The 141200-nt window shown below is 31.5% G+C and overlaps 4 protein-coding genes across 8 annotated transcripts; 1 reads left to right on the plus strand and 3 right to left on the minus strand.

Moving 5' to 3' along the window:
- Positions 1–25167: 25167 nt before the first annotated feature.
- LOC129286409 (probable terpene synthase 2) lies at positions 25168–34002 on the minus strand. The gene is made up of 7 exons (XM_054922369.1): positions 33894–34002; positions 33420–33708; positions 32702–33095; positions 27417–27635; positions 27261–27318; positions 26836–27081; positions 25168–26156 (listed from the first exon to the last, which is right to left on the minus strand). Exons 1-7 carry the CDS (start codon positions 33993–33995, stop codon positions 25854–25856), a joined length of 1611 nt encoding a protein of 536 aa, XP_054778344.1. The 5' UTR covers positions 33996–34002; the 3' UTR covers positions 25168–25853.
- Positions 34003–43293: 9291 nt separating this feature from the next.
- Positions 43294–90625, minus strand: LOC129286410 (probable terpene synthase 2). Its single transcript, XM_054922370.1, has 11 exons — positions 90524–90625; positions 90054–90339; positions 89445–89651; positions 89273–89366; positions 87808–88026; positions 87594–87681; positions 87197–87412; positions 86279–86519; positions 45748–45791; positions 45398–45659; positions 43294–43427 (listed from the first exon to the last, which is right to left on the minus strand). Exons 1-11 carry the CDS (start codon positions 90623–90625, stop codon positions 43357–43359), a joined length of 1830 nt encoding a protein of 609 aa, XP_054778345.1. The 3' UTR covers positions 43294–43356.
- A 22090-nt stretch (positions 90626–112715) lies between these two features.
- Positions 112716–115982, minus strand: LOC129286412 (probable terpene synthase 2). The gene is made up of 6 exons (XM_054922371.1): positions 115742–115982; positions 114996–115389; positions 114414–114523; positions 114152–114282; positions 113812–114057; positions 112716–113002 (listed from the first exon to the last, which is right to left on the minus strand). Exons 1-6 carry the CDS (start codon positions 115980–115982, stop codon positions 112721–112723), a joined length of 1404 nt encoding a protein of 467 aa, XP_054778346.1. The 3' UTR covers positions 112716–112720.
- An 11441-nt stretch (positions 115983–127423) lies between these two features.
- Positions 127424–131663, plus strand: LOC129286756 (sugar transporter ERD6-like 5). 5 transcript variants are annotated; one of them, XM_054922773.1, is made up of 18 exons: positions 127424–127769; positions 127879–127941; positions 128018–128107; positions 128197–128256; positions 128337–128402; positions 128505–128570; positions 128659–128734; positions 128828–128892; positions 129034–129126; positions 129216–129296; positions 129400–129484; positions 129593–129636; positions 129720–129782; positions 129885–129944; positions 130080–130133; positions 130281–130340; positions 131197–131311; positions 131394–131663. In XM_054922773.1, exons 1-18 carry the CDS (start codon positions 127638–127640, stop codon positions 131516–131518), a joined length of 1398 nt encoding a protein of 465 aa, XP_054778748.1. In that variant the 5' UTR covers positions 127424–127637; the 3' UTR covers positions 131519–131663. The 5 variants fall into 5 exon arrangements, 4 of the variants coding, with proteins under 4 accessions (XP_054778748.1, XP_054778744.1, XP_054778745.1 ...); XM_054922769.1 differs by having other exon boundaries at positions 128659–128892; XR_008587515.1 differs by lacking the exon at positions 131394–131663 and having other exon boundaries at positions 128659–128892; positions 129885–129924; positions 131197–131286.
- Positions 131664–141200: the final 9537 nt, after the last annotated feature.

Raw genomic sequence — 141200 nt, forward strand, 5'->3', positions numbered from 1 at the left:
TCATATGCCAAGTTTGCAGTTAATGGCTCTGAAGCTTCATCATACTCTTGATAACCATTGAATCTTTTTTTCTGCTTGCGATAAGGGTGGTCTCGTCTCAAAAATCTTCGACAACCAAGTAGACTGTCTTTTTCCTATGTTTCAATTGTTGATGGGATGTGTTCTCTTCACAAATAAGACATGCTTTATGCCCTTTCACACTATATCTAGATAGGTTTTCTTATGCAGAAAAATCATTTATCGTGCAAAAAATCATAGCTCACAACTTGAAAGACTCATTTTGATATGAATCAAATACTTCAACGCCTATCTCCTATATCATCTTCAAATCTTTAATTGATGGTGCCAAGTAAATATCTATGTCATTTCTTGGTTATTTAGGGCCTAAAATCTTCAAAGATAGCATGATATATTTGCGTTTCATACATAACCATGGAGGAAGATTGTAAATCACTAACAGAACAGGCCATAAACTATGTTGACTACTAAAACTAATATAAGGATTCATTCCATCTGTACACAGTCCAAGCCTAAGATTTCTAGGCTCATTGCCAAATTCAGGAAATAATTTATCAATTCCCTTCTATTGCAGAGAATCAACTGGATGCCGAAGCATGCCATCCATTTTTCTCTCATCAGCATGCCATCTCAAGTTCTTTGCCTCACTTGAATTAGTGAACAGACATTTAAACCTTGGTATTATAGGAAGATACCACAATACCTTTACTGGAGGCCTCTTAGTAATGGAATCATCGCTACCATCCATTTCTTTTACTTTGTAGTGTGATGCCTTACAGACCGGACATGCATCCAATTCTTCAAAATCATTTCTATATAATATACAATCATTGGGGCAAGCATGTATCTTTTGGTACCCCAAATCCATTGGACATAATATTTTTTTTTGCCTCATAATAACTACTGGGAAGTGTATTACCCTTTAGAAGCATCTCTTTCAACAATCTGAGCAACTCTGTGAAACTCTTATTATTCCACCTATATCTTGCTTTCAAGTTAAACAACTTCAACATTGCTGTTAGTCGTGTATATTTTATGCACCCTAAATACAAAGGAGTTTCTAAATTATTGCACAAGCTATCATATTTGTGCACCTTCTCAATAGCTTCAACGCCAATATCACATAACATATCCTCTATTTGATCACCAAAATAATCCATATCATCATCCACCTCTTGTGGTACACTACGTTTTCTAGATTCACCATGCAACAACCACTGTGTGTATGCTTTATAGAATCCAAAACAAATTAGGTGATCTTTAATCTCAACAGGACTTCATTGCAACCCATTCAAACATTTAACACAAGAACAATAGAACAGTCCTTTATCATTAGGAGCATTGTTCTTTGCAAATTCCAAAAATTGATCTACCCCTCTCTCATATTTGTCACTTGTCCGCAAAGAATCTATCCAACTACGGTTTATCATTACCTAATTAAAATATCAACAAATAATTTATGATTTGAAAGTTTAAAAAATTTGACAGCATAATGACTTATAAATTAAGATTTCCCACTCACTAAACCCTCCAATTAAGCCTATTAATTTCCAATAAATCACCAATTTTAACTAATTAAATGCAATGCACGATATTATCTACTAATCAAATATCCACACAAATAAAAAATAATAATAATGTATCACCCAAATAATTTACATTTTGTAATTTAAAAAAAATTACTTGCGCAACAACTCAATAAATAGAGATTCTCCAAGATTTAAAGCAAAATTTAAACTAATTAAACTCAAGACATGATGGATTATAATTAAATTTAACAAAATTAAAATTAAAAAATATGCATAATTATAATTAGACAATTAAAAATCAAGTTTTAAAATCAAAAATGAAAAATTCCAAGCAAAAGGGTGAAAATTAAGCTAAAAAATGACATAAATTGAAAAAAATAATAATAAATTGCAAAAAAAAAACTGTAAAAAAGGATGACAATTAAGCTAAAAAAATGACATAAATTGCAAAAAAAATAATAATAATAAATTGCAAAAAAAATTGGAAAAAAGATGAAATTTAAGCTAAAAAAATGACATAAATTGCAAAAAAAATAATAAATTGCAAAAAAAAATAATAAACTGCAAAAAAAAGGAAGGGAAAACCTTTAGCTAGCATCGGAGGAGATAGTAGGTGGAGGAGACAGCAGGAGGCAGCGGAGCTATGGGCACCGAGGTGAGCTAGAGATGGAGCTGTGGGCGGAAGAGCTATGAGCAAATGAGCTGATAGCGGACGAGAGAGTTAGGGGAAAAAGGGGTGAGTTGTGACGAACAAGGGAGTTGGGGGAATGGGGGCTGGAGCTACGGCAGCTGAGGGAGCTATAGGAATAGGAAGCTGCGGTGGACGTTTTAGGAGCTAAGGGCGAGTAAGGAAGCTGAGGGTTGGTGGTAAATGAATTTATTAAACACATACAACGATAGGCGTCATTAACGCCTGTCGCCGTATGTAATAATGGACTTATGGCGACAGGCATTTATCATGCCTATCACCGTAAGTTTGCCTAATTTCAGGCATAATCAATACTTAACGCTTGTCGCCGTAAGTATGTCTGATTTCAGGCATATTAATTATGCCTGAAATCAGACATATTTAATTTATATATATATATATATAATGAATAAATATTTATAAAAATTAAAATAATCCTAATTTTATTAATAGTTTAAATTTAATATGTTTGAATTCAGACACATTTAATATGTCTGGATTCAAAAATATTAAAAATTTAAATAATTAAAAAAAATTATGTAAAATTTTAATTATTAATTAATTATTATTTTTTTCAGAATTGAGGCATATTTAATGCTTGAATCAGACATACGACGACAGGCATTTATCACACCTATTGCCGTAAGTTTGCTTGATTTCAGGCATAATCAATATGCCTGAGATCAGACATACTTACGGTGACAAGCGTTCTTAATGCTCGCCGTAGGTTTTTGATTTCAGGCATATTAATTATGCCTGAAATCAGACATATTTAATTTATATATATATATATATAATGAATAAATATTTATAAAAATTAAAATAATTCTAATTTTATTAATAGTTTAAATTTAATATGTCTGAATTCAGACACATTTATTATGTCTGGATTCAGACATATTAAAAATTTAAATAATTAAAAACTTTTTTGTAAATTTATTAATTATTAATTAATTATTATTTTTTGTGAAATTGAGGCATATTTAATGCCAGAATTAGATATACGGCGACAGGCATTTATCACGCCTATCGCCGTAAGTTTGCCTGATTTCAGGCATAATTAATATGCCTGAAATCAGATATACTTAAAGTGACAGGCGTTAAGAACGCCTGTCACCGTAGGTTTCTGATTTCAAGCATATTAATTATGCTTGAAATCAAAAAAATTAAATTTATTTATATATTTATGATAAAATATTTAACGCCTGTCACTGTAGGTTTCTAATTTCAAGCATATTAATTATGCTTGAAATTAAAAAAATTAAATTTATTTATATATTTATGATAAAATATTTATACAAATGAAAATAATCTTTGTTTTAGAAATAACTAAAATTTATATGTCTCAATTCTAAATTGAGACACGTTAAATATATATATATATATATATTTCTTAATAATGTAAATTTAAAATTTGAATTAATGATTTATTTTAATTATGTTATTTGTTTAATAGCTTGTCAAATCATTTATGGCGACAGGTGGATTGTATGTCTATGGCCATAAATCTTACATTTTTTACCTTATTTATATTTTTACCACTTTACTTTATTTTACCATAGTTTTCTTATAAACTGTGGCAAAAAATATGTAGTTAAAATTATATTTTGTACTAATGTTGGCCTACCTTGAATGGTACTTCAATTAGAAGTTATAATGTTTTAAGAATTCCATCCATCTTTGCTATTGCATATTCAACTTCTTCTGATCAATCAAGTACTTGAGACTCTTATAATCACTGAACACTTCAAAATGTGAACTATAGAGATAACGTCTCTATATTTTTAAAGCAAAGACAATAACCATAAACTCAAGGTTGTGCGTTGGGTAATTCTCCTCAAGTGGTCTTAACTATCTTGAGGTATAGCTACAACCTTTTCATCTTGCATTAGTATACATCCCAATTCTTTAAGTGAAGCATCAGTATAGACTATATAAGGTTATTTATGATTCAAAATCATTAGGACTGGCACTGTAGTCAATTTCTCTTTCAAAGTATAAAATACTTCTTCACACTTCTTAGTCCACACAAATGGTTGATCTTTCTTCTTTAGCTTGGTTAAAGCAGAGCTTATTTAAGAAAATCCCTGAATAAACCTTCGAAAGTAATTGACTAATCTCAAGAAACTTCTAATCTCAGACATTGAGGTTGGTCTCTCTTACTATAATACCACATAAACCTTATAAGGATCCAGGGTTATATTGTTGACGAATACTACATGATCGAGAAGTTTCACCTCACGTAGCTAGAGTTCATACTTGCTCAACTTCACATAAAGCTTGTGATCTTTTAATACTTATAACACTAATCTCAAATGTTTTCCTATACTTCTTTATCTTTGGAATAAACCAAGATGTCATCAATGAACACTACCACAAATTACAGGTAGGATATAGAATTTCACCTCACATAGCTAGAAATCACCCTTGTTCAACTTCACATAAAGCTCGTGCTCTTTTAACACTTGTAACATTATTGTCAAATGTTTTTCCTATACTTCTTTATCTTTGGAATAAATCAAGATGTCATTAATGAACACCTCTAGGAATTTATCCATGTAGGTTATAAAATACTGTTCATATTATCCATGAAGATTGCCAATGCATTAGTCAACTCAAAAGGCATCACTAGGAATTCATAATACATTATTCTAAAGGTGGTTTCAATTATTGGTAACCAGATCTTAAGTCAATCATAGAAAACATTACTACCCCAAACAACTAATCTAACAAGTCATCAATTCATGGTATTTATTCTGGATTATTACTCTGTTCAGTTGCTGATAATCTATACACAGTCTTATACTCCTATCTTTCTTCTTCACAAATAATACAGGTGAATCCCATAAAATACACTAGGCTGGATGAATCCTTTCTCTAATAACTCCTCTAGTTGCTTCTTTAACTCATTTAGTTTATATGAAGCCATATGGTATAGAGACTTCGAGATGGGCTCAATACCTAGTACCAAGTCAATGGAGAACTCAATTTCTTTTTTTGGCGGTAGCCTTAACATCTCATCAGTAAATACCTTAAGGAATTCATTTACAACCCCAATCTTGTCTAAAGAACTATCATAAGTTCTATGCACAGAATAGAAGACCAAAAACATTTAACATCCCTCACAATCTAACTTTTTCACTTGAATAGCATATAAAAACTTAGGTACTTTAAGGGCAATTGTTGAGGTAGTGTTTTTGAGCACTACAATAGTCACGATGTATACTGGTAAGGAAACTATCTTTTTATTAAGTCTAGTGTCACTCTATTAGTAGACAACTAGTACATTCTAATAATTGCATCAATTCCTAACATAGACAAACAAATCAAATCAATCAATGTAATCTTATCACCAAAATTTCAATTCAACTTTTAAACATGCACGGCTAGTTTTCACATAAGCGCCAGCTGGCATAGGCATTTTCATCAAAATAGACATCTCAATGACAAGTAAAAAAGAGTAAGTGGCACCCGAATCAAACAATGCAATAATTTAAGTACCACTGAGAGAAATAGCACCTCTAATGAGCTTTAGAGAAGCCTTAACCTCTTCCTTAGATATGGTGAAAACACAATTAAGAATGGCAGACCTTTGGTCAAGTACATTAATGTTCTCTGGGTAGTATCGTGTGATATGGTCAATCTTATAGAATTTTAAGCATACCCAGCATTTCCCATTGTGATACTTCCCATACTTATTGTACTACAGGGATCTCATAGGTCTAACAATAGTAGGGGTAGAGTCCTACCTTGACGTCTGGTCTCGAACTCTTATACTCCTAGGGGCATTACTCTTAGACCAAGATTCCTTAGACTGAGACTCCTTCTAAAAATGCTTTTTAATGCCCCCGACATCAAACCTTAAAAAGATCTAAAGCTTAAACTAGTCTTTTTGCTTACTCCACCTGTAGTACCCATATATGGAGAGAAATAGCCCTGGTCTTCTTGCTTTTTATCATCAATTGCTTGACCTCTGCTAGTAATGGCCCAAAACTTATTACACATCACCTTGAATGAGGTAATCTCAATAGCTATCAATTGCCTACTATACTCAAGTCACATTTTATCTAAGAACTACTTGGCCTTCTACTCTTCACCATCATCATGCCTCACATAAGTCAAATACTTTGACAATTCATTGAAAGAGAGCCTACTACTCAAGTATGCAAGTCATAATTGAAAAGATTGTCTCCAGTTGATCAATCTATGTCTCCCTGGCCCTATCCTCTATTGAACTCTTAAAGCGTGGAGGATTCAGTCTCGTTAATTTCTTAAGCACGAGATTAATGGAGCTTTCATGCTCCTTCTCCCTAAGTCTCATTAAATGTACTGGTCTCTTAGATGCACTCTCCTTGTAGTACTTATCATCGTCAAACCCATACACATAATCGAGCATCTTGCCATACCTATCCTCCTCACGCTTTTTCTTCTCATCGTTCCATCCTATCTTCTCAACTGTTTTACTACACCCTTTACCGGGCTTCTTAACGAGGATTATGTCATGCTCATCTAATCTTCTCTCAATTCTCTTCATCATTTCCCTTAATTCAAGTATTACATCTCACTGCTTGTAAAAGGTATTAGTTGTTCTCTGACTTGTTTTAGACCTTGTCCTAACTCTACTAGTTCTTCTCCATTTAGGACCATATCTTCTACTTATACTAACTTCTTACTCTTGTCTTGATATATTTATTGAGATATTGCCAACCGTATTTATTGTTTTCACCATTCTTCCCTCCTAAAGATGGTAGTAATCCTACAAAATAAAAGAATTAGTACTAGCTCACAGAGGGAAATAATATGTGTGTAATGATAATTACTAATTTTATATGCAAATGCACAAATAATAATCACAACATCACAATGCCATAAATCAATTCTCAAAACAAGAGAAACTGATACCAAGTTGTAAGGTCTCTAATTAACTCTAAGAATAGAGGTAATTAAGGGATTAACCTAAAAGGATTACCAAGTTTGTAAATTTTACAACACAAGATCAATCCCAAGCTTTCAAAACTTTCAAATCATTCTTATACTTGTTTCTAAATCACAAATCATAATAGAATAAATTCATAAAAGCATGGAATATAGTTTTATGACAAACCATTTGCATTTGCATTGAGAAAACAAAATTTTAATGTAAAATACCAATGGTGCACCATGTCTTGACATACATGCACCACGACACTTTTTTTCTATGCCATGCATCATAGTATATTGCACATTTTTGACAATATTGTTACTCTCATGTGATAGCAACTAGGGTGAAATTTCGATGAGCCTTATTTCTTTGTTCTACATCCAATTAAGACAATCTAGATGTCTACGAAGAGCTTTCTCTTAGCTTTAACTAATGGCATTGATTTAACAACCAAAACAATTTTCATCCAAAAGTTAGACATCCATTTCAAAACTCACTCCTTTTCAATCTTATCATACAACTTGGGTGCCTAAATCACAATTTAAGTGCCAAGAGCCGAAATTACAACATAAACCACACTCAATAGATTATAATAGACCTATGAACTATACTATATTATACAAATAACACATTTAATACATTTTCAATGCCCAACCCTATAATAAAAAAAATAGATGGGGAAACCTCAATTTCACAATTATCGAAATCATTCAATGACAAATACTTTTTTCTCACTCCTTACTTGTACTAGTATTTTTACTCTATTTTAGATTTCACAATCATTACATATATGTCCTAGGGCTCATAATATACAATTTAGTTCAACAATCCAATAGTACAAGTAAATTAAAAACATATGCTTTCCTAGCTGGCAATATCATGCAAGTTATACACATAATAATCAAAATGGAAGTGAGGCCTACTAAAAGGATAATAATCTTATGCCTCGGACTATTTCCCTCAATCCTAACTCAATGAGTTAGCTTCTATAATATTGAAGAAAAAGGGGTAAGTACAGCTATTCAATAACTAACATTTGTCTAACTTATGCTAATGCATATGTTAATCAATTTAAATGCAGGTGGTAATCATGATCATACTCATGTCAAATTAACATGTTCGAAACACAAAATTGCAATATCCATTTTCATAATTTACAATTTCAATTTCACAATTATGACATTAGTCATATATATATATATATATATATTATCACATGTTCTCAACATAAAGGACATAAAACAGACAACAATGTGCCTTTTTATTACAATATGCATGATCACACCTCCCTTATATCCTCCTTATGATTTCAACATGAAACCATGGGCTATTATACATTAGGATCATCTACGAGATGGGACTACCCTAACTATTCACACATAAGAAGCTACTCAATCAAGGTTATCTAACTTACTAGTAAGTCATGATTTCCCTTAAATCTCACACTATAGGCTATCGTTCTTCCTAAACTAGCTTCCTTGTCAAACAAGTGAAAACTAAAGTAGGTTCAAGTCCCTGAGTACACAATGGGACAATCCTGTTCAAACAAATGAGATAATATGTATAATAAATTCAGGAAAACCATTGAGCTCTAATAGTAGTCTTACTATATGAATTTTAAACTTACTACTCTTCATAAGTGAACTCTCACCTCTCATGATCATGTAATACATAAGAATATAATATTTCATAGCATGAAAAATTACTTAATATTCAGGCATGCTTAATATCCTCATTGCACTCTCATTATATATGTTCCTCACATAAAAGCATTCAATCGAATTTCACAACACATTACATCATTGGACTCCTCGCTATACACATTCATTGAACTCATAGAAAGAAACATTATATCATTCAACTCCGCTTTATAAACATTCGTGGAACTCCATATTTCTCACATTCATTAAAATTTACATCATACACACATCATTGAAGTCCATAAACTATATCATTGAACTCTACACAATTCATGTCATCAAACTCTACAAAATCATAGTATTTGATTTTTAAATAATTTATGCCACACTTGCATTTTAATAACTTCACATATTTCAATTATAACATATAAATCAATTAACACACAAAAGTATAAGAAAGATTTTTCCTCAGTTACCTTAAACATTTGAGGCGTCAAAGGTTTACTGCTCAAACATACACTTCCAAAGTTTTCACAAAGCTTAAATAATGCCAAATATGATCACTCTACATTTAGTCACAGTATCAATCATCAATATCCCTTTTTGGATCACTTTTTAATATCTAAATCAATATTTTCAACTCTCACAACTCAATCCCCTCGTACACAAGAGTGCCCATAGGTTTTATTAGCTTTCTCTAACTCACTTTAACTTTATTAAACCCCTAACTAGCCAGTAATGGCTTCATATTACTCCAATCACCCCATATATAGTGGATTTTTTTTGTATTTATTATTCCATAACTACCAAAACTTACAATGCCATAACTTTTAGGTTTAAATATTCTAAAAAACTTCTATTAACTCTATTTAAGTCAATGGATTTAGATCTATAGCCTTTATGGATTGAAATTGATTTTTTCTAACAAACCTTAACTTTCATATTCAAGAAAATGGAAGAAAGAAGAGAGATTCAAGCATAGGAAACTTACCTCCAGTATTTAAAAGCTTTAAAACACTCTCAAAGCTTCCAAATCCCAAGCCCTAGTAGGGGTTTTCACAAGCTCTTTATTTCCTCTTTTGTTTATTTTCTATTTTCTATTTGTTTTGTGTTTTTATTTCTACAGAAATGCAACCATGCATCACAGCACTTGTACAATGCACCATAACATATCATACAAAGAAGCCCAATTCATGTCCTAATGATACGTGTGTCATGACATGTGGCACAGAGCCATTTCTCTTTGTTTTTCTTCCTTTTTGATGTCCGAGTGACCCAACTTTGCTCCGAACTTAATTCTAGGGCTAAAATTACAACCCAAAACATCTGTTAGCTCTCTATGAACACACACTATATTAATTTACTTAATTGACCTCATTTACTCGACTAATTAAGGGTTAAATTTTCTAGAAGGTTACACAAATCATCCAAACAAATTTCAATTTATCCAATTGACTTTTGTAAAAAAGATATTCAAAAATAAATCACATTACATTAATTAATTTTTTCCTTAACCTTAGTTTGTTAACCTCAATTGAATCCTTACCTCAGTTGCAAATTTTTCAATCCAAATACGCCCTATATGTGGTTAAGTTTTAGACTTATTTTTTCACCCTTTTTTCACATCTTTCAAAGTTTACGCATACCTACAATATGGTTCCCTTTTGAGTCAATCATGTATAGCCAATGTTTTTATTTCATTTTGGAAAAATAACAATAAAATTTGTCTGAATTATATAAATGACAATCTAATCCTTCAAAAAGTCATAATTCCAATGAAGTCCCTAGGGACCTCTGTGTCAATAAATTTTAAACTAAAAAGACCATTTTACCCTTACTGAAAATAATAAGCCCCGATCACAACTTTTGTTTAAGAAATCACTACTTTTGTTCTATAAATCACAAGAGTTGAATAAGAAATTGCAACTTGTCAAGTGTAATTTTTATTATAGAAAAACAAGCCCCAATCACAATTTTGCTTAAGAAATAATAATTTTTATTCTGTGAATCACAAAAATTAAATAAAAAATTATAATTTTTCAAGTGTAATTTCTATTATTGAAAAACAAAAGTTTTTAAAATAACCAATTCCATCCACAACTTTTACTTAAAGAATCACAACTTTTATTCAAAAAATCACAAACATTGAACAAGAAATTACAATTTTCCTTTTAGGAATGGTAGCAATATTTTGCTAAATCAAGCCTTTTCTTTTGATGACCGACAAAGTAAAAACGCATTCTATATACTTCCTATTGTGCTTTAATATTGCCAACAAAATGCAATAGGTATAGTTCTAGATTTGAGTATAACTATTATTGGTATATTGTACTCAAAAGCTAATCTACATTACAAAAAAATGACTTTTGGTAGCGATGTCCAAAAGTCATCGCTAAAGGTTTTTAGCTACAACTCTTTGTCGTCAAAGGGTCACTACCAAAAGTCTGATTGCTAATAGTCTTTTGGCGATGACAAACATAGTTGCTAAAGATATACTTTTGGCGGCGACTATGTTTGTTGCTGCCAAAAACTAGTAGTGACAAGACTTTTGGTGACAACCATTTGGCAACGAAAGGTCATCGCTAGAAAATTTTAGCAACCACCAAAAGTTATTTTAAAAAAAATAAAAAAGCCATCTCATGCTATGTTAGCACCTCTTTGCCATGTCAACTAACACCTTGTGCCACATCGCCTGCCATGTGTGCACCTCCTCATGCCATAGCATGTGCCATGTCACCTTGCCATATGTGTTCCACATCACCTGACAATTTGTGCCATGTCATGCCACGTCGCCACCATGTACCATATCACATATTCATTGTGAAATATGCCCAAATTAAGATTTGAAACCTTGACCTCTATCTCAAAAGTCTTAAGTCTTCTTTTATTGTCAGTTGAGTTGAAATGCACCTACAGTTATTATATGTGAAATTAAACATATATTATTTAACTACATACACATATATCAAATAATATATTATTAAAAATACATACATATATATATATTTTATTTTATTTTCATTTATTAATATGTTAAAATAATTCCTATGAGTATGTGTGTATATATATTATATTTTTTAATAAAATATTATTTTTGTTAGGAAAATAAACTTAAAGTGAAATAATTTTTAATCTTAAATAATTTTCTTATAACATTTTTACTAATTTTTAATTTTTAATTTTATTTTTTAAATGAAAATAATTTAGTATATAATTTATTTATAAGTATGTATTATATTATTTTATTTTAAATATTTTAATTTTTCCATATTTTTATCAAAAAATTAATAAATAAATTATTAAACTTTTTTCTTCTCCCAAGTTAAATGCTTCACCTTCTTTTATTAAAAATAAATTTTATCTACAATTTTTCAATTATCTTAAAAATATTTTAATAAAAATTTTATTTTAATCATATAAATTTTGCTAATAGTCATTTTGAATAATTATTTTTTATTATCTTTGAGATGGAAAATGGGTGGACATGTGATAAATTAAAGGTTAATGCTCAACAAAAAAATTCAAATTAAAAATCTAAGTGAATATTTGATAATCAAAATAGAAGGAATGCTGTCTTTATTCAATCTAAATTAGTTTAAACTTTCATTAAATTTTCTTTAATAGGGTCAATCTAAAGTTAATAGGAAATACTTCTCAATAACTTTACAATTTAAAATAAATAAACTTTAGTAAGTTATACATAATTTCATCCATAATTCAAAAAACCATCAAGTATTCTCTACCTATTTTATTTGTTATTTATTTTAAATAACCATAAAATATAGAGCATCTTATTTAAATAATCCTATGGTAGCGAAAAGTAGAGCTCAGGAAATGGAGTATACGTCATTTGTATATCAAGCCAAATATTAAGTGTGCAATGTGTCAAGTAGCCTGTAATGCCATTCGCATCTTACAACATCTATAAAACTTTAACTTTTCAATGTTATTTATTTCTCATTCTATATATAAATACCTTTAGTGGCAACAAATTTTGCCACTAAAAGTATTTATAAAATATTTTTTAGTTTTTTAATTATTTTTTATAAAAATAATTTTGATGGTAAAAAACTGTGGCAGTCAAATTGTAATTACACAAATTATTTTTAATTTTTTAATTATTTTTTTATGAAAATATGTTTGGCGGTGACTGTTTGTTTCTGCTAAAAGTAATTACATAAAGTATTTTTAATTTTTAATTATTTTTTATAAAAATAATTGTCATTATTAAAAGCAATTGCATAAATTATTTTTAATTTTTAATTATTTTGTATAAAAATAATTTTGACTAAAAGTAATTACATAAATTATTTTTAATTTTTTTATTATTTTTTATAAAAATACTTTTGGCAAAGTAATTACATAAATTTTTTTAATTTTTTAATTATTTTTTTGAAATACTTTTGGTGGTAATAATTAAAAGTCACAGCTAAAAATTAACTTTTGATTGCTACTTTTAATTGTTGCCACCAAAAGTAAGCATTTAATAATAACTTTTTTTATCATCATTAAAAGTAATCAGAAATTATGTTTTTTTTTAGCACTAGAAGAGCAATGCACCCATAAAAGAATTTTTTTTTTCAACTGTTGTAGTTCCAGGCTTTGTCTTCACCACAGTGAGCATATTTAAAACCAGACAATATTAAAAAATAACAATGTAGGAAACGAACAATAGAGTTCCATGCTTTGTCTTCACCTCTTTCTGACAGAGCTGGTGAGAAATACAAGTGCAATGGGTGTAATCCTAGCCTTCTAGGCTTTGTCTTCACCATGGTGACAAGATAATATTAAATTCTTGTACTTATATGGAAGTTGTCAAGGATGTCCCACAAATATAATGATAGGAATTAATCAAAAAAAATTATGTTTTTCTGGATGGTGCGTCAGGACAATTCAAGTAATACATATTTCTGCAATTATAATTATATAATAGATATTCCCTTGGTTATTTCAGAGATTTTTGCCCTTGGAAATGGTATTTTTAAACGTAACTTTTATTAAGCTTTTAATATATACATCACTAGTATAGATATCAAAACTTAACATCTCATTGTATGTTTGAGGCATGGCTCAAGTTTTACAACCTTAACAACTAGTGTTTTTCAAAATACAACCTTGAAGCAGAATTATTGTTACCCTTAATCTCACCTGACTGAAACTTGTATTTTGAAAAACACTAGTTGTCCTCCCTAATCAGGGTCATATCATTAAAGTAAGATAAAAAAAAAAAATCAACAATTCATGACTAGCATTACTATCATACCAAAAATTGCAGTATGGTCTATCAAGTGCTTCAAAGATGGCATAAAAATAATAAAAGTATTATTAAATAAAAAGTAAAAAGCAACATATCAAGCAGAACTAAAAGGAAGCTAAGCTAGCCCATAAGTCAAGACAACCAAAAGGAAACACATAAACCTTTGGTTATTTGACTACAATTTAATTTGGTTTATCTAAACTTTCAGAGTTAATTACAATACTAAAAATACAAATTTTATATTTAATATTTAACACAAATTTTACAAGCATCATTATTCAGATCACCATAATCAACCATCATCACATGATATCCTCAATAATACATGTTTAATAAAACTGAACAGGGAAAGATCCAAAATAAACATCAATAAAGATAGATGGAGGGAAATAATAGCAAACAGATCTGTACAGTTGAAGTAGCTTTAAATCAACACTTTCACATGTTATACTTCCTATATGTAACATTTAAAACTGATCAAATTTTTTCTTTTTAAATGAGCAACTTGGAGCAAAACGTGTCAAAGAAACAACTAATACACATCTGTACAAACAAGATTAGTAATAGCTTACTTTTAAAGGCAAAATTAAGACTTTTCACGTAAATCCAGTCCAAATAGGAGGAAATCACTACTCATATTTTCTAAGAGAAAAGAGCTTACAACCTCATTTTTTTTTTCATATATTATCTTATAATATATTGGTCCCCCTTAATGCTTATTCCCAAAAAAAAAATCTAAAATACATTAGTCTATTAAAATTGTCCTCACTTTTTAGAGCAATATAAATATTCATGGATAATGACATTTGTTCCAATGAAAAAAAAAAAAACCACATCCATTTAAATGAAATGAATAAATGATTGAAGCTCAAATTCCACCTCAACAAACTTCTTGCTAGGAACATGGTACAAGCACAAGTCTAAGATACACATATTTTAATGGGGCTGGCTTTGAAGATACACATGTTCTGGTACAACGAATTTCAATCAAAATAAATCTTCAGCGTGCTTACAATCTTGCTTGAAGGTTACCTTTTTTTTTTTTTTAAAGCCTTGAGGATAGTGTAAGTTGTAATAGCATATCAATAACTCATTTTCTACTCTATTAAAGGCAAATTACATCTAAAGAAAAACGTAAAAAATAATAAATGCAATTCTGATAGCACGGTAATAACTCGTTCAATTTCATAATAGTGGAAACTAGAGTCTGCCAAAACTCTTGCACATAAGGGGAAAATAACAGAAATTACAAAGAAAGAAGATGAGAATTTAATTTTCTAATGGAAACTTTTTTGGGCCAATTTTTGAATGGAAACTCATGATTTAAATTTCTTTATATCTGCAGTCAAAGTCTCGCATGCAAGTTTCTAACACTCCTCTAGGAAAGGTCTTCAATCTAGCTAGGAGGTGAAACGTCTTCTTTCTCTTTTATAGATATATATCTCACTACAAGAAAACAAGGGATTTGGGACAAAATTTTGTGACAGAACATAAAGAGTCACAAATGCATCTCAAATTCATTCCAAATTTTGTTCCAAATATTTGTCATGGATTTTGGGACACCAAATTCTGTCCCAAAAGTTTGGGATGCAATTTGGGACACAATTGGTGTTCCAAATTATTGCGACGGACTTTGGCATAACAAATGGCATCCCAAATATTTGTGACAGAAAGTGTAACTAATTTATTTGTCCCAAAAATATTTGTGACAGATTTTTGGGATGGAATATTCCTTCACAATGGATTTTGTCCCAAAGGCGTGACAAAGCCATCACAAATATTTAATAATATATATTTATATATTTTAATCATAATTATTTTTATAACAAATATGATAACAGGTCCATTTAATTAATATTAAATTATATAATTTTTTTAATTTTTTATTTAATACAAATGTCAATTTTAGTAATATTTTAAAAAAATATATTTATACTAATTTTGTTGATTAATTTGTATTATTTAATTATATATTATATGATTAGAATAATATGTTATTGATTATAATTAAAATTAAAATGATGAAACACAAGGTTTTATAAATTGTTAGTTTAAAAATTATTGACATTAGCTAATAAAAATAGGTAGAACGGAATCTTTGGTTACACTATTCTATTTATAGTTAAAATACAATGGCACATTCCAATCTTTGATTATAGTGATTTACCTTTTTCAACAATCTCATCATAATAAGAGTAATCTTGTTTAACTTATCTACTAATCAAATTATTATCTTGCTTAGAATTACTATATACACCTCACATTTCTTAAAATTTCTTTATTTGACCAAATATTTTATTGAATAATTAAAGTTTTATTTTTGATATAGCACGTGGGAGGTCATCCAATAGATTTATAAAATCTTCAATCCAATTTATATTAAAAAATTGGTTTATAATGTAAATAAAACTATAAAATATTAATTTAAATATTTTAGACATTATTTAAATATATTACATATATATTTAATGTTAAAGTACTGTCAAAGGATGATACCTAGAGTAGTGGGTGCTCAGCTATTTTCCTTGTGTGATTTTTTTTTTCCCAATCAAACATTAAAAGTTAAAAACTGATGGTTCAAACACAAACCCATTGGATAAAAAAAAAAGTTCCCTCAACTAACGTGCTAATGTGATATAAGCACCACAGAGTTCCATTTTTTATTTAAATATTATTGTTTCAATTAACAAAAGTCCAAATATCAAAATATTCCCCCCCCCCCCAAACACAAACCCATATATATGTAAGTGTATATATATTTCCTTGTTTTGATTTTTTCATTGGAATTATATTGATGGCTGGAGGCTTGACTACCTATTGTGGGAGTCATTTTTATCATTGAAATTTTTTATACTTGATAAAGTTATGAGTTATTAGATTTGAATGAAATCGACATAAAATTGTACCTCTCATTGTATTTTTTATGGAATGTTAAACATTTGCATTTTAATCTTTCTTTATAGCTACCTTGTCAATTTGTTAAGTTAAATGAATGCTTATCACTCAATTTGTTGAGTTATGAAATTGAGTTAAATTATAATTTAATTACCTATCTTTTTATAGGAACATTATATGACTCTAAAGAGGTCTAGTAGATCCTCTAATCAAGGAGAGCTCCTAGATATGGATCCACCTCTTGAAGAAGTAGAAGACTATGCTGATGATATAGAATTATCGTTGAAAGCTGTGGGTGGTGTTAACAGGAAAGGACGCATTTTTGGTATTGGATCTGAGGCTCCTTCATATCATAACTCTTGTTCTGTAGAGGATGCCTCTTATCATACAGGACTCCACCCAGAATTTGAAAATGAGCTGCAAAAGCGTGTAGATGCTTTGACAGAGATGAACAAAAAGCTTGAGTCAATAATAAATGAGCAGTGACAAGAGTTTCAAAATTGCCAAAAGAATATCAATATTTTCCTTATGCATATGCCGCCCGTGGAGGATGAGATGAAGATGAAGATGAAGATGATGAAGCTCATGCTTCTGTTTGATGTTGTTTAGTGATTATGATGTTATTTGACTACTTTAAATGCTTTTGAATGATTTTCCTATGCTTTGACATTTGAGTATGATTATATGAAATTTTAAATACTAAATGAGATATTTTTGTTCTTGATGCTTTAAGTTAAATTTCTTATAATTTTGCTTATTTTTATATATAAAATTATTGTTACAGGTTGAGATTGTAAAATAATGATGGGGGAAATAACAATTGAAATTAAATAAATAATTAGAAAAGTTTTCTTTCAATATAAATTTGTAATGGATTTGTGACAAAAAAGCCCTTCACAGAATTTGAAACACATTTGCGACGGAATTTCCTTCACAAATATTGGCACACATTTGCGACGAAAATTCTTTCACAAATTTTTGGAATAGATCTGTGACACTATAATCTGTCCCAAATTAGGGACACCATTGCGACATTAAGATCCGTCCCAAATTAGGGATAGAAGTTCCGTTTCAAAATATCCATCTCAAATTGGGACGGAATTTCAAATTTTGTCACAAACAATTTGCAACCAGCAAAATAGTGACGAAAGGTTATCCGTCACAAATTCTGTCCCAAACTATATCTGTGACGACAATTCCATCCCAAAATTAGGGTAAAATCCGTCGCAAAATGGATGTTTTTTAGTAGTGTATTACAGAGCATTTTTTATTGCAGAAATAAGAATAATAGGGGATTTTAATTTTTCTGAGTATCATAATATTTCAACCAATGTCAACTTCAAGTCTTCAATATTCTACAATAATCGCAACTCTAAATCCTTTCAAGGGTGTCAAACTAACAAAACCTGTGGTATGCTACAGAAGTCAAATTTTTAATCATGAAATAAACGAGGTCAAAAAACATAAATAAATTCGTGACCTGACAAAAAGAAAATATATCTCCTCATATGTCTATGTAACGATCAAGAACTATAACTCAATTGGATCTTCATCGAAACTCAAATCGGATCACCATCCTAGCATACATTCTTCTAAATTGGGCCAGATTCATTTACCCTTTGTTTTGATGGAGAGAAACTTAGGGAAGAAGGAAAACTAGAAGGAAAAGCTTCTAAAAATAATATAAAATTTCAATGTTTGGAAATCTCTCCTCCTAATTTCTCTCATCCCTATTTTCTTTTTACTTTTCTCTCCGTCTCTATCTGCCCATTGTTGCTTCTCCTTCATTACCATCCACAAGCTCTATCATCTCAACAACTATTCCATCCATTCAATTCTTCTCATGACTTATATTATTCGTTTTATGCTATATACGTATCAGCACTCAGCAGCATATACACTATACATATAACACACACACACACACAATAAATTGATAGTAGCTTCTTTGATTTCCCCTATGTCAACAAGATTCGTACAAGAATATCATTATTTGTACTCTCTCGATCCTATATATAAATCAGAAGGAATTCATGATCTTTTTTATAAGTCTTTTTGTATAAAAAGATGGATAATTAATTATTTCCTTCCAATTTTTCTCTTACAATTTTTGATAATTAATGAGGTTAACTTGAGAAAATTTTTTCTTTTTTAAACAACATGAAATTTTTAAACTATCTGTAATAGCCCAAAATATATTTAAAAAATTAATAATAAGATATATTTATTGTATTTTATTAATTGTTGTGGGGAAGACTAACAAGATGTATGGTGGCTTAGTGAATTTCATCTTGGTCCTTATTAATCAAGCCTCGTGTTTGAATCCTTGGTGCACATAGGGAGATTTTTATTTATGCCAAATCTACATGAAATTGCCATTATGCCCTCCAATAAGTAAAACCCAAATAAAAACAAAAACAAAAAAACAAAACACATGCATGTCAGGTCTCACTTTCTTCCTCCCCTTTCGCTTTTTCCCCCCTTTCCTTTCCAGTGGAGACAGAAACAATCAAGAGGGAGTTCAAGTGTTCGAGAAGCTTCGAACAGCCATTCTTCTTCTTCTTCATCCACTCCGTCAGTCGCCAGTGATTGTGTTGCGCTTATGCCCCTGTCACAGGTTTGATTTTGTGGTCTTCTTCTTTCCTTTGTTTCGTCGTCGATCTCCTCTCTTCGTGTAGCAGCGGTGCCTAGATCTTCCGTCCAATATTTCTCACAAGATCAACATAATTCCTCTTCTCGGTATTGTCATGATCTATGTGGAGCTGCAAATTCCTTCTCTTCAGCTATTCTCTGACATTACCAAAAAAAAAAAAATTAGTGGATTAGCAACAGAATTAGTGACCCATGGTAAAAACACCATCGCTAATTTATTAGCCATGTAACTAGTTGATGGAATTACAATTTATCGATAATTAGCAATGAAATTAGTGATAGAAAATTTTCGTTACTAAATAAGGATAAACTATTTCAATTTTGTGACGCATTGCATTCCGTTGCCAATTCATAGCAAATGAAAGTTTCATAAAAATTACCATTGCCATATCAACCAATGGGCCACTACCACCTTACTACCACTTCCTTCCTACCACATCACCACGTCATTGTCATGTCACCTCCATGTCATATATTAATTTTAAATAATTTTAAATGTGCTTGGTCAAGTTCAAACTAAAGCTGTTAATTAGGGTCGAGCCCGTTAGACCAACCTTTTAAACTCAAAAATAATTAGGGTTGGACCGCTATTTTAAAAGGAAAAATGGTAATTCTGACTTAAAAAAGCCGGTCCTTTTAAACCTTTTTATTATTTCTTAAAAAATTATAATATAAAAAAATAAAAGATTAAATATATAAATCAAGGAAATGAATATATTAAATGCATTCATCCATCCCTCATTCATTTATTAAGATTTAGCTGATAATATTAGCTAAGTCTCATTTTTAATTTATTGGTATTAACTTTGATATTAGACCTAAATGTTTAAATTTTATTTATTGTTGTGGTGGTAAATTGATTTAAATTATTTTTTTAAACCTAATTTTATGTATAATAACTTTTTTTATGATTATAAATATATTTTTATAATTTAAATTCAAAAAATTAAAAATAGGGTTGAGGCCCTAAGGGCAGGCTCTTTAACCCTGAGGGCTAGGGTTAAGCCTTGTAAAAAGAAACCCTGTTATATAATCAAGCTTATTAGGACCGACCCATTTAGGCCCTGTCCCTTCAAGGGTCGATCCTAATTGACATCTCTAGTTCAAACCCACAACCTTACACACTTGTGAGCTTTTGTGTCCAACCTTATTACCAGTTGAGTTAAATGAGATCTTTATTCTTTAATTCATAAATTAACTTTATAATATTTAACCGCTCATATATATATATATATCAATAAATATATAATTTAAATATATTTATTTAACATTATTTTTATTTATCAATAAAATAAATATATAATACTTATTTATATTATATTATGTTTTTTAAAAAATTATTTTTGATAGAAAATTTAATATTGAAATGTGCAGATATTTTATTATCACAATATATTATATTATAATTTTTAATATATAATATTTTGTATTTAAAATTATTTCTAAAAATATTTATATTTTTAAATAAAAATAATTAGGTATGTTACTATGTTATCAAAAAATAATTAAATATATAATTTAAATTATTATAAGTATTATTAATATCTAAATAATTTAAAATGATAAATTATAATTATTAAATTATTTATTTATCGCATAATAATAAATTATTAAATAAATTATATATAAATATAGATTATAAATCATATAATAAAATTTAAAACAATTTGTGACAGAATTAGCGATGAAATTATGACTAAAAGGTTTATGAAATGTCACAAAATAAGGATAACGTATCTTAAAAATTAGTGACAGATATTGCCATAAAAAAATTTCATTGCTAAATTATTTCTTATGATTTAGTGATAGAATAGTTACAGAATTTTTAATAATGGAACATTCTATTGCTAAATGCCATCAGTGAAATTATTTCTGACAATTTGGTGATAGAACAGTAACGGAATGTTTTGTTGCTAAATTTTGTCAGTAAATTAGTGATGGATTTGTGATGAATTGGTGATGAAAATTTATTCTGTTGCTAATTTACTATGTTTGTAGTGTGATTTGTAGGGAAGAAGAGAATCTTGAAAGAAGTTGAAAGTGCTAATCTTTGAATTTGAGAACACATGAGGTAAGTAAATTGCATGCCAACTTGTTAGCAGATTCTTTTTTTTTAATATTGATTTAGTATATTCAGGTGTCACCTCTTCCATAATACAATTCTTTTGATTTATCAAGAATAAATGATGTAGTATCTTAATTTATTCTTGCTTAATGGTTTATGATCATAGTTCCATTGTTGACAATTACATATTGAGATGTTTTCATTATATTAGATTTATTGAAAGGATTAGAATTAGTTTTTTTTTAAATGAATGTTCATAAGAATTGCCATTACAAGTGATTTTTTTACCATTTCTCATATTTTTAAATTAAATTAAACTATTAGTTTTGTTTAGGGAGATTTCATCAAGGCAAGTTTTCTTTATTTATATCATATCTATTGATATTTTAAGGTTAATCTAAAACAATGATTGTATTTGGCAAATACTCATGCATGGAACAGATAAAGGCTTTAAGACATCACTTGAGAACTTGTGTCAAGAAAGTCTAATGTTTAGGAATACTCTTGTGAATTTCAATATTTGAAAAATGATATTTTGTTTCGACGATAATTTGATTCCATACATGTTTGAAAAATATTTCAATAAGACTAAATACAAAGCTATGGTTGCTAAGAACAATTTCATTAGCCCTTCGTATACCATGGTTAAATCTTAGCTAGCTTATTATTTATGAGCTTACTACTCACGCTTGTTATTCGTGAGTTTTAATTTGTGCTTGTGCTTGTTTTGTGGCTGTGCTTGATCATTTCACAGCTTTAAGCTATGCTTGTGAGTTATTTACCCTCTTGGACTATATATCTATGCTTGTTAGTCACTTACCTTCATAAGCTATATGTTCATGCTTGTTGGTTATTTGCTCTCATTAATTTTATGTCCACATTTGTCAATTATTTTGATTAAGTCCTATTAAAAAAATTGATTTTTGAAACTTACTTGTTTATTCAAATGATATTTGTTAAATGAGTTGTATTTTTTTCACATACAGATTTTGAAAAGAGTTACATATACTTAATTTTTTAAAACATATATTGTAATATAAAAGTGAAATTCTAATGCTATGTCATCGTTATCTAGATTCATAAAAATATATATATATATATATATATATTTACATAGAATCATGTGGCGTATGAGGTTTGAGTTTCTAACTTGTTTTCAAATAATATTTCTGTTAAATTTGTGATTTAAGTCATCAATACATATTCTCTTTATTTTTTAATTTTAAATTGGGACCTTATTCACTAAATAATATTTTGGCCTCAGATAATAAATTGGGACTTGTATCTCCTATTGATCATTGAGGAGATTTGTTGCTGAATTGAAGTAGAAGAATTTATTTGGACAAATCTCAACTTGATCTAAATGTGAGCTTATGTATTATTTTTATAGTCTGATTCATGCACTTCACATTACCTATAGATAGGATGTTGATCTGTGATTTATATTATATGTCTGTTGTGGAGGAGCAGAGCTCCAAATTGGTTGATTTGGTTCTACAAATGACTCTTGCAGAGACTTTAGAAGGTCCTATTTATAGGAAAGTTTTGCCAAAATTTCTTCAAAAAGTTTGGGATTATTTTGTCTATATGAAAGTGTTGCAATGATCTCTAATGATATTTCAAATGCATCAAGATCTTATATTAGTGTTTTTTTTTATTATCAAGGCTTATGGGATGGATATTTGTGAATGTATCTGATGCCAATCATGTCAAGTTTTTGGGGCATGACACTATCACTCCTTGATTTTAGTGAAATAATTTTGAGTGACTTATAAATAAGACCAGAGAGAGTCCTTTTTTATGTTTGGTAAGACCAATAATAAAAAAAATTATATATAAATGTTATAACTGCCTTAGTTTCTTGCTACACGTAAAATTATTATTATTATTATTATTATTATTATTATTATTATTATTATTATTTTGTTATGGTACCTAGCCGGATGTTCTTGCTCACTATATATATATATATATATATATAATTGAATTGCATACATGAAGGACTATAGAATCTCCAACTATACAATAATTTCACAATTTTTGGTTTCTCTCCCTTGACCCAATTTCTCACTTTAAGTCACATAAAACTGATAGATTGCATTTGTCTCCCCCGTAGGTAGGAAGAAGACCAATTTATATAGGGAGAATGACGATAAAGTCACAAAACAATAAATTTATGATAATTAGGTTTTCGATAAAAAAATTTGTAAAATCAGTTATGAGTTTTATCAGGGACTTCACTCATAAATTCTTTATTTTGGGACTTTATTGTCAATGATCTCCTATTTATATATATATATATATATATATTAACTTTTAGTAGCTACGCCTATCTACTAATTTAATTTTAATCTGGTATATTAGGTTTAATTGTGATTTATATGTAGATAATCATTAAACTTTGAATTATATAATCATAGACATTATCCCATCGTCCACGTTATAGGCCAAAAGACCCTTAGACTTCCGGTGCATTTGATCCTTCTATTTGAAAGAGAAATCTCTTACAATGAAGTATGTTTGTTAGTTTTATTATTTGTGGTTGCTTTTGTCAGATTCGAAGTATCTGATCTGTGAAAAATGGGCAGACCACGTTGGTAGAGATTGAATATGGGGTTTTAGAGTTAAGTCAACTATTGATCAGTGTCTCTATTCTGTCAGGTCCAGGTGACATTGTTCCATTATTTTTAAAAAATGACAAGGCAATATTGAGCCAAAAATATACTTTAAGATATCAATTGTGCTTTTATGCATGGAAGCTTCAAGAAATTTACATTAACTCTAAAAAAAATAAAAGCTCTAGTGCATTTTACCAAAAAAAAAAAAAACTATGCACAACATTGAAAAAGTAGTGGAATTTTATGCAGATGCTACTTTTGTTCCCATTTGCATGCCACATTTAACTATTTCAACTAAATTAAGAATGTTAGTTGAACTCTGTTAAATGTTTTAAAATTACCTCAACTTTCCACAAATACTAATAATCAAATGCAAATTATTGATCATCATTCTGAAATCTTCCCCCATCATTGTTAAGGAATCACCAACCAACAAATAAATAAATTAAAGGGACGGATCTAGAATTATGAAGAAACCTGTGGTTGGAATAGAAAATAAAATTCTAGAATGATGTGGAGAAGAAATGGCCTCAGAATGCTAATCATTGTGTGTCTAGAGTGCAAGAGAGTGAAGTGTGCTGTGTGAGGAAAAGCAAAGGAGTGAGAGTGTGAGAATTGGAGAAAAGTCGTGAGTTTGTGAATCTTGTACTGTGAGTAAATAATAAAAGTTTCTTTTCTATGGAGTCCCTCTCTTTCTCCATTCTCAAATCCCAACAATCATAATCACCCAACAATATATCACACACACACACACCCCAAAGGCCATATAATTAGAAAATAATATTAATTGTTTTAGATATTTGATAGAACGAATTATAAATATGAATAGGAACATGAAAAGCTCTGGAATTATAGAAATGCAAAAACAGAGGCAAGTCATTGATCGACACCAGATAAGATAAGTTAGACCCACTATAATGTGATCACTTTTATTCATGCCTCGAACAGAGGAGGACCACGCACAAACTTTGCAAACATAGGAAGTGGCTTGGACATGTAATCCATATCACCAACAAACTTGACAAGAAAAAATTAAAATAACAGGTCTTAAGTATAAAATGTAGGGAGAATGACATTTAAAGACCCTCTAATAATATTATTTATAGTTAAGAATCCTAAAATTTTAAAATTTCAACATAGAACCATAGTCCTTAACTGGAATCAAAATTTTATTTTCAGCATTCATCTTTCATATTTTCAGCACTCATATTTTAGCATCACTTCCTGTACTTGATTTTTAAACTTTTCAATAGTCATCTTAGATGTTTTCAATGCCCATATTTCTTGTTTTCAGTACTACGAAACACCTATCTTTAATTTTTTTTTTTCAGTACTGAAATCATGGAAAAGTATTGGAGACATCATAGATGACTATTTAAAAAAATGAAAAATTGAGTACTGGAAATGCTAAAGATGACTATTGAAAAAGTAAAAAGATGGGTGCTGAAATATAAAAGATTAGATTGAAAAAATTCAATAAAAAAAATTAATCCCAACTAAAGACCATGATTTTTTTCTAAAACTTTATAATTTTAGGATGCTCAACTATAACTAATGTTGCTGTGACTTGTCACGGCTCAATGGGTATGGGATCCAGAAGGAGTTGGACAACATAATGTTTGAGAGACTCACCGTTGGTGAATCTGTCTTGCTTGTTTTCATAGAAAACCTCAGCCGCTCGAGCCAAATTGACGACACAATCAAGCACAGACTTTGGGACGTTGTGTGGATTATTCAGGCACTCTTCGTTAATATCCTTCCAGCAATTCTTGATGTCATCGTTGAGCATTTTATGAGCCTCTTCTTCTGAAACTCCAAATTGTTTCATGCAACACTCAACTCCTGAAGCAACATGCTTTCTCTCCTGCTCCAACTACACATAAACATGCATTAACCATTAGAGCTTCTCGTATCATTTCTCCCATTTAATATGAATATGATATGTATGCTTTATGACATGCAAGGCAGAAATAGACCCAGCTAGGTTTTGGTTATGTAGAGATTTACTTATACTTATAAAAGAGAGGAAATGGTATTTACTTATATTTATGATAATAATTAATTTTTATACCACAAATTTATGATAATAGTTAATTAATATGATATAAAATGAAATTTCAATTTGTATGTGAGTTTAATTCCTAACTTATAACAATAAATTTTTTGAATAAATTAACAAAATTCATATTATTTATATATTTATATATCAAATGATACATAAAGTATATGTAAATATAATATAAAAATATAAACATGTTGGGTTATAAGCCCAGTGTTAAGTAAATAAGCGTAACTTCTTTGCTTAAATAGAACTAATTATAATAAGCCTGAGCTTAGTTGCACATATTTTGCCCAAATAGATCAATAACTAAGCTAGGCTATAAGTCCCTGATAGACCTTCTAACGTATTTCCACCGTAGTGATCACATGGAATATTCTAAAATATAAGGGTATATAAAAGGAACGGCTGTGGTTTCATTTGTTTCATTATAAACATCAAAATTAATTAGGGTTGATGAATTCATATTTATGCATGGTATCTTAAGTTTTACCTTATGAGTGGCCATGTCATCGAGGAGTCTGCCAATCGTTGACATGGTCCCAATAATTTTGGGATGTGTGGCAAGCCATTCAAACACCTCTTTGGTTGCAAGGTTTCCAAGGCCGAGAAATGAAGATATCAGAAGTGGGCAAGTAGTAGAAACAGCTCCATTATCCTTGTACTCCTCATAGCTTGGAACGCAGTGTTCATGGCACCATTTTGCTTCCATCAAGTACGCATTAGCCGAGTTGATAATCTACAACCAAAATATGTAACTAGGTTAAAATGGAATGGAATATCACGTGTGTGTTTGAAATTACAATAAGTTATAAAGTTTCGCTTATATATACAGCTTGTTTAACATGTGGCATCACAAAAGTTGATGTCCCTTGTTTTGTAGTCACCATCTCCATTTCACTGAACAATTCTACAAACTGCCTCAAACACCACTTTCATGCACTCTGGAAGAGATTTAATGAGACCTATATCCCATCTGGATAATCAGATAAAAAGAGTAATTAAGTAATAAAATTTATGATTAATTTTCAGTGACAGGATTGGTAAATATAATATGTGAATGAACATTTAAACCTGTGGATGGCCTCTGTGAAGGGCTCAAGTTCTTCAAGTTTGCCATAGACATCATAGGTATCATCAAGAACAGCGATAATAGCAACCAGCTTGCCAGCTAACATTCTTGCAATGCTGAATTGAGGCTCATAGGACAGGGATAAAGCCCAAAAGTAGGACTCCACCAACCTATCTCTAGCATAGGGTACCTTCCTCGTAAATTCTGATTCTTTCCACCACCTGTAATACAAATAAATTAATTAAACATGAGTTTTCACTGTTAGGGAGAATCACATTTAAAGACTCTCTAAGAACAAATAAAAACTTTTACTCTTATCTTTAATTTTTCTGTACATAAACTTTTCGAAGATAAATATTGAAAACAATTGACGTGATTACTGAAAAAAAAAAAAACTGATAAGTACTGATAAAAATGCTAAACATTGCTGTTTAAAATATGAAAGATGATGCCGCACCCAATCTAGAATTTCCTTAGAGGGAAAATTGAATAAAAATAATATTTGGGTGTTGCCACCAAAATTTTAAAGGGCAATTTTGGAAACCTCTTAAACAAGTAGTCTACGTATAGGAAAGAGTATGGGAGTCAAATGTATATGAGAAAAGCATTAGACATCCGACAACACTTATTCATATGAATGGTTACTGCAAATTAACTATATAAATTTAAATAACTTTAAAAATATCTTAATTATCCTTAATAAAAAATAAGACAATTAAAAAGAAAATTTTATTTATTTATAAGTTGGATTTGATCTAGGATGAAAATCTAAAGCCTACGTACCTTGTAAAGGAATCAAAGCCCACATAATTTAGGGTAACAATGTGAGTCTCTTGGTTGAGAATTTTTTCTAAGAAAAATATTAATTATCAATGTTTTGTAAAATAATTTTAATGTTGGATTTTATATTTTATTTCTTTATTTGCAACAAAATTTTGAGAAACAATTTTGGGGAAATCTTCTGGTAAGATTTATGAAAATTTCATGCATCCCAAAATATTAGATATTATATTATCTTGAAATGTTCAAATCATAATAATAGATATTATATTTAATTTATATTTTTGTCACGCCCAAAAAATAGACATAACCGGCATAAGATATATGCACAAACACACATCTCTTTAGTCTTGATCAAAAATTTTAATTTAATATCTTAATTTATTTGGAATAAAATTGGAATTGGAAATCATGGTAACATTTTTCATACAAACAAAAGATTATTAAACTTGATGTAGAGATTTTTGCAAAATTTCCTTCGTAAATAGGACCCTCCAAATTTCTACAACAACCATTTACAGACAAATTAATAATACGGAGTTTTGTTCCTCGATAATAGACAGTCGATATAAATTTACAAACTAGAATTACATCTATAGTTAATGTGGAGCACTTAAATTATAGTCTCCAAATAACACACATAATTAAAATAAATATTCACCCAATACAGTAACAAGCCTTTCAATGACCGGCAGGAAGTTCAGTATCAACTAATGAATCTGAGAACAAAATATTTTTTCAATGAATAGAATCCCTAGTAAATAAATAAAATAAAATAATCCAAGAATTATTTAAAATAATTGAAAAGAGAATAATTCTATGTGAAAACAAAACTTGATCTTAAAATCATAATCATAACTATAAAGATGAGAGTAAACTAAAATTATATTATTTTGATTGTATTTAGAAAAATAATTGATCATCTATAAATAGAAGTGGTACACTTGCTAATTGAAACCATTGAAATTTCAAATACACAAGTTGATTAAAACTTTAAAATTTTGAGGACTTAATAGAACAGGTAACAAACGTGGACACACAACCCACGAAGGTAAATAACCCAACACATCTTATGCCACAAAAATAAACATGAACACACAGTTCACGAGAGTAAGTAATCAAATGCAGCCTAAGCTACAAAACAAATGTGGACACACAACCCACGAGAGTAAGTAATCAAATGCAGCTAAAGCCACGAAACAAATGTGGACACATAGTCCACGAAGATAAATAACCAAACGTGACCGAAACCACAAAATCAAATGCAGGTACAATATTCATGAATAACAAACGTGAGAATAAAGCTTACAAAAATCGAACTAACTAATCATTGACTATGGCGTGCCAAGAGCTAACGAAACTGTTGTTAACAACTAGTATTCTGTGTAGAATCTTCTTAGAAATCACATTTCAAACATGCGAGAAAAATAATCATTTCTAAAATAAGATTTTCATTCTCAATGCCAAACTCATATGAATTGCTTCAAATCTCAAAACTTGCCAAAATAATACTTCATAGTTAATGTACAAACTTGCATTAGTTGAGTAAGCAAGAATTTTCAAAGTAAAATAAACAAAGATGCCTTCATCAATTTTGAAAGTATATTTCTTAAGGGAAATACATGCACATATCATAATTTAATTATCCTTCATCATCATTCTATAATTTCCAAAACCAAAATAATTTAATTACAAAGTACTTAATATTCATCATGGTTGTTAAAAAACTGATTTATATAAAAATGTAATATTTTCAAAAACAAACTACTTTTATTGATAGAATAATGGAGGTACTGTTTACTTACCTGAAACATTCCCAAACATATAAGTTACTCCTAATTAGCCACTTTTATAATAATGTCAATGCCTTAATTCCCTACTTCACAAAGTGAAGTCATTGTTATTTCTATTATACATTTTATTTAAAACTTGCAATCCAACCAAATTAGCAAGCTTCCATAATTTTTCAATTCAGAGCATTTTTTTTTTTACCTGGAGGGGTTACGACTCCCTTTTTCTTTTAATAAAACAACTAAAACTATATACTTATATTAACTCCAAAAAAGACTCATTCATTTGATAAAACAAATTCAAACCACACATCATACACTTATTAATTATTTTTCCTTGACTAAACCAAAGAATAAGCCAACAATCTACATTTTTAAATGCATTACAAATTTAGTTCAAGTGATAATAAATTTTCAATCAAGAATCATAACAAGTTTGGTAGGTAAATGATGCCTTTTAGAAGGTTGGATAGATCCCAAGAGCTTATATCTAAATTCTAAACATGCATACTAAAGACTTATTTTACTTTGTTTCCATCTTTCATAAATTTTTTTTTCGAACATTTCATCGAACACCTCGTGTGCATGCAAAAATTTAAGTATATGACAATCATTTTACTCTTTAAATTTCATTCCCAACAACTTTTCAATCATCATTATTTAAATTTACTATGTTTACCAAATTCATTCTTTACCAAAATTATATTTAAATCCAATAATATTAGAATCTAAATCCCTCACAAACCACAGCAAGCAGCCAATAAATAAGGGACTAAAATGCTACACGCACGCACATACTGAGGATAAATTGAGAAGAGTTTCTGCACATACCCACACACCACACTGCGTCGACGGAAAAGAAATGAAAGAGGCAAGCTCACTTCCACACAAGAACAGAGGTGACGCAACAGGGGAAGAAAGGAATCACGAGCTAAACAGCAATCTATAATAGTAAATAGATGACAGCAAGGATAAATAAGAATCAAAACTCCCTCACTTACGCCAAGGCGGCAACAACGTGAAAGAAGGAAGGAGAAAAACAGCAACATGAACAGAAGAGGAGGAGAATCTAGCGACATTGGCCCCCAGCAGCGACACGAACGGAGAAAATTTTGGTGACCTCCATCGGCAACGGATCTCCCTTTCACACACCTCGACGATGAGTGGACAGAAGATCTCTCACTCACCACTCCCTCATGTTTTTGGCGGAAGAGAAGAAGAGTCACGAACCTCTCTCCCTCAGGCCCTGTTTGGTTGGGGGGGAGGGGAGGGGAGGGAAGGGGCTCCTCTCCCCTCCCCTCATTTGGTTAGAAGGAGGGGAGCCCCTCCCCTCCTCTCCCCTCCTTTGGTTAGGAGGATGGGAGTTAAAATTTCCCCTCCCATCCCCTCCGAAGCCTCCCCTCCAAATTGGGGGGAAGCTCCCCCTCCCTTCCCCTTCCTCTCCTCCCCCGCCCCCTCCCTTCCCTCCTCTCCCCTCACCTCCCCTCCCCTCCCCTCGAACCAAACAGACCCCACCCCCAACGAAAGAAAAGAAAATAGGGTGGAATATAATGTCGTGTTTTTTTACGAGGGTTATTTTGGTAATTTCAAAGTGTTTAAAATCAAATAAAATAAAAATTTCCATCAGCCCAGTGATGATTCGAATTTAGGACCACAGGATAGGCAACAAGCATGGTTCCACTGAATCACTAGCTTATGTTTGCATCTATTTCATTTTAAAAAAAATCATCAAAATCTGTTCCTATTAATTATAATATTTAATTATAATTAATATTATAATCATCAATGTTCAGATGCCCCCACCCCCAACGAAGGAAAAGAAAATAGGGTGGAATATAATGTCGTGTTTTTTTATGAAGGTTATTTTGGTAATTTCAAAGTGTTTAAAATCAAATAAAATAAAAATTTCCATCAGCCCAGTGACGATTCGAATTTAGGACCACAGGATAGGCAACAAGCATGGTTCCACTGAATCACTAGCTTATGTTTGCATCTATTTCATTTAAAAAAAAATCATCAAAATCTGTTCCTATTAATTATAATATTTAATTATTTTCAGAATCAACATACAAGTATATGCGTTTTTACCATTACATTATTATCAAAATATTAATAAAAACAAATAATTATTTGATTTAAACTTTTAATTATCTCTCTCTGTTTATGTTGAGTTTGCACTAACTTCTCTTTAATACTGGAATAAAATTGCTTATTATATACTTAAAAAAATTCCTAAATTTTCTTATCATTACAATTTTGATTATTATGTTATTTTGAGATATTCAAATCTTTTTAGCTCATACATTATTACATTATATTGTGATTTGATTTGATTATATTTGTGTTATTTTTCATTATCTTCACTCAAAGACCTTTTAATTTTTTTATTTACTTATTTTCTTGTTATAAACCATTTTCCATTCTCTCTTTTTTATTCATTTTTTATTATTTTATTATAGATGTTATCTTATTTATTTATAAGTGCCCAAATAAAATACAGTGTTTACAGATAAGCACCAAAAAAATTCAATAATATCTTGAAAATTTTTAATTTCAAGTAAAAACCATGATCTATTTCTAAAAATTCATAATTTTAAGATCTTTAACTGTGATTAATATTTTTAGAAGGTCATAAAATATCATTTTTCCTTACATTTATATAATCCTATGGATCATTGTACTAGTTAAGATCACATACTATAGTACATTTCACTTACTTGGTGATATTGCCAAGCTCTTTTCGATGCAGTTTCTGCAGCATATTGAAATCTAGCTTTGCAAAGTTGAGCAACATTATCATCTGATTTTGGGAAGGATCTTGCTGCTGGTAGAAAGACATGTAATGTCTTGCCTCTAGCCTAAGCGATCTCTTGTGCAGAGGCTGACTTAAGCAGTGGCTGACTTGTGCATTGAGAATAGGGCTCAATTGGTTGTTATCAGTGAGGGATTTAAGGTGAGTGTAAGTGAAATGAAGAGCTTCATCAAGTATATTCTCTCCATGAATCTCTAATTGTGCCGCTTCATACAAGGCCAACATTCCTTCGACGTCCTTGGTAAGATTTTGATTAATATTAAACTCTCCTTTGTCGTCCTTGAATCTCTCAAATACATCTGTTCATATACATGCGAATTAGTGAAACTGCTTGGAATTCTATGAAATGAATTAGTGTGAGCTCTTGAAATGAAAGAGAAAAGCTCTTCACAGCTTTCAACTGGTCAAGGGTGTCAAATCAGGTTATCTTACAGTATCGGGTGCAAGTCTTGGGATTGCTAGCTGTGTCAAATAAAAATGCTAAAGGTATCACAAAATGGGGTTCAAATTAATCTAAGCGGATTGTGGTAATAATCCCAGGTTTCCCTAGATAAAGCTCCTCACATTGGATAATGCAAAATAATATATACTGACAATTTAAGCTTGAATAGTGTAACAAATACCAGATGAAATGGGATATCCATGTTGCCTCAGCAATCGAAAGAGTAAAGCAAGAGAGTGAAGATCATCATCTCCATCCTGATGCATGATAAGGATGTTGTTGTTGCTGGCATACATGCTGTGAATCTTTGCCAACGCTTCTTCAATCTCTTGTTCGAAGTGGTAAGAGACTCCAAAACGTTGGACCAAGTCAATGAAGTTTAGCATTTCTGAACGACTCTGACGGTTGGAAGGTATAAACATCTTTAGTTTCTCTTTATGCACTTTATGCTCCACGCTGTCATCAACATCCTGGAAAATAACAAACAAGCGATTATTGTAATTTTCACTTGCAACTATCAGGTTTAAGTTTAACTGATGAACACTCAACGGACAGGTAATTTTCATACATTTTTTTCTAGTAATAGCAAACTTGCTAGATATATTACACTCGATCAATAGGTTTCATATAATGGTGTGTGTACTGTATTAAATACCTCAGATTCTGAAGCATGTTGAAGAAACATATTCCCCCAAATGTCAGGAGCAAAATTGGCACATCTTCTAGTGTTGTCATGGAGAGATGCTGCGACAGACATGGCTCCTATCTTAGAACTGAAATGTCTTTGATAGAAATTAAGAGCCTGATATGTATCGAGTTGATTTATATAGAGGATTTCATTCATTGAAAATACTTTTCTTTGAGGTTAGGTAAGCGATGAGTACTAACAACTTTCATATGTTTTGCACGTAAGTCTAACTATATTCTCATTTCTCTATTTTATGTTTTGCACGTAAGTCAAATTATTACTATTACTTATTTGAAGTTGGAATAATTTATATTTCCTAGTGTTAATATACAATTTGCATCATGAATAAAGGTTTAGGTGCGATTTTATAATAACCCTGATAAAATTTAAAAAACTGTGTGTATGTAAATGATCATTTGCTTTAAGTGTATTTATATTAACTATTGAGATATTTGGGACAATAAAGGAAGCTGATGTAGTGGTACCTGGGTAGATATACTTCCATTTGGTCTCAAGTTTGAATTTGAGCAAGGTCCTAAGGAGTTTTATTTTGTTCCGCCTTTTTGCTTCATGGAATTACAAAATTGCCCTCCTTCCAAACTTGATAAAAGCTTTTATTCCCTTCTTCAGTTATTCCAGACAACTCAAAAGAGAGTAGGTCCAAATTTTGTTTGAATTGGTTGATGTTAAAAGACTTTATTACGGTGAAATTGGAAGAGAATGGCTTAGATATACAACTTAAATATTGGTGCTATGAAATGTTTGTTGAAAGGCTTGTAAGAAGAAATTGAACTTGACTTTTAAATATTTATGAAAATTATTGATTTAGTAATTAACCTGTAGATTTGTAAAGGAATTTGATTATGAGATTATATGTAGTTATTTGAATACTTGGAACTTGTTTGATTATTAATAAAGTAATGCACCTAAGATATTTGGTGCAAAGATTGAGAGAAAATGATGGTTCAAGAAAATGAATTGGCATGATTAAAACAAATTGGAGGAAACTAGTAATATGAATGATAATACATGGACCAACTCTAAAGCATGAATTTTGATTTTGAGAATTTTAAATGATGATGATTGGTTGAGATTGTGTAATAAATTAAAAAATTATTAAAATTATATTTATTCATATCCTTAATTATAGGGTGTGTGGATGAACAAAACCTTGACAAGAATTAAAGGAAGAATATGTTTGGAAATTTAAAACTCCAACGAGTAAGTGAATAGCATCTCACTGAAATATTTATTAATAGTCTTTTACTGAAATATTTTATTTTTAGAAATTATGTAGTAATTATGAGGGATAATTAAATAATGTTATGTGCATTTATTTTTCGTCAAGAAATATATTTCTAATATTAATGAAGGTATCTTTGTTTATTGAACTTCAAAATTTCTTAGTTACACAATTAATGCACAATAGCTCTGAAGTATTAATTTGGCAAGTTTTGATATTTGAAACAATTCATGCGAGTTTGGTATTAAGAATAAAAATTTTATTTCAAAAATAATTATTTATCTCGTATATTTGAATTGTGATTTTTAAGAGGACTTTATACATAATATTAGTTGCTAGTTTGAAATTCGTTAGCCTTGTTCTCACATTTATTGTTTGTAGGTATTGTACCTACGTTTGATTTCATGGCTTCGGGCCGCATTTGGTTAGTATTACTCTCGTAGACTATGTGTGCACGTTTGTTTCATAGCTCAAGTTGTGTTTAATTATTTACCCTCGTGGGTTATGTGTTTGCATTTGTTTCCATGACATAAGCCGCATTTAATCATTTACCCTCGTAAACTGTGTGTCCATGTTTGTTATCTATTTTGTGAAGTCTTCATCATTCTAAATTTGGATCAATTTATATATTTGAAATTTAATGGTTTCAATTATCAATGTGTTATTTTGATTCTCTCTCTCTCTCTCTCTCTCTCTCTCTCTCTCTCTCTCTCTCTCTCTCTCTCAAATCATACCATGGCAGAATGAAGTATTTTAGTTACTCTCATTTTTATAATTATAATCAAGAATTATATATTTATTGAGTACATCATATTGAATTCTCATCTTTTCAACTAATTTACACAATTGGCTAGATATATTGTTTATTATGTTTAGAAAATTTTATTTCTAGAGATGCTATTTACTAAAAAGTTTATTTTGGTCTCAAATTTATTAGTTAACGCTAATTCTACTGCTGATCTTTAAAGGGTAATATAGTTATATTGGGTGAAAATTTTATATGGCATTGTTACCTTTTGATGTAAATGTTTTTAAGACTCATATATTTTAAATTTAGAAGAAAGGTTAGTCGCTTCACATAGATTATTGTTAGGACCTTATTTTGATTTATATACTATTTCTTGGCTGGAAAGATCTAAGCTCCCGACTAATATTATATTATGTAAAAAATTTTGTGTTATAGAATTTTTAGGAGATCCTGTTTATAGGGAAGGTTTTGATGAAATTTCTATAAAAATGTTGAAATTTTGCTATGAAAATTAGTATTAAAAGCGTCAGAATTTCCACATAATTTGCCTATTTATTTCAAACAGAATGAATTTTTATTTTGAGACTTATGAGAATATGTGAAGTGGTTCGTACTTGTGCCAATCACCTTCTATTTTTGGAGCATGATAGATTTGAACCCTATACTAATAAATAATATGTTTTTAAGCCTGAATAATTAAAGTTGATGTATCCTCACCCACTATTAATTTACAACTAATGGTTGTTACTTTTTAAATGGGTCCACATTCTCTCTCTCTTTATTGCATCTCTAGCTCACTCCCCCCTTTCTCTCTCTTCTCTTCTTAGACCATGATTGAAGTAGAAGAGTAGCCTATTTTGATTGAATGGACAATCATTTTTGGGGACAAGTAATCAATTTTAATAAAAATTACTCAAACAGTCAAAAAGTTTGGTAACTGATTATTAAATTAGAATCACGTTTTAAAATAACCTCTAAGAGTTGCTTATATATTCAATTTTACTGTTAAATAATATATTTTACTTTTTAAATAAAATTTAACAAATTTAATAATATTAAATACAACTTTATCAATAATTTAATTTTGAAAAGCAATATCCTTTATAGTAATTTATACAGTCAAAATCAATTTCAAAAAAATAGTATTCAAACAGATTGATTGTAACATAATTAATAATAATTAAAATCAATCATATTAATCAATTAGTTTTATAATCAATTATACTTTAAATTTAATTCAAATAATAAAATTATTTTCCTTAATTACCTTGAAAGAAAACGTTACTCCCTATTTAACTTCTAATTATCAAATTTTAATATTATGATTTACTTATTTGCAATGTCCAATTTTAATGCCATTTTATTTTGTCCAAACGGTAGAGTAATACTAATTTATTTTCTTAATGCGCTGGAAACGTGAGATTTGTCTTCAAGACTATTTATCATATTTGATTACCATTGTAATTCATACGTTCCAGCGTCCGAAACCGTCCCATCAGTGGTTTGTTGTACTAATATTTTATTTCCTTGAATGGTGAGTTAATCATTGTGCATGAATGAGACCTGTGCATGGTATTTTGAGTTCTTTGGCAACTCTCTTTCGCCCTTGGGTTTCCTTTTAAATTATTTCTACTATTATATTATCTTATTTATTTTTACAAGAAGGTTTCACTTAATACTGAAAAGTTTAGACAGTTATGTTAGAATTATTCTTAAGGACAGTATTTTTGAGCATCACTCAAAATAAATTTTATATAGGTACCGCCAACATATATGTTATAATATTATTTGTTTTTCTATTAGTAAAGTATTATCACTTATTGATGGAGAAGTTACAAGAAAAATGATTTTGCCTATACTTTGAAATTCAAAAAAAAAATTATTGAAATGATTTTTTTAACAGGGTGCGATTAAAATAATGTAAAACTTAATCTTAGTGAAAAATTGTATATGATAAATTATAATACAGTAAGCTTCTATAATAATTTCTCCTTAGTGCTTCAATATTCTTCTGACGGCCCTGGGGAATAACCTTAACACTGGGCGTCCTCATAAATGCCAAAGGCCTGGTAGAGCTCATCGTGCTCAACATTGGCAAGGAGAAAAAGGTCAGTTGGCCATTATTTTTTTCTTAATTCCAAACGCTCTCTCCTCAAGGCCACGTGTTCTTTAATGTTTGCATGGCCTACACGTGGCCTTTTAATGTTTGATTCAGACTATAATTATTGCTCATAGTAACGTGTTTGTAAATTTGAGGTGTTAGAGGGGAAAATGCATTGCCCGTAGGAGACTTGATGTTTGACTTGTTATACACGCAAGGTTAATTACACGAGTCTGAGGGAAATTTCAGGAATCTACGGGTTTGGTTTGGCCACGGTGTTTATCACTGACAAACTTTGAATGATCTAAATTTAAATTATTATTATATATTATATTTTTTAAAATAAAAATTTATAAAAATTATAAAATAATTTTAATAAATTTTTTATTTTTAATATGATTCATATTTAATTTGAAGAGTCTAATTTAATATTAAAATTTTATAATTACTATGTATTGACTAATTAGATGTATTCTGTATAGTTCAGATTAATACTAGATTAAATTTTAATTGTGCAGAGTACATCTGAATAGTCAATATATATCAATTATAAAAATTTTAATATTAAATTGAACCACCAGCTTAAATCTAAATCATATTAAAAATAAAAAAATTATTAAAATTATTTTATAATTTTTATAAATTTTTTAAAAAATATAATATATAATAATATTTTAAATTTAAATCATCTAAATCAAAATTTAAATTGTCTAAATTTTATTATAACGATGAGCACCCAAATCGGTCCCAAAATCAATATCATAATTTCTTACAAATCCTCGAGGAACAAGTCCCGAAATACGAAATTTACCATCAGCTACAAGTCTCTCCGACGGTTTGGTTAATAGCGTCATCTTCATTTATATTTTCAAAAGAAGCACTCGTTAGTCGTTTGGATTAACGAAAGGGTGATTAATTATTAGGATTTTGCAAGCAAGTTAAATGAAGCAATTCATTCCTGAAAATTCTTCAGTCGGTGATAGAGAATATATTACTATGTTTGTGAGTAGTGGCGTTAGTTTGAAATTGACGAAAGGATGAGGATACACAGCGCTCTAAATATATTACTCCCTCCATCTTAAATCATAAAATACTTTTTTAAAAATTTTTTTATTTTAAAATATAAAATATTTTAAGTAAATTAAAATTTTATTAATTTATTAATTTTAATATTATTTTTTCTCTCTATAATTAATTTTTATCCTTTTTCTTTTTAATATATTAAATGATGAGTATTTTTAAAAGTTTATATTTTTATTTTTAAAAAATAAAGTTGTTAAGCGTATTTAATAAAGTTTATTGATATGTAAAATTTTATTTAAAAATATCTCATCTCTTGTCAATTGCAAAGTAGAGATAAAATCATCATTCCCAATTTTTCATTTTTGTTTTCAGAATTTCAACTCATCTTTCTTTTTTATTTAAAATTTTTTAAACTATTCAAATAAAAAATCTTAAACATATGAATTTTAAATATGAGATTTGAAATACAATCTAAAATACAAATTCAGATCCACCAAATTTGGATGCTATCTTAAATAGTTGTGGTTGTTGGGAAAAATCTTTACACGTTTTCATTGCATGGTGCCTTCTAAAAGAGGTTCTTTAATATTGCCCCTCTCTTTTCTCTACAAAAATAAAAGTTTGTGTCACACCTCAAAATATAAGGTGTGACTGGCATGAGATATATATACAAAACTCATATTCTATAAATTTTAATTAAAAAAATTTTAAATTTTTAAACAATAAACACATATAATATATAAATAGAATTGTTAGATTTTATTATTATTATTATTATTATTATTATTATTATTATTAATTTTTTTATATTTTTCATACAACCAAAATTCAAAATTTCTTATAAAGAAATTTAGCGGAATGTATAGTAAAAATGCGATTTCTCAAAATTTATCACCAACAAAGAACAACAACAATACAGACAAAGAAATTGCACTCCTTACCAATAATTATTCAATCTTATAATAAAAATGAGGATCTTGCCTATAATCAACGTGGAGAGCTTAGGGTCAAACTATTGATTTAATACAAGGTTCAAGTTACATTAAATAAATTTTGCCAAAGTAATTCTTTCGCTCCATTTGAATGATAAAATGCCACAATGAACATGTTAAAATATAAGTTTAGCCTTTCCTTCTAAGACCAAAAATATTTTTTTAATGAATAACGTCTCAACAATAAACAATTAAACATGAATAAGAGAAAAGTTTGAAATAATTAGGTAAGTTAGAGATAACAATTTTCATAAAATTTAAATAAACTTTGAAATAAAATGGCTCTATATAACTTTAAATAGAATTTTAAAACATTAAAGTATCATATCAAATATTGTTGTCACGTGATTTCAAGAAAACAAATAAATAAAATAAAAAATTATACATAAATTACTAAAAAAAACTAATGAGATGTAAAATCACCAAGTAATTTAATTTATGATTATAGGGACTTATTAAAACTAATGTTTTCAGAACCGAATCGGATATTGAACCAGAGAGGCCAGCGGTTTGCGATTCGCATGGTTGAACCAATGGTCAAATCGGTGACGTAATAATTAAATTTAAAAATTATATATCTATATAATAATATAAACAAAACATCAAATAATTAAAATATCAAGTTAAGTAGTCAACTTCAACTTCAACATATGACAAAATAACAACTAACAAGACAACACAACACAACACACCAACAATTTAAACAAGCATAACATCATATTTATCTATTCATGACTTGTCAAAGATTGGTATATCTTGATTAAGCCAAGCATGATTTTCCCACAAATCATCATCACTATAAGTTTCAACATCTTTTTAGGCAAAAGATCTTAAATCAAGTCCTTCTATGATTGAACATCCACCCCCAGATGGAACCTCATTGCCTCCTCCTTTATTATTACCTTTATTAAATAATGTAACAAATCAAATATTAAAATTAATAAGGAACACATATTATAAGGAAAAAAAATAACATGAATAAATACTAGAAAATACCAAAGATCAAACCTTCATCTTGATTGATAGAAACTTGTGGAATTATTGTATCATCATAAAGCATAGCTTCTTCTATCTCATCATAATTAAGGGTGGGAGAATCTTCATCTTCCATGATCCAATACTCAATGTCACCAATACTTTCATAATTAATAGGATCAAAAGATCTTTTCTTATTATAAACTCTAAAACACATAACCAAAGTATTAAAATTTTACAAGTTAACTTATAATTAAACTCATGTTAAACAAAGTTTAGCTATAATTAAATAATATACCTATTTCTCAAACGAAGGTTATAATGAATAAATACAAGATCATTTAACCTTTTATGCTTCAACCTATTCCTTTTTTTAGAGTGTATTCTTTCAAAAACACTCCAATTTCTTTCACAACCAGATGAAGATGAAGTTTGGCTCAAGAGTTTCATTGCTAATTTTTTAACATTTGGTGCACTATCACCAAACATTTTCCACCATTCATCTACAAAATTTAGCATCAAAGATAAACATAAGTAAGAACTATAAAAACTAAAAAGTATTAAAGTTAAATGAAAAAAGCATTAAAATTTACTTGGCCGCAATGAGTTTATAGATGAACTGGCCAAGGAACGACCGAAGCTATCAACTCTATCTTGATACAACAAACTTTCTTGCACAAACTTAGTTTTGTTAGAAGTGATTGTCTTATCCAAAACATCAAGAAATCCAGCCATAACCTCTGGCTTTTTACAAAAGCTCTACTTATCATAAAAGAACACAGGATTTAGGAAATAAGCTGCTATATGAAGCTTCTGACGAAGTTAAGAATCCCACCTTTTCTTGATAATCCTTGTGTAAGGCTTATACAAGGGCTTTTTATTCATTAATATATTTTTGATAGTTTTTCTTGCCCTGTACATGCCATCATATACATACCCAAGTAAAGGCCTCTCATCAGCATCAACAATCCTCAACAACGAATAAGTGGTGAAACAATTTGGACCACAATTTTACAATCATTCCAAAATTGATTGTCTAGCACTATTAAAGTCACATCCTTTGCCTTTTCTCCTTTTGAGTATCTAGAATCTAAAAATACTTTGCTAGTTACCAAGGCTTACAAATCATGTTTATGCTCATGAATACTTTTCAATGCAATAAAAGTGGTAGCAAATTGTGTCACCCCAGGGTGAATAATTTTAGTTCAACCTTCTCTTTTTCTCAGCCAAGCAAGCAAAAAGGCATAATTATAAACAAACTTTGTCACCATAGATGCACGTGTTGCCAAGCCAATCACAACATCCATTTTACCAATATCTCCTAAAATCAAGTTCAAACAATGTGCAGCATAAGGAGACCAAAAAATAGAAGGAAATTTGTCACATAATAACCGCCCAGCAGCTTTATAATTAGCTGCCTTATCAATTACCAAGTGCACAACATTTGTAACTCCAACAAAGTCAACCATTTTAGTGAACAAGTTGCACAAATTTTAGACAGCCTTGACTATGTCTGATGCATCAACAGATTCAATAGGAGCCTTTCTTTTTCCAAGTTGAGTTTGACTTTGTGGTTGAATTTCCTTGAGGGTTTGAAATTGAGGAGCAAAAATTTCTTCTGAATTTCCAGCATGACTTTCTAATGGTGTGACATTAGGGCCATATGGGTTGTCCCCTTCATAACTATCTTACTTTTTGCCTTTATTCTCCCTAATCTCCTTTAAATTTTCTTCGAGTCAGTAGCGAACATCAGCAGGCACTTTTTGCAACTTATTGCATCCCCTTTCTTTCCAGTAAGATGTTGTTTCATTCTATGAATCCCTCCACTAGCAAATTCTTTTACACAGTACAAACATTTTAGGCGAACTTTGCCATCTGGGAGCTTGACCTTAGCACAATGCTTCCGTGTAGGATCTGTCTTTGATCTAATAAATTGTGTTGATGCAGTAGTTGAAGTATTTTCAGATGTCATTTTCTATAAGGCAAAATTTAGATTTGTCATTAAGAGACCTAATCAATATATAAAGTATAAACAAAGAAGAGTAAACAAATCAGATCAAGCATTCCATTCCAGTGGTCAGTCTCGAATTGGCTATCAATTATCAATTAATTGATGCATTGTCAATGAATGCTTGTAGGCAGCTTATAATCCATTACACAATCATTATATGCAGGCATATATAGCATTTAATCAAATTAGGTCTTCAATAGATAAGGAATTTGAACTTCTAAGGAATTGAAAATTTGAAATACATAAAAATTAAAACTTACGTAGACCTTTAGACGATGAAGCAGAGCCAGACTAGGAAGAGGATAGCTCGGTGAGGATAAGGAAGAGGAGGAAAAGATTAGTCATGGAATGTGGTTGCTCTTGTTGATGCCAATCGATAGGGGAAGATGAAGGAAATCGCGCCCCGTACTGCCAAAGTCACAAATGAAGGAAATCAGTGAAGTCACAGCTCTGGCAAAAAAAAAATTAGTGAAGTCACAGTAGTAGAAGAGGTAGAAATGGAAGCTGCAAGACAAAATCAAAGCTCAAAGAGACAAAGACAAAGCAGAAAACTGAAAACAAAAAGCCACCGCCGTATTGCTAAAGTCACAGAGAATAGGAGGAGAAGAGCAAAATCTGAAGCTTGAAATCATAGTAGGAAGCTTGAAATTGAAGCTTAAAGAAAAAGTGTGATGCTTGGAAATGGAATCGGAGAATTGCAACTCAAAGAGACAAGGCAGAATCTGAAACCATGAAATGAAACACTAAAACTCTGAAAGTCTGAAATAGGAAGCCAACTCAGATGCGTCGAACCGTGACTTTGTAGCTCACAAAGACAAGGCAGAGATTTGAAACCGTGAAAGGTGAAAGTGAAACACTGAAAGTTTAGACAGGAAGCCAGAAAAGCAGCGTCGAACCGTGACTTCGTAGCTCAAAGAGATGAGAGATCTGAAATTGTGAATGGCCCTGCGAGCTAAGAGCTGAGTGTGTGCCTCTATGTGCAGTTTGCTTTTTCTTTTAGGGTTAAAATCTAAATTTTAAAATATATAGGGCCAAAAGAAAAGAACCATCCGGCTTTTAAAAACCGAACTCAGTTCCTGACTCAACTCCGGTTTGCAGCCCAACTGATAGTTTTGGCCGGCTCAACGTCTCACATGGTTTTTCCCTTCTGGTTGAGCCGAAATGTGTACCGGTCGACAGTCAGATCGGTTCGACCGTTTGGTCTGGTTTGATTTTAAAATCATTGATTAAAACCATTAACAAATGTGGACACACAATCCATGAGGGTAAATAACCAAACACAGCTCTTGCCATAAAGACAAACGTGGACACACAGTCCATGAGAGTAAGTAACCAAACGCAAGTCCTTTTTAAATCCATTTTCAAACATGCGAGAAAATCATTACTTGCAAAATATAATTTCTCTTCTCAATATTAAACTCGCATAAACCATGTAAAACATCAATCTTTCTAAATATAAAAATTTATAATTAATATTTCATAAATTGTTCACTAATTTTCATAGTTGGCTGTATCAAATAACATACAACTAAAATTCGTAAAAGTATCCGTCAATCCAAAAAGCATAAGTCATGACTCTAAGAAGTAAAACAATTTAATTACCAAAAGGAGGTAATGCAAAAGAAATATATAATATCTATAAATTGTTAAAACAATATTTTGATAAAGAAAATTTTTTAATATATAAATTGATTGGGATATTATCTATTTACCTGAAATTCTCAAAATGTAAAATTTCCCTCTAAACTTTGATTGCATTTTTCTTTTTTCCAATACCCTAAAAATCATGTGAAGATTTTAAATAAACTTTCAATAAGCTCAATAATTTCCTTCCAATAGTACTACTATCAAAATTTTGCTATAATTATTTGAAATTTTAAAATTGGGGCTCTACACATAAAAATTCATTAAAGCCATAACTCAATGTTCGATTAAAATACAATCTCATATTGAACTTTTTGTCAAAATGCTAAAAGTACATTATTTTTAAAAAACTCAACTGATTACATAATATCTTTACAATTAAATTTCTACAACTAATGCCAAGCTCAATTGACAAGGTAATAGTCATCAAATTGGTTATATCTTTCAAGGATTGAATGAGATTTTAATGAATTTAATTTCATGCTAAATTATTCTAATGGATATTTTATCAAACACCTTATAAGCATCAATCCTCAAATAAATACAAACATCTTCCCCTTCAATTTCACTTTCCAAAATTTCATAATATTAATATGGCGATCAATAATTAAATCAAATTCAATTAGGACTCAAACCATATCAATATTATCTTATCCTTAATACTAAAAGGTATAGCTAAGCTCAATTCACAAGATGATAGAACAGAGAAGGAGTAAGGAGGACAAGAGACTGACCATGTGAAGCTAAAAGAAGGAGGAACTGTTGCACAAAAAGCAACAAGGAAGAACAATGGCCGGCGATGTAGATAATCAGAGGACGAATAAGCTGAACTAACAAAGGTGAGCGATTTGCAGCGCGAAACAGGGGAAAACTCACAGTCGAATCTTCAACAAACTTATTGTGGCAGCAAACTCGCGGTGAACTCACGATGAATGCCAACAACTGAATCAGAATGGAAAAGGCGAGTAGGAGATGAAGGTTGATTGAAGGTTCTCTCTACCTAGGTTCTGGAGCATTCGACGATGGAGGAGAAGAAAATGTCGGTTAAGAAGAAAGAGAAATGCCACGCTCTGTTTTTACGCACCGAGGAGAGCAATAAAAATCTGAACATGAAGATAATGGGGGAAACTACAAGAAAGAGCACCAAAAAAAAAAAAGACACAATAAAAATTACAAAAAAAGACACAATTTTTCTATAATTTAAAACAAAATAAAATCAAACATTTTTTTAAACTCTGGACCTAAAAAAAATTACTGGTATAAGTTTCAATAAATTACCACTCTTCACTGGCTATAGAATTAAAATAATTAAATAAAATGTCAATTGAAAAAAAAAATTTATTTAATTTTAAATTTATGATCATTACAGTGTGATCTTGGTTGTTGCCTTTCAAATGGGGATTGAGATAAGTTAAAATGAAGCAGCATTTTTTAAACGGTGAAATTTTTGCTTCACCAAGTTAGTTAATTTTTTTTTTTGGTAAACATCAAGTTACTTAATTGCTTTTGCTTCGCAAAACGGTGTGCCCCATTTGAATGTTAATTTGTCAAAGACTCTTCCGCAGAATTTAATTCACACACACACACACACACACACACACACACACACACACACAAAAGAAAAAACAATTGCATTCACAATTTGAAAAAATCAATTAATTATAATAATTATATATAAAAATAAAAAAATAACTAAAATATTATCATATTTAATTAAAATAAGGTTGCATTAATTTTTTCTCACAAATGGAAAATTATGAGTTTGTGAGGAATGATTTAAAAAAATTATAATAAATACTTATTGAAAATGGAAAAAAAATTGTTGGGTGAGTTTAGATCTTTTCACTACCCGTATTTCTTATTTCCAGTACTATATATAGCACTTACCTTTAATTCTTTTTAGTACTGAAACCATGGAAAATAATTATTGAAAACATTAGAGATGACTATTGAAAAAAAATTAAAAATTGAGCATTGAAAATGTGATGACAATTGAAAATGTAAAAAAATGAGTACTAAAATATAAAAGATTAGATTGAAAAACTTCAATAAAAGAAATTAATCCCAACTAAAGACCATGATTTAATTTTTTCTAAACTTTTATAATTAATCCAATTTCAATATTTTAATAAAATAAAATAACATAAAATTATAGTATATTATATATAGATTTATTTATATTGATATAAGAGAGGAAATGATATTTACTTATTTTTATGATTTATGATAATAACTATTATTATTTTGCCACAAATTTATGATATTAGTCTATTCATATAACATAAAATGAATTTTTCTTTATTTAATTCGTAAGTTTAATGTCTAACTTATAACAATAAAAATATAGAATAAATTAACAAAATTCATATTATTTATATATTTATTGTAATAGCCTAGAAATTTTGGTTTTAAACAATAAAAAATAATAATTATTATATGAATAAAAATAATTATATGAATAAATAATAATAATAATAATAATAATAATAATAATAGATAGATAGTGAAATAAAATAAAATATATGCTAAGTCATGTTGAGGGTATTTTTATTAATTTTAGAATAACTTTAATAAGAAAGTACGAGGGCCTAGTGGAAATAGTGTCAACCACCTAGCTATTATGTGATGAGTTCAAAGCTTGTTGGTGCATGTGGGAGAGTTTTATTTTTTATTTTACTTAAACCTTAGAAATTACCTTTCTGCATTAGTCTATTCTTTTTTTCTCTCTTCCTTTCTCTTCTTTGAAGCTAGCATGCATCAAAGTCGATGGAGAGAGAGCTAGAAGCTTCAAACCCTTGCTCTAGTTGTCTCCGTCTTCTGCCCTCATCACTATCGTTCATCCTGTCACTAGTGATCTCAAAAATGCTGGAATCTCCATTGTGCATGGTGCGCTAGTCTACTTCGTCCGGCTCTTCCTTGTTTTGCATCATTCTCTCTTCTCCATCATTTGGGTAAACATTATTGTGATGTGGTTACATCAAGTTCCCTTTCCCCTGTACAGCTCATGAAAACCTTCTCCTTCCTTTATGTGTTAATCATGAATTGAGGGTGTTTAGAAGAAGGGAAGCTTGATTGGAGTTGTAAGAAGTGAGCTTTGAGGCTTCAGGGTACTATAGACAAAGAAAGAAATAGTTTATGATTGAGTATTTTCAATTCTTTTAACATATTAATAATGTTTAAGGGTTGAAGGTTGACTTGTCATTATGATTTATACATGGAAGAACACTAGTGAATTCATTGATGATGAGCATGAAAATAAAGGTTAAAAGAAATAAATATGTTGATTTTATGAACTTATGTACACTAAATTTAAAATGTGGGATTATATAAGAATGTTGGTTGTTAACGGCAAATCCACTAGCCCTTGGCGCGCCATAGTACACCCGACTAGTATGGTGCTTATTGAGAGTGTTAGCCCCGTGTGAAGGCCAACACGCGTGGAATGAAGGAATGAGAATTCATGAATATTGTACTCACGCTTGTTTTTGTAAGCCTCATGCTTGCACTTGTTTTGTGACTTCCTATCACGCTTGTTTCGTGGCCTTCTGCCACGCTTGATTATTTATCCTCGTAAACTGTGTGTCCATGCTTGTTGGTCATTTACCTGTAATAACCCAATCATTTAAGTAAAATTAAAAATACATATATAAATAAGTTTGCATTTTAATATTAGTTATATTAATTTTGATCAAGATTATAAAAAAGAAGAGTTGGTTTAGTGGTAGTTGAGCTAGACTTCCATCAAATAGGTCCAAGGTTTGAACCCTCTCAGTGCAAGAAAAAGATTTTATTTTGCTATTTGTTTCATTAAAATTACCATTTTGCGCCCATCAATTTTTTTCTAAATAGAGAGCATCAAATCTGCAAAAGGAGGTGCCTTCATTTTTCTTCATTCCTCTTCTTCATCATTCAATAATTCCAGACCAAGAGTACGTGCTCATCCTTCATCTGGTTTCTCCATCCTCTCTCCCTCGTGACCGACCACTGTGGTTTGCGTAAGGAGTTCTTGGTTCCCCATTTCATCTCTGTTCTCCATATTTCTTGATAGGTGCTGTCGAACCCTCTTCCTCCTCCTCCACTCATTCTGTTCGAAAATCATTAGCACGTGAGGAGCTAGTCTAAGATTTGTGGAAGTCTGATTCTTGAGCTAGAGGTTGGGTTATAATTGTCACTACTAGAAAAATGCCAATTAGCAAGGGAATTTAGTAAGGGATCATTTGTTCCTCTCTAAAATACCAAATTAGCAAGAAAATTAGCGAGAGATATTGATTTCATAGCGTAACTTAAAATTATTGAGGAAAATAGCGAGGGATTGTTAGTTCCTCTCTAAAATAAGACAACTAGCGAGGAAATTTTGCTCATCCCTTTCTAAAATAAGAGAATTAGCGAGAAAAATAGTGAAGGACTACCAATCTCTCTCTAAAATAAGATAATTAGTGAGGGATTTAGCGAAGGATTCTATCCCTAGCTAATTGCTGCAAAAAAAATTAATTTTTGGCAATGACTTTTGATTATATATTTAATTATTTTTATTTTTTAAAATTAAATTTAAAAATTAACTAAAATATTCATAATAAGATTATTTAATATTTTATTTATTTTAAGTTAATTTTCATTAATAAAATGATATTTTATTAAAAATATAATATAAAAAATAATCTAAATAAAATATAAATACTTTTAACATGTTAATAATTGAAAATAAAATTAATATGTATGTATGTGTGTATTTTTATAATATATTATTTGATATATTTATGTGGTTAAATAATATATATTTAATTTCTTATATAACACTGCACGTGTCTTCTAGTTCAACTGGCGAAGAAGGAGAGCATAAGGCTTGAAATATATGAGGTCAAGGGTTCAAGTCTTGACTTTGGCATAAGTTGACATGGTGCAAGGTGGACAATGACATGTTATGAGTTGTCATACATGTGGCAGGTGATGAGGCACAAGATGGTAGATGGGAGGTGATATGGTAGTTAATGAGATACGAGGTTGTTGGTGACATGGCGCAAGTTGATGCACACATGGTGGGCGATGTGGCATCACTATTTTTAGAAATAGATATATTTAGCGAGAGATTAGAGAGGGACTAATCTCTTGATAAAGTTATCGAATTTTGAATAGTATTAGTGAGGATTTAGCGAGGGATTTGAATTTTGAATAATATTAGTTAGGGATTAAATCCCTCGCTAAATCCCTTACTAATTAGCGAGGAAAACATGATCTCTCACTAAATTTAGCGAGTCCTTTTTTAGCTACGAATTTAATAAGGGACAAAATCCCTCGCTAAAATACAATTTAGCTAGGAAAAATCCCTCGCTAAATTTCATTTTTCTAGTAGCATGTCTTCTTCTCCCCTATTCTATTGCCCCTTTTCTATTCCTTCATTTTCATGTTGTGGATGATCTAAGGTGAGGTAATTTGTTCCTTTACTTCTCTATTGTTGCACGAGCAATTGTGGGTTGAGACTATGAAATGTTCCCTTCCTTTCTTTACTGTCGTGAGTAATATGGAGGATGAGGATTTTCAACATAGATTGATAGATTTATTGATTAATGGAACATTAAAAGCTGATTAATTGCATGTCTATGTTGAAAATTTTTGGGAAATGGAATTGGATAAGAAGAAGCTTGGTTATAGTTGAGGTTTAAATGCTCACAAAGTGTTTGTTAGAATGTTTAAGAGAGAGTTTTGTTATATAATGGCTTGATTATGGATATATATGATGATTATATTGCTAATTAAATAAATTATCATTGGAAGACAATTATCTTTTGTGGAATTTGGGAAGGTTGATTGATTCAAATATCTATTTTGTAAAATTTTTGAAAGTTGGAATTAGGGAGGGAAATGTTTGATTTGAGTTTAAGAATTAATGTGTGATAGGTGTTTGACAAAAATGTCTATTAAAAGGAGTTTTATTTAATTATGTAATTTATGAATTCTATCAATTCTTATGATGATGCATTTGGTATGGGCTCCATTTAAGTCAACTTAGCCTTGTGGAGAATTTTAGTTATGCAATTATTGGGTGGTTAACTGAATTTTGGATATGGTGCTGTTGATGATTTATAAATTATGGTGTTGACTCATTTTAGGGTGCACTTAAAGTGTTTGATAAAGTGGGTTATAAAAGTATTTTTTTAAAGTTGGGTGTGCACTCATGTAATATACATACCTTGATTAAAATTTAACTAGTTGTGCTTGCGTGGAGTTGGAAAGACAAGTGTAGTATAGATGAAGCTTTGGATATATATATATATATATATATAAAGTATTGTAAGGACTAAAGGACTTTTGTTATATATCAGATTGATTTAAGAACTTAGTAACTATAGTGTTGCTATAGGAAAGGAATTTACCAAATGTGGATAAAGGTAACTAAAATTTTGTATTATTGAACTGGGATTTGGAGAAAGAAAATCTCTATTGGGGTAGTAAGGGAGGATTGAGGTTTTAAAGAGTGAATTTTGCACTTGAGAATATTGCAGGTAAGTGGATAACATCCCAACTGATATTCCAATAAAATTTTCTTTACTAAAATATTATATTTTTATGAAAATCCTTTTTCCAACAATAATGTGATTATTAGATATTTTTCTAATTAAAATGCTTTATTTTGTGAAATTATCTTTATCAGATTTGATAATTTTAGTTAATCAGTAAATACAAATTTAGATTCTAATTATGGGATTTTTTTTTATAATTATTGAATTGCTATGAAGAACGATTCATGCGAGTTGACATTAAAAATGAAAAAATTTATTCCAATGGTGAATATTTTCTCAAATATTTAAAATTTGAGGACTTATTATAAAACACTAGTTGATAACGGCAATTCCGTTAGCCCTTAGCGCATTGGTCAATAATTAGCTAGTTTAATTTTCATGAGTTTTGTTTTCACATTTGTTATTGTAGGTCTCATACTCACATTTATTTCATGACTTAAACTGCATTTAGTTAATATTACTCTCGTGGACTGTGTGTCTACATTTGTTTTATAGCTCAAGCTGCATTTGGTTACTTATCTTTATGGACTGTGTGTCCATATTTGTTTTGTTGGCATAAGCCACGTTTGGTTATTTACCCTTTTAGACTGTGTGTCCATGTTTGTTATTTGTTTTGGTAATCCTTAAAATTATGAATTTTTAATTATTTCATAGATCTATTTTTCACTGGTTTTGATTAGAGACATATTTATAATTATTTAATGCAATTATTTGCCTGATTGAAATTACATGATAATGACGTTTGATACGATATTTTAATGAATTAAGAATTTATTTAAAATTACATAGAGTCCTTTTATGCTGAATTTTATTAAATATTTGTTTGTGACAATTGTTGTCTCTAGCAACATAATTATGTTAATTTTTTTTACATACATATTTAATTATTTATTGTTGGAATGCTATTTATTGAAAATTTATTTTGGTCTTAGATTCATTAGCTGATGCTAATCTTACTACTAACCTCTAAAGGGCATACATATGTTTTGGGTGGAGTTTCGCCTAGTATTATCTCTTTTTTATGTCAATATTCAAACTCATGTATTTTATTTTGAAAATAAGGTCAGGTGCTCTACGTAACCTATAACTAGGTTTTTATTTTGATATATGTTGTTTGCTGGCTAGAAGGAGCTAAGCTTCTAATTCGTAATATATTTTGTGTAAAATATTATGTTGTAGAATTTTTGGGAGATCCTATTTACAGGGGAGGTTCTATCAAAATTTCTACAAAAATATTGAAACTTTTATTATAATAATTTTTATTAAGTATGTTATAATTTTCAATACAAAATTCAACTTTGTTTTAAAAATGGAAAGATTTCTCAATTTAGGTCTTAAGGGATGTGTAATATGGTTCATATTTTGTGCCTGTCACCCTCTGTTTTTGAGGCGTGATGTTACCCTCATAGACTGTGTATTGTTTTGATCAAATCCTATTAAAGAGTGAATTTCAAAACTTAAGTTTTCTTAAGATTTGATCTTTTAAGCAAACTATTTTTTTTTACCATATATGGATTTTATATTGAGCTGAATAATTTGTGATGTTTTTAACATATGTTGATGTTTAAAATGGAACTTGAATTTCTCAAAAATTGTAATTGAGTTCATGCATTCAAGGTTTTTTCATTTACATAATTGTTGATATATATGTATGAGGTATGTGCTTATATTATTTTTACTTGATTATTTTACTAAGTTTAGAATAGATTTGTTGATTTACTTTCATTATTTCCATCAACTATAAATTATGACATTATTCACTAGAAATTTTTAGTCTCAGATAGTGTAGTTGGTGTTGCACCTTTAGATGATCCTTGAGGGGTTTAATGCCAAGCTAAAGTTGAAGCTTTATTGTGGTTAATCTCCATTCATTATAAAACCTAAATTTATATATTATATTTTGCAAATGTTATTTTAGGTGCTCCACATAAGCTATAGTTTAAATTCTGATTTATTGCTACGTTATTAGTCCATTGGTGGGAGCTGAACTCTTTGTTCTTATTTTGTTGTGATAATGTTATTGTAGAACTTCAAAAAATCTTGTTTTTAAGGGAGGATTCTGTCAGAATTTTCATAGAAAGTTTTGAATTTTTTTTTGTTTGTATGGTAATGTTGTAGTGATTCTTCAATCCTATTTCAAATGATTAAAAACATTAAATTAGAATTGTCACGATTAAGGCTTAAAGAATGTTTATTTGGGTATCTATCCTGTGTTGATCATGTCTTTTTTTAAGGCATGACATATTGCTATTAGAGCTTAGATTTTCTATAGTTATGTGGAGCAGGATTCTTCAATGTAGTCTTAATTATCATTATGAACCCAGGAAAAATTATAATTGAGGTATCATTGAAGGTTTTTTAGGAGTTTTGTTATGTTTTTCTTTTTCTTGAGTAGTGAAAATGTCTCCTAGATACTAAGTGCCCAATATATCATATAGGTTTACAGCAAGACAACTTCTGATAGAGTCTGTATTCAATATATTGATATGCCCTTATTTTCAAAACTCATGTTCTTCTATATATTATGTTGTCTATATATTTTTGGTATATATTCTTTAATATATATTCTTCTATATATTTTGATATATGTTGTCTGCTGGCTAGAAGGAGTTAAGCTCTTGATTGATATTATATTTTGTGTAACATATTGTATTATAGAATTTTTGAAAGATCTTATTTTCAGGGGAGGTTCTACCAAAATTTCTACAAAAATATTGAAACTTTATTTATAATGATTTTTATTAAGTATGTTATAATTTTCAATACAAAATTTAACTATGTTTTAAAAACAAAAAGATTTCTCAATTTAGGCTTAAGGTATGTGTAATATGGTTCACATCTCGTGCTAATTATCCTCTGTTTTTGAGGCATGCCATTATCCTCGTGGACTATGTATCCATGCTTGTTAATCGTTCTAATCAAATCCTACTAAAGAGTGAATTTCAAAACTTAAGTTTTCTTAAGTTTTGATCTTTTAAGAAAACTTTTTTTTACCATATTTGGATTTTGTAATGAGCTGAATAATTTTTGATGTTTTTAAATATATGTTGATGTTTAAAATGAAACTTGAATTTCTAAGAAATTGTAATTAAGTTCATGCATTTAGGGTTTTTACATTTACATAACTATTGATATGTGTGTGTGTGTGTGTGTGTGTGAGGTATGTGCTTATATTATTTTTAATTGATTATTTTACTAAGTTTAGAAAAGATTCATTGATTTACTTTCATTATTTTCATCAACTGTAAATTGGAACATTATTCACTAGAAATTTTTGGTTTCAAATAGTGTAGTTGGTCTTGCACCTTTAGATGATCCTTGTAAGGTTTAATGCCAAGTTGATGTTGAAGCTTTATTGTGGTTAATCTCCATTCATTGTAAAACCTAAACTTATATATTATATTAGGAAAATGACAATCAAGTCCTAAAGGATCAATTTTATTCAAGGTAAGTCCCAAGACATTCTGAAATACCAGTTAAGTCTCCAAGTCCTTAAGTGGCATTTTAATATAATGGGAAATGATCGAAACACCCTTATTTGGTTGTTGAAATTTTGAGGTTGCTCATTATCTATTCTACCCTAGCAATTACTTGCAAGCGAGTACAGAAAAGCTATCTGTTGTCTCTTCCCTACGCCACCGTTAGCGACATTGGCAATTATTCTCTTCTCTACCCTAAGTGATCACTTGCAATCAAGTAGAGGAAAGTTATTCATCTCTTCCCCGCCCTACCTTCCCTACCTAAGCAGAGCTCAAGTTGGTTATCTCTTTCGCGTCTTGTTTTCGATCAATGGGGTTTGTCTTTATTTCATAATAGGGCATCCTGACATATCTGTGATACCAATATAGTTCATACAGGAACGTTAAACCATAACCAAAGAAGTTTAATTGATCATTGGTCAAGTAAAATTGGCAAATATAGTGAAGACATTACTTTTGTCTTTAAATTGAAGTCATGAGTAGGGATTCAGTTGGAAAACATGATTATATGATTAACTTGTTAAACGCAAATCAGAAGAAATCTGTTATAGCAAATGAACTATGTTTTAGGTGACTGCCAATATAATGTTAGTGTTTGTCTATGAATAGTGAGTACAGTATTAAGGCACAGAAGATGCCTTACCATGACTAATTCTTAAAAGCCTAATTTTTTTAGAGTTTTATACTGGTAAAGTGAAGAAAAATATTATCACAGAATAACTAGTAACTCAAGTAAGCTGGGCTTAATGAAGTAAAAGCAAAGCCAAGTTGGCACAAATACATATATGTACCATCTCAAAGAAAAATGGGAAATTGAGAGGGACACAGAGTTGCCACCCTCACCATAATATGACACCACTACTGTCTATTTGATAAGAGACCAAGTCAGCAAAACCAACCACTAATCACTTATCAGAGACAAAAAAAAGAGGAGGAAGATAATAGAAGTTGATGCTGTTATGCAGATTTTTAAGGATGTTGTTTATTTTAATTATGTAATGATCAGAAAAAAATATAAAAAAATACTAATAATAAAATAAAATTAATTAATTAAATTATAAAAAGATGTTTAAAGTTTATTTTTATTATTTTTAGAGAAAATATATTGAGAGGAAATTGTGGCTTAGTGGACTTTATGCAAACTACATTATTGATAGGTCCTAAATTTGAATTTTCATGAGGCCAAGAGTGGGATTTTACCTTTTAGCTTTAACTTAAGGTAAAATTTACTAAAATGCCCTTCTGTTAAATGAAATAAATAAAGGGAGAAAGAGGTAAAGAGCAGAGCACGTTGCTCTTTCATTTCCATCGAATTCAAGAATCATTGAGAGAGAGAGAGAGAGAGTTAGAGAGTAGCTAAATCAGGGGTCACCTTTGCTGCCTCTGTCTTCTTCTTCCTCCTTTGTCGTCTTCAACATCGCCGGTGGTGTGTGCACCGCTACCATCTATCGAGCTTGCAGCAGCTTCTTTCTCCTCTGTTTCTCATCATTGAGCTCTTGTCTTTTCTTCTCCATTTTGTTCGATCAAAGGTGGTAAGCATGTTAAGCGCTAGGCTGTTGTTGGAGATCCGACAATGTTGCCGCTGTTCTAGGGATCGTGGAAGTTATCGATCCCTTCTCCTCCTCATTTACGTGCCATCATTTGAGTTCTTTTTCTGTTTAGTATGCTGATTTTTCTTCTTTCTTCTTGCTCTATTCATCCCCCCAATATCTTGCTTCTTTGCTTTGTCATGTTGAGTGAGGTGAGATGCTTCAATCTTTCTTATGATTTTTGCTGTGGCTGTGACATTCCTTGCCCTGTATTGCTGTGAGATATGTGGAGGAGGAGAATTTATTTATTTATTTTTCTTTTCTTTCTTTTTATTAAGATTGATTTATTCATTAAGAAAATTGAATTTAGATAGCTGATTGTTTATATATTTATGTTAAAGAAGTTTTAGGAAATGAAATCAAAGAGGAAGAAGGGTTTGAGTTTAAGTGTTAAGGCACAAAAGGTGCTTGACAAAATGATTGTTAGGAGGAGTTTGCTTAATTTTGTATTTTTCTAAAAGTTATTAATTCTTGTGAAAAGTATGTTTTATTTAGGTATTATTGATTCATAAATTTAACTTCTAGATTGCAAATTAAAGGAATTTGATTATGAATTCATATGTAACTTGTTAAATTCCTGGGGATAGTATGGTTATTGACAAATTGTTGGATAAAGGTTGGAAGATTAGAAAATTTTAATTGCATTGTTGAAATAATGCACCTAAAGTGTTTGATGCAAAGATTTAGAGAAAATTTTATCTCAAGTAAATAGGTTGGTATGGCTAAAGTATTATAGAGGAAATTAATGACATGAATGATAATGCTTTGACATTGTTAATTGTAAATTTAATTGGGTTTTATCATAGGAGTTTATGTAGGAAGTTATTGATATCCTATCTGAGCTCTAGATTATTGTGAGTAATAAAGTTAGAATTTTATAAAGTATATTATTGCTTTAAAAAGGCATACTTAGATGCTTGAAAATGGTTGGGACAAGAGAATTAAAAGTCACATTTTATCAAATGGATTGGAATGTTGCATATTAGGTGTTTGGTAAAAAGCCTAAGAAGAAACCTTTATGTGTAATTTTGTTACTAAAACTTAAAGTTTTATTACTAATTCTGGTTGAGTGAATTCTCCTAAAGAGATACTTGTTAGTTCAAAAGTAAAGTTCATTAAGATCTTATTATTTATTATAGAGTGATTGTGAGAAGGGCAGCTCGATTGGAGTTATAAGAAGTGAGTTTTGAACTTTGAAAGCACTACAGGTAAGATGATAGCGTCCCAACTGATTTTTCAACAAAGATTTCCTTTATTACAATAGTACATTTTTATCCAAAATTGTTTTAGTAACAACGATGTGGTTATTGAATAGTTTGTTTATTAAACTTCTTTATTTTATGAAATTACCTTTTTCAGTTTTGAAATTTTAATTAATTAATAAATATAAGTTTAGACTTTGATTATGAGATTTCATTCTATCGAACATTAGATTGATACAGAGAATGATTCATGCGAGTTTGACTTTGAAAATGAAAATTTTATTGTGAAAGTGATGATTTTCTTGCATGTTTGAAAATAGATTTCAAGGGAACTTTGTACTGAACACTAATTGCTAATGGCAGTTCCGCTAGCCCTTGGCGCGCCATGGTTTACCTAGCTAGTAAGGTGCTTATAGGAGGTGCTAACCTCGTGCAATGGCCAATACATGTGGAACGGAGGGATGGTTATTTGTGAGTATTGTAATCACGTTTGATTTTGTGGTTTTGAGTTGTGTTTGGTTAGCATTATCCTCGTGGACTGTGTGTCCATATTTATTTCGTGACTTCGGCTGTGTTTGGTTATTTACTCTCGTGGACTGTATTGTCCAGGTTTGTCTTCATGGCATAAGTCGTGTTTGGTTATTTACCCTCATGGACTGTGTGTTCTATTTGTTAATTGTTTTAATAAGTCCTTATAATTATGAATCTGATTATTTGGTGATTTTATATCCCATTAATTTTTATTTAGTAATTTATTTACAAGTATTTATTTCATTTATGTGACTTCTTAAAATCAAGTGATATTAATATTTGTTATGATAGTTCAATGGTTTAAGATTTTATTCAAAATTTTATAGAGCCATTTTATTTTGAAGTTTATACATTTTTTTATAGAAATTGTTGTCTCTTTAACTTACATGATTATTTCAAACTTTTCTTTTTATTCATGTTAAATTATTTATTGTTGAGACGTTATTAACTAGAAAATTATTTTGGTCTTAGATAGCATAATTGACACTGTACGTCTTGCTTACCAATGATGGACATTTGTAGAAAAAAATGGAGGCTTGTTCTGTAACCATATCTTATTGATGTAAATATGAAATTTATGTATTATGTCATGAGATATATGATTAGGTTCTCCACATAACTTATAATTAGAGTCCTTCGTTTATTATACATTTTGTCTGGTGGCTGGAAGGGGCCGAGCTCATGATTGATATAATGTTTAAGGAAAATTTTTGTGATACAAAATTTTTGGGAGATCCTATTTTCACAAAAGGTTCTATCAAAATTTTTATAAAATGTTGAGATAATTATTATAATGATTAGTATGAATAGTATCAAAATGCTAGTGTAAAACTGATTACATTTTAATTAAATGAAATAAACCTTGAATTTGTGGCTTATGGGATGTATGATGTGATTCACTTCCTATGCCGGTCACCTCTTATTTTTGGGGCGTGACAAATTATTTACTATTAGTTGCTGAATAAGTGGACCTTTAAGTTGTTAGAGATATTTGGAGATATTTTTGTTATTTATTAATTAGTTCCATTTATGTTCAGCATTATAACTAGACTAGCCAACTTCAAAGGCTAGACACATTGAGTAATAAAGTTCTAGTTTATCTTATTTGGAGACTTTCTTAGTATTTTGGCTATTAAGAGACTAATAATGTGAGATTCTTGCTCTATTTCTCTCTTTTTAGAGTTACTTGTCTCTCTATTAGTTTATTATCCCTATAAGTTCAAAGCCTTACCATTGTTTTTGATGTTAGGCATTAGAGATGAAGAAATGTACTGAACTCAAACATGAGCACTGGATATTTATCATAAAATGATGGTAGAGCAAGTATCAAAAATATTTTCTTCCACTATTTCTGCTTCACTTATAAATAATATAAACAAATATAGAAAATTAAACTTCAGCAAGTCATGGAAATTAAAGGAGCATTGTATTATAATACGTTTCCTGACCTGTTTTGGCAATTGATTTCTTCTCTTTGAAGAACATTATGTTCTTCTCTGCTAGTTTTGTCCATACTACTACTATCACTAGCAGGATTCCTTTCCATTGTACTTTTTGCCAAGTGGATTAACTAAGCAGATCATAATATGTTTACTATTTTGATGCAGGTATTTTATGTGAATGGCTTGCAAAAGAGGATTAATTAAGAATGAAAATCAAAACCAAATTGAACACATTTATCTCAGTTTCTTAGGCTTAAAAACTGGTCTACATAACACAAAGTCAAGAGTCAAGGAAAAAATTACAAATATACATGTGTTCACACTCCCCCTCAAATAATAAGAAGGGTGGTTGTCCAAATACAGTAGAACAAGAAACTTCCAAATTTTTAAGTCTATGGCAGATCACTAGTACAAAAATGACTTTTTACAGTAGTTAAAAATGACTTTTTACAGCGGTTAAACAGGCGATGTTATTCCAGGGGGTGTAGAAAGTTCCTCTTTTTACATTGATTATAAACCTGATGTAAAAACTAATATTTTTATATTGGTTATAAAGTTGATGTTGAAAATTATATACAAGAAAATAAAAAAAAATTTCTTTAACTTTTAACACTAGTTGGAAGCCCAACCGGTGTTAAAAGTGTACTTTTAACACTGGTTATTATCTTAACCGATGTAAAAAATATAATATTCTATAGCGGTTATAGTAATAATCAGTGTAAAAAGTATTTAATTTTTTTATACTATATTTATTTTATCGATTTTACCCATTCCTGTGCATAAAAATTGCCAAATCAGACAGCTCAATTCATTTACAATTATTTATCAAGTATTTATCAACTATGCAAAGCTATTTAACTATTAAAAAAACTAACAATTGTCTCAATTGTCAAAATTGCCATTCCTATGCATAGGAATTGCCAAATCAAACAGCTCATTTCATTTATAATTGTTTATCAAACATTTATTAACTATACAAAACTATTTAACTATTAGAAAAACTAATAATTGTCTAAATTGTGCAACTATCAAAATTAAAACATGTCTAAAAGTAACAAAAAACTTCACAAGTTCTCCACAAAATAGGTTGCCCAACGTATGCAGATATCTTCAATTTCAGCTTCAGGAAATGTATCCGAATTGTCAAACATCTAAAATTTGATTCATAAAATAGGCGTATTAATCAATCTCAAATAACATAATAAAATAAAATTTTTAAAAATATATTTACCTCTTTTGTAAATTCGGTCATGCCTAATGTGATAATATTGAGCATGTGTCTCATGACATATAGACCGCACAAGTTCATCCTCACCGGTTGTCTATGACTCTGTATAAGAACAAATTATAAAAAATTAGTAAGAAATCTTAATAATTGAATATATTAATAAACTATAGCATCACCTTTGGCTCAATCCATATGAGATCCTTGAGCTCATGTCCATGCTTTTGTAAGATTATATTTTAATATGTTCTCATTGCCCTATGATCAAGATCACCAAGTTAGTAAAAATATTTAAAAAAATTAAATTAAATAGTTTAGTAAAAGTATTCTTATAAGTCTATCATCTTCTTCCTTTCTTTCCCAAGTTTGCAATGGAGGGAGCATAAAAAGATGATAGTGTTACTCTTCATTGAAAGAACAAATAATTGCCAATGGTCCCTGCTAAATATGATACAAGTTAAAGTAAAACCATATTGAAAAAAACTATTAATTATAAATTGATCCTTACGAGTGCACATATGGAGCCATAAAAATGTCCTTTTTGACTTCACATATTCTCTATTGGAGGTATGCGGCCCTTAACTCTGGAGTATTACCTTTCTCTGTCATGTGGTGAGGGCAAAGGAATCTAAACTTATCACCTTTGCCCGATGTAATGCACAAATGATGAAGGTACCTACAACAATACAATTATATTAGTTTACTAAACTTGATGATTAAGTTTACTTACAACAATGCAATTATATTAAAGAAAAACATACTTACATCATAAATAGTTCAATGTGTGGTGTGGTAAGTTGATTATTCGACAGAAGTCGAACCAAATCTTCCCGTTTAATTGTCACTATCATGTCTTTCTTACCCACAACCTCTGGATCCATTTCTAAACTCTTGAATTCAAATGATAAATCATACGCCATTAAGATCATTCGCTGATGTAGAGTCAACGAGGATTGTGAAAGTTTCAGGAGATTCGGCGAGGAAAGCTTCTACATAATAAAAAAGGCAAGAAATAGTTAATAAAAAAACATATATTAGAAAGTTGCTACAAAATAAAAATTCATGAAATACCACAGCTTGAACCAGATTCACAAGTCTCTTGGGCCATAGGATAAAATTGCCAACAACTTCAACCACAGTCTTCACCTCATCAGTAGGGAATGGAACCAAAGCATCTAGCACTTTTAGTTCTGCAACCACCATGCTTACTTGATTATCTTGAATTTTCTTGTGGTGGATGGTTGACCCCAAGCTGTAGGATCTTCTAGAATTATCTCACACGGTTCACCAATGTTGTCACCAAAAGGACCCTCTGACACACGCTCAAGAATATTACTCCCTTTTGTACTATGAAATACAGGAGATGTATGAACTGGTTCAGCAGTTGTCTCCTGTCGTGAGCTCATCATGCTCATCATCTCCTCCTTCATTTGCTCTTTCATTTATAGAAGCCGAGCTGCAAATGAAGCTTCAAACTCATCCTTAGTCTACTGCCTTACAGTGGATATCAATGTATCAAGCTCTCCTTTAGTCACTACACCTCCTGAATTGGGAAGTGCAGGTGCTCCAAAGTAGTCCTTAATGCCTACACCATATCCAACGCCCCTCACACGACATGGATGCTTTGGCTTTCTTGTAGCAACTATTAAGATATCATTTCTGCCCTCTGGAATGAAGCTTCCTTGGGCTTGTTGCTCCTTAAGAGCATCCTATAATATAAAAATAACAATATTAATTAATAATATATACAATTTTATAGACATTTAAAGGGACAAGGAATAATAATTTTACTTACAGTCCTCTCGGCAATCTCCCGTGCTGTCTCACTTGTATAGCCCCCTTTCTTGTACTAATGTCCATATCTCCATTTCTCCTCTCGAGAGACAGGTGATGGTGGAGAAAGGAGTATGGAAGGATCAGACTTAGCTTCTTCTTCTCTCTTCTTTTATTTCTCTACCATTAATATATCATCAGCTCTAACATAACCTCCACGAGACAGGGTGTGGGGGTATTGATTCTGCTGAGCAATTTCTCGCCCTTTAGCTCATTTTTCCTGTTAATAAATTGAATTTTAGATTTTATAATTGAAGTAAATCTAAATAAAACTTAAATCAATTAAAAATCAACAAACCAAAGCCTTTTCAGAAGTCTGAATCCTGACAAATTCTTCCCAAGTATCTTTATCAAGGAATTGGTATGTATCAAGAGGATTGGGATGAGCTTGACCCTCTGGCACCTCGATAAAGATATATCTTCTAGCAAGATCAGTTTTAAAATTTCTCCAACGTGTTCCATAGTAAGAAATTAACTTATGTCAACAAACTTGATTAGATGGAACATCGTATGTGAGCTACAATGAAGACATAAGATAATAATCAGTAATTGCCTAATAATATATAACCATAAAAAATGTTAACTTTTAATTATTTACCTGAATGCTTTCCCAAATTTGTTCCTTCACACGTTCTGGCACATCAAGCCAGTCCTCAAACACAATAGAAGGCTTGGTACGCGATAGGAGGCCAAGAAAACTAAAAAACTTAGCTTTATGTGGCCCTATCGGATTCCATCTACGGTCAAATTGAATTAGTAATCTACGCCCAGCACTCCTACTTAAAGTTAGATCTCTCAATCATGTGCCACGTCTCCCCCTTCTCACAGACTGGCTTTAACTCGGCTCCTCACTAGGGGTGCCCTGACTCGGCTCCTCACTAGGAGCAACATCACCAATTGATTAGCTTGTAGTGGGCTGGCTTTGAGTGTCATCACCTTGATTCTCCATATTCCTATAAATTCAAATAAATGAAATTAATTAAAAAAAAATCAAAGATAAGATAATTAAGAAAAACAATCCCACAACATAAATTTAATTGAACTAAATTAACATACTTTAATTTAAAAACTAAACTCATATCGGGATATTCTCCTATATCCCTTCATGGTGATCACTTCTTATGACATGTTCATCATCTACTTCATCTACAACATCCAAAATTGGTAGCCTACTTGAGAAGTTAGGGGTTTCAGAAATATCAAAATTTGATTCATGATCATCATCACTATCAATCATCCCTTTTTCCTTTAAATACTATTGACCAATTTTTATTTGCTGGATCTGTGATATAGAAAACTTGTTTAGCTTGATCTGCTATAATAAATGGCTCATCTCCAAAAGTTAGTTTTTTAAGACCAACCATTGTAAATCCAAACTTATCATCACGAATACTATTGATGTCAACCCACTTTCATTTGAAAATAGGAACTCTAAATTTTGTATAATCAACCTCCCAAATCTCTTCAATAATCCCAAAGTAAGTCCTGGATGCTAGTTTAGGTTTTTTATCTTTTGAACTAGAGAAGTGTACGGCTTCAGCCATTATCATAACTCCACTATTTTGCACTGTACTCTTCTCATCCAAGGACTTTGTATAAAAGGAATACCCATTAATATCATAGGCACTCCAACATATAACATCAAAGTTAGGACCTCCAGCCAACCATTTAACTGTTTTAGAAACAATATTTTCATTCAAAATTTTCTGCTTGAACCAATTCACAAAAGTCTTATTGTGCTCTTTTAACAACTTTTGTTCTATCATTCTCATTCGATAATTTTTTGCCTTTAGAAGTTCTTTATGAGAAGATATGTAATCTTTAACTTCATCAATATTATTCAAGATATATAAATGTACTTCTTATAATTCATCATGATTCATGCTCTTCACTAACACTCCATGTGTGCCTTGACCATATTGCCTTTTCTCATGACGAGATTTAGGAAGTTCAATTGATTTTGTACTTGACAAGTAATTAGAACAAAACTCCATAGCTTCTTCAGCAACATATTTCTCAACTATCGATGTTTCAGGTCGATATGGATTTCTGACATAACCTTTCAGTATTTTCATGTATCTCTCAACTGGATACATCCATCGTAAATAAACAGGACCACACAATTTTACCTCCCTTACTAGATGCACTATTAAGTGAACCATAATGTCAAAAAATGTAGGAAGAAAGTGCATCTCAAGTTGGCACAAGATAGTACAAACTTCTTGTTCTAACTCTTCTAATTTATGGGGATCAATAACTTTACTGCATATAGCATTGAAAAAGAAACAAAGTCTAGTTATTGTAAGTCTTAAATCTTCTTTCAATATGCCTTGAATAGCCAAAGGTAATAGCTGTTGCATCAAGACATGGCAATCATGAGATTTTAAGCCTACCAGTTTCAACTCTTTCACAAATACAAGCTTCATAATATTTGAAGACTACCCTGAAGGAACTTTAATTCTATGTAAACACTCATAAAAACTTATTTTCTCATATTTTCACAATGTATGACAATAATTTGCTTACCTTCTGGTCTTGGGTGTAAGTCTTCCTGTACTCTCATTTCTTTCAAATCCAATCTTGCATTCACACCATCCTTAGTCTTACCTGGTATGTTCAGAAGCGTTCTAATAATACTATCACACACATTTTTCTCCACGTGCATAACATCAATACAATGCCTTACTTTAAGATTGCGCCATTATGGGAGGTCAAAAAAGATAGACCTTTTTTTCCATATGCTTTTTGCACCAGTATTTTTTTTAGTCTTATCGAAGACAATATTAATGTTTTTTACATGTTCATACACTTGATCCCTAATCAAAGCATCCAGAGCATCATTGTGTTCTTGGTGACCATGAAAAGCTTTCTTTAATCTACGATATGGGTGATCTCATCTAAGAAACCTCTGATGGCTAAGGTAGACTGTCTTCCTTCCATATTGAAGTTGATGGTAGTTTGTGCTTTCTTCACAAATTGGACAAGCTTTATGACCTTTCACACTATAACTAGACAAATTTCCATATACAAGAAAATCATTTATAGTACAAAAGATCATAGCACGTAACTTAAAATTCTCCTTTTGATTTGCATTAAACACTTTCACACTTACCTCCCACAACACTTTCAAATCTTCAATCAGAGGTCTTAGGTAAATATCAATATCATTTCCAGGTTGTTTTGGTCCCGAAATCAACATGGATAGTATCATGTACTTCCGTTTCATCCACAACCTAGGTGATAGATTGTAAATCACCAAAAGAACAGGCTATGAACTATGTATACTACTAAGACTACCATAAGGATTCATTCTATTGGTAGAAAGTCCGAGCCTCAAGTTCCTTGGCTCATTGCCAAATTCGGGAAACAAGTGATCAATTTTCTTCTATTGAGGAGAATCAACTGGATGTCAAAGTTTTCCATCAGATATCCTTTCATTTGCATGCCACATCAAGTTCTCTGCATCATTAGTATTTGCAAACAAACGCTTAAACCTTAGTATAATTGGAAGATACCATAAGACCTTTGTAGGAGCCCCCTTCTCTTTATACCATGGTGCCTCACATTTCGAACACCTCTCCTCCCCTTCAAGCTCTTTTCTATACAACATCATTATGACATGAATGTATTTTTTTATACTTCATACCCATTGGACATAAGATCTTCTTGGCATCATAATAACGATTTGGTAGTGCATTGCCTTTTGGAAACATTATTTGAAGTAACTCTAGCAACTATGTGAAACTTTGGTCACTCCACCCAGCTCTTGCCTTTAAGGTAACCAGTTTTAACACCCTAAATAACAAACTAAAATCAGTGCACCCTGAGTATAGAGGCTTCTCTGCGTCAGTGCATAAGTTATCATACACATGTGCTTATTCAAAAGCCTCTTCCCCAACATCATAGATCATGTCCTCTAACCAATCTTCATTCATTTCTACTTCATCATTAAGATTATCAACTTCCACACATTGAGATGTGTTAACTATAATTTTTCAATCGTTCACCATGCCAAATCCATATTGTATATTTTTTGCAAATCCCATCACAAACTAAGTGCTCTCTTATTTTGGCAACACCTAGTCTCCTCTCATTCAAACAATTAACACAAGGATAATAGAACCTTTCACTACTGTCAATAGCATTTTTCTTAGCAAATTTTAAAAATTCTTTCACCCCATTATTATACTGGTCACTCGTTCATTTAGCATTTATCTAACTACGATCCATGTGTCATCTCCTAAAGAATATAACTAATATTATTACCTTTAAACTATTTCAAGAAATTAAATTTCTAATTAATTTAAGATTTGAAAAAAATTTGGCAGAGTCTCCCCTAAAAATTGGATTTCCCAAGACTTTTAAAAAAAAATTACAAGAGAAAGTTGACAATTTTAAACTAAATAAATGATCACATGCAACAACTTGAGGCCTTCTAAAGCCACTAACAGCACTCCCAACAATAATCAATATCATTAAAAACTAAATTTAAACAATTTAGATGAAAGAATGAATTCAAAAAAAATTTTGACAGAGTCTCTCCTAAAAATTAGACTTCCCAACTGTTTTAGAAAATTTTACACGAGAAAGTTAACAATTTTAAACCAAATAAATGATCACATGCAACAATTTGAGGCCTTATAAAGCCACTAATAGTACTCCCAGCAATAATCAATATCATTAAAACTAAATTTAAGCATTATAAAATTTAAAAATTCATATTCAACACATACCTGAGTGGCAGCAGCAACAGCTCAGCACTAAAAGAGTGAATAGGGGAAAAGGAGTGGTAGCAGGGCAGAGGCACTGAGGAGGGAGGGTAGGGAAAAGGAGAGGGGGGCGGGCAAGAGGAAAGGAGAGGGGGAGGGGGCCAGTGAGTAGGAGGGGGAGGGGGCGACGAGGGAGGGGGGCCGGCGATAGGGAGAGGCAGACAGGGGGAGGGGGTGGCCGAGGGAGGGGGCGAGGGAGAGGGAGGGGGACACGAGGAGGGAGGCGGGTGACAGGGAGAGGGAGACAAGGGGGAGGGGGCGGGCCAGTAAGGGGGAGACGACGAGGCCAGAAAGGGATGGGGAGTAGGGCGACGACAGGGAGAGGGAGGAGAGGGAGGGCGGCGAGAGGGAGGAAGCAACTGAAGAAGGAGCAAATGAATAGAGGAAGAAGACATTAAGAAGGAAGGGAAATTTAAAAATATTTTTTACACCGGGTGGCCATGCACTCGGTGTAGAAACCATACTTTTTACAACGGGTGGAAAAGTCCTCTTAAATTTTTGAACACTTTTTACACCGGGGATGGCATGCACCTGGTGTAAAAAGTGTTCAAAAATTTAACATAATTATAAAAATGCCACTGCCTATATTTTTTACACTGTTTGCCTTCCAACCGATGTAAAAAATACCCCGTAAATTTCATATTTATTACTAGTGGATTCTCTCAGTCATGATATGACCCAATGTTCTTGTCTTGGATTTACTAAATGCTTAATTTTTGGGAAAATGACAATCAAATATCTAGATTTGATTGTCTCTATGTATGTGTTTATTATGTCTCTGTGTGTGTTTTAAAAGATTCCTAGCATTTGTATGGGATGATATTTGTAATGATGTCGCTTAGGACTGTAATCACTGTGTATACATGTTCTTTAGGTTTAGCTTATCTATAATCACAATGGCCTGATGTTTTTAAAAATGATCACTATTAGCCTATTATGATAAAGCATGCATCTAACTTTGGCTACAGCATTAGGTGTGATAAAACTACTTGCTATGTCGTTTCTTCTTTTTCATATTTGCCAAAGTTTTAATTTATGCTTCCTTGACTGCTCACATTTGTAGAGATGACTGTGGGGTATATGTCATAAAGTACTGTGCAAAATGGGATGATAGAAGAAGAAAAGGAGGACTCACAGTAGAGAACTTTTCAAATGTATGTGTATGTGTTCCACAATTTTTTTAATTTTTTTCCTCCAATTATTAATGTTAAACTTAAACTTTCCTTATGTTTTTTTAGGAACAATTGAGACAGTTTAGGGTGGATGTGGTATGGTAGCTGGTAAATCACATGAGAAATGAAGTGAGAAACAAAGTTTTTGCCTCTGTTTCAGCAGCTAACCAACCAAAGAGAGTAGGAAAGAAGTCTAAATGAATTTTAATGATGTGTGAACAATGTAATTACAATGTCTGATGGCTTGTAAACTTCCTTCCCAAGACTTTGTAACTTGTTTTCACAATTTTCTTACAATGGAGATTTTGATTTGATAGCATTTTTAATTTATGATCTATTTTGGTCGTTAATCTTTGATGGGTGTGACGCATTTGCCTTGCTGAATAGCCTGATCCTCATCAACATTCACCATTATGAATATTTTATGACTCTTTTTCAAAATTTTGGGTGAAAGAACTATTGAATTATTAAAAAAGTTATTATTTTAGGACAATGCTTTAGTAATTTGCAAGTCAAACACTAAATTTTGCAACTTCCTTATAAATACTTTGCAACTTATACTCAAAATTTTGGATGGAAGAACTATTAAATTCTTAAAAAGGTTCTTCTTCTAGGATAATGCTCTAGTAATTTGCAACTTAGACGCCAAGTTTTGCAACTTCCTTATGAATAATTTGCAACTCCTATTTGAAATTTTGGATGGAAGAACTATTAAATTCTTAAAAAAGTTATTCTTCTAGGATAACGCTCCAGTAATTTGCAACTCAAACACTAAATTTTACAACTTTCTTATGAATAATTTGTAACTCCTACTTGAAATTTTAGATGGAACAACTATTAAATTTTTAAAAAAGTTATTCTTCTAGGACAATGCTCCAGTAATTTGTAACTAAGACACCAGATTTTGCAACTTCTTTACAAATAATTTGCAACTCCTCCTCAAAATTTTAGGTGGAAGAACTATTGAATTATTGAACTTGCAAAGCAACCAAATTATTTTAGGACATGGCTCCAGTAATTTGCAACAAAGATACCAATTTTTGCAACTTTCTTACAAATAATTTACAACTCCTTCTTCAAGTTTTAGGTGGAATAACTATTGAATTCTCGAATTTGGAAAGCTTCCAAATTATTTTAGGACATGGCTCTAGTAATTTACAACTAAGATACCAAATTTTGCAACTTTCTTATGAATAATTTGCAACTTCTCTTCAAAATTTTGGGTGGAAGAACTATTGATTTCTTAAACTTGCAAAGTTACCAAATTATTTTAGGACATAGCTCCAGTAATTTGTAACGAAGATACCAAATTTTACAACTTTCTTATGAATAATTTGCAATTCGTTCTCAAAGTTCTGGGTGGAATAACTATTGAATTCTTGAACTTGCAAAGCTTTTAAATTATTTTAAGACATGGCTCCAGTGATTTGCAAATGAGATACTAAATTTTACAACTACCTTATGAATAATTTGCAACCTTTGTTTGAAATTTTAAGATGACACACTTTTAGTGATCATAGAAGATATGAACTATACATATAAGTTACATGTATTAATTCATCTAATGCATTTGCACATATCAATTGTCCACATACACAAAAGCATGAACTTGGATTTACAAAAGAGGAGTTGCTATGTACCAAAAAAATCCCCTAATATGAACTATACATATAGCTTAAGCATTGGTGTTTGAATACTTTGTATTGTACATGGTAGAACTTCAAGATCATGTGTAGCATGTAAATTCCTAGCTCAACATCTTGCTTTGCATTTTCGTTTAAATTTTGTTTATTACTACCATTCATATTCATATTAGCATAATATTAATCATTCAATTATTAGAAAAACTTACCTATCAATTAAATCTCTTATTGCCTTTGTACTTTGCTGTATCTTCCCAATGATGTACATATGAGTAAAATTATCATTCAACTTCATTAATTGATTTATCCTTTCATCATCTTTGAGGTCTAAAAATGCATTACAATCAAACTTTACTGTGTGCTTCAACTCTATTCCATTTAAATCACAATTCAAGCATGATGAAATCAATTTAACAAGAGACATTCCTTCTCTGATCATTCTTCAATTACAATTCTTCCCATCATAATTCATTGTCCCATGCATATCTTGTACAACATCTCTACCAAATTGAAGATAACAAAAAATTTTCTTTAAACAACTACTTTCCATCGTATCCAATAACATCAATCTACAATAAGAAAAATAAAATGTCATAATATATTACTCAAAAACAAGTTACATTTGACATCAGTAATTTTTGCATTAGTGAGACAGCGACAACGTTCCACTTTAAAATATGGAAACTTGATGGTAAATTCTTATACTTTTAGTTGCAAAACGTCGAATCTTCATGCCAAATCTTTAGAAATGTGAAATAAAAAAAAACCTTTCATGTTCAGTTGCAAAAAGCATTCCACCTTTTTCCCTACGAGTATCATCTTGAGTCAATCTTTTTGTTCAAATGTAGGTATTTAAAAAAAAAATCCTATCTAAACACACCAGCCAAACAAACTTATGTTGGCAGAGAATAAGAGCATACTTGAGTCAATAATTAAGGAAACTCCACCTCTTCCAAGGTCAACTCTGTTTTAGAAATGAGTATTTTTCAACTTGTCTCTTCACCACTTACATGCAGCTCTCATTAATGGTGGGAATGGGTTTGCTCGAGAGAGAAATGTTAGAGCTGATGAGTGTAGATGTTATATTTAATCATAGAGGCATTTTAGTCATTTCTACTATAACTATGAATTGTGAAAAAAGCATGGGACTTTATTGGCCTTTTAGAATTACTTGGGACCTAACTGGATTTAATTATTTCCTTTGGGACTTGATTGTCATTTTTCCTATTATATTTTGCAAATTTTATTTTAGGTGCTCCACATAAATTATAGTTAGAATCCTTGTTTATCGCTACATTTTTAGTCTATTGGTAGGAGTTGAACTTGATGTTGTTATTTTATTGTGATAATATTATTGTGGAACCTTTAAAAAATCAGAATTTTCATAGAAAGTTTTGAATTTTTTTGTTTGTATGGCAATGTTATAGTGATTCTTCAATTCTATTTCAAATGATTAAAAACATTAAATTAGAATTTTTGCGATTAAGGCTTAAAGGATATTTACTTGGGCATTCGTCCTGTGTCGATCATGTCTTTTTTGTTTTTGGGCAAAATTGTCTCCTAGATATTGAGTATCCAATATATCATATTGGTTTTTAGCAAGACAACTTCTGATAGAGTCTGTATTCAATATAGTGACATGCCCTTATTTTCAAAACTCATATTCTTCTATATATTATAAATCTTGTTAGGTTTAATAAGTTTTGAATTTTCATTTTAGAGAGGAGATACCCCTAAGTTTACAAGTGCTATAAGGGCATAATTGAAGTGGTAGAACTTTAAGGCTCTTAAGAGATGTGTTATCTCAAAATGCAGAAGGATTCCTCCTCAATTCCATGATAAAAGAATACAACATCAACTCAAGAAAGAAAGGACAAAAGGTTTGTGTAGGAATTATTTCAATTCATATTTTGAAGAATAGTTCTATAAATTAAGTGATGTGAGTCATAAGTTAATTTGGTGTTCTCTAAGTTTTTTTTTTAAATATTGGTTCGATGTGTGGGAATACTATTTAAACCACAAGATATCTCAAGGAAGAAATTTGAAAATCATGGACAAATTTTATGCGTAGGTGCTTATATGAACTTAATAAGAAACTTAATTAGTTATATAATACAATAGTCACAAGTGTCATTATATTTTGTGATCAGAAAGATTCATGTGTTGTTTGACTTTGACTCTATTTGTTATCATATGCTTGAGTATATTTTCATGACAGTGAGTCTTATTTGTGAAATGTTTTTTGTAGATGAAGTGTACGAACTTGTAATCATTGATCGAAGGTGGGGATTTCTTGATGACTTTCCATCTATGAGGTTTATTTGATGAAGTTGTACTTAAAAAAATGTAATTATAAATTATGGAGTCAATTGAGTTATTAATTCAAATGAGGAATTCATAGCTTTGAAATGCCGAACTTTAGGTAAGTCACAAAGAATAGAGTCAAAATTTTAATAAGGGTTAAATGAGTTTGTTTGGGGTTAAATAGGTGTCTGATGTGAAAATAAGATTTGGAACCCAAGTGATGAGAAATTTGAATTATGGCTTAAAGTGAAATATAGGATCTCATATGGTTTAGTTTGAATTATATAAGACTTACTATATGTGAAGCCGTTCAAGTGATTATTTTGAGCTAGAAGACCAATCCTAAACAAGGGACCAAATTTATGTTATATGAATAGTTGAAAATAGGTTTCGTTAAAGAATTACAAGAGAATGCAAATTTGAACATTTCAGCATTCAAAATAACTAAATGAACTGTGAAAACATATATCTATACTTGATGGCCTAAAATATTGAGTTTGAAGCTGAAATTTGACACGTATTTAGGAAACATATAGGAGTTTCATCCTAAATGTGGTAATGTAGGGAGCTCTACTGAATTATTTATGAATTTTTGAATTTGTTTCAGGAAGTTGTCTTGAAAGAGTTCTGCAATTTTAGCATTAGATCTAATATTTTGTGATTTTCTTGGACTAAATGGACTCGAATGACTTTGAAATTTTAACAGTAGATAGTGCATGAATATATCTTTCTAGGGAGTCCCAAATTTTTCCAATAGGACATTCTTAGCTCAAATTAGGGTCATCTAAAGTTTATGATCAATAATATGTTTATAGCATGCTAAACTAGGTGGAGAGGGATTAAGTTTAGTTGTTCTTTAATAAACTATAACTCCGCCTATGTTTATAGCCGGTCTCAAATCCGGGTAAAGGAGGAGGGTTGTGTTAGGCCATTAACAGCCAATGTAAAACTTTGTTGAATCTATCATGAACATAGACAATAGACGTTATAATATTAATGCTAGGTCGTTGCCCGTAAGTAACACGCTGCATAGCTCGAGTACAGTGATAAGTGAGTTAGAGCTGCTGCATCAGCGTCCGGATGTAGTGTTAAATGAGCAAAGGCTACCGCGTCATTCTGGACGCACGCGGCTAAAGAAGTTAGTCCATGAGAGCAAAATTAGATTTGGTACTTGGAATGTTGGGACATTGAATTGTAAATCTGTAGAGGTTGTAGGGGTTATGATTCAAAGGAAAATCAATATCCTTTACCTGCAAGAAACAAAATGGTGTGGAGAAGAAGCTAAGGATATTCAAGGTTTCAAACTTTGGTATATAGGAAAAGTAAGTGCACGTAATGGAGTAGGCATCATTATAGATAAGGAGTAGAAGAAGAACGTTGTAGAAGTTAGCAGAATTGGAGACAGAATTATTTCCTTAAAAATGATAATTGACGTGAGACTGTTAATATTGTTAGCACTTATGCGCCGCAAGTCGGGACAGAAGCCAGTCTTAAGGAATTTTTTTGGGAGGATCTGGAGGGGTTGATTCGACACATACCACAGAGTGAAAAGATTTTTATTGGAGGAGACTTTAATGGGCATGTTGGGAGGGAAGCTGGTCAGTATGCGAGGATACATGGTGGTTTTGGTTTTGGAGAGCTAAACAATAAAGGACAAACTCTTCTTGATTTCTCATTGGCGTATGATTTTAAGATTACTAACATTTATTTCAAGAAGAGAGATGAGTATCTCATCACTTACAAAAGTGGAGCCTCAAGATCACAGATTGATTTTTTTTGTTAGGAACACAGATAGAAGACTTTGTAAAAATTGCAAGGTGATCCCCGGAGATGCTGTAACGACATAACATAGGGTCCTAGTCCTTGATGTGTGTATTATGAGTAAAATTCAAAAACGTCGACAAGTAGTAGCACCACGGATTAGGTGGTGGCAATTAAAAGGTGAGAAGCAAGATATTTTCAAGCGAAATCTTTTGGATAAAGGAATTTGGAAATCTCAGGGAAATGCTAACATCATGTGGGAGGATATAGCTAAAAAAGATACGGGAGGTTACAAAAGTAGTTTTGGGAGAATCAAAAGGTTCTGGTCCGAGAGATAAGGAGTCTTGGTGGTGGAATAATAGTGTACAGGACAAAATCAAGTATAAGAAGAACTGTTTTAAAGCCATACATTTATGTAACAATGAGGAAAATTGGGAGAGGTACCGTATGGCTAAGAAGGAAACTAAGAGAGCTGTGGGTAAAGCTCGTTCTAAAGCTTTTGAAGAATTTTATAAGAGCCTTGAGACGAAGGAAGGAGAGCGAAATATTTATAAGATTGCCAAGAGTAGGGAAAGAAAATCAAGAGATCTAGAACAGGTAAGGTGTATTAAGGATGAAGAGGGAAGAACTTTAGTTACAGATGATGAAATTAAAAATAGATGGCAGACTTACTTTTCTAAACTTTTCAAAGATGGAGAGGGTTCATCTGGTAACTTGGAGGATTTAGTAACTGGTGAAGGAAAACAAAATTTATCATTCTATCGAATAATATGTGATAAGGAGGTAAAGGAAGCTCTTAAGAAAATGGCAAATGGTAGAGCCAACGGACCTGATTGTATGTCTATCGAAGCGTGGAAATGTTTAGGTGAAGAAGGGGTGAGATAGTTAACTAAGTTATTTAATGTGATTTTACAGTCCAAGAAAATGCCTGATGAGTGGAGGAGAAGTACATTAATTCCTATTTATAAAAATAAAGGAGATATTCAGAATTGTACTAACTATAGAGGGATTAAACTCATGAGCCACACAATGAAATTGTGGGAGAAAGTAATTGAGCACAGGTTGAGATTAGAGACAAGTATTTCTGAGAATCAGTTTGGTTTTATGTTAGGTAAATCAACTACAGAGACGATTTATCTACTAAGGGGATTAATGGAAAAGTATCGTTGTAAAGATAAAGATCTACACATAATTTTTATTGATTTGGAAAAAGCTTATGACCGTATACCAATAGAAGTGCTTTGGAAAGTGTTAGAAAAAAAGGGAGTACGGATTGCTTATATTAAAGCCATACAAGATATGTATGAGGGGGTAAAAACTAGTATAAGAACGCCTAATGGTCAAACAAAGGATTTTCCTATAAAGATTGGACTACATCAGGGATCATCTCTGAGTCCTTATTTGTTCAACTTGATCTTAAATGTTTTGACGAAACATATTCAAGGGGAAATTCTGAAATGTATGCTCTTCGCGGATGATATAGTTCTTATAACAAAGACAAGAGAAGAGGTTAATTGCAAACTTGAGTTATGGAGGAGGACATTGGAGTCGAAAGGTTTTCGTCTGAGTAGAAGTAAGACGGAATATTTATATTGTAAATTTGGCAAAGGACTATTTGACAATAATTTGGAAGTGAAATTGGGAGATCAAATTATACCTCAAGTGGAAAAGTTTAGATATTTAGGAGCCATTATTCAAAATAATGACGAAATCAGTGGAGATATTTCACATAGAATTCAAGCTGGATGGTTTAATTGGAGAAAAGCTAAAGGAGTTATTTGCGACCGTAAGGTGCCTAATAAACTTAAAGGAAAGTTTTATCGCACTGCTATCAGACCGGCAATATTATATAGTAGTGAATGCTGGGCTCTAACGGAACAACAAGAGTATAAAATTGGAGTAGCAGAGATGAGAATGTTACGATGGATGTGCGGACATACACGTAAAGATAAAATTCAAAATGAGCACGTACGCGAAAAAGTGAGGGTGGCACCTATTGAGGAAAAAATGGTAGAAAATCGGTTGAGATGGTTTGGGCATGTACAAAGAAGACCAAGGGAGGCACCAGTAAGAAGAGTGGAACATATAACTTTGAGTCCGATTAAGAGAGGTAGAGGAAAGCCTAAGAGAACACTCTTGGAAGTTATTGAACGCGATCTCTTAATTAATATTATTCCTAAAAGCTTGATAAATGATAGAGCACAATGGCATCTTGCAATCCATATAGCCGACCCCACCTAGTCAGATAAATGCTTGTTGTTGTTGTTGTTGTTGTTGTTGTTCTTTAATAAACTATATTGGTTACTAATGAGATGTTTCAAGAATCCTAAATAATTTGAAATGACCCTTGATGGCGAACGGTAGGGGAAGAGAACAAGTAAAATAAGTAGGATATATGAGCGGGAGAAAGGGGTGTAATGTTTATGACTTAGATGACTGATGTTTAGGTCATTCCTTAATAAATTTATAATAGAATGTATTGAGGAAATTTTGATATATTAATGAGTTCAAAACACAAACATTTCTTATATGTTTGACACTACATAAGCTTAATGAACAAAATTTACATGTAAAATTCTTGAAACATGAATTCTAGCATGTTAAGTAAATTTTTTCTTCGTTACGTCGTGCCTAAAGATGGAAGTTAAGCATTTCAAAATAAGGTAGAAGGAATTCAAAATTGACAACTACCCATTATAGTTGTTGGATATAAAGATTCATGGGTTTTAGCTAGGTGTTATCATTGTTTTTATAGGAACCTTCTTGACTAGCTATACCATTGACCAAGCTCATCTTAGGAAAGTAAAAGAAAAGAGCCTTCAAAATTTACATGAATGTCTAACATGCACTTTTATATTGCCTTTAAGTTGTCACCAGGAAAGAGAGATTTTAATCTTAGGAAGAGGATGGAATTGGTCATGGCTTATGGTTACACTATTTTCACCATCTTGGAAGAGAGAATATAATAACAAATTATTTAAGTAGAAAATCCCTGGATATTTAAAGAAAATACTACTGATAAAAAAAACAGAGATTTATAAATTTGAGAAAAATGGACTAAATTTTGAACTTTCGAAAAAGGGCATTATGACTTGTGTACCGATTGGTTCCTCTTTAATTGTTAAGGCTGTAGGTGCACGAAGTGCAGTCCTGAAACTATATAAGTTATTGGCAGTGATAGAAAATGTAGTGATGTTGAATTTTTGTTAATTGGGAAGGAGAATAAAAAAATCACAAAATCATTTTTATAGGAGGATATGTATGTCTTAATTAGATGATGTCATAAGGGTAAGATTAATTCTATTTTGGAAAAAAAGAGTGTTTGAATTTATTAAGATCCAATAAATAAATTAAATGTTTGCATTTCATGAGCTTTGTTCTCACATTTATTGTCCGTGAGTCTAATACCCACGTTTGATTTCATGGCTCTAAGTCCCATTTGGTTAGCATTACCCTCGTGGATTATATATTCATATTTGTTTCATAGCTCAAGCTATGTTTAGTTACTTACTTTCGTAGACTGTGTGTTCACATTTGTTTTCATGGCATAAGTCGCGCTTGGTTATTTACCCTCATGGACTGTGTGTCCATGTTTGTTACTTATTCTGATAAGTCTCTATAATTATACATTTTTAATTATCTGATGAATCTATTTTTCATTGGCTTTGATTAGTGACATATTTATAATTATTTAATGCAGTAATTTGCTTTATTGAAATTAAGAAAATTAATCATTTGGTCTTTATAGTTTTGACTTAGCTGTAATTTAGTCCCCAAACTTTGACTCGTTATAACTCAGTCCTTGAAGTTTTGACTTGGGTTGTAAATCAATCCCTTAACTTTGCCTCTTGCAATTTAGTCTTTAAAGTTTTAACCTCTTAAATATTGGTCCTATGTTTTAAAAATAAAATTATAAAGATTAAAAATATTTTAAAATTTGTTACCAATATTTTAAAGTATTGAACCCTTTTAATCTTTATAAATATTATAAATATTAAAAGTTTAAAATATTTTTAATCTTTATAATTTTATTTTTAAAATATAGAAACCAATATTTAAAAGGTTAAAATTTTAGGGACTAAATTGTAAGAGGTAAAGTTCAAGAATTGATTTATAACCTAGTCAAAATTTCAGAGACTGTGTAATTTCAAATCAAAGTTGAGGGACTGAGTTATAACTGATTCAAAACTATAAGGATTAAATGATTAATTTTTTCATTGAAATTAAATGATAATGAGGTTTGATATGATACTTTAATGAATCAAGATTTTATTTAAAGTTACATAAATTCCTTTTATGCTAAAATTTATAGAATATTGTTTGCAAAAATTGCCATTTCTAGCACACATAATTATTTTAAACCTTCCTTTCATACATATTTAACTATTTATTGTTGGAACACTATTCATTAAAAATTTATTTTGTTCTCAAATTCATTAGCTGATATTGATCCTATTGCTAACCTCTGAAAGGCATACCACTGTTTTGGGTGAAATTTTGCCTAGCATTATCTTCTTTTGATGTAACTATTTGAATTTATGTATTTATTGTGAAAGTAAGGTTAGGTGTCATGTAGCCTATAGCTAGGTTTTTATTTTGATATATGTTGTCTGCTGCTTGGAAGGAGCTGAGCTCTTGATTGATACTATATTTTGTATAAAATATTGTGTTGTAGAAATTTTGAGAGATCCTACTTACATAGCAGGATCTGCTGAAATTTTTACAAAAATATTAAAACTTTTATTATAATGATTTTCATTAAGTATGTTAAAATTTTTAGTACAAATTCAACTATATTTTACAATGGAAAGATTTCTCAGTTTAAGGCTTAAGGGATGTGTGATATGGTTCACATCCCGTGCTGTTCATTTTTTGTTTTTGGGGCGTGACATACATATTATCTTGCTTATATGTAACATTTAAAACTAATCAAATTTTTTTCTTTTTAAATGAGCAACTTGGAGCAAAACGTGTCAAAAAAAAAACAATTAATACACATCTGTACAAACAGGATTAATAGTAGCTTATTTTTAAGGAAAAATTAAGACTTTTCACGTAAATCCAGTCCAAATAGGAGGAAATCACTACTCACATTTTCTGAGAGAAAAGAGCTCACAACCTCATTTTTTTCAGATATTATCTTATAATATATTAGTCCTCCTTAATGCTTATTCCCAAAAAAAAAATCTAAAACGTACATTAGTCTATTAAAATTTTCCTCACTTTTTAGAGCAATATAAATATTCAAGGATAATGACATTTATTCCAATGAAAAAAAAAACCACATCCATTTAAATGAAATGAATAAATGATTGAAGCTCAAATGCCACCTCAGCAAACTTCTTGCTAGGCACACGGTACAAGCACCAGTCTAAGATATACATATTTTAATGGGGGTGGTTTTGAAGATACAAATGTTCTGGTAGAAGGAATTTCAATCAAAAAAAATCTTCAGCATGCTTACAATCTTACTTGAAGGTTATTTTTTTTTTTAAAAAAAAAAGCCTTGAGGATAGTGTAAGTTGTAATAGCATATCAATAACTCATTTTCTACTCTATTAAAGGCAAAGCGCATCTAAAGATAAACGTAAAAAAATAATAAATGCTATTCTGATAGCATGGTAATAACTTGTTCAATTTTATAATAGTAGAAACCAGAATCTGCCAAAACTCTTGAACATAAGAGGAAATAACAGAAATTACAAAAAAAGAAGATGAGAATTTAATTTTCCAATGGAAACTTTTTTGGGCCAATTTTTGAATGGAAACTCATGATTTAAATTTCTTTATATCTGCAGTCAAAGTCTCGAATGCAAGTTTCTAACACTCCTCTAGGAAAGGTCTTCATTCTTGCTAGGAGGTGAAACGTCTTCTTTCTCTTTATATATATATATATTATAGACCATTTTTCATTGCAGAAATAAGAATAATGGGGGATTTTGATTTTTCTGTGTCTAATAATATATTTCAACCAATGTCAACTTCAAGTCTTCAATATTCTACAATAATCGCAACTCTAAATCCTTTCAAGGGTGTCAAACTAACAAAACCTGTGGTATGCTACAGAAGTCAACTTTTTAATCATGACATAAACGAGGTCAAAAAACATAAATAAATTCGTGACCTGACAAAAGGAAAATATATCTCCTCATATGTCTATATTATATTATTCGTTTTATGCTATATATGTATCAGCACTCAGCAGCATATACACAATATATAACACACACACACACACACACAATATATTCGTTTTCAATTTTCCCCCCTTTCCTTTTCCAGTGGAGACAGAAACAATCAAGAGGGAGTTCAAGTGTTCGAGAAGCTTCAAACAGCCATTCTTCTTCCTTCTTCATCCACTCCATCAGTCGCCAGTGACTGTGTTGCGCTTATGGCCCTTGTCACAGGTTTGATTTTGTGGTCTTCTTCTTTCCTTTGTTTCGTCGTCGATCTCCTCTCTTCGTGTAGCAGCGGTGCCTAGATCTTCCATCCAATATTTCTCACAAGATCAACATAATTCCCCTTCTCGGTACTGTCATGATCTATGTGAAGGAGCTGCAAATTCCTTCTCTTCAGCTATCCCCTGACACTACCCAAAAAAAAAAAAAAACAGTGGATTAGCAACAAAATTAGTGACTAATGGTAAAAACACCATCGCTAATTCATTAGCAATGTAACTAGTGATGGAATTACAATTTTGTCGATAATTATCAATGGAATTAGTGATGGAAAATTTTCGTTACTAAATAAAGATAAACTATTTCAATTATGTGATGCATTGCATTCCGTCGTTAATTCGTCGTAAATGAAAGTTTCATAAAAAATTATCATTGTCACGTCAACCATTGGGCCATTACCATCTCACCACCACGTCCCTATCATGTCACCTTCATGTCATATATTAATTTTAAATAATTTCAAATGTATCTTGGCTAAATTCAAACTCACAACTTTATACATTTGTGAGCTTTTATGTCTAACCTTATTACCAATTAAGTTAAAGGAGATTTTTAGTCTTTAATTCACAAATTAACTTTATAATATTTAACCGCTCATATGTACATATATATATATATGTATATATCAATAAATATATAATTTAAATGTATTTATTTAACATTATTTTTATTTATCAATAAAATAAATCAATTTTTATATAATACTTATTTATATTGTATTATATTTTTTTAAAAAAATTTTGATGGAAAATTTAATAGTGAAATGAACAAATATTTTATTATCACAATATATTATATTATAATTTTTTAACATATAATATTTTATATTTAAAATTATTTTTAAAAATATTTATATTTTTAAATAACAATAATTAGGTATGTTACTATGTTATCAAAAAATAATTAAATATATAATTTAAATTATTATAATTATTATTAATATCTAAATAATTTAAAATGATAAATTATAATTATTAAATTACTTATTTATAGCATAATAATAAATTATTAAATAAATTATATATAAATATAGATTATAAATCATATAATAAAATTTAAAACAATTTGTAATGGAATTAGCTATATAATTATGACTAAAAGGTTTATGAAATGTCACAAAATGAGAATAACATATCTTAAAAATTAGTGACAGATATTTATGTAAAAAAATTCCATCACTAAATTATTTCTTACAATTTAGTGATAGAATAGTTACATAATTTTTAGCAATGGAACATTTTGTTGCTAAATGCCATCAATGAAATTTTTTGCGACAAATTGGCGATAGAATAGTGACTGATTTCTGAGCTCTTTCAGTAAATTAGTGATGGATTTGTGATGAATTAGTGATGAAAATTTATTCCATTGCTAATTTAATACATTTTTGTAGTGTGATCTCTAGGGAAGAAGAGAATCTTGAAAGAAGTTGAAAGTGTTAATCTTTGGATTTGAGAACACATGAGGTAAGTAAATTGCATCCCAACTTGTTAGCAATTTTTTTTTAAATATTGATTTAGTATATTCAGGTGTCACCTCTTTCCATTAATATAATTCTTTTGGTTTATCAAGAATAAATGATATAGTATCTTAATTTATTCTTGCTTAATGGTTTATCATCATAGTTCCATTGTTGGCTATTACATATATATGGAAATGTTTTACATTATATTAGATTTATTGAAACGGCTACAATTAGTTTTTTTTTAAAAAATAATTGTTCATAAGAATTACCATTACAGTGATTTTTTTACAATTTAACATATTTTTAAATTAAATTAAACTATTAGTTTTGTTAAGGGAGATTTCATCAAGGCAAGCTTACTTTAATTATATCATATCTATTGATATTTTAAGGCTAATCTAAAACAATGATTTTATTTGGCAAATACTCATGCATGGAACAGATAAAGGCTTTAAGACATCACTTGAGAACTTGTGTCAAGAAAGTCTAATGTTTAGGAATACTCTTGTGAATTTCAATATTTGAAAAATGATATTTTGTTCTGATGATAATTTGATTCTATACATGTTTGAAAAATATTTCTATAAGAATAAATACAAAGTGTTGATTGTTAACAGTAGTCTCGTTAGCCCTTGATACGCCATGGTTAAATCTTAGCTAGCTTATTATTTATGAGTTTACTACTCACGCTTGTTATTCATGAGTTTTAATTTGTACCTATGCTTGTTTCGTGGCTACGCTTGATCATTTCATGGCTTTAAACTGTGCTTGTGAGTTATTTACCCTCTTGGACTAAATGTCCATGCTTATTGGTTATTTACCCTTGTAGCTGTATGTTCATGCTTGTTAGTTATTTACTCTCATAGATTTTATGTCCACATTTGTTAATCATTTTGATTAAGTCCTGTTAAAAAAATTGATTTTTGAAACTTACTTGTTTATTCAAATGATATTTGTTAAATGAATTGTATTTTTTTCACATACAGAGTTTGAAAAGAGTTACATATACTTGTTTGTTTAAAACATATATTGTAATATAAAAGTGAAATTATAATGCTATGTCATCATTATTTGGATTCATATAAAATATATATATATATATATACACATTTACATAGAATCATGTGGCGTATGAGGTTTGAGTTTCTAACTTGTTTTCAAATAATATTTCTGTTAAATTTGTGATTTACGTCATCAATACATATTCTCTTTATTTTTTTTAATTTTAAATTGGGACCTTATTCACTAAATAATATTTTGGCCTCAGATAATAAATTGGGACTTGTATCTCCTATTGATCATTGAGGAGATTTGTTGCTTAATTGAAGTAGAAGAATTTATTTGGACAAATGTCAACTTGATCTAAATGTGAGCTTATGTATTATTTTATAGTCTGATTCATGCACTTCACATTAACTATAGATAGGATGTTAATCTGTAATTTATATTATATGTCTGTTGTGGAGGAACAAAGCTTCAAATTAGTTGATTTGGTTTTGCAAATGACTATTGTAGAGACTTTAAAAGGTCCTATTTATAGGGGAGGTTTTGTTGAAATTTCTACTGAAAGTTTGAAATTATTTTGTCTATATAAAAGTGTTGCAATGATCTCTAATGATATTTCAAATGCATTAAGATATTATATTAGTGTTTTTTTATCAAGGCTTATGGGATGGATATTTGTGAATATATCTCACGCCAAACATGTCTACTTTTTGGGGCATGACACTATCACTCGTTGATTTTGGTGAAATAATTTTGAGTGACTTATAAATAAGACTAGAAAAAGACTTTTTTTTATATTTGGTATGACAATTAATAAAAAAAATTGTATATAAATGTTATAACTGCCTCACTTTCTTGCTGCACGTTGAACTTTATTTATTTTATTTTTTTTTATGTTATAGTACTTAGCTGGCTGTTCTTGCTCACTATATATATATATATATATATATAATATTGAATTGCATACATGAAGGACTATAGAATCTCCAACTATACAATAATTTCACAAATTTCGGTTTCTCTCCCTTGACCCAATTTCTCACTTTAAGTCACACAAAACTGATAGATTGCATTTGTCTCCCCCGTAGGTAGGAAGAAGACCAATTTATATAAGAAGAATGACAATAAAGTCTCAAAACAATAAATTTATGATAGTTAGGTTTTCGATAAAAAATTTTGTAAAATCAGTTATAATTTTTATCAGGCACTTCACTCAAAAATTCTTTATTTTAGGACTTTATTGTCATTGATCTCCTATTTATATATATATATATATATATTAACTTTTAGTGGCTACGTCTATCTACTAATTTAATTTTAATCTGGTATATTCGGTTTAATTGTGATTTATATGCAGATAATCATTAAACTTTGAATTATATAATCATAGACATTATCCCATCGTCCACGTTATAGGCCTAAAGACCCTTAGACTTCCGATGCATTCGATCCTTCTCTTTGAAAGAGAAATCTCTTACAATGAAGTATATTTGTTAGTTTTATTATTTGTGGTTGCTTTTGTTAGGTTCGAAGTATCTGATTTGTGAAAAATGGGCTGACCACGTTGGTAGAGGATGAACATGGGGTTTTAGAGCTAAGTCAACTGTTGATCAGTGTCTCTGTTCTGTCACGTCAACGTGACATTGCTCCATTATTTTTAAAAATGACAGGGCAATATTGAGCCAAAAATATACTTTAAGATATCAATTTTGCTTGTACGCATGGAAGCTTCAAGAAATTTACATTAACTCTAAACAAAATAAAAGCTCTAGTGGATTTTACAAAAAAAAAACAACAAAAAAAGAAACCTATGCACAACATTGAAAAAGTAGTGGACTTTTATGCAGATGCTACTTTTATTCCCATTTACATGCCACCTTTAACTATTTCAACTAAATTAAGGAAGTTAGTTGAACTCTGTTAAATGTTTTAAAATTACCTTAACTTTCCACAAAGTACTCATAATCAAATGCAAATTATTGATCATCTTTCTGAAATCTTCCTCCATCATTGTTAAGGAATCACCAACTAACAAATAAATAAATTAAAGGGACGGATCTAGAATTATGAAGAAGCCTGTGGTTGGAATAGAAAATAAAATTCTAGAATCATGTGGAGGAAGAAACGGACTCAGAATGCTAATCATTGTGTGTGTAGAGTGCAGGAGAGTGAAGTGTGCTGTGTGAGGAAAAGCAAAGGAGTGAGAGTGTGAGAATTGGAGAAAAGTCATAAGTTTGTGAATATTGTATTGTGAGTAAATAATAAGTTTCTTTTCTATGGAGTCCCTCTCTTTCTCCATTCTCAAATCCCAACAATCATAATCCCCCAACAATATAACAAACACACACCCCAAAGGCCATATAATTAGAAAATAATATTAATTGTTTTAGACATTTGATAGAACGAGTTATAAATATGAATAGGAACATGAAAAGCTCTGGAATTATAGAAATGCAAAAACAGAGGCAAGTCATTGATCAACACCAGATAAGATAAGTTAAGATCCACTATAATGTGATCACTTTTATTCATGCCTCAAACAGAGGAGAACCACGCACAAACTTTACAAACATAGGAACTAGCTTGGACATGTAATCCATATCACCAACAAACTTGACAACAAAAAATTAAATAACAAGTCTGAAGTATAAAATGTAGGGAGAATGACATTTAAGGACCCTCTAATAATATTATTTATAGTTAAGAATCCTAAAATTTTAACATTTCAAAATAGAACCATAGTCCTTAACTGGAATCAAAATTTTATTTTCAGCATTCGTCTTTTACATTTTCAACACTCATATTTTAGCATCACTTCCAGTACTTGATTTTTAAATTTTTCAATAGTCATCTTAGATGTTTTCAATGCCCATATTTCTTGCTTTCAGTACTATGAAAAACTTATCTTTAATTTTTTTCAGTATTGAAATCATGGAAAAGTATTGAAGACATCATAGATGACTATTTAAAAAAATAAAAAATTGAGTACTAGAAATGCTAAAGATGACTATTGAAAATGTAAAAAGATGGGTGCTGAAATATAAAAGATTAGATTGAAAAAATTCAATAAAAAAAATTAATCCCAACTAAAGACCATGATTTTTTTCTAAAATTTTATAATTTTAGGATACTTAACTATAACTAATGTTGCTGTGACTTGTCACGGCTCAATGGGTATGGGATCCAGAAGGAGTTGGACAACATAATGTTTGAGAGACTCACCGTTGGTGAATCTGTCTTGCTTGTTTTCATAGAAAACCTCAGCCGCTCGAGCCAAATTGACGACACAATCAAGCACAGACTTTAGGACGTTTTGTGGATTATTCAGGCACTCTTCGTTAATATCCTTCCAGCAATTTTTGATGTCATCATTGAGCATTTTATGAGCCTCTTCTTCTGAAACTCCAAATTGCTTCATGCAACACTCAACTCCTGAAGCAACATGCTCTCTCTCCTGCTCAAACTACATATAAACATGCATAACCATTAGAGCTTCTCGTATCATTTCTCCCACTTAATATGGATATGATATGTATGCTTTATGACATGCAAGGCAGAAATAGGCCCAGCTAGGTTTTGATTATGTAGAGATTTACTTATATTTATATAAGAGAGGAAATGCTATTTACTTATATTTATGATAATAATTAATTTTTTACCACAAATTTATGATAATAGTTAATTAATATGATATAAAATGAAATTTCAATTTGGTTGTGAGTTTAATTCCTAACTTTTAAAAATAAAATTTTTGAATAAATTAACAAAATTCATATTATTTATATATTTATATATCAAATGATATATATAGTATATGTAAATATAATATCAAAACATAAACCTGTTGGGATATAGGCCCCGTGTTAAGTAAATAAGCCTAGCTTCTTTGCTTAAATAGACTCAGTAATAATAAGCCTGAGCTTAATTAGACATATTTTGCCCTAATAGATCAATAGCTAAGCTAGGCTATGAGTTCCTGATAGACCTTCTAACCTATTTCCATCGTAGTGATCACATGGAATATTCTAAAATATAAGCATATATAAAAGGAACGGCTGTGGTTTTATTTCTTTCATTATAAACATCAAAATTGATTAGGGTTAATGAATTCATGTATATGCATAGTGTCTTAAGTTTTACATTATGAGAGGCCATGTCATCGAGGAGTCTGCCAATCGTTGACATAGTCCTAATAATTTTGGGATGTGTGGCAAGCCATTCAAACGCCTTTTTGGTTGCAAGGTTTCCAAGTCCGAGAAATGAAGATATCAGAAGTGGGCAAGTAGTGGAAACAGCTCCCTTAATTATCCTTGTACACCTCATAACTTGGAACGTAGTGTTCATGGCACCATTTTGCTTTCATCAAGTACGCATTAGCCGAGTTGATAATCTACAACCAGAATATGTAACTAAGTTCAAATGGAATGGAATATCACGTGTGTGTTTGAAATTAGAATAAGTTATAAAGTATCGCTTATATATACAGCTTGTTTAGCATGTGGCATCACCAATTTGACGTTCCTTGTTTTGCAGTCACCATCTCCATTTCACTGCATAGTTCTATAACTGCTTCAAACACCACTTTCATGCCCTCTGGAAGAGATTTAATGAGACCTATATCCCATCTGGATAATCAGATAAAAAGAGTAATTAAATAATAAAATTCATGATTAATTTTCAGTGACAGGATTGGTAAATATAAATGGCCTAATATATATAATATATAATATATGTGAAAAGAACATTTAAACCTGTGGACGGCCTCTGTGAAGGGCTCAAGCTCTTCAAGTTTGCCATAGACATCGTAAGTATCATCAAGAAGAGCGATAGTAGCAACCAGTTTGCCAACTAACATTCTTGCAATGCTGAATTGAAGCTCATTGGACAGGGATAAAGCCCACAAGTAGGACTCCACCAACCTATCTCTAACATAGGGTACCTTCCTCGTAAATTCTGATTCTTTCCACCACCTGTAATACAAGTAAATTAATTAAACAAGAGTTTTACTGTTAGGGAGAATCACATTTAAAGACTCTATAAGAATAAATAAAAACTTTTACTCTTATCTTTAATTTTTTTTTATACCGAAACTTTTCGAAGATAAATATTGAAAACATTTGACGTGACTACTGGGGAAAAAAAAACTGATAAGTACTGATGAAAATGCTAAACATTGCTGTTCAAAATATGAAAGATGATGTCGCACCCAATCTAGAATTTCCTCAGGAGGAAAACTGAATAAAAATAATATTTGGGTGTCACCACCAAAATTTTAAAGGGTAATTTGGAAACCTCTTTAACATATAGTTTACGTATAGGAAAAAGGGTAAGAGAGTCAATTATATGTGGGGAAGTTAACAAAAACTATCCTAATTGCCCCTAACAAAAAATAAAAAAATCAAAAGGAAAATTTTATTTATTTATAAGTTGGATTTAATCTAGTATGAAAGTCTAGAGCCTACGTATCCTCTAAAGAAATCAAAGCTCATATAGTTCAAAGTAAAAATGCATGTCTCTTGGTTGAGAATTTTTTCTAAGGAAAATATTAATTATCAATGTTTATAAAATAATTTTAATGTTGGCTTGTATATTTTATTTCTTTATTTGCAACAAAATTCTGAGAAACAATTTTGGGGAAATCTTTTGATAAGATTTATGAAAATTTCATGTATCCCAAAATATTAGATATTATATTATATTATCTTGAAATCTTCAAATCATAATATTAAATATTAGATTAGATTATATTCTGATTATTATGTTATTTTGAGATATTCAAATCTTTATAGCTCATACATTATTATAGTATATTGTGATTTGATTTGATTGCATTTGTGTTATTTTTCATTATCTTCAATCAAATACCTTTTAATTTTTTTATTTACTTATTTTCTTGTTATAAACCATTTTCCATTATCTCTTTTTTATTCATTTTTATTATTTTATTATAGATGTTATCTTATTTATAAGAGCCCAAACAAAATACGGTGTTCATAAATGAGTACCAAAAAAATTCAATAATATCTTGAAAAATTTTAATTTCAAGTAAGAACCATGATCTTTTTGTAAAAATTCATAACTTTAAGATCTTTAACTGTAATTAATATTTTTAGGTCATAAAATATCATTTTTCCTTACATTTATACATATCCTACGGATCATTGTACTAGTTAAGATCAAATACTATAGCACATTGCACTTTCTTGGTGCTATTGCCAAGCTCTTTTCGATGCAGTTTCTGCAACATATTGAAATCTAGCTTTGCAAAGTTGAGCAACATTATCATGTGATTTTGGGAAGGATCTTGCGGCTGGTACAAAGACATGCAATGTCTTGCTTCTAGCCTAAGCAATTTCTTGTGAAAAGGCTGGCTTAAGCAGTGGCTGACTTGTGTTGAGAATAGGGCTCAATTGGTTGTTATCAGTGAGGGATTTAAGGAGAGTGTAAGTGAAATGAAGAGCTTCATCAAATATATTCTCTCCGTGAACCTCTAATTGTGCAGCTTCATACAAGGCCAACATTCCTTTGACGTCCTTGGCAAGATTTTGATTAATATTAAACTCTCCCTTCCCGTCCTTGAATCTCTCAAATACATCTGTTTCATATATATACATATGAATTATTGCAAGTGCTTGAAATTCTATGAAACAAACAGTGTAAGTTCTTGAAATTAGAGTGAAAAGAATCAGCTTATACATCCTGAGGTCTCTAGTTCGAGTCCTAGGATAGGCAACTGTGTTAAATAAAAATGCTAAATGCATCCCTAAGGTACCCATCATCATTGATAATAATGATCCCCACAATAGGATTCAGATTAATTTGATGGTGATAATACTCTCAGGTTTCCTTACATACGGGCAGATGGAATTAAAAAAAAAAAAAAAAGACAGAAGATCTTCTCATTAGACAATGCAAAAGAGTCAGATCTTCTCATTAGATAATACTACCAGGTTTTCCTATATATTGACAAGTTAAGCTTGAATAACGTAACAAGTACCAGATGAAATGGGATATCCATGTTGCCTCAGCAATCTAAAGAGTAAAGCAAGAGAGTGAAGATCATCATCTCCATCCTGATGCATGATAAGGATGTTGTTGCTGGTATACATGCTGTGAATCTTTGCCAATGCTCCTTCAATCTCTTGTTCGAAGTGGTAAGAGACTCCCAAACGTTTGACCAACTCAATGAAGTTCAGTATTTCTGAACGACTCTGATGGTTGGAAGATATAAACATCTTTAGTTTCTCTTTATGCACTTTATGTTCCACGCTGTCATCAACATCCTGAAAAATAACAAACAAGCGAGCATGCAACTTTCACTGGCAACAGTCAGGTTTAAGTTTAACTGATGAACACTCAACAGACAGGTAATTTTCATACATGTTTTTCTAGCAGAAACAAACTTGCTAGATATATTACACTCAATCAATAGGTTTCATCTAATGGTCTGTGTACTATATTAAATACCTCAGATTCTGAAGCATATTGAAGAAACATATTTCCCCAAATATCAGGAGTAAAATTGGCACATCTTCTAGTGTTGTCATGGTGAGATGCTGTGACAGACATGGCTCCTATTTTGGAACTGATATGGCTTTGATAGAAATTAAGAGCCTGATATGTATCGAATTGATTTACATAGAGGATATCATTCATTTAATATTCTTTTCTTTGAGGTTAGGTAAGCGATGAGTACTAACAACTTTTATAGGTTTTGCACGTAAGTCTAATTATATTCTCATTCCTCTTTTAATATAATTTTATTACTTTTATATGTTTTGCACGTAAGTCTAATTATATTTTAATTTAATTTTATTACTTTTACAGGTTTTGCACGTAAGTCTAATTATATTCCCATTCCTCTTTTAATTTAATTTTATTTACCATTACTGTTATTTATTTGTAGTTGGAATAATTTATATTTCTTAGGTTTAATATACAATTGGCATCCTGAAAGCAATTTGAACGTTATATTAATAAAGAATATGTTTTTAAGCCTGAACAATTAAAGTTGATGTATCCTCACCCATCATTAATTTAAAACTAATGACTGTTACTTTTTAAATAGGAACCACATTCTCTATCTTTACTACATCTCTTGCTCACGCTCCTCCCTCCCTCTCTCCCCCTCTTCTCTTCTTAGACGACGATTGCAGCAGAAGAATAGCTTGTTTGGATTGAACGGATAATCAATTTTTAGGGCCAAATAATTGATTTTTAATAAAAATTACCCAAACAGCCAAAAAATTTGATAATTGATTATTAAGCAAGAATCACATTTTTAAATAAGCTCTAGAAAATTGCTCATAAATTCAATTTTACTGTTAAATAATATATTTTACTTCTTAAATAACATTTAACAAATTTAGTAATGTTGAATACAACTTTATCAATAATTTAATTTTGAAAAGTAGTGTCCTTTATGATAATTTGTCCAGCTAAAATTAATTTCAGAAAAATAATATCCAAACAAATTGTATTATAACATAATCAATTATAATCAAAATCAATCATATTAATCAATTAGTTTTATATCAATTATATCTAACTGAAATCTAAATAGGGCAGAAGATTTTGAAGTAATGCTCTCATAACGAGGCTGCTTTCATAATTTTCATTATGGCTGCGATCCGACCCGCAATGAAATGGGTGGCCCGGAGATGCTCATCGGAGCACGAGGCCATTGACGAGGCTTACATTTGCTTGACCTTAGCTAGAGTGATGGTGTCAGGTTTCATAACGAACTTTATAGGGATCCATTCGATATTTGGAGTATTCTTGTTGGGGTTAACTATACCAAAAGGAGAGACTGATAGAGTGGATGGAGGATTTTCATGTCGAGTCTGCTCCTCCCACTATGTTTTGCATCGAGCAGGTTGAAGACTGACGTGGCAAAAATCTGAGGCAATGAGGGCTGGGGGCTGTGGGCGTCACCGGCGGGATATTTAGGACGTTGGTGGTGGCGATTATATGTTTTATTCTGGCGAGGGAATCTCATGGCTGTGTAAACCTTTAGGCCATTAAGGCAATTGCCTTAGACCTCATAACAAAAAATATTTATGTAGGAAAGATCTTTCCTGTTATAAATTAATTATATCATGATCTTAACTGAAATATGATATATTGAGAATATATGCTATAATATTATCTGTTTTTCTATTAGTAAAATATTATCACTTATTCATGAGAAAGTTATAAAAAAAATGATTTTGCCTGTACTTTGAAATTCAAAAAATATTATTGAAATGATTTTTTTAACAAGCTGCTATTAAAATAATGTAAAACCTAATCTTAGTAAAAATTGAATATGATAAATTATAATATAGTAAGCTTCTATCATAATTTCTCTTTAGTTCTTCAATATTCTTCAGACGGCCCTAGGGACTAATCTTAACGCTGGGCGTCCTCATACATACCAAGGGCCTGGTAGAGCTCATCGTGCTCAACATTGGCAGGGAGAAAAAGGTCAGTCGGCCATTATTTTTTTCTTAATTCCAAACGCCTTCATCTCAACGCCACGTGTTCTTTAATGTTTTCATGGCCTACACGTGGCCTTTTAACGTTTAATTCAGAGACTATAATTAATGTTCATAGTCCCAAATGAGCATAGGATAACGTGTTTGTAAATTTGATGTGTTGGAGAGAAAATACATGGCACGTAGGAGACTCGATGTTTGACAAGTTATGCATGCAAGGCTAATAATGCAAGTCTCTAGCTAGTCTGTGAGGGAAATTTCAGGGAATCTGCATCATAATTTCTTCTTACAAATCCTCGAGGAACAAGCCTCGAAATACGAAATTTCTAGAACCGTCAGCTACAAGTCTCTACGGCACGGTTTAGTTAATAGCATCATCTTCATTAATATTTTCAAAAGAAGCACTCATTAGTCGTTTGGATTAGCGAAATGATAGTTAATTATTAGGATTTTGCAAGCAAGTTAAATGAAGTAATTGATTCCTGAAAATTTAAGGGGTAACCGTTCTTCATCACTGCTTCAACGTCGTCTAAACTTCTTCTTCTTCTTCAGTCGATCTTCTCAGAGCAAGAGAGGGGCGGGAGAGAGGGAGGAGAGAGCCAGTGATGAGATAAAGGCCGATAGAGATTGTGGGCCCACTATTTTTAAAAAGTTTTGCCGTTAGTTTGAAAATAACAGGGCAGATAAGGGTGCACGGACTTGAATTATTCAAGGTTTAAAATATGCAAATACGTGGCATGCATGTAGGTGAAAAAATTAAAAAAATAAATAAATAATACTCCTTCCATCTTAAATTATAAGATATTTTTACACAAAATCTCATATACTAATAAAGCTCATTAAATACACTTTATAATCTTACTTTTTCAAAATAAAAATATAAACTTTCAAAAATATCATTTATTTAATACTCCATTGATAAAAGAATGAAGAGAAAATATATAAGAAAGGTAATATTAAAAAAGTATCATTAATAAACTTTATTTTTATCAAAATGTCTTATATTTTGATATGCTGAATTTTTTCTAAAAGTGTCTTATAATTTGGGATGAAAAAAATAATAATTAATAATTATTCATAATATAAGATTTTATTTGGTGAAAATAAATTTTGTAGTGCTAGCTATTGACATTTCAAAGCACAAGCTAATCCCAAATTAAAATTTATAAATATCACACTAACATTTCTTATTAACTTTTAAATAAAATATTTTGTGATGCACATGATATTTTAGGTATACTTTTTGTAATTGTAATTATTGTTACAATTAAGATAAATTAAATTTAAAGTAATCTTTAAAATAAGTTTTAAAATGATAAGCCAATAATTAATCTTGTATTGATTTAAAAAAATTGAAAATGGTTCAAATTAATTCACATGAAAAATTAATTTCACTTCGATTTGTTATTTACTAAATTTTATGAATGATTATTATATTTTATTTGTTTAAAAAGAACTTGCTATAAATGAAAAAGGAATGAATATAAGGAACAAAAGATCATGGTCACCAAAAAATAATTTAGAAATCTTGAATCTTTACTAATTGAAATACATTCAACTATTTTTATATATTCTATACTGAGTTATTATTTTATTTTTAATATTGGCTTTACTTTTTATGATACATCAAACAATTAAGAGTATGAGAATAGATTAATTAATATATATAAAATTATACATCATGATGAGAGATGCCAAATGTCATCTAGAATCAAATTATACCTACACAATTTGAAGCACATAAAATACATTTCCTTCAAAACATTACATTCTTTTCACATGCACATATAACAAAAAATTTTGATTAAATGACATTCAATATCAAAAATAAAAGGGCCATCACCTAATTTCCTCACACTTGTTTTGGAGATGAAATATTCAGCCATAGAAATATACAAAAGAGGAGAATATTGTGATGTATGTAATCAAAATAGCTTGATTATAATGAATAAGAGATACAATATTACTGGAGAGAAGAATAGAGCTAATTATTAAGGTTCAAAGAGATCTAGAGCTTTTATTGCAAGGCTTTCATTTGGATTATCCTTTTTCATTGTCAAATTGATCAAGAACAACTCTTCCTAAGCCTTTGATCAGACACCAATGAGATGATAATTTTGCATGAATTTGTGTGAATGTGAGTGAGCACTCTCTAAAAAGGAAAGAAGAAATGTAAGCATAGAAGTTACAATGGAAAAAAAGTTTCAAGAGTTTCAAGGTTTAACTTTAAATTTAAATTGCAAGAAGGCGAGAACAATGAAGAAAATATAGTAGGGGTGAAAATGTGAGATGGGTTACCAAAAAAACCTTGGGTGCAAATATTTTCACTCTTCCAAAGTTTTAGATTTCTTTTCCAAAAAAATATTTTAAAAAATTGAATGAAAATATTTTACTTATTATTTTTAAATTAGAATTTTAAACTTAATTTTTTATAAAATCAAAAATATGAATTTCATTTATTATTTTTAAATTAAATGTGAAGTTATAAGTAAGTTAATGGGAAATTGAGGTAGCGGAGAGATATTTGGGGTAAGGTAATTTTATTTATTTTTAAAAATTAAAAAATAAACAAAGCAAACTATAATCAGGGACATGTAATTTTATTTATTTCTAAAAATTTAAAAATAAATAAAGTAAAATATAATCAAGGACATGTGTCATCATCGTCAAATACTGCTTGTGGTACATAATTTTTTTGTTATTTTTTAATTATAAATTTGGAATTATAAATCAATAAGTTAAAGAGAAGTTGGGATAATATAGAAATATTTGGATAGGGTGTGGTAGTTTTGGGATAATATAGAAATATTTGGATAGGGTGAGGTAGTTTTGGGATAATATAAAAATATTTGGATAGGGTGAGGTAGTTTTATTAATTTTTAAAAATTGAAAAAAAACAAAGCAAGTTAGAATCAATGGCACCGTTAGATGCTATCTGTGGTACATAATTTCTTTATTATTTTTAAATTAGAAACTTGTAAATGTAAATAAATAAGTTAATGAAAAGTTGGGATAATTTTTTCATTATTTTTAAATTTAGAATTTAAATTTTATTTATTTTTTGAAATTATAATTTTAAAATTATGAATATGTAAATGGAAAGTTGAGATAAGGAAAAGATATTTGAAGATAAGATAGTCGTATCTATTTGAAAAATAAATAAAGTAAACTAGAGTCGAGAACATGTGTAGTCATCAAATATTGCTTGTGGTTTTACTTTTTTAAAAGTTGAGATAATAAGGAGATGTTTGAAGGTAAGGTAGTTTTTATTTATTTTTAAAAAATAAAAATTAAAAAAATAGAGCAAAACAAAATTAGGGACACGTGTCTTCTTTAGATGTTGTTTGCGATTACGCTCTTTTAAAAGTTGAAATAATGAAGAGATATTTGAAAGTATAGTTTTATCTATTTTTAAAAACTAAAAAATAAATAACAAAAAATATAATCAAAGACACTTGTCGTCATTAGGTGTTATTTGTGGTCCTACTTTTATAGATATAGATAGATAATTTATAATTATAGGGTTTAAATCACTTTTAAACATATAGTTTAAGTTTCAAATTATATATTAATCCTATTTTTTATTAATCCCATCATCATAATACATGTTGGTCGGCACCAATGGATGGGCAGGAACAAACTAAATTTTTACAAGTACCACTTTTATTGTGGCTTTGGACTAATAGGAGTTTAGATTTGAATTTGAATCAAATTTTTTATTTGAATGCAAAAAAAAAATCATAAATTTGGATTTGATTTAAATCCAAATCCATTATTGTTACAATTCTTTTATAATTTTAAACTTTCTCTACTTCAAACATCTTGTTCTATTGACATTTTTACTATTGATACTTATATAATTCTCACATCTTTTCTCATCTCTCATTTTCATCTCTTGTCAATTACAAAATAGAGATAATACCATCATTCCTAATCTTTCATTTTTGTTTTCTAAACTCAACTCATCTTTCTTTTTTATTTTAATTTTTTTAAATTACCCAGACAAAAAAATTTAAACATATAAATTTTAAATGAGATTTAAAATGCAATATTTCAAATAAAAAATCTAAATCTAAATTTCCTTTTCTTCTTCTTCTTCTTCTTCTTTTTTTCTACACATACTTAAACATCTTGGGATATATATATTACTCAATAAAATTCATATACAGTAGAAATAGCAGTTTTCTTTCTAAGATCAAATTTAAAGAAAATAGTTTCAAAATTCCTTCTTTGGCAAGACTTAATCATACTGATTAGCAAGCATAGACATATTGTCAATGAGGATAACTTATCAACAAGAGCGGCTTAAAGCCACAAAATAATCAAGCACAACTAGAAGCTATGAAATAAGCACAGGGAATAAGCCTATGAAATAAGCGTGAGTACAATGCTCATGAGTATTCATCCCTCCATTCCATGTATATTGGCCTACTCACAAGGTTAGCACCTCCTACAAGAACCTTACTAGTTAGGTATACCATGGCGTACCAAGAACTAACAAAATTACAGTTAGCATTCAGTGTTCTAAACTCAATCCCCCTAATTAAAATCATACGTGTATGGAGTTAAAACATTCATTGAAAACCATTCTCTTAAAAATATAATATTCAACTATCAAATTTTCTTTTTCAATTTTCACCATGCACGAATCACTATTTTAATAACAGTAATATAAATCATAAAATTTAATATAAATCATTAACAACATTAATATTCTGTTAATAGTGTACCTAATCCAAATATTCTTTAACAATAGCATAAATCTTAATGAATATAAAGCAAATTCCATAATAACTAGTTAATATAAAAGTTAGGTAAATAAAAAGAATTGTATGAATCCTAAGATTAAAACTGACAAGAATATTTATGCAACTTATAAAGGAATAATGTTAAAATTTAAATAAAAAAATTTTATAAATACTTTGTAAGACATTGTTTGGAAAACTATCCACTTATCAAAGGACCTTGAGACAGTGCTTTACTTTTTAGATTTCCATGAAATTATAGCTCCTCTTAGTTTTATTAGAAATCCAGTGACAAATCTATGCGTTTCAGGATATGTCCCCCAATTTGAATCACGAAAGCCTTCTAACTTTATACTTCTTGAAGAAGGAAAGAAGATCCCTCAACCAGGATTTTTCTTTAAGTACCTAACAGTATTCAAAGCTGCTTTCAAATGAGATTTTCTAGGATTTTCCATAAACTGACTTAATGTTTGAACTGTATAGCTAATATCTAGTCTAGTTGTGGTTAGATACAAGAGTTTCCTTATTAGATGTCTATATCTAGTAGGATATGTAAGTTGTTCATCCTTCTCCCCCTTTCTCAATTTGCTATACAGCCTTAAACTAGGATTCATTAGCACATCTCTAGGTTTTGAAGCTCCTAAACTTGTGTTTGCTATCAGATCTAGAGTGTACTTATGCTAATTGAGAATAATTCCTTTACTTGATTTTGCTATTTCAATCCCAAGAAAGTATTTTAATGATCCTAAATCTTTCATTTTAGAATTATTATGTAGATAATTCTTAGTTGTTTCAATTGCTACTTGACTACTTCTAGTTATAACTAGATCATCTACATAAGCCAACACAATAATGAATTCATTCTCATACTATTTAGTAAACAAAGAGTAATCAAACTTGCTTTGTACAAAACCACCAACAATTAAAGCTTCACAAAATTTAATATTCCATTGTCTAGTAGCTTGTTTCAGACTATATAATGATTTTATCAATTTACATACTTTCTTCTCCCCCTGTCTATTAAAACCTAAAGGTATCTTCATGTAAACTTCTTCATTTAGATCCCCTTGTAGGAATGCATTGTCAACATCTAATTGAAAAAGGTTCCAGTTAAATTTGGCTGCTATAACTAACACTGACCTAACAGTAGTCATGTTGACAATAGGGGAAAATGTTTTTGAATAATCTATTCCCTCCTTTTGACTGAAACCCTTTGCAACTAACCTTGCCTTCAGTTTATTTAATCTACCATCAGCATTATATTTTTTCTTAAATACCCATTTACACCTTATAGGTTTTTTCCTTGAAGGTAATTCAACTATCTCCCATATTTCACTAGTACAAAATTTAGCTTTTATAGGGGGCTCTTTATATCGGTTGGAAGGCAAACGAGGTAAAAAGTCCAGGCGATGGTAATTTTGTAATATTAGCCATGACTATTAGACTTTTTACATCGAGTGCTTTTTCAACCGATGCAAAAAGTACTTTCTGCATACATCGGGTGATAGAGCACCCGACATAGAAAATACTTTGAATTTTTTTAAAAATTTAAAAAATACACACTTTTTACATCGAGTGCTTTTCTACCGTACTTTCTACATTAGGTGGAAACACCTTATGTAGAAAGTGAACTTTCTACATTGAGTACTCTATCACTCAATGTAAAAAGTATTTTGAATTTTAAAAAATATTAAAAAAATAAATACTTTTTACATCAGTTTTAGTGATAATTGATGTAAAATGTATTATTTACATCGGTTACCCTAGCAACTGATGTAAAAAGTCATTTAAAGTTTCAGTTCTCATCATCTTTCTCACACAGAACGTGTTTGCATCTTCTTCCTCCTTGTCTTCTACTCTTCTTGCCTCTATATTGTGTTGCTGTCCTCCTCCTCCTCCTCCTCATCCCTTCTTCCTAAACAAGATACCTAAAATCCAAGATCTATTTTCTCCAAATCCTTCTCCTTCCTCCAAAGTTATTTTTGCATATTCACAAGACATTTTTAGTAAATATTCTCTTAGAGGTTCATTAATCGTTGGATCAAGCTAAAAGTTTGTCAAATAGTTTAGAACATCCAATGTGTCATTTTCAACGGTTGGATCGTTGATTAGTTTCTAGATGTGAGATTTATTTGGTTTGCATTACAGCCTTTGTTTTGGGTGCTTCCACCATTCTTCTCCTCCTTCTCTCACCTTCCCTCTCTTGTGTAGCATCTCATTGGTGTCATTCTTGTCAAATTTAGGTTCCCTTAGCTTGAATATTACTCATTTTCAGTTATTTATATGTTGCCATTGAATATGAATCTGATCCTGTTTGACATTGCTTATTTGCTTTTGGTTGGATTTCCTAATTAAAGGATATGCAAAACTTAATACCCTGTTCGATTTATGCATCCAAGTTCATGACTGAATTATTTTCATTTATATTTTATATATGTTTGCAGTAGCCTTAGCAAAATAAAATGAGAATAAAAATATAATCAAACAATTATATAGACAATGCTAAAGTCTCAGTTCTTTCCCTTACCCTGTTTTTGGTTATTCAATATCTCATGATAGATTTGCATACTAATTTGTGTAGTTTTTAGGTTGCTTGTGGTGGAAATGGTGATAGTATTGTTTTTACAACCATGTTTTTGGCTTCTATGGTGATTTTCTTATTAATAATTTTCATACTTTCTTTTGTTATTATTTAATACCCCTTTTATATATGATGTTATTTTGGTTTCATGGCATAAATACTACATGTTTAAGAAATTTTCTTTTCCTTGTTTTTTTAATTAAATGATTTCATGTCTTAATGAGATGAGCAAAAGGATTCATGCTCCACACCTTAAGTTAGCTTTACATATATTTTTCTGCTCATAAAATGTTAAGTTAACTTCAACAAAGTGCTAGTTATTTGGTTCATTTTCATTTATCTATCTATCTATTAATATTAATTATTTTTCTTCTTCTTCATGTTCAAGGCATCCACTATAGGAGGAAGTGGTTGCAAATGCAAGAAAACAAGGCATTCTTTAGTACTTTTGAGCTAGTCTTGCCCTGTTTGAAAGGTATTGTATGGTTGGAATATTAGAAATAATCAAATATTCAATACTTATAAATATAAGCTTTTATGTTTGCATATTTAGATTACTTGAGTAATGGCTATTCTTGGTTGTTCTTGGTAGTTTGCTTCAAATTTTCTATTTATAGTTAACCACTTTTTTCTTTCCAATGTCTCTTTAGTTGTGTTAAGCACCTTTTGTATATGATTTTGGCCTTCTATTCTAAGATAACTGTCCAATGTAAGCTAAAGTTAAATCTACAATATGATTTTTTTTGTAGTATGTATGTACCTATAATGTTTTCAGTAGTTAATAGTAGTTTCATTTTTTTCTACAAGGGTATGAAACCTATAAGACAAAAAAAGCTAAGGCCTTACCAAATTTTGAGAATGAAGAGTATCAACACTTGGTGTGTGTATGTGTGTTCAACTTGCTCATATAGGTAAAGAAGGAGTTGCTGTCAAGAGCTTGTTCCCCTTGCTTTTATGCACTTGTATTTTCTAAGAAATTTTAGGTTCTTTTAATTTACCATACAAAAATTTTGTTTATATTGTTTAATTATAATTTCAATTCTTTTGTTATGATTTAAATAAATGAAAGTTGAATATAAATTGTTATATATTTAAATAAATTAAATAACTCTTTCTTATTTTATGGCTATAGAATTTAATTTCTATTTATTTTAGAGGTGTTTTTCTGGATTGTAGGGTTTACAACCAAGAAAAACAACCCTATTTTTTTTTCAAAATAATATTGCTATCTACAGCGGTTGTGGATAGAACTGATGTAGAAAATGGACTTTCTACATCAATTCTAGCCAGAATTGCTGTAGAAGGTGGACTTTCTACATTGGTTCTAGCTATAATCGATGTAGAAAGTCCACCTTCTATATCAGTTGTACAACCGATGTAAAAAGTCTCATACTTTCTACATCCCCTGGAACAATAATGCTATGTGAACCGATGTAAAAAGTATTTTTTAATCACTGTAAAAAGTCTTTTTTGTAGTAGTGTTTTGTTTCTTTCTAAGGCACTAACTTCATCCTTTATGGCTTTTATCCATCTTTCATCTCTAATAGCCTCCTCAAAAGTGTCAGGTTTAATTATGTCATCAGTTTGTGCTATAAAATCCTTATATGACTGTAATATATTTGCATAACTTATACTATGTTGCATAGGATATAAGATCTTCCTATTTCCTTTTCTATCTACTTTGTTGATAAACTCTAAATTTGAGCAGTCATAGTTTCTAAGCCAAGATGGTGATTGATGAATTCTAACTGGCCTATTATTGTGTAAAACTGAATCATTTTATGAGACATTATTATCTAATATATTCTCATTCATGGGATTAGACATAACATTCAAAAGAGGACTAGGAAGATCAAGAAATCTTACCAAATCTTAGTGCTGTGCAATAATATCTTCATCTGTAAAAGGAAACTAATTCTCAAGAAATACAACATCTCGATTAACGAAAATATCATCACTTTTAATATTATACAAAATGTAACCCTTTTGATTATTTGGGTAGCCTAAAAAAATGCAACTTTTGGACTTGGTTTTAAACTTATCTAGTTTTCCTAGAAGTTTAGCATAAGCTAAATAGCTGAACACCTTCAGATTAGATAAATCCGATTCCTTTTTGTATAACAGTTTATATGCATTTTAGTTGGTCAGAACCTTAGAAGGAATTCTATTTATCAAGTAAATTGCTACTCGAACAACTTCTCCCCAAAATTTTATTAGCATGTTAGCTTGAAAAATCAGACTTTTAGACACTTCTAGGATATGTATGTGCTTTCTTTCAACAACCCCTTTTGTTGGGGGGTGTAAATGCAAGTAGTTTCATGAATAAGACCATTTTCTAAAAAATAGGTACAGAGATCATGAGACATGAACAGCTCTATTATCACTCCTAATTTTCTTAACCTTGGTTTTAAATTGATTTGATGTAAGGTTAAGGAAAATTTTTAGATGATAAGAGGTTTCTTGTTTGTTGTGCATTAAATAAACCCATGTATACCAGGATAAATCATCAATGATAGTTAGAAAGAATTTATATCCCTGATAAGTTGATTCCTTATAAAGTCCCCAATCAGATCAAAACAAGTTGTACTCTTTATTTCACTAGAAGGAAAAGATAACCGAGTTTATTTGGACTTGAAACAAGTATCACAGTGAGGAATTTCAGTAAAATCTACCTTGGTTTATAGAGATGGAACATTTCTAAAGACAGAGTTGGATGGGTACCCTAATCTTAAATGCCAAATATTGCTTTGAGAAATATGACTACTAGCAAAAACATTATATGAAGAAGGAATGTATTGTTCTATGACATATAGACTAGTGCTTATCCTACCAATCATTTTGGTCTTTCCATTAGAGAGATCCTGTAACATGCAAACATCAAGAAAAAATGCCACAACACAATTTTGTTCTTTAGTGAGTCGTGAGATGGAGATTAAATCATAGCATATCCCTAGTACATATAAAACATTGTCTAGTATAATGTCATCAAACAATTTTATTCTTCCAGTATGTGTAACAGTCAATATGGCTACATTAGGTACTTTAATTTTTAGTGTGCGTCTAGTATAACTTTCATATTTTCTTAGAAAGGATAGATTATTCACTACATGACAAGTAGCTCCTAAATCTAACAATCAATGTGCTCATGTTTTGTATGTAGAAGTTAAGGAAGAGAAAATAAAACCTGAAGACTCAGGCTTACCAGAGTCTTTTATTAATTGCTCCTACTGTAGGTGTCTTGATGGATAATGCCTTCACCTCTTTCCTCAAGTTTTCTATGATTTTTTCATACTCCTTTGGAGAAAGAATTTGACACTTAGATGAATTTTGAAATTGTGATTTAGATGGATTTAGAGAATTAAACCCCTCAGCATGATTGGCTATCTTGAATTGGATCCCACTGGTGCTTGGAAATTTGAGGGAAAACCAATTATATGGAAATAGTTGTCTTTTATATTCCCCCTTTTATGGCAATATGCACATTCATTGAATTGATTTCCTCTGGCACGTCCTTGGCTATATCTTCCTCTGCCTCTTGTTGCCATAGTAGAGTATTCAAGATTTCGGAGTGGAGATGAAGTGATCGATTATTGAGCCTCCTCTTGAGATACCATTGAGTAGGCTTGATTTATGGTGGGCAGTAGTTTCATAAGGAGAATCTGGCTTCTTATAGCTTGATATGAATCATTAAGGCCCATAAGATATTGGAAAAGCCTTTACTATTATATACTTCTCGCATACTCGATAGAGGTATTACACTTACAACTCAAAAGAGGGACTATAGTCAAATATTCCTCTTATAGTTCCTTAAGCTTTGTAAAATATGCAGATACAAATGAACCTCCTTAGTTGAGAGAATTTATGAGACGATGCAGCCTATAAATCTTTATTCTATTCGTAATATCGAATCGTTCACGAACATCTTCCCAGGCAAGGTAGGCATATTTAGAGAAGGTGATGCTTGCAGTGATTTCCTTGGAGACAGAATTAATCATCCAAGAAAGGACGACTGTGTTGCATCTATCCTACTGAGCCTAAAATTTCTCCTAAAGTGTTTCTCTTCTGTAAGATTTGTCGACTATCCCGATCTTGTTCTTGGCTCAAAGTGCCATCATCATTGCATGGCTCTAGATGGCATAATTTGTCACTCCGATAAGTGGTTGTGCAACTAAGGTTATGGCTTGAGTGTCAGATGGATACAGATAGAGTGGGTGATTCATGTCTAGTGCAGAAGCGAAGGATCATTCTTCTTCAAAATCAGGCATAATGTTCAGAATGGCTTCTTGTCAGATGCTGATGGAGATATATAAGGGACAAGGACGGCGATAATGAGGGAAACAGGGGAGGAGATTGGGTTTTTGAATCAAGAAAGATGGAAAAGATCAAGAGGGTAAGGGTTTTTAAGAAGAAGCGGATATGGGTTGAAGCAATTTCAACCCGCTCTAGTACTATGTTAGAAACTAAAAAACACAAAACTAAATAAAAAGAACTTTTCATTAAATATGTATGCCTTATGGCTATTTGGTGCTACATGCACTGATCAGTAGTGCCTAGATTCACATCACCTAACATATATTTATAGTCCAAATAAGCATACAATAAAAAAAATGCAAACTGGTCCTGAACACCTAGAAACAGCCCAAACAACCTAGAACCCAAAACAAACTATTTTTCAACATCCATGATGGTAGAAGCAAAAATGAGGAGAAAGTTGCAATCACACAAACATAAAGGAGGAAAAAGAAGGTCTGGTACACTCCATACCACAGCAAGGACAGAGAAGTAACAGGGATTTTAACACTTGAAGTGAGGAGGATGATGGAGGAGAGGAATCGATGTTAGCACCCCATATCGCACATGAATGGAGGAGAAAGAGAAACACAATGACTATGACTTTAACCTCGTCAGCAATGAATCCACAACAAACTTGGACACCAACGATGGACAAAATAGCAGGGAAGGAGAACGAAAAAGGTGGAGAATAACAGGGGTCTTGAGTTTGAAACTTCTCTCAGTCTTTAAATGATTTAACCAAATAGAGAGGAAGAGAAAAGAGGAAGACGATGACTGGAGGCATAGCAGCAAGAGACCACCAGAAAACACGAAGAGAAATGAAGGGAGATAGCAACGGAAGCGTAGATTAAGTCTTAGGATCTAGAATTTTTCTTCCGATATGTGCGCCTGACCAAGAGAGAGGAATAAGAAATCTGAATATTAGAAAATTGTGAAAATTACAAGAGAGGGCATAACATTTTTCTCTAATAACATAAAAGATATAGGCACTTTGGTAATTTTTCTATAATTTTAAACTAAATAAAATTAATCAATTACTCAAAAGAATTTAAACTCTGAACTTTAAGGTAAGCTACTAGTTTAAATTTCACTAGGTCATCACTCTCCATTGGCCGTAAAACTAATTTAAATAAGGTAGAAGTTTGGAAAAAATTATTTAATTTAAAATTTAAAGTCATTACAATTGTTTTTTTTTTTTACATAATTGGGTGTAACCATATATGGTAAATATCTAGATAATATCATAAAATTGTTAGGATTCCAAGATTTAATAAATTTTATTAAATATTTTTTAATTAATTTCTTTTTTATTTTCTATTGAATCTACTTATCTCTTTTTATAAGTTCTTGATTGTTTCTTTTATTTTTTAGTAATAGTTTTTAAAATTAGATTTGGGTCATCACACTAGAATTATGAAAAAGCCTGCGATTGGAATAGAAAATAAAATCCTAGAATTATGTGGAGGAAGAAACCGACATGGAATGGTGAAGAGTGGAAAAATGAAGAAGGCTCTGGAGATTATATTGACTGACCTAGTACAAGTATAAATAAGTAGGTTGGGAGTTGTTGTGTGTATAGAGCGTAAGAGATTGAAGCAAGTAAGAGGGTGAAGTATGTTGTGTGAAGAAAAGAAAGAGTGAGAGTATTTTGCCCGTAAGGTGAAAAAAAGAAAGAGTGAAGGAGTAAGAATTGAAGGAAAGTAGTCATGAGTTTGTGAATATTGTAGTTTAAGTCAATAATAAGAGTTGCTTTTTTATTGAGTCCCTCTCTTTTTCCATATTTATATCTCGACAATCATAATTACCTAGCAATTAATATAATAGACACACGTACCCCAAAAGCCTTATAATTAGAAAATAATATTAATTTTTTAGACATTTAATAGAATGAGGTATTAATATGGCCAGTGGCCTTGTGCCATAATGGCACTATTGCCTAATTGCTATATGCAGAGTTAAGACAATTAGCATAAGGCCCAATACTAAATGTGATAACAAGCCGAATCTTCTACTAGACGATTAGCTATCTGTACCAAGCCCTATAATAATTACCAGATCATTCTTTTATTCTTTCCTCTTTTGTATACATGTCTCATATTCATGTGTTCTAGGATTGTGTACCCTACCTATATAAAGCAATATAATACCTTAGGCCCAGTGAGACACTCTTATAATATTTATTTTTTAAGTTGGTATCAGAGCGAAAAGGAAAATAGCCATGGCTACTCCTTCTGGTTCACCGATAAGCTCAAATGAATCTCAGAACTCTCTTGCCTTTATTACTTTACTCACCAAACATCTTGGTGCTTCCAATTTACTCAACCAAATTTGTTCTATCAAGCTAGATAAAACAAACTACACTATTTGGCATACTCATGTATTGCCAATAATCAAAGGACACAAACTTGAACGCTTTGTCAATGGAACTAAGCTCTATCCAATTTAGTTCATTCCTAATGAGAAGGGAGAAATCAAGCTTAACCCAGAGTTTAAAGACTGGGTAGCAATAGACCAACTACTTTTCGACGGGTTATTGAACACGATGTCACGTGATGTTTCATTAGAAATGACTTAAGTCTTAACAGCTATTGGTCTTTGGAATGTAGCATGTCAACTTGCTAGTGCATAGAAGAAAGCCTGTGTTCTGATGCTTAAAATTGAGCTTCAACGTATTAGAAAAGGGTCATCTCTTATCATCGATTATTTGTCTAAAATGAGAAGCATTGTTAAGCAGCTCTCCATTACAAAACATTCCATTCCACTACCTGATTTGATTATTCAAATGCTAGCCAGATTAAATGGTGACTATAACTTGATAGTAGTACATCTGAGCAAAGAATCTAATGACTTGAGTTGGATTAAATTTGAGGTATCCTTACTCACATATGAAGGTCACATAGATCAGCTTTTGCAAGTTTCCCAGCTGAATATTTCTACTATTAATTTTGTCAACTACACTAAATCGTTTCCTTCACCTAGAGAAAACTGGCATGGTGGTCGTTCTAGCAAGGGCTCGAGAGGTCATGCTCATGGCTATTCATATAAGACTGACAGTAGGAAGGATCATCTTAGGTGTCAGTTGTGTGAAAAGTATGGTCACAAGGTTGACACATGTTTCTACCACTATGATCAAACTTTTATGAAGTCAAGGCCTAAGAAGAAAGCTAGTTTCTAAAGTAGTTCTTCCAGTGGTGATTTCAATGTTGTATTCTGGGCATCTCCCAAGACTGTGAAGGATGATGCTTGGTAGATTAATAGTGGATCAACTAATCATGTAACAAATGATCCTGCTCGTCTGGAAAATCCTATTACTCCTAATGGTAATGTTAAAATTGTGGTTGGTAATGGAGATAAACTTGCTGTTAAAAAACTAGGGTCCTCAACTCTTCAAAATGTTCTTCATAAGAGTGTTTCCCTACCTAATATTTTATATTCTCCCAAGATTAAGAAAAACTTGTTAAGTGTTTATAATTTGGCTTCAGATAATAATGCAGATATTATTTTTAACTCTCATGGTTTCTCTGTTAAGGAGTAACAAATAAGGGATATCATGCTACAAGGACAACCAAGTAGAGGCATGTTCATAGTTTATGATGAGAAGGAGGATGGTAGAGCTAAACTCATGTTTGTTGCTGAGGAAAAAGCTAATTTTCCAGCAAATAGTAATAGTAGTTACTTAAATAAGAAATTATGACATTATAGGCTTGGACATCCAAGTGATAGAGTATTGACTCAAAGTATTAAGGATTGTAATTTGAAAGTTCACAATATGAATGAAAATATATTTTGTGAATCATACAAATATGGCAAGTCTCATTCTCTACCATTCAAACTATCAACCTCTCATGCCTCTAAACCATTAGACATAATTCATACTAATTTATAGGGGCCTTCACTACTAGCATTAGCGAATGGTTTTATGTCTTATATATTATTCTTAGATGATTATAGTAGATTCTCATGGATATATCCATAAAAACTAAAATGAAGCCTTGTCAATGTTTATTCAGTTCAAAAACTTTGTTGAAAACCAATTTGAAAGCAAAATCAAGGTTGTGCAAAGTGACTAGGGAGGAGAGTACAGAAGTTTCTCTAAAGTTTTACAAGATTTAGGCATCCTTTTCAAACATTTATGCCCTCATATATCTCCTCAAAATGGGAAAACTAAAAGGAAACACTGTCACATTGTTAAATTAGGATTAACCTTACTTGCCTAAGCAAAAATTCCTCCATTCTACTGGTAAGAAGCATTTCACATAGCCACAGAATTGATAAATGTACTACCTACAAGTGTTTTAGGTGGAGGAACACCCTACTTAAGACTTTTCACCAGATATCCTGACTATAGCCATTTAAAGGTGTTTGGATTAGCTTGTTATCCTTGTCTTAGGTCCTATAATCATCATAAACTCTAATTTTGAACCATAAAGTTTGTTTTTATAGGTTATAGTAACTCACAAAAGGGTTACAAATGACTCAGTCCCATAGCCAGGATTCATATATCAAGACATATTGCTTTTAATGAATTTGATTTTCCTTTCTCTACAGGTTTTATTAATATAAGATCTGTACCTGTTGAAGAGGAAGTTATTCTTAAAGGCTTCTTTAAATCATACAACTCAGGTATGCCCCTTGTCTGTCTAGCCATGAATGACACTCAACCCTCAACATCTGACACTTCTATAGGCAATCCTTTAGGGCCCATTTGGTATCATGGAATTAGGAAGGTAGAAATGGATATGGAAATAGAATTGAAAATTTATCCTATTTGGTTGGCTAAAATCAAATTGAATTGAGTTTCTACATAGAGTTCATTTCCGTCAAAATTGATGGAAATCATTTTCATAATAAAAACCAAGTTTTGCAATTCCATGATTTATTTTTTATTTTTTACCCCTCCCTCTCGATTTTTGTCTTCTTTGTATTAGCCCTCTCTTGTCTCAACCTTCTGATGATCAACTTTTCGAATTGGACAAAGACAACATCAACAAGAATAGCCTCTTCTCCATCTCCTCATCTACGATGACGGCAAGCACCAGATCTGGGGAGAGAATATAGCTAACACTTGTTCTTCATCCTCCTTCTTCGTCAATGGTGACGGCGATGATGATGATAATCTCCATCAATAGTGATGGCAAGTACTAAATCTGGAGAGAGAATATTTGTGTTAATCTCATCGCTTGTGTCTTTTGTATATTTGCATCTTTCTTCATTCCTTTGCATAGATAATCTATTTGTTCCTAAATTTGGGTTCTGATTTTTCTGGATTATTGTTGTTGATTGGATGGAGATTTGGCTGGTGGTTTTTCAAGCAGATGGTCGAGGGATTTTTATCCCTAATTTTAGATGGTACTTTAGTATTTTTACATTTAAAATATACATATTAATTAAATATTATAATAGGATTCCATAAACATACAAAACATATTTTTAAACCTCATTTCCATTTCCACTTCCATGTCTATTTCCATCTCCATTTCCATTTCTATTTCCATCAAAATCATTTCCATTGTACCAAACAAGCCATTAGTGATTGAATCTGTGCCTGTTGCTGCCTCCACTTCAATGATGCCATCTAGCCCAATTCCTCTATCTCCTCAATTTGAAACATATTCAAAATATTCAATGAGATTGTAAAAGTTCATCTTCTATACAACACTCATCTATAAGTGTAGAAAATTCATTTTCCTAAAGTGCTCCTACTGAAGCTACTTCAATATCATCACAACCACTAGCTAATACACATGCTATAGTAATACAAGGCAAAGTAGGTATTATTAAAACTAAACATCCTTATGTTGGTGTTATTCATGTTGAACATCAGGATGTATTTTGTGAACCTTGAACTGTTAAAGAAGCATTGAAATTTGAAGATTGGTAGAGAGCAATGAAAGAGGAATATAATGCTCTTGTTTGAAATCAAACCTAAAAACTCGTACCATGTATAGGAAAAGAGAATCTAGTTGATTATAAATGGGTATTTAAAACCAAACTCAATGTGGATTGTTCTCTCAAGGCCAGAAAAGCAAGATTAGTTGCCAAGGGCTTTCAACAACATCTAGGCATTGATTTTGAGAAAACATTTAGTCCAGTCCTAAAAGCTTCCACTCTAAGGTTTGTTCTTACTCTTGCTATAACCTTTAGGTGGCAAATAAGGCAATTAGATATTAATAATGCTTTCTTAAATGATTTTCTACAAGAGTTCTCATGAGAGAACCAGAAGGATTTGTTGACAGGAAATATCCTAATCATGTTTGTCTCCTCAACAAGGCTCTATACAAACTAAGACAAGCTCCTAGAGCTTGGTTTGAATGACTAAGTTCAACTTTACTTGGTTAGAGATTTTTACACTCAAAGGTTGATACAAATCTATTTTTCTAGAAACAAGACATAATAATGTTATTTGTCCTAGTATATGTGGATGACATAATTGTTACAAGAAACTCAAATTCAGTCATGGAAAATTTCATTACACAACTCAATAATCTCTTTGTATTAAAAGATTTAGGCACTTTGCAGTACTTCCTTAGTGTCAAAGCATATAGAGATGAAACAAGACTATATTTGAAATAGGAGAAATATATTTATGACCAACTTCAGAAAAGTGGAATGGCAAATTCTACCTTAGTTCCTACTCCTATGGTTGTAAATCGTCACTACTCAAAAGAAGAAGGCAAACCACTAAAAAATCCAACAATATATTAGCATATCATTAGAGCATTGCAATATTTAATAAATACAAGACATGATATCATGTTTGTTGTGAACAAACTCAGTCAACTCCTAAGTTCACCTACAAAAATCCACTAGCAAACCCTCAAGAGAATACTACACTACACTTTCTCAAAGGTACAACAGATCTAGCTTTGCATGTGAAACTGTGTACTCACCTGACTTTACAAGGTTTTTTTATGCCAATTGGGCTGTCTACCCAGATGACTGATGGTCCATGGGAAGTTACTACATATTTCTTGGCAAATCATTGATTTCATGATCTGCCAGAAAGCAACAAGTCGTGGCTCATTCGAGTATCGAGTCAGAGTATCAAGTGCTGGAAAATCTAGCGACTAAACTTGCTTGGATTCAATCTTTCATTCAAGAACTTGGGTTTCATTTGAAAATGTCTCCAGTTGCGTGGTATGACAACCTCAGTGCAACGACATTGGCATCAAATCTTATGTTTCACATTCAGTCAAAGCACATTGAATTAGATGTTCATTATTTGAGGGACAGAGTGCTTTCCCACCAACTCTTGGTGAAATACATCCCATCATCTGACCAAATAGTAGACGTGTTTACTAAGGCCTTATCTCACTCCAAATTTAAGGCCTTTCATGACAAGTTTGGGCTTGTAATCTCAACTACCCCAAGCTTGAGAAGGAAAGTTAAGAAAATTAGCATAAGGCCCAATACTAAATGCAATAACATGCCCAATCTTCTTTTGGACAATTGACTATCTGTACTAAGCCTGTAACAATTACTAGATCACTTTTTTATTCTTTTCTCTTTTTTATACATGTCTCGTGTTGATGTATTCTAGGCTTGTGTACCCTCCCTATATAAAGCAATATAATAGCTTGGGCCAGTGAGCCACTCTTATAATATTCATTTCTTAAGTTGCAGAACGTGGATTCAAGCCTCAAGGGGCTGTGAAGGGTGTGTGCATGTGTTTCCTTTCATGGGGAAGGTGTTGGCAAAAAAAAAAAAACAGAGGATGAGGTATAAATATGAAGAGGAACACAAAAAGTTCTTGACTTATGAAAACGTCAAAACAAAGGCAAGTCATTGATCAACACCGGTTAAGATAAGTTAAGATCCACCATAATGTGATCACTTTTATTCATGCGTCAAACAGAGGAAAACCATACACAAACTTTACAAACATAGGAAGTAGCTTGAACATATAATCCATATATCGCCAACAAACTTGACAACAACAAATTAAAATGACAGGTCTGGACATATAATCCATATTGCCAACAAACTTGACAACAACAAATTAAAATGACAGGTCTTGAGTATAAAATATAAAGGGAGAATAACATTTAAAGACCCTCTAACAATATTATTTATAGTTAAGAATCCTAAAATTTTAAAATTTCAAAATAGGACCATAATCTTTAACTGGAATTAAAATTTTCCTGGGTAAATTTTTTCAGCACTTATCTTTATATTTTCAGTATTAATCTTTTATATTTTCAACACTCATATTTTAGCATCACTTCTAGTGCCCAATTTTTTAATTTTTCAGTAGTCATTTTAGATGTTTTCAGTACCCATATTTCTTGTTTTCAGTACTATAAAACATTTATCTTCTTTTCAGTACTGAAGTCATGAAAAATAAGTATTGAAAACATCAGAGATGATTATTAAAAAAAAAAATTTGAGCACTAAAAATGCTAAAAATGACTATTGAAAATGTAGAAAGATGAGTACTGAAATATAAAAGATTAGATCGAAAAAATTCAATAAAAAAATTAATCCCAACTAAAGACCATGATTATATTTTTTTCTAAAATTTTATAATTTTAGGATACTTAACTATAATTAATATTGTTGTTGTAACTTGTCACAGAAGGAGTTGGACGACGTAATGTTTGAGGGACTCGCCATCGGTGAATCTGTCTTGCTGGTTTTCATAAACAACCTCACTTGTTCGAGCCAAATTGATAACACAATCAAGCACAGACTTTGGGACGTTGTGTGGATTATTCAGACACTGTTCGTTAATATCCTTCCAGCAATTTTTTATGTCATCGTTGAGCATTTTATAAGCCTCTTCTTCTGAAGCTCCAAATTGGTTCATGCAACAGTCCACTCCTGAAGCAACATGCTCTCTCTCCTGCTCAAACTACACACACACAGATATCAGTGCAAAACCATGGAGCTTCTCGTATCATTTCTTCCATTTAATATTAATATGATAGCGCTCTTTATGACACGCAAGGTGGTAATAGGCTAGCTAGGTTTTGGTTAAATAGATCTAACCTATTTATATAAATAGACTTAATTATATATCTAAACATGACTTTTTTGTTAAATAGACTAGGCGGCCCATGCAAGCCTATTTACCTATTTCAATATTTTGATAAAATTTGAGTAAATTATACTATAACATATTATATAGATATTTACTTATATCGGTACAAGGGAGGAAATCATAAATAATAATTATTTTTTGCCACAAATTCATGATAATAATTAATTAATATGACATAAAATGAAATTTTGCTTTGTTTGTAAGTTTAATTTCTAACTTATAAAAATAAAATTTTAGAATGAATTAACAAAATTCATATTATTTATGTATTTATCCATCACATGACATATATATATATATATATTATGTAAATGTAATATAAAAATATAAACAAGTAGGCTTATAGGCCCAATTTTAAGTAAATAAGCCTGACTTAGTCATAATAAACCTGAACTTAGCCATATTGTTACCTGGATAGATCAGTAACTTTGTTAGGGTATAAGTTCTTGACACACCTTCTGATCTATTTTCACCCGTAATGATCACATAGAATATTATTCTAAAATAAGGATATATAAAAGAAATGGTAGAGGGTAGTGGTTTAATTGTTTCATTAGAAACATCAAAATTGATTTGGGTTGATGAATTCATATATATATGCATGGTGTCTTAAGCTGTACCTTATGAGTGACCATGTCATCCTTAAGTCTGCCAATGGTTGACACAGTCCTAATAATCTTGGGATCTGTGGCAAGCCATTCAAACACCACTTTGGTTGCAAGGTTTCCAAGGCCGAGAAATGAGGATAGCAGGAGTGGGAAAGCAGAAGAAGCAGCTCCATTATCCTTGTACTCCTCATAGCTTGGAACGTAGTGTTCATGGCACCATTCTGCTTCCATCAAGCACGCATTAGCCAAGTTGAAAAACTACAACCAGAATACGTAACCAAGTTAAAATGGAATGAAATATCATATATATGTTTGAAATTACAATAAGTTATAAAGTATTGCTTATATATACAGCTGGTTTAACATGTGGCATCACAAAAGTTGATGTCCCTTGTTTTGCAGTCACCATCTCCATTTCACTGCACAATTCCACAACTGCTTCGAACACCACTTTCATGCACTCTGGAAGATATTTAATGAGACCTATATCCCATATGGATAATCGGATAAAAGAAGTAATTAAGTCATAAAAATCATGATTAAATTTCGGTGACAGGATTGGCAAATAATATAAGAAATATATATATATATATATATATAATATGTGAATAAACATTTAAACCTGTGGATGGCCTCTGTGAAGGGCTCAAGTTCTTCAAGTTTGCCATACACATCATAGGTATCATCAAGAAAAACGATAATAGCAGCCAGTTTGCCAACTAACCTTCTTGCAATGTTGAATTGAGGATCAAAGGACAGGGATAAAGTCCAAAAGTAAGACTCCACCAGCCTATCTCTAGTATAGGGCACCTTTCTTGTAAAATCTGATTTTTTTCCACCACCTGTAACACAAATAAATTAAGCAAGAGTTTTTAATGTTAGGGAGAATCACGTTTAAAGACTCTCAGCATTTACTCTTATTTTTTATTTTCTATTTTAATATCAAAACTTTTGAAAGATAAATATTGAAAGCATTACTATGTAAAATATGAAAGACGAGTATTGAAAAATTCAATAATTTAAAAAAAATTTAAGTTCAACTAAGAACCATGGTCTTTTTCTAAAAATTCATAATTGTAGGATTTTTAATTATAACTAATATTTTTAAAAGGTTGTTAAATATCATTTTTCCTACTGTTATATATATCCTACGGATCATTATACAAATGTCAGATATGATAGCACTTTGCACTTACTTGGTGATATTGCCAAGTTCTTTTCGATGCAGTTTCTGCAACATATTGAAATCTAGCTTTGCAAAGTTGAGCAGCATTATCGTGTGATTTGGGGAAGGATGTTGCCGCTGGTAAGAAGACATGTAATGTCTTGCCGCTAGCCTAAGCAATCTCTTGTGCAGAGGCTGATTTAAGCAGTGGCTGACTTGCGCATTGAGAATAGGGCTCAATTGGTTGTTATCAGTGAGGGATTTAAGGTGAGTGTAAGTGAAATGAAGAGCTTCATCAAATATATTCTCTCCGTGAACCTCTAATTGTGCAGCTTCATACAGAGCCAACATTCCTTTGACGTCCTTGGTAAGATTTTGATTAATATTAAACTCTCCCTTGTCGTCCTTGAATCTTTCAAATACATCTGTCCATGTACATACGAATTAGTGAAAGTGCTTAAATTCTATGAAATGAATTAGTGTGAGTTCTTGAAATTAAAGAGAAAAGCTCTTCTCAGCTTAGTTCAACAGGTCAAGGGTGTCAAATCAGGTTATTTTACAGTATCGGGTGCAAGTCTTGGGATTGCTAGCTATGTTAAATAAAAATGCTAAACGTATCACACAATGAGGCCCGGATTAATCTAAGCAGATTATGGTAATGCCCCAGTTTTCCCTAGATACCGGCTGGTGGAATAAAGAAAAGATAGAAGCTCTTCTCATTAGACAATGCAAAATAATATATATTGACAAGTTAAGCTTGAATAACGTAACACTTACCAGATGAAATGGGATATCCATGTTGCCTCAACAATCGAAAGAGTAAAGCAAGAGAGTGAAGATCATCGTCTCCATCCTGATGCATGATGAGGATATTGTTGTTGCTGGTATAAATGCTCTGAATCTTTGCCAATGCTTCTTCAATCTCTTGTTCAAAGTGGTAAGAGACTCCAAAACGTTGGATCAACTCAATGAAGTTTAGGATTTCTGAACGACTCTGACGGTTGGAAGATATAAACATCTTTAGTTTCCTTTATGCACTTTATATTCCACGTTGTCATCAACATCCTGAAAAATCACAAACAAGCATGCATTTTCACATGCCATAACCAGGTTTAAGTTTAACTGATGAACACTCAACAGACAGGTAATGTTCATACATGTTTTTCTAATAGTAACAAACTTACTAGATATATTACAATCGGTCAATGGGGTGTCTGTACTTTATTAACTACGTACTGTAGATTCTGATGCATATTGAAGAAACATCCCCCAAATGTCAGAGTAAACTTGACACCTCTTCTTGTGTTGTCATGGTGAGATGCTGCAACAGACATGACTCCCATTTTGGAACTAAAATGCCTTTGGTAGAAATTAAGAGCTATGTATTGAATTGATTTATATAGAGGATTTCATTCACTGAATATACTTTTCTTTGACGTTAGGCAAGCGAGAGTACTAGCAAACATGTCACGTGATATTTAGAGAGATAATTAATAGAACATATGGACGAATCTACAACGTAACTAACAACTTTTATATGCTTTGCATGTTGTATGTATGATTTCGGTAATATTTTGCCCAATTTCTTGTTCACTAGCATGTGCAATGCCCGATGGCTAAATAGGCTACATAGGCTAATATTTCAGCTCCACGAACTATTAGGACAAAAAATAACTCACGTGGACAAAATTTATTGATACCTTAAAAATAATATGAATATAACTATGAGTTTTTATATTTTTAACAAACAAATATTTTCATTAGAGAATATATATAAAAATAATATTGCAACAGAATGCATATAACTATGAAATACTGAGCAAGTTTTCTATACTTTTTTCATTTCATTGCCCGATATCTTAGAAAGCCCAGAAGTATTACCATTATCTACCCAGAATAATCCAAAACCCTGTGTTCTTACCAATAGCAGCCTTACGTCTACCTTGGGAATGCCTTTAACAATTTTATTTAATGTGACACCCTTAATTATTTATCTCTTTACTTAACTTTTTTTGCCTTTTTCTGGGTAATTCACCTCTTATAATACATAATACTTCCTTCATCCCAAATTATAAGAAACTTTTAAATAAAATCTCACATACCAATAAATCTCATTAAATACATTTAACAACTTTATCTTTTCAAAATAAAAATATAATTTAAAAATACCCATTATTTAATATATATTGAAAAGAAAAGAGATGAAAATTAATTATAGAGAGAAAAAGGGTAATATTAAAATTGGTATATTTAATAAAACCTTAATTTATTCAAAGTGTTTTATATTTTAAATGGAAAAACTCCTTTAAAAATGCCATATAATTTGGGATAGAGGGAGTAATTAATAATGAAATTAAAGAGAAATATATATGGTGTTTTTCTGCCTTTTTCATGCCATCCTTCATAAACAAACAAGCACTTCAACAAGACAAAGGAGATCCTCAAATGGTAATAGAGTTGTTAAAATATAGTTACAGTTTCTAAAATAGGTTGAATATATCATATCATCTCGATAAGTAATATACCAACTTGATTGGGTTCAAATTTAATATAATGATATATATAAAATGTAACTGAATGACCAATATCCGAGTATTCCAAACTACACATTAAGATACAAGAATAGGCCAAGAGGTATGAGAGTTTCAAGTTAACGACCTAATTAACACGGTGAAGTTTCAATCACACAAACAAATTGGTGAGACCTAATTAAAGATCTCCAGAAAATTTTCTAGTTAAGATACGAGGAGTATTTTTTTTTTTTGTGAATTAATAGAGAATAAGTTTGTCCAGGTCAGAGCTGGTAATAGTGAGCCACAGGGGGTTGCTGGCTTGGCAAGATAGGTTGACATAACCTACATCTTGTGCAAGTTGTATGTTTACTAACCCGCCAACCCATCAATACAAAATATTGTTTATCTACATTTTTTTGAATTTTGAAAATTACAAATTCACTTCTTTTTATTGTTTTTTTTTCTAGTAAAACTTTTTCTCTAAAAACTAATTATCCAAATAACAATAAAACTCCTTCTAAATTTTTAAAAAATACAAATTGAAAATATATTAATACAGTCCAAAATAAATATATATCAATTACAAACAAACACAAAAAGTTTAATTACAATCCAAAACTTGAAGATTTCTTCTAATCAATCATACTATTAGAAGCTTTATTAGAAGATGCAATAACATTAATTTGAGTAGATTTCTCCAACACTTCATTTGCCACAAACAAAAAAATAAAACATAATTAAACATGAAAATATAATTAACATGTAAAAGTCTAAAAAGTAAATGAGAAAATATAGATATTATGATACAAGAATTTTGATGTCTTTCCTTTTATTTTTATTAATATAACTAAATTGCTTTTTCTTATATATTGTATGGAATAAGAAGTGCAGCTTGCTTTTTCTTAACTTTCCTTTCTTATTATATGTTGATATTAATTTTAGCAATGAAAATTTATTATTCATTTCTATGTTGTCAAAATGAAGGCTTCCTACCCTCCAATGAAGGTTAATTAGTTTAGTTATTAAGAATATGTCATCATACCTTGAGTGTGGTTTCAAATTTGGACTATCCAACTTAACAAATTTTATTTTATTTTTATTTTATAATTACCAAAATAAAAATTATAAAAAATTAATAAATCTATTTTATTATCAATCTAGATAATAAAGATTTAATTTCATGGCCCAATTCAATATTAAAATTTTTTAGAAGTTTTATAAATTAACTGCTGTGAATGATTCAGTTTTAAAATTTTCGCAAGTTTAGGAATTTAAAATGATTATGTGATTTCTGTCTTTGAAAAAAAAAGTGGACTAGCCCACGGGTTGTGGATTCACGCTAAATGGGGTAGGTTGAAACCACCCTACATAGAAATGAACCCACTTTTTTAACACAATCTGCATTTTTTTTTTTTGTGGCTTGGCAAGGTTGCCCCACCAACTATAGTCAAGTTATTGGGCACAACTGGTTAACTCCTTTACTAGATATACTATTTTATAGGAAAAATTACATATAGATCCTATAGAGCAAGCTTATTTATAAATATGTCTTGTGAAATTTAGAAACTGTAGACAGGTCTCTTGAGACCTAAGTATAATTTAAAATTAAATTGCAAAGACAATACTGCCCTAACTTATTAGACATGTGAAGTTACAATTTTAAAAGGTTAAAGTCGTAGTTGTAAATTACTGATAAAGTAGTTATAAACAATTAATATTAAACTTTGTTAGTAACGTATGATTAATTTAATTATTAGATATGTGAAATTACAGTTTCAAAATATGAAAGTGATAGTTAAAAATTTCTAATGAAGTAAATGTAAACATTAGTGTTAAATTTTGTTAGTAATATATTATTGGTGTAACTATAGGATATATGAAGTTATAGTTGTAAAATGTTGAAGTGATAGTTATAAATTATCAAAAAGGTAGTTTTATACAATTGGATATGTAAAGTTCTAATTATAAAAATTGAAATGTCAATTATAAATTATTGATGAAGTAGTTATAAGTTACTTGACGGATGTAATGTATTTTTAATACGAGCATTATTGTCATTTCTAAATTTTTCAAGACTTATTTAAAAATAAGTTTACTCCATGAGACCTATACATAATTTTTCCTATCATAATATATATATATATATATATATATATATTATAACCCATGCATTATGTGTATGTTCCATTAAGTATATTGGAAACGAAGCCATTTATTGTAAACTAGAAAACTAGAAAACAACACAATGCGTGAACTCACTTGGGTTGCTATGGCCATTGTTAGGCAATTACTTTCAGTGTAGAAGAGTAAGAATGTAGGTTCTAATTGATTTAAAATCTCCTCTTGACTATTTTGGAAATTTCTACCATATATGATTTGAAATAAGTAAACAAAGTGCGGCTAATATGAAAGAACACATTTACTCATTTTTTCCCTCAAGGAGAGATTTTTAACATCTTCACATGCAAATTGAGGGCAAGGAGAGTTGATGTTTATGGTATGTAGTACGTCTTATAGTTTTGATAAGATAGCCATAGTTGTAAGCCTTTGTATGTGGAGATTTTAATGCTTCATCCTCCCTATAACATGCATTGACAAACATGTTCGTGCACTTTTGAAAGAGATGGTATCTTACCACCATCATGTGTCCTTTTCTTTTCTAGGGATTACTCCAATATAGCATTAAGTTAGCTCTCAATGATGTGGCAATTGATTATTGTGATTTAAATTGTGTAGTTATCTTCAAGGCCTTTGTTATATTCAAGTCTTAGATTTTATTTCTATCTATTGAAATTTAAATTTAACTAGTAGACTAAGAACCTTGAGAAAGTATTTAATGGTGAGAAAACTTAACTCATCTGTGTGTGTTTATACTAACTAATATATATATATATATAAGTAAACACATATTTGTTAGTGACTGGTAACAAGTATGTTGTAGGTGAATAACATGTTCACTTAGGAATTGACAAGTATTGTATAGGATATTAAGTATTAAATGCTTATTTGCTGGTGACAAGTAAGGTGAGGACAATAACAACTTGACTTAGGAAATTGACAAGTAGTGTACAGGGCATTAACAAATAAGTGGTTATTTACTAATGACAAGTAGAGATAGGACATTAACAAGTTCATTTAGGAAATTGAAAAGCATGCATATATAGGTGTACATTGAGATGGTTAATGTGTGTCATACATGTTGTGATTCTAATTTTCCCTAATATCAAACATTGTGAATTTTTAATCAATTGAAAATGAAGGGAGAAAGGAAGGCAAATATTTTTAGTTATGCAAAGTCTATTGAAGAATTCTATAAGAAGAATAAAGACAAGTATAAATCGATTGGGGAAGGACAAGGAGATTTGACAAAAGTATGGGAGAAGTTGTTAGTAGCAGAAAAGGAGGAATAGTCAAAGAAAGTGAAGGAGGAGAGAGGAGAGACATGTCCAAAATATACTGTTTTCCTTCCATACTCATTGCTCCCCCGGTCATTTTTCAAAAGTTACAAAGTATGTTAAGGGAAAGAACAAACTAAGAAAAAGGTGCAAGAAGATTGGGTTTGACAAACTGCTCAATATAGGATGCAAAAATAATATATAGAGATATTTGTGGAAAGTTTATGCAGGCACTTGAGCCCGAACTCAAGAAATATGCATTAGAGGGAAAGTAAAAAAAATAAATGTAAAGGATGTGCAAAATTTGATGGATATAAGGAATGATGGCAAGGAGGTGGTAACTAGGAAAGTAGATATTAATGACAAATCATTCAAGAAATTAAAGGAAACTTACTTTAGAATACCCTACAAGAAAATTTTAAAAATGATAACATCCAAGAAAGAGGATGCTCAGATTGAGTTGTTGTTTCTAATGTATACTTTAGAAACTCTATTATTTCTAATAGCAAGTATAGGGATCAATTACCATGTTTTAAAGGTCGTACATGAAATATGTAAAGAAATTGGTAAATATGACTAGGCAACATATATGTTTAATGAACCATACAATGAAGTGGATATGTGGAAGCAACAACTCAGTAAAAGGAAGATAATTGAAAGGAAGAATATTGGAGGATGTATTATTTCTCATAGTAAATGGGTGATTGTAATTTATAAATTGATAGAGTGTGATTATTATATCTTAAAATTAATGTGTCAAATCTTACACAAGTTATTGCTTCCAATATTTTCCTCTTAGCCAAGAAGAAGTACCTAAGCCCGATGATGCCTTTACATATTAGGATGAGAAGAAGTTAGTTAAAAAGGGTAAAGGTAGCGAAGAAGGGCATCCAGGGCATATTGCATGATCTATGAGTGTATATGGTAGTTCATCTACTAAGTTTTATCCAACATGTGCTTTCAATCACCCGGTATGTATAGAAAATGGTCTTATATTTATGTACCAATTTTCACATATTGAGACATAATTTGTTTTGTAGGAAATAAGGTAGATGTATGCAAGATTAGTGTCTACACTTGGTGAGAAGCTAATAACCTACAATTAAAAACTTTTAAAGGATTCATAAAATGTTGAAAAGATAGAACGAGAGGGTGATGAAATAGAAGAAGAAGACATAAGGATTCTGAAGAGGATGATGAAAAGAGGAAGAGGAAGTTGATGAGAAAGAAGATCGTGAAGAAAAAGATGAAGAAGGTGATGAGGAACAAGAACAAGTTGAAGAAGTTGATATGAAAGTTTGAAAGCGGGTGAAGAAGAAGATGAACAAGCAGATGAGGAAAAATTTGAAGGGGATAAGGATGAATAAGAAGGGAAAGAAGCATAAGGGAGAGGAGAGGAGACAAATTATGTACATGAGAGTATAGATAAAGAAGAGATAGAAGCAGAAGGGGAAGTAAGATAAGTGAATATACATGAAGATGAAGCAAAAGAAAAAGAAGCAATAAAAGGGAATAGAGAACTATAGATTGTCAAAGTAACAAAACCTAGGAGATGATAAAGGTATAAAAGACCTGCCGTGAAATCTCCATAGGTAAGACATAGTCAGAAGAGGAAACTAGCTAAGAAGGAGTGCTTATTTTAGATAGGCACAGCATTGTGTGATGAAGACCAAAGAGGGAGGTAAGTCCTCACACTTAATGAAAAAACACACCAACTGGACTATGTTTTTAATGAAAGGCTATTTGTTTTCTTCAACAACACCTTTGTGCAAATGTATAGATATTTCTTAACTCAGGCTGAACTTCAATGTCTTAGTAGAACTAGATGAATCAGTGATAGGGTATGAAAATTATAGTTAATGATTTTTTGCCATTATATGGATATTAACTTAATGCTCTTATGACACTATTTTGCCAATTACAATTTATGACAATAGTCACTAAGACATTGGTCGAAGACCAAAAAGAGAATGAAGGGAGAGTTAATAGGCACATTTTTGTTTAGAGTTTATGATTAAAATGGTAAATAACCCTTAGGTGTGGACCATTGAAGACAATAATAGAGAAATACTGCTTGAATATTTGGGATACATATTAAAAATTGTAACTTCATATTTGGTCCTACCCTATTCGTTGGTCATTGGTGATGCTATGTGTTCAAGACCAAGACGAAAAACTTCTATGTATTAGATTATTGGTTAGTATTTTGAGTATGAAAGGAGAAAGAAAGAGGATGAGAGTGTTAAAAAAGGCAAGAAGCTAGTTGAGAAAAAGAGGAAAAAAAACAAGACAAATGGATATAAAGGAAAAGCTAGGACATGCTTGTGTATGTCTACACTTGTCATTAACTTCATATTTACTTGTCATTTCTTTATGCATAATTGTTGATGGATATTGTTAACTTTTTTCAAAGGAATTGCTTCAACCGAATGCTCCTTACTATTAAACTAGATTTATTTAATGATGACTCAAGTTTAAATTTTTAATTAGGCCATTCACAACTGGGATAGGAGGGTTGACAAGTTGGATAAGGGGAATGCCAATTGGATGAGGGACATTCACAACTTATCAAGTTTAGGTGTAACAACAATATGAGCAAAGGTACAATTATTACAAGGCAATCATTAATAAGTGGGCAAAGGGGAAGGACAACTGGGATAAGGGGGATTGACAAGTTAAGTAGGGGGAATGACAACTAGGAAAGAGACATTTACAACTTACCAAGTTTTAAGTGTGACAACAATCTGAGCAAAGGCACAATTATTGCATGGCAATCGTCAACAAGTGGGCAAGGAAAAATGACAATTAAAAAAGGGGAATTGACAAGTTGAGTAGGGAGAATGACAACTAAGAGAGTGACACTCACAACTTATCATGTTTTATGTGTGACAAGCATTTAAGCAAACGCACAATTATTATATGGCAATCTTTAACAATTAGGGTAGGGGGAATGACAAGTCATTAAGGGGGGATGATAACTTTCTTCATTCATTATTAACAAGGCTTACATTAGTATTTACAACTTCAGCATATAGAGTAATTGTAGAAACATCATCCATGCATTGACATAATATTGACAACCTATTTAAAAATAACATCATGGGCTGCATGAATATACTGCACCTTTTGATGCATTTACAGGAAAATATCATATGCATTTATAAAAAAATACCATATAAAGTTACAAAAAGTATCAGCAATGTAAACCAAAAAAAATGCATCTCCCTAGCATTAATCAGCATGGATTAGGGTTCTTGCAAGCATGAAAGTATGACCAGCCTGATATATCTTCTACAATAATAAAACTTCTTCTTTTGAAATCAAAATTCACATTTTTTTCGTCTTAGGCCTTCTTAAAGGCCTTTTAGTCTTCGATAACTCCAAGAATGTTTGGGTTAACATATTTGTCACTATCAATGCACCTAAACATGGGATATCATGTGTGGACACAAGCCTCATACTGAGAGCATAAATTTTTTGTTGTGATGTCAACTTATAGCAATACCCACATATATGTACACATTTTCATGAACTAGCTTTATTACTGCACATGCATGTGCACAAGGTATTCCACTCATTTGCCATGTCAAATAAGTACATTCATATGTTGCAATATCTACATTCAAATGAATTATCCCTTAGGAGAAAAGGTTTGTATCAAGATCCAATTTTCTTCATAAATTGTGAAAATTTTCAATCCCCACAACTTGCTCCATCAATTTTGCCTCTATATTAGGTCCTACCCCATCTTTCTAATGAATCATAGCCATTTTGGATGCCAACATCTTGTTTGTCAATTTTTTCTTGATGCTCATATATTAAAACATCAACGTTGTGCTTTCTCTCCTTCACAATCCAAGCATTAAATGATTTAACAAGCTTTGTTATAATGTTATCCTATCATTTATAAGAAAACTTAAATTTTTCCCATCAATCTATATCCTCTTGAGCTTTAACTATTATGCCAATTTTGAACTGAACAATCTAAGGTTCCCTATGATAATATTAATTTTTTCTTATGCCCAGTATAAGCAATAGCATCAAGCACTTTGAATATAACCTCTTTGCTATTCTTAATGTCCTCCTCTAACCTTTATTGATTTTTACATATTCTGCACTAAAATTTTCCTTCACATAATGGTAGCAATATACATGTCTTTCGCCACTAAAGATAGCTTGCATAGCCCTAACAATAGCATTATGTCTATCAAAAACTAATGTTATCTCAACCGATCTTGTGATGTCTTTGACACTTTTGAGAAACCAAGACTAATCTTTTAAATGTTTTCCCACTCATAATAGCATATGCTAGTGGAAATAGGTCATTGTCCTGTGTTGTAAGCAGAAGCTATCAACAATGTTCTCTTCTATGGATTGTTTAGAAAGCATCTATCTATATGTGTCAATAACCTTCTAGAAAACCTAAAATACAGCATCATATGCAATGGATAACCTCTCAAATCTATTACTATCAGAAGCATCCCATTTGCAACTATTGTTGGATCAATTTCACTTAATCTATCACAAATCTAAGGGATTATCATATAAAAATTCTTGTAGAAGACCATGTATTTCTTGTATCAATTTTTCTATTCCCCTATATACTTGATTGTAGGTAATCGCACACCATACTCTCTATATAAGTCTCTTCTAATTTCATTTGTACTCTTGCTTATAGTAGACCTCAAAGCATTAGTAATGATCGGTGATGTTAAATTTGACCTTGCTCGTGTGTGAAACAATAAGGTTGTCTTGTGCAATATGGATGTGCTTGCTATTGAATCTTGTTACCCTCAAAGATCCACTATGCTTTCCTATTGAATATGCGGCAATATTCCATGGACAGCTCTCATATTGTACTCAGCAATAACCTTTTTGTATTATTCTTCTCAAACTTATATGAAAACATATGCCCACTACTATACTTGTATAAAGTTTGTCTGAAGGCCATTATGTCAGTAAACATTTAGCCCTTACCTACAAACAAGTCATTCCATTTCGATGAATTCATTTTAGGTATGCAGTAGGTTACCATTTGTATAGCACATTCTAATAGTAAGTCTTCAATCTTAGGACACAAACTAAGTAGAGATAAAGAGCCTCCTCCTGAACCTCCCAATAAATTATTTGTCTTATAGAAAATTACAATCCAAACACATTAGTAATACTACATCTTAATATTATCTATGTTAACAAAAATAATTAACACAACTTACATATTTTGGTACTCAGTTTGTTATCCATTAATACTTGTACAGTGTCATTTTTATTTGAAACTATTACATGTCCAACTTTTTCATTTTACTTAACTAAATATTCTACTCCATCATCATCAAGAAGATCTATAAGTATACTTTTGTCAATGCTAAGTATGAACTTCATCTCACTTCTAATATTTTCGCACCCAATAATTGATGATAACATTCTTCTCAGTTCTTCATAACTTATCCCTTCCTTTATACTTCTTGTTCTTACACCCCCACTCATATATTGCATACTACTTTAGCCATCATATGTAAGTTTCCCTCCTATATGAAAAAATATAATAGATGTTTCTAGAAGTACTAGCCATCTTTTTGTCAACCTGCAAATATACAACATATTGATAATTACCCATAGAATATTGACAACTTAAACTTCAGTAATTAACAACATAAACAAGATATTGTCAACCTGTATTGCACACAACGTATTGACAACTATCCATACATATTAATAACTTAACCGTTATCTATTAACAACACACACAAGATATTCTTACCTACATGACACACAACATATTAACAACTACTATAGTATATTGACAACTTACGTTTCAGCTATTAACAACACATTTTACTATCTCATGACAGACTCATTAGCTCAATCAAGTAGTACTAGATCTTGAATACATTATTATTAATGTAAGGCCAATGACCACCTATGATAAATGTATCAATCAAAAGAGCGAGAGAGAGAGAGAGAGAGAACTACCCATGACTCATATGCCTATAAGGAGAGAAAGAGACAACCATATTCTATCAACAAGTAATAAAACACCAAATGAAATAATTAACAAGGAGGTATATGCAAATCAATTTCATCATTTACCTAATATCATGAGGTCACACTATCAAATTCTTTAAAGCTCAAAGTTGGGTACAAGAAGGTTTGAACATCAGCCCTCTTCCTTCACAAACTTCTACACACCTTAAATTAAAGATGATCACAAGAATAGTTCACCTTCTAGCTATACGATGATCCTTCTGTATCTCATTTGAAAGATGATTGTAAGATGCACCTTAGCTACTTTTGCCTCTATCATGCGTGAAAACAGGTCTTCTTTCCTTTATTTTTTTTTCCTTTTAATTAGTCAAAGGCTAATAAGCCGTTTTAGTTTTAGAATTATTTACCTTTAAAGATGATGGGAGTTCATAATAATTTATTTTATTTGTGAGAACTCATTGTATTTAACTCTATTCTATTGTAATTTTTTCAAATTAAGTTGAAAAGATAATTTTTAAAATTGAAATTCGTTAGATCCCTCCTGGCTCCTCTGATCTCCCCTTCACTGCCACCTACCAATGGGGCTCACGAATAGTTGCCGACCGTTCAGACTTGAAAGTACTCGGAAGAGTAGGTCCGAGAATTCCAGGCCAGCTAACGAAATTCGTACGGTTGGTTGTGTTGTCGTCTTCTATCTTCTGTGCCTTGAATTTCTTCAAGAACGCACAGCTCCTTTTAGAATAATGTATATTGTGCCCGAAGCATTTGTCGAGAGAAATCATGGAAGGAGAGGTGAACGAAGAAACACCTCTGAATCACTGGGAACAACCTAGAAAACATCGGTCCCTAACACCAGTCGTTGCCTTCAGTTCATTAGTTGCTCTCTGTGGTTCCGTGAATATAGGATATGCTGTAAGTACCATCTCTCTCTCTCTCTCTCTCTCTCTCTCTCTCCCCCTCTCCCTCCTTGTGGCTACATCAATGCCATTAATTACCACTTTTGGATCTCATGATTTTGCAGTCAGCATTCTCGTCACCTTCTGAATCAGGAATCAGGAAGGATTTGGGACTCTCTGTTGCGCAAGTAACTTTCTCTTCTGAAATTCTCCAATTTGCTTCCACTATCTCTGTCTAACTTGCTAACTCGACCTGTCACCTAGTACTCCTTTTTCGGCTCAATATTTACAATAGGGGGAGTGTTTGGTGCACTCATCAATGGGAAATTAGCTGATTTCGTTGGCCGAAGAGGTGTAAGTCTTCTCATTACTTCTGCAAAACATGCTTATTTCCTTGACACCTTGTATCACCTCCCAACACTCAATTCTTTCTGGCATATCAGGCGCTGTGGCTGGCTGATGTTTTCAGCGTAGCTGGGTGGATTGCCGTAGTTCTTGCAAAGGTTGGTTTCAGTGTTCCCTCTTTCTCCACTAATCATTTGTAAGCATAGACGATAAGGTGTGGTTCGTTAATGAATTGCAGAATGCTTTCTGGTTGGACCTTGGCAGGCTGCTTTTGGGCTTTTCAATTGGGATTGTAACTTTCGTGGTAATTGATTATTTTGGGTTAATTATGTTTGCTAGGATCATACGATGTATATAATTCGATAACTCAATATCCGAAAATCAGAATATTTTCTATCCAAAACAGGTGCCCATGTATATTGCAGAAATATCGACCAAGGAGAGCAGGGGACAGTTCACATCAGCAAATCAGGTCTATATTTACATATGTAATGCGAAAAGATCTTGAAAATGTGGACAGGCCAGTATTTAAATGCTTGAAGTGACTAATTCATGTGCAGTTGCTGATATGCTCTGGAATTTCTCTGGTATATATCATCGGCATCCTTATTAACTGGCGCATTTTGGCTCTTCTGGGTTATTTCTTCTTATTCCTTCCTCCCTCTCATTTGGGCTTTGGCTTAGTTGAAAACCATCAACGTTTCAATCTAACTCTTAATACTGCTGCAGGTTTAATTCCTAGTCTCCTACAAGCTGTTGGACTATTTTTCATTCCAGAATCTCCTAGATGGATGGTGAATTATATTCAAATTCTTAGACACATTCACTTCACATGCACCATCCGTGAAACATGCATGGATAATGTCCACATTGAGCTCACCGATTGTTGCCTGTCTGGGCCTTTAAGTGAAAAATAGCAGCTATAATAAATGTAGGCAAAGGCTGGTCGCGAAAAAGATGCTGAAGCTTCACTGCAACGTCTTAGAGGCAAAAATGCTGATGTTAGTCAAGAAGCTGCCGATATCAGAGTAATGTTAGCCTTCACTTAATTATAATTATTTGTGTGTGTGTGTGTGTATCAGCGACAATATTCTTATATTCATGGGGGATTTGACAGGATTTCATAGAAACTATGGGACAACAATCAGAAGGGACTATTTTTGAAATATTTCAGAGAAGATATGCCCGTGTATTAGTTGTAAGCAATTACTTAGCAACTCTATGCTTATAAATAAAAGACTGGTTAGTTATATACTTGTATTTACTTGGATATCTCCTTTTTTTCCTTGTGATTATGATAGATTGGGGTTGGTTTGATGTCACTGCAAAATTTTGGGGGCGCAAATGCAATTTCATATTATGTAAGTTCCATATTTGAAGAAGCCGGTAAGTCAAATGCAATGCTTATGACGAATATATTGGACTTCTAATTTTACAAACATTCTGTGTAATTAGATGAAAGAATCGTCTGTAACTTGGTATGAAATTTGTCAGGATTTTCAAGTACCATTGGAACCGTAGCAGTGGCCATTGTAGAAGTATGCCTTGCGTGGGTTTTTATGGTTAACTAGCTGCTACAGTGAATGTATTTTTCTGACAGTTTAATGATGTGATTCTGCAGATTCCAGCTGTTCTTGTGAGTGTAATCTTAGCTGATAAATTTGGAAGACGGCCTCTTCTAATGGTGAGAAATGAGAATGGTCTTCGAAGATTTTGTTCAGATATGACTGATCTTTATTGATTTAAAGTAGAGGTGACGATGTGACATTTAGTTAATTGTTTGTAGTTGTCTGCTGCTGGAATGTGTTTGAGCTGCTTTCTCACGGGTTTGTCGTTTTGCTTTGAGGTTTATATACGCCGCAACTAAAGTTGTACATCTTTTTATTTTCCTTTATGCACACACCACGCACGGATGCACACGCAAATATATAGCTACAGGCTATAGTACATTCATAAAATTCTTGCACTCTATGATGACCAGGAAGCTCATTTATTCAGCAAGCTTGCTCCAATTTTGGTGCTCATTGGAATATTGGTAAGTGTTCAATATATGTAGGCCATATTTTATGCACGATGCGTTTGGTGTAAATTTATATATATATATATATATATCTCAGCATTGTCCAATATAATATTAGTTGTTGAAGTAGCAAGTATTTTGTTTGAATGACAATGCATTCAGGGATATAGTGTAGCTTATCCGCTGGGTGCGGCGGGAATACCATGGGTGGTAGTGTCAGAGGTTTGTAGTTTTTCTCCATGTTTGTCTGATCAGATTCACTAAAACTTTTGGGATATGCATAATTAATTAGAAAAATATTACTTTTAGTCCTTATTCTTTGCTCAAGTTTTCTTACAGGTCTCTGTAATTTTTTTTGATGTTCTAAGTTTATATACTTTTCTCCATATGCAATGTTAGTCCCTATAATTTTAGAAAGACATCGACATGTCATAAATAGTGTTAAGATTGTTGAAGTGTCCACTAGCACCATTAATTTTATGCCGGTGTGTTAAATGGATGCCAAGTTGGATTTTTGAATAAGAAAAATAAATTAAAAAAGCTATGTCAAATAAAAAAACGACTAGCTTGGAGTTAGGAAAAAAAAAAACTCTCAACTTAAAATATCTATAAAATATTTCAAAAAGTATTTAAAATGTATTTAATCTTGATTTTAAACTTAAGACTTGCAATTTTTTAAAAAAAAAATTGAGTCTTTTAATTTTTTAAGTATCCCAAAAATATCTATAATTAATTTTTTAACTCCATACCAACTTTTTTTTTTCCTTTGATGTTGCTTTTTTTTTTTTTTGGTTTATTTTGCTTATTAAAAAGTCCAACTCAGGCACTCAGCACCCATTTAACACATTTATGTCAACAATCTTAGCAACGTTTGTGCTACATTGCCATCTGAAACTATAAAGACCAACATTATAAACAAAGAAAGGTATAGGGGCCCGAAACACCGAGGAAAAGGTACAGGAGCCTATAACAAAGCTTGAGCAAAGTATAGGAACAAAAAATAATGTTTTCCTTTAATTATACACAAACACACACACATGCCAATGTTAGAGAAAATGATAGTGGCTGTGGATTTCAGATATATCCAATAAATATAAAAGGTTCGGCGGGCAGCTTGATAACGGTGACCAACTTTTTATGTTCATGGATGGTGACGTACACTTGCAACTTCATGATGGAATGGAGCGAATCAGGTAGCCTTACCACATCCTTTTCCTCGAAAGAAGCCTGCTAGCATCCTCTGTTGCATCAACATGTTTGTTGTTTGATTTGCAGGAACGTTTTTCATATACACCATTTTTTCTGGTTCGCTGCTCCTGTTCGTCACAATGTTGGTGCCAGAGACCAAGGGTCGAAGTTTGGAGCAAATCCATGCATCACTCACCCATCATCCACTCTAAATCTCTTCAAACCTTGTTAATTCCCAAAAAATTCTGCTTTTAGACACCATTGTTCTTGCATGATTGAGTCGTGCTTATGGGTGTCTAGCATCATTTCGAGATATCTAGTACACTACTTGCAGCCTTACTAGCAGCAATTTTTTTTTTCTTGTTAAACAATATATATATATATATATATATATATAAAGCACAGCTTCTTGGCGTGCGCTTTATTTAAGAATGTCAAAATGTAGAGCCAAAACATGTCGGAATTATCTTAACATCTTTTAAGATTTGAAAAAAAGATTTCACTTGTGAACTTTCAAAGACACAAGATGCTTCCTCTTGCTAGATCCTTTTCACTCCAGATGAGCAAGCCAACATGGTTGATCTCAATGCACTTATATGGCCAAGTCATCTGTTTTCAGTCACTTCAGTGAAATTGAAGATTTAGGGATTAGAAGCTGATAGCATATTTCAGAACAGATCAATTAGCTCAAGTTATATCGCTGCCTTGATTTGTATTGCATAAAAGTAGGAAGAAAAGTGTTCAGCATTTGAAGCAGCCATCACCTTTTCTTTTTTCCCGCCCTTAAAGGGCTACTGCACATTGTTTTTGGAAAAATAACTTATTTTTTTTGTCTTAGTGAGTTTCTGATAAGTTATTCACTTCTCCTTTAGTATGTGTTTGGTTTTCAATCTATCGACTTAGAGAATGGAACTACTTGTTTAATTTGGTAAAAGTACATTTCAAATGTCATTTTGATATACTATTGAAAGTTACCCAAACAAGCCTTTATTTTTGTGCTCCAATAGATTAAACTCCTTCTATACACTCAGAAAGAAAAATATGGCATTTACAACAAAATGGAAAAAAAAAAAACCCAAGGAGGAGTTAAAATCTTAAGAAAGATCAATTGCTAAATGGTCAAAATAGTGATTCATAATTCAATTGATGGATTTAAATTAAATTAGCATGTTTTTCTTTTATATAAAAAAATATTAATTACTATAAAAATGTTTTGACCTATCCATTGCTATGGGTAAAAACTCGAATAAGAGTCAGTAAAAATTTTTGAATTTTCAGTTTATTACTTTTGTAATATAATTGAATTTCATTGATGTTATATACCAAAAGAAGTTAAAAAATACAAATGTCATAAGAAAATTGTGGGGACAGCATATTCTTTAAAAAAAAAAAAATTAAGTACTATTTATGACAAAGGGAGGTATAATGGTCCTACAAAATTAAATTCGGTAAGTTAACTGCTCATTATTAGTTGGGTAGATGGAAAAGGGAAGGGAGCTTTGTGTAAGTGCTACAAAAATGTTTTGACCTAACAGTCGCTATAGAAAGAGTTTGAATAAATGTCTTTAAAAAAATTTAAATCTTAAATTAATTACCTCTATAATATAATCAGATCTTTAAAGCATCTAATAGTATAAGAATAGGTGTGTAGAACAAATAGAAATCACAGCTCGCATTTACAATGAAGCATGTGACGGAGGGAGAATGACCATACATTTTCATTGAATCCAGCAAGTATTAAATGTAACATCCTAAAAATTTTAAGACTCAAATTTATTTAAAAAAAATAAACAAAAATAAAATAAAATATCTATAATTAAATTAAAATTTAGAATAATTTAATAGAGGCCCAGAGTTCGAATTTTACTAAGCAAAAGTTTGGTTTTATTTGATTTTTAACTATGAGAAAAATTACCAAAGTTGATCCGGGCTTTTGTGCAATAATAAAAAATATTGGGCCCTTTCTTGTAATTTTTTCCAAAGTTTTTGACCAGCATTTTAAGGAGCAAACTGATGCAGAAACGCAGAGAAAATGAGAAAGGAAGCAAACGTACAAACGGGAGAGAGAGAGAGAGGAAGAAGAGAAGAGAAAGGGAGGGAGTTAGGCTTGGATCTAGGAGTCTTTGCGACCGTTGCGAGCTCGGCTACACGATAGGTAAACTCCCTACTTCAATCCTCTTCTCTTTCTCTTGATTTTCTTCAATTTTTGGAAGAGGAAATTTTTGGATTTTGATCCCAAAGGCTTTATTCTTGTAAGCTTTTGTTTCTTTGGATTCTAGGGAGCATGTTTTGAGTTTCTATATAGTGATCTAATGTTTTGAGTGAATAATTGGATGAAAAGAGGTGTTTTGGGCACAAAATAAACCTTGAGAAATTGGGTTTTTGCTCCTCAATGGTTTAAGCCTATTGATTTAGTTATAATTTTGCTATTTGAGCCCAATAAGATTTAAATTAAGGTTTGGTTTTCATTATAAGGGCTAATGGTGAAAGTTGGTGGCACTAAGTAAAGGTTTTTAATTGATTAAAAAAATTATATAAATTGAAAATTAGCCTAGTGATGGCTAATAAATGATTTTGGTGGTTAAGTGATACTATGTGAATGGTTGGTTTAATATATGGACCATTAGGGTGGATTATGACTCATTGACCTAAGTTGTGTGGTATAAGTTATAGTCTTCATTAATACTATTTGTCATGATAAGTGATGTGGATCACTTATATGTTGTAGAAAATTGTTGGTGGAACTTATTGAGAAGTAAGGAACAAGCCGAGCCCTATTTTGTACAAGGGGAACCCTTTTAGTACCAAAGGGTTGAGGTAACAGGGGAATTTATATTTCTTATTACTTTGTTTTAGCTATTTTTGAATAAATATTACTAGTTATCATGCATTACATGTTTTAAAAGATTAAATGTGCTTTATAAGGGGTTATGGGGTACTACTTTGATTATAGTGCAAATATGTTTTCTAATTGTTTAATAACAATGTTTTTATGGAAATGAGATTTATAAATATTATACTACTTTAGAGTGTTGAATGGTCAATACTCAGGAAAGGTAGACAAGAGTAAAAGGCATGATCTCGGTGGGAGTTCACCAATGAGAAGGTGTGGATTTTTGATATTCTATGGCACACTGTCAGTACTCAGTGTTGTCTTACGTATTGTGGGCTCAGTGCACTAAAGTGGTTAGTGTATTGAGTGTTCGACACCTCTCAGTGGGGGAGGGAATCCGACATATGAAGTGTGAGGTTGAGTGCCTAGGCCAAGGTAGCCCTCACATGGAGAGTAAGTCGGGCTGGCTCTGGGAGGGAGTTAGCTTTGACTGCTCAGGATTCACGTCGAAGGGGCATAGGCGGTTCGGTGGATTAGATCATGCCTTAGATTATGTTTTGTGCCTGTGGAGGTACAAGTAGGTATAAGGTTTACCTGCGAGTTAAAGAGTGCCAAGGGGCATTCTGTTGGTCATGAAAGGCCATACCGGCCTAGGTCATGCATTCATGCATTTTAAATGGCTAAATTATATACTATGTTGAATTTATTATTCATTTATTTGATTATGGCTTACTTTGTAATAATCAATATAGATTTCACTGTTACTGAGACTGTGGTTGTCTCACCCCTTTCTTTTCAATATTCTAGGTCCAGGCGAAGGATCCAGTGGTGGACGGGGAAAAGAGCAAAGCTAGGGGTTTGCTTGTGATTTGTAAAGAACTGCAACCCCTTTCTTTTGAGCAAATATATTGTAATGTATTTAAGATTAGGGTGCCAGTAGGATATGATTATGTGTGTGTGTGTGAATATGTGTGGATTGTGTGCTTGTGTATGAATTTTTGTCTGTTTGCAGACTTGTGGCTAGGAAACTTGGTTATGGTGTGTGGTTTTGATGGATTTACTTAGTAGACCAAGTTTCTATTACAAGCAGATCTTTATTTTGATATATATGTGATTTTATAAGCAAATGCAAAGTGGTTGCATTGCAAATGGTGTGCTATGGGAAAACATACAGCTTGGATAGAGAGAGTGGGTGCGTGGGCCCCACAAGGAGCTCTGAGCCAAGTGAAAATGTTTAGCATATGTATTTATATAAATACATGGTATTTGGATTGATTTGTGACCACTCTTGTATGATTTGTGCATTTTGGGGGTTTAGGGTCCATTTTAGGAAATGGCACCCGGGTGGTCAAATTTTGATGTATGGGGGTTTTCCATCATTTGAATGTTCTATCAAGTGTTTTTAATCTTATTTGACGTGTCCAAAGTGTTTCCACAGGTTTGTGACCATTAGGATGGGATTTGGACAATTTTGAAAATGGTTTTTACCAAAAAGCTGCACTTTTGCATCCGGGTGTCCAAATCTTAATCCGACCGTTGGATTTCTCTAAAATTTGGGTCACAAGTAAAACCTTTTATAAGCTTCGTGTGGGCTTTGGAATCACGTCGATCGGATATCGGACGGAGAAACGACGCACTCCGGAATTTGGTCTGGAGGTGCTGTCATGACAGCATTAAATTGCTGTCATGACAGCTACAGTGTTGATTTTGTAACCTGCACAAAATTCAATCCGTCCGTTGGATCTTTTCAAAATTTAGTATGCTAATAGTATTCTTTAAAAGTGACATGTGGGCTTTGGAATCACTCCGATCGGAGGTCAGATGATGAAATGGTGCACTCCGGAAGTTGGTCCGGAAGTGCTGTCATGACAGCTTTTTAGCTGTCATGACAGCAAAAATAGTCAATCTTTTAACATGTCTAATTTTTAATCCGACCGTTGGATCTTTTTGAAATTTGGTACACTTATAGTACCCTTTGAATGTGACGTGTGAGCTTTAAAATCACTTCAATCGGAGGTCGAATGACGGAACACCGCCTCCTGGAAGTTGGCCCAGGAGGGCTGTCATGACAGCAATAAATTACTGTCATGACAGCATCTTTTTATTCCATTTTCGTCTAACTTGCTTCCGTGCGCTATAGGTAGAACCTATAATTATTTTTAAGGTTTTAAATGATTTATTTCTTAAGTTGGTTAGAGGATCAACTCCTTAACCACACTTAGTTTGTTTGAATTATGTGATTTTTGGATAACACTCAAGGCAAGTGTTACATTTGGTATCAGTTTTAGGTTTATGATTCCTTTTTCCTACTTGGCACCTTAAATACATTACTTTTATGCTCTTTCCCTTCTACCACTAACCTGGACTAATATGGTTTTTCTTTCTCTGGCTTGTTCCTTTAGGAGGGGAGAAAGGTCCGTACGCTTGTGGCCGTACACCTTTCAGTTCTAATATGGCTCGAAGGGGAAGGGGTAGATCGAGGAATGAGGAACGACCACCACCTCTACCTCCTCCGCCTCCACCTCCGCCTCCACCTCCACCACCACCACAGGGGACAGATGCAGTCATGGCTAGGCTGCTTGAAGTTATGGTGGATATACAGCAAAATCTTAGAAGTCATACTGTTCCAGATCAGCATGTTGACCTAAGTGCTGGGCAGGGATCTTCTAGTACTATGGGAGCTCATGCACCAGTTGTTAATAATCGAGAGGATGACATATCTGAACCTTGGAAGGAATTCTCTCGCTCTAATCCGACTACATATGATGGTAGTATGCTTGATGGGAAAGCTGAGGAGTGGTTGGATCGGATGGAGCAGTTATTTACTGTTGTGAGGTGTACATCTGAGCAGAAGGTTATCTTGGCTACGATGCAGCTTGTTGGTGAAGCCAAGCATTGGTGGGATTCTGTTAAGCCCACAGATGGAAGATCTATGTCTTGGGATGAATTTAAAGAAAGATTTTATGATTTTCACTTTCCGCCAGCTTTCAGAGATGAGAAAGAGGCAGAGTTTCATGCATTTCAGCAGGGGGACTTAGACGAGGAGACTTTTATAAGAAAATTCAATCAGCTGTCTAAGTTCTCAACATATCTGAAGGCTTCTAATGATAGCAAGTGGAAAGCAAAGAGGTTATTAGAAAAGATGAGGCCAGAATACCGCCAGCAGCTATCTTTGTTAGGCGAGGCGACATATGATGAGATGTGCAATCGTCTGAGGATTGCCGCTCGCCGAGGCCGAGACACAGAGAGTAGCCGGAGTAGGGATACACGAGGTCGATTTTCTTTTGGGTTGGCTCCTACTGGTGGTGTATCCAAGAGAATGGGTTTTAGCTCTGGTTCTTCTTCTAGTGGCTCCTTTAGAATCGGGTCTTCTTCTGCTTCTGGTAATCGAAATTTAAATAGGGGTTCAAGATTTCAAGGTAATCGGGGTGGTAATATGAGATCTGGGGGTTCTCGTTTCTCTGGGAATGCTCCAGCACGTTCTTCACAGACCAGTCAAGCCCCAATTCTAAGCACAGCGAGGTCACCTTGCAATAGATGTGGTAGGGTTCATTTTGGTCGCTGCTTTGCTTGTTATAAGTGTGGAAAGTTAGGCCATTTGATCCGTGACTGCCCTGATTTACATGAGAGCTCGGACCGGAGGAACGTGATTCCTGGTAGAGTGTATACAGTATCTCAGGAGGAGGCTAGGAAGTCATCGAATCTAATCACTGGTATGGTTTCTATCTGTGGCCTCGATTTAGAAGCTTTGTTTGATTGTGGTGCGACGCATTCTTTTATTTCTGCCGAGCGCTTAGATAGAATGGCTATGCCTGTTGACCAGTTGCCCCATGATATAGAAGTTTCCTCTACTTCTGGTTTGGTTGGTCGATCCAGTGTGGTATGTAGGACTAAGATGACTTTTAATGGGCAATCGACTTGGGTAAATATGATCAAATTACCTATGCAAGGAATTGATTTAATTATTGGTATGGATTGGTTGACAGCTTATGGTGCTGTCTTAGATTGTGTGGCTAAGACAGTGACTTTGGTAGAAGTACCGGAGGTGATCAAGGAATACCCTGGTCATTCTTGTTTTCTTTCTTCTTTACAAGTTGAAAGGTTGATTGAGCAGGGTTGTGAGGCTTACGTGGTAGTGCTCGCTACCCAAGGGTCTGAGACAGGTATAGTGGATGAAATTGAGGTTGTTAGGGAGTTCCCAGAGGTGTTTTCTGAGGATGTATCAGGATTACCTCCAGAACGTGAGGTTGAATTCTCGATTGACCTGGTACCGGGGACTCAGCCAATTTCAAAGGCTCCCTATAGAATGGCTCCTTCAGAGTTAGCTGAGTTGAAGAAGCAACTTGAGGAGCTGTTAGATAAGGGATTTATTAGACCTAGTGTTTCTCCTTGGGGATCTCCTGTCTTATTTGTGAAGAAGAAGGATGGTAGTTTAAGATTGTGTATCGATTACAGGCAGTTGAATAAGGTTACGGTGAAGAACAAGTACCCACTGCCTCGCATCGATGATCTCTTAGATCAGTTGGTTGGTGCCACGATTTTCTCTAAAATTGATTTACGTTCAGGGTACCATCAGCTAAGAGTTAGTGAGAAGGATGTGGCAAAGACTGCTTTCAGGACTCGATATGGTCATTATGAGTTTTTGGTTATGCCATTCGGGTTGACTAATGCGCCTGCGGTTTTCATGGACTATATGAACCGCATTTTTCGACCTTTCTTGGATCAGTTTGTGGTAGTTTTTATTGACGATATACTGATCTACTCTAAAGATGAGGAGCAGCATGCCAGACACTTGAGGACTGTCCTAAGGTTTCTGCGAGATCATAAGCTATATGCCAAGCTCAGTAAGTGCGAGTTTTGGATGAGAGAGGTTAGGTTCTTGGGACATATCGTGTCGGCAAATGGTATTGCAGTTGATCCATATAAAGTTGAAGCAGTCATGCAATGGGAGAGACCAAAATCGATAACTGAGATCCGTAGTTTTCTGGGATTAGCAGGTTACTACCGGCGTTTTATCAAAGGTTTCTCTCAGATTTCTATGCCTTTGACTAGACTCACAAGGAAGGATAGGCCATTTATCTGGGATGATAAGTGCGAGACAGCTTTTCTTGAGTTGAAAGAAAGGTTAACAACAGCTCCAGTATTGGTGATTTCGGATCCTCAAAAGCCCTATGATGTGTATACTGATGCCTCTCATAAGGGTCTTGGTTGTGTTCTAATGCAAGATGAGAGAGCAGTGGCATATGCATCTAGACAACTTAGACCGCATGAGGAGAATTATCCAACACATGATCTCGAGTTGGCTGCGGTGGTCTTTGCGTTAAAGATCTGGCGTCATTATCTTTATGGAACAGAGTTCAGGGTCATGAGCGACCATAAAAGTCTCAAGTACCTGGTGGATCAAAAAGAGCTGAATATGAGACAGAGACGTTGGATGGAGTTTCTTAAAGATTATAATTTTGAATTTAAGTATCATCCGGGGAAAGCAAATGTGTAGTAGCAGATGCTCTTAGTCGCAAGACCTTACATGTAGCCTATTTAATGGTTCGGGAGCATAGATTGATGGAATCTTTGGTTGAAATTTTTTTGGGTATGACTAAGTTCTCTTTGAATGGTCTTAATACTATGGTTATTTCTAATGAATTTTGGAAGAGATACGAGATGCTCAGCTTCAAGATCCGATTTTGTCAAAAATAAGTCAAGACATCGAGAATGGTGAGATAATGGACTATTGGTTTAGTGATGATGGGTATGTGGTTTTCAAGGATAGGGGTGTGTATTCCTAACAATGAGTCTATTCGGAAGAAATTGTTGGATGAGGCACATCGAGTAGCTACACCCTTCATCCCGGTGCTACTAAGATGTATCATGACATGCAGCGTCATTGGTGGTGGCCAGGCATGAAAAAGGATGTCACAGAGTATGTTAGTAAGTGTTTGACCTGTCAGAAGGTCAAAATAGAGCACCAAAAGCCATCGGGGTTATTACAGCTTTGGAGAGATTTAAATGGAAAGGGGAGATTTTCAATGGATTTTGTATCTGGTTTGCGAGGACCCAGGCTAGTTTTGACTCTATCTGGGTAATTGTAGATCGTTTGACTAAGTCAGCACATTTCTTACCGGTCAAGACCACCTATACGGTTGATAGGTATGCTGAGATCTACATTAAGGAGATTGTGCGACTACATGGGGTACCGAGGGATATTGTTTCAGACCGTGATCCTCGGTTTACATCAAATTTATGGCAAGCTATGCAAAGGGCTATGGGTACAGATCTGAAATTAGTACGTCTTATCATCCACAAACGGATGGACAAACTGAGCGGACGATCCAGACATTAGAGGATATGTTGAGGTCATGTGCCCTAGAGCTTCAGGGAAGCTGGGATAAGCATTTACCTCTGGCAGAGTGGCTTAGTAACAAGCTTTATATACAGTATCAGCCAGTATTCAAATGGCTCCTTATGAAGCATTGTATGGAAGACGATGCAGATCGCCTCTTTGTTGGTATGAGTTGAGTGAGAGGACAATGATGGGACCGGATGTGGTAGATGAGACCACAGAGAAAATCAATTGATCCAACAAAAACTTCTTACAGCACAGAGTAGACAGAAAAGTTATGCAGATAATCGTCGTAAGGACTTGTCTTTTGAGATTGGGGATCATGTCTTCCTCAAAGTTTCCCATTGACAGGGTTTGGACGCTCAATTCGGGCTAAAAAGTTATCTCCTCGATATATGGGTCCTTTTGAGGTTTTGAAGAAAGTTGGGCCGGTGGCTTATCAGTTGGCATTACCGCCTCAGTTAGCGGGTCTACACAACGTGTTTCATGTGTCACATTGAAGAAAGTACCAGCCAGACCCGTCGCATGTGATTAGCCCTGAGGAGGTTGAAATCAAGAGAATTTAACCTACCGGACTGACCAGATCGTATTGTGGGATGCTCAGAGGATAAGCAAATCAGAAAAAAAAATCAGAGCTGAGTTGGTAAAAGTGATTTGAAAGGGACAGCTCCGGGAGATGCAACCTGGGGAGACTGAGGATCAAATGAGGAAGGAAATCCAC

This window comes from Prosopis cineraria, unplaced genomic scaffold (genome assembly GCF_029017545.1).
Source record: "Prosopis cineraria cultivar Desert tree isolate PC_DT_omini unplaced genomic scaffold, ASM2901754v1 PC11, whole genome shotgun sequence".
Classification (NCBI taxonomy): domain Eukaryota; kingdom Viridiplantae; phylum Streptophyta; class Magnoliopsida; order Fabales; family Fabaceae; genus Prosopis; species Prosopis cineraria.

Bases quoted from the DNA above. Each gene is read 5' to 3' on its own strand.
- LOC129286412 (XM_054922371.1), bottom strand. From the start codon at position 115,982: ATGTTTATATCTTCCAACCGTCAGAGTCGTTCAGAAATCCTAAACTTC. The intron at 115,390-115,741 runs GTAAGTGTTACG...GTACATGGACAG, and splicing joins TGGATATCCCATTTCATCTG to ATGTATTTGAAAGATTCAAG. The intron at 114,058-114,151 runs GTATATATAAGC...TTCTGGTTGTAG, and splicing joins TGCCACATGTTAAACCAGCT to TTTTTCAACTTGGCTAATGC.
- LOC129286756 (XM_054922769.1), top strand. From the start codon at position 127,638: ATGGAAGGAGAGGTGAACGAAGAAACACCTCTGAATCACTGGGAACAA. The intron at 128,893-129,033 runs GTGAATTATATT...TAATAAATGTAG, and splicing joins CAGAATCTCCTAGATGGATG to GCAAAGGCTGGTCGCGAAAA. The intron at 131,312-131,393 runs GTAGCCTTACCA...TTTGATTTGCAG, and splicing joins GATGGAATGGAGCGAATCAG to GAACGTTTTTCATATACACC.
- LOC129286409 (XM_054922369.1), bottom strand. From the start codon at position 33,995: ATGTCTGTCGCAGCATCTCTCCATGACAACACTAGAAGATGTGCCAAT. The intron at 33,096-33,419 runs GTATTTGTTACA...GTATATGAACAG, and splicing joins TGGATATCCCATTTCATCTG to ATGTATTTGAGAGATTCAAG. The intron at 26,157-26,835 runs GTAAAACTTAAG...GTTTATGTGTAG, and splicing joins ATGACATGGCCACTCATAAG to TTGGAGCAGGAGAGAAAGCA.
- LOC129286410 (XM_054922370.1), bottom strand. From the start codon at position 90,625: ATGTCTGTCACAGCATCTCACCATGACAACACTAGAAGATGTGCCAAT. The intron at 89,652-90,053 runs GTACTTGTTACG...TATATGAAACAG, and splicing joins TGGATATCCCATTTCATCTG to ATGTATTTGAGAGATTCAAG. The intron at 88,027-89,272 runs GCAATAGCACCA...CTTGTATTACAG, and splicing joins ACTGCATCGAAAAGAGCTTG to GTGGTGGAAAGAATCAGAAT.